Below are 139744 nucleotides of genomic sequence, written 5' to 3' on the forward strand. Positions count from 1 at the left end.
AGATTTGTCTGCAATCAGAATATTTATCAATAATAACATATGAGTAAAAAAAATTTTTTTGACCGAACCAGTACACTACAGAACTTAAGTAAAGATATTTTGCCCACAGTACTACTGTTTTCAGAAAATTTCAAGAATGAAGATCCACCTGATCAACAAATCTGTGGGTATGCTCCAAATGCCCCAAAATCCTTAATTTTTTACATACTTAGTATGTTTAAATAGCCAGTATTTTTAAATCCAGAGTTGTGTGTAGAACCTTTTTAGTAATGCTTACAAACGAACTCCTCTATCCAGCCACATTATGCTTCTTGGCTAATAGCTTGTTTGCTACAAAAGGTGTTCTTATGTAGTAATTATTGAATGTTGTTGGCTCTGTTACTTCTAAAACATGACTTACTTTTGTTTTGACAACATGTTCCATATTGGAAACGACATCATCCAGTTCTAGTCGGAGTTCACTCTTCTCCTTTTCCAGTTTCTGCTTGACTCTCTGCAGGTTGTCAATCTGCTCCCCCAGGTCAGCAACACTGTCGGCTTGTTTCTTTCTCAGTGTGGCCGCGGTGGCTTCATGCTGCAGGGTGGCCTCCTCCAGATCTCTTCGGAGTTTCTGGAACTCAGCCTCCCTCTTCTTGTTCATCTCAATCTGGACAGATGTGGCTCCACCTGCCTCCTCCAGCCTCTCACTGATCTCCTCCAGCTCTCTGGCCAAGTCTGCCCTCTGCTTCTCCACCTTGGCTCGGGCAGCTCGTTCTGCCTCAAGCTCTTCCTCTAGCTCCTCGATGCGGGCCTAATCAAACACTTTTAGTTAGTTGCTGTTTAATTATTTTCAAACCATTCCATCAAATCAGCGTTACCTGAAGCTCTTTCAATTTCTTTTGAAGCTGAATGGCAACTGCCTGCTCATCCTCTATTCTACTAGTAAGCTGGTTGACTTCAAAGTCCTTCCTGCAGTCAAAAAATAAGATAAAATGTTTATTTTAGCTATGTTTATCTTTGACTAGGTTATTTGCTAGTTAAATGTTAGTTATGTTGCTTACTTTTTTAAATGCTCTTCTAGTTGTTGCTTGTCATTCTCCAGATCCATTAGGCTTTCCTGGGTCAACTTTAAGTCTCCCTCCAGCTTCCTCTTTGCTCTCTCAAGATCCATTCGGATCTTCTTCTCTTGTTCGAGGGACCCTTCAAGCTAGAAAGAAAAGTATTTAAAAGTTTAAGTTCCAAGGTGCCAAGAGTTGTTGCACACTTTTAAATTTAAAAACACATACATCATCCACTTGCTGCTCTAGTTTTGACTTGGCCTTGGTCAGAGTGTTGACTTTGTCTTCTTCACTCTGAAGGTCATCCAGCGTTTGCTGATGAGCTTCTTGTAAGGCTTTCTTCTCCTTTGTCAATTTGGCGATGATTTCATCTAAAGCTGCCATTTCTTCCACCAAATTCTTCACCTGCATGTCATAATAATAAATATAATTTAAAAATGATGATAATAATTGGAGCGTCATTAAGATTCACAAAATTTTTGCAGACACCACAATCAACAGTACCTTGTTTTCAGTGGCATGCTTCTCTTTCTCCACTTTAGCCAGGGTTAACTCCAAGTCATCAATGTCCTTTTTCAGCTCAGAACACTCATCCTCTAACTTCCTCTTTTTCGCCGTTAACTCCGCATTCATCTCTTCCTCATCTTCAAGTCGTTCAGATAACTCTTTGGCTTTTGCTTCAGTCTGAATTTTGTGTTTGATCAACCCCTCACATCTTTCTTCAGCATCAGCAAGATTATCTTGCTCCTAATTGGCCAACACCGTCACAAGTTATACATGTTGTACATTGAATTTAAACCACAAAAAGGGAACGGTGATATCATTTAAACTTACAGCCTGAACTTGAAGCTGCAGGTCATTTTTTTCTTGGAGAAGAGACACCATTTTCTCTTCCAATTCCTTCCTGCGGGTTTCCGACTTTGCATAAGCTTCTTTCAACTTCAGGAATTCTTCCTTCATGTTGGCCATCTCCTTTTCTGCTTCGGCAGATCTCAAAAGAGGTTTGATCTTGAAGTATAGCTTCATCCAAGGCCAATTCTTGACCCCCATGAAGGCACGAATGTTCCACTGGATGACCAGTAACGCATCCCTGTCAATGATCATGATCTGTTTAGATTTTTATTCCCCCAAAATGTGCAGGAATAACACAATCACAGTAGATGTTTGTTCCATGGTGTATTTTGTTCATCCACTAACCTCCTTTCAACAATCTTCTGGAATTCCACTCTTGCCAAGAGACCTCTTGATCTAGACTGAATGCCGGTAATGATGAGAGACAAACGGTCATCCCTCATCTCCTCGAGTTGCCCGAGGAGACCAGCTTTGAAGAACACCTTTATAAAATAGAAAGCATATGTATTACCATCCTACAACTGTTTAGATTTTGACTTAAACAATTGGCGGCAATTTAGGAATGTTAATTTTCAGAAATTTGTGCTCGGTAAGCTGATACTGTAACAGAATGACTTATTTAAATAAGAATTATGTTTTTTTTTTTTATTAAACTAACCGGTGTTTGTTTGTTTTTCTTGCACTAACTCATTTATTGAAAAAAAATCCCATTAAAAGGACATAGTTAACCTTAAATGAGTCACATTATAACTTGCCTTTGTGTGTCCAAACTTGTATTGATTGTGATCAATATCCAAAGACCCAAGGAGTTTTTCTGCTCCCTTCTTACTATCAATAAACTGACCCTCAGGAATTGCAGCAGGATTTAGGATGCGATATCTAAAAATTGATAGATTGAACACATTTAAACAAAGGAATAAATCCTCATGAATGTACTTATTGAGTGATTAATCCGCAATTGAAATGTAATACCTCTGTTTGAAATCCCCATAGAGGATCCTGTTTGGGAAACCTTTCCTGCAGATTCTGATGCCTTCCAGGACACCATTGCAACGCAGCTGATGCATTACTAGAGGATTCTCCATGGCGCCAGGAGTTTTGGTCTCATTGGGGATGATGCAGCGTACAAAGTGGGGGTGAGTAGACCTCAAATTGGTCATCAGTTTGTTGAGATTCTCCTGTAAATATAGTGACATAATGTGTACAATAACTTACCTCAGTCAAAATTGTGGGAATTTTTTTGCGGGTTTTTTGTACTAACCCTATGCAAGGCTGACACAGTTTGGAAGGAGGAACCCTTCTTCTTGGTTCCTTTGGCCTTCACACCATCTGAGGATTAAGCAGTCAATAGTTGAAGTATACTAGTATTGTAACAAGCAAGAGGAAGAGAAATTATACTAATCAATACTCATTCTTACCTGTTGCTGAATCTGTTCCAGCATAGTTTGCAAAGAGTACGGACAATAATTTTACAGTTGACTTTTGGTAAAGTGAAACAACAGTCTCATTTAGAGGATCCTTGTTCTTCACCAGCCAGTTGTTGATATTATAATCAACAGTTCCGGCATAATGCATCAGGGCAAAATGGGCCTCTGGTTTGCCTTTGACGACTCTGGGCTTCTGGAAGTTGCTGGATTTTCCCAGGTGGTTGTCATAGAGCTTAGCTTTAAAAGTTGAATCACTTGCTTTGGGGAACATGCACTCCTCTTCAAGGATGGACATGATTCCCATGGGCTAAGGAGGACATTAGACAGGAGATCTTAATCATCTGTCACATCAATCATAGCGAACAAGGGTTTCTCACCTTTTCGATCAGGTCGATACAAGCTTGTAAATCCATACCAAAATCTATGAATGTCCATTCTATCCCTTCCTTCTTGTACTCTTCTTGTTCCAGCACAAACATGTGATGGTTGAAAAACTGTTGCAGTTTTTCATTGGTGAAGTTGATGCATAGCTGCTCAAATGTGTTGAACTGAAATGAAGAGTGGACACTTTTCTCATCTATATCTCAATCATGTCCATAAGACAAACTCTTACCAAATATAGTCTTTGTTTAAAGCAGTGAATTTAAAATATTTTCGGTTGCAAAAGAATCAAATGCCCCCCAAACGAAAAATTGTATATTTCAATAAAATTCCACGTACACTGCGTCGCTCCCCGAGCGAACTAAGAGTGAGCGCGACCATTGCTATCAGTGAATTTGCAATGACACTTTATTCTAGTCCAGCAAAAAATATTTTTTAAGTCACAAGCTCCCAGCTATCGTTTCACAGAAGGGCTAAAGCAAAAGTGATAAAAAATAAACTCACATCGAAGATCTCAAATCCAGCAATATCCAGAACACCAATGAAGTACTGGCGAGGCTGCTTTGTGTCCAGAGATTGGTTAATACGGATCACCATCCACAGAAACATCTTCTCATACACTGACTTTGACAGTGCACCAACTGCATAGTAGACCTATACAATGAATTAGATGATGTTAATGTAATTGTTGTGTTTGTTAGTGAATTGACTACATACACTACACCAATGGCGGAAATTTCAGAGAGTGCGGCTGCACATTTAAATTTTTGGCTGTAAAGTCTCTTTGCTATGTCATGCTTTGCAGGAAACTATGCTATGGAAAACTATTCAATGTTGTCTTAACTTTATCTTAGGGTGTATTCACACTAAGAAAGTCCAGAGTTCGCTTTGTATGACCAAATTTAGACCAAAATGAATTTGATCTGGTGCAGTTCGTTTGCACATTGCAAATTTTGCAAGTGACAAGGAGTTTACTTGTAAACATCATTCAATCATCAAACTAAACCGTCTGGGCGCTAGGACCGGTTGTTTGATTCACACCAGCCCAAAAATTTAGCACTACATACTTTTTAGGGTTTGTCAAGGCCAAACAATGCAACTGCCAATCACCTTTAACTGTATTTTCTTGGCCATAATGTAGGCATACCTTTGTATATTTTGTGTACATCAAAGGATAACTGTGTGTTTCAAAATCAATAGCATTCCTTCCACTTTTCTAAAATTTACCTGCTGGACATTTTGTCCCTTGGTGACCCACTCATTTCCCACTTTAACTCTTGGATGACAAAGACCTTTGATGAGGTCAGCTGAATTCATGCCCATCAGATACGCAACTTTGTCAGCATCTGAGAAATTTGGAGAAATGACATTTTTTTCACATTTTCGAATCTTTACGAATATGTTTTATGAATTCAAAGCGTTCATTTCACCTTCAGTCCCATCAGCTTCTGCTTGCTCTTCACGTTGCTTGTTCTTGAACTTCATGTTACCATAGTGCATAATGGCACCTGTCAGTTTGTAGATGCCGTTCTTTTCTTCTTGGGTGAAACCCAGCACATCAAAGGCATCCTGAGTTTAATTTAAGGGCGACAGTTAATGGTAATAACCTAAAATTTTATCAAAATTAAAATATTTCAAAATAAACATTTTACTTCCTCACATCAGTGGCCATAAGTTCCTCAGCATCGTTGATGGAGGCGACTGTTGTCTCTCCTTGGGAGATGAATGCATAATCGTAGGGGTTGTTGGTGATGAGCAGCATCTCTAAAAGAAGGAAAAGGTTACCTTTTGTGTTATAAACATACAAAAAAGCCACAGTTCTGAATGCAACTAGATTTTGTTTACCTAAAAGCTCTGGCTTTTTCTGAGAGAGGATCTGATAGAAAATGTGGTAGTCTCGTTCTGCTTTAAGCTGGAATGTTACACGGGACTTCTCCAAAAGATCTATATGAAGAATAAATAAAAAGATTAAATAAATGAAGAAAAATGCTAAGCCACTGTCAATAACATTCATTAAAGGTTACCAACATGTCTCAATATCAGCTGATGCAAGCTTTCCACTGGCAGCAAAGTGAATTCGAATAAATTTTCCCTGGTTGAAACATAAGTGTTAAAATACATTGCCATACAGCAAAATACCCAAAATACTCATATTCATATTAAACTAATATTCATTCTTTAGTGTAGACATCAAACTTACGAATCTGGAAGAGTTGTCGTTTCTGATGGTCTTGGCATTGCCAAATGCCTCTAAGGCTGGGTTAGCCTGGATGATTTGATCCTCCAAAGTACCCTGAAAGCACAGCAATTTGCTCAAATATAACAACAGGTAAAAATAAATTTGTTCATTAAAAGAATAGTGGAATTAGATTTCTAATTGTGCTAAGTTGGTAAAAATACCTTCTTCTCAGTGCCGGTGTCTTTCTTTCCACTACCAGCTGCAATGCTGGCAAAATACTGGATGACTCGCTTGGTGTTAACAGTTTTCCCAGCACCAGATTCTCCGCTGTTGAAACAAAATGATTTGCTCGGATAGGTATTCTGAGAACGAGATTTTGTTTATGAATGGAACACTTGCATCAGTGTGGTAAATGCAGTACAGTGTTTAGGTGTTTTGTATTGATGTTGACACTCAATTTACAATGCTGACTCAAATCAATTGTACTAAATGTGTAGATGTAACAACAGTATTGAAATGTATGAATATGAATGTACTTCAGTTTCAGTCATTTTGCAATCAAAACCTCACAAACAAGGAGTCAAATCCAACTCACGTGATGAGAATGGACTGATTTTCTCTATCTGGAAAGGAAAGGCAAAAAATTAAAACTCTTCATACAAACTCCATACCTGATATCTACCATTTTAAAGCTAAATTTACCAGTTAGCATGTACTGGTAGGCATTGTCAGAGATGGAGAAAATGTGAGGAGGAGCTTCACTCCTCTTCTTTCCCCTGTAGGCAACAACCACCTCTTGGTTGTAGACCGGCAGCCACTTGTAGGGGTTGACAGTGACACAGAAGAGCCCAGAATAGGTCTGGCAAAAAAAGAAAAAGAAAGGGGACCTTCGAGTAAAGAACTGGCATTTTTGTAAACTCTAATTTCTGGAGGCAGGTATGATTCCTTTGGTCTGAAAGGAGCTGAACTCACATAGATCATCCATGCAGCATAACGCTCTTTGAGGTTAAACAGCACAGCGGGCTCGTGGAGGAAAGTGAACATAGCCATGTCTTCAATTTTATCAAATTTTGGCGGGTTCTGAGGGTGCACGTCACATTCCTTCACTGTCACAGTCTGAAAACAAAGCACAGGAAACAGTTCTGGGTTTGTTCGATTTTGAGCAGTAGCAACATCATACTAAGGCTAAAGGATGGCTACATCCCAACAGCTTGGTGTTTTGCTCTTCTGGTTTTTCCACACATACTGTTTATACTATAGGTATAGTTTGGAAATGGAGAATGTTTTGGCTCCATGTCCTAGATGAATTCTCACTGATTTGACTGTTGTCTCCACTTTTAGTTAGGCTGCATTGCTGAATATGACTGACCTTCCCTTTCGCAGTTTGAGCGGTGGCTTTGTCACCCTCACGGCTGGTAATGGTTGCTTTCACGTACTCTTCCTCAGTGTCAGGGACAAAGCATTCTTTCTTCATGTCAAATTGACGAGTCTGAGCCTCCAGACGCTCTCTATCGGATTTTCTCAAGTACGGAGCAGCTGCCCCAAACTCTCTCATGGCGGCGTCACCCATTTTGAAACTATTTTGATAAATGAAAAAAGAAGAACTCAAGAATAACTGCAATTCGGAAGTTTTATATCTGTTTGCCAGATGTCTTACCTTCTGAATCCCTACAGAGAAGACTGAGGTGTTACGGCCCTGTGGGGAGAATAACATCAGAGAAAGTGACTTATAGCGAACATCATGGTAGCACATTAAAGAAGCCACACGTCTTACCTTGTGATTGAATGATGACCTATTGTGGGTTTCAAAATCAGTTCCCTTTATAAAGGAAGCCCCTCCGCCATATATGGAGGATGCTTGTTGGACCCAAGAATGCTATTGTGTCGGAATTGGTTGGGCTAAGTGAGGGAGGGGGCTTGCCAAATGGCAGAGAGCAATATAGAAATCAGCGGGTCAGAGTCTTATCAGTGACGGGGTCTTCTGACGAGGCCATATTAGGAGCTCGTTCCAGGGTGGTGATTAATCATAGGTATCCTTAAGCAGCCAGGGAAACACGACTCGATCCGTAAATAGACGCAGAGGAATTCTTTTGTCATCATCCCACCGTGGAACTGCTGCTGGGTAACAATGGATGTTACGGAGATTTTAAGCATCCTCCAGACTTTCTAGACACCAACTGCATGTTGTCGAACATTGGACTACACATTTTCTATGCTTTCAAATTAGCTACAAAATAAGTTACTTCATTAATTAATGTGTCAATTTTAAATAAATCAATTTTTATAAAGTTTTATACTTTGAATGGGGTCTCAGTTCTTCAGGAGGCTAAAGACATGTCGGTAAAATATTGTGTTATCATAGGAGGGCCAGTGCTGCAATATAAAGCGCATGAGATGGTAAGTGGGGAAGTCTAAATAAAGACCATTGGTTTGTGAGATTATCCAGGCGACAAGTGCGAGGCAACACAGACAAAGATCTTCAGCAGGAGACATGCCTGAGATTCATTGAAAGGCAGTAATGCTGACAAATAACAGTGGGCTGTGCCAATATGGCAGACTCCACTGTAATGCCAAGGTCACAATAGAGTAGCTGTCTAGCATTAAAAAGCTGCTCCCTAACAGCCCTGTTGATGTGGCATTGTGTCTTTGAGGACAAAGATAACTGTGTGAAATGCCTTCTTAAAACCTTGTACTGATAGAGGAGAGCAGACACAGGGGCTTTGCCCTCATCAAGGATCAACAACAGCACATGTTGGCCTTACACACTGCCTGTTTCGCATAAATACACATGCGCTGACAAGTAGACGTCAGTGCTTCTCACTTATTTATGCTGCAGTTCAAATGCTACTCTCTTTAGCAAGAAGCGACGCTGGAGTGCTTCAGCAAACTCTCCCAGATTAGTTTATTTTCTCAAATGTAGGCGTATTTTGGGGCAGGTTTTTACAGCTATGTAATTAAAATGGATTGGTCGCTCAATTACATGTAAAGATTTGAAAATTAGTCAATGCCAACAACTTTTCTTTTGCCCATTTTATGTTTAGAACTCTTGTAACTGCTAATAGATCAGAATATTTCTCTGAATGTATTTGGTTTTTGACTGACTGCCAACCACATAGGCTCCACTTCCTTTCTGACCAGGAATAGGTTGAGTGTTATCGTGTTAATAAGATACAAAGTTAAAGAATATGTTTGTGAAAACATGGGAGCAAGTTTTCTGTGAAACTACTGTGTATTTCACAACCAAAACAACTTTTCACCAAAATACAGTTGTAATATTGTTTTCCTAAGTTTTAAATTCTGCATCCCAGACATATCAGGTCAGAAAGGGGGTATTCTAAATCACGTTACCTTAAAAAAAACAACTATATAGTCGCAATATTTCTACACATAAGCTATTGTTTCCTTACAGACAGTCAGGCAGATTATATTGTTTTGCTTTGCTTCACAATTCACCTGATGAGAATGAAAAGAAACATTTTTAAAAGTTCCAAGGACCCACGTGAGGATAAGTGGTACAGAAGATGAATGAAAATAATTTTCAACTCGCTTGCATCCTGAATGGTTACCAGAAATTGGGCAAGCAGTCCTGAGCACCGCTGATCACAGTCCCATCAGAGGTTAAGAGATAAAAAGAAGGTCAACAACAGCTGACAAGTGCTAAGATTATTTCCAATTGTGTAAGTGTCTGGCTCTCTCACTGACAGCCGGCGTCAGCTTGCCAAATGGAAGCGAGAAATTCTTTGCCGCTGCTAAAGACAAACTGAAGATATATCTGATCACAGGTCAAACTTCTACTCATTAACGGAAACATGATAGTAATAACTTGTTTATGTCTTAGCAAATTTACATGGTCTCCTTGCAAACAAGGCAAAGCTCAATACTCACTGCAGCCTGCAAAAAACGCAATTAAGCCTCCTGAGATACATATTCAGTTGAGATCAACTGTGAAATGATAATCAAATTTGCAGCTTTTAAATGTTTTCTCGTACTTTTATTGTGTACTATCTTTGGGAAAGTCAACCTTATGTACTTTGTTTTTTACAGTGCAAAACATGCCATTTGTTGAGATGTGAGGATTTAAATATGAAATGTAACAAAGCAAAAAACAAAGGCATACCATTTTTTTAATTAACGTTATCATTTTATACAGGAATAAGCTGTGTTTGGCTGGCAACCAATTTGGATGAACCTGATCTACTGACTGGGATAGGCTCCAGCACCCCTAGCGAGCCTTGTGAGTATAAACAGGATAGAAAATGAATGAATACAAGAATACATGTTATAGTGAAACCATCAGAATTTATTAAGATGTGTGATGTTCTAACGAGGGCAGCCCGGCGGATGAGTGGTTAGCGCTTCGGCCTCCCAGTCCTGGGATCCTGGTTACAATCCCAAGTTGGTCATCCTGGGTGGAGTTTGCATGCTCGCTCTGGGCTTGCGTGAGTTTTCTTTGGGTACTACGCTTTCCTTCCACATTCCAAAAACATTCATGGTAGGCTGCTTGAACTGTCTAACTTGCCTCTAAGTGTGAGTGTAAACATGAATGGTTTTGTCTCCTCGTGCCCTGCAATTGGCTGGGATAGACTCCAGCACCCCCGTGAGTCTTTTGAGGATAAAATGAACCAATGATTGTATGTTCAAACGATGTTGTCAAGATTAACTTAACCATCATTTTAACATAGAATGAAATGTTTCAGCACTTCAACACAAACATTAAAATGAGGAGGTTCTGCAAAATAACTAATTGCCCTTGAGTCCTTGTTTTGAGGAGTTTGACATTTATGTATTCATTTTCTGAACCGCTTATTCTCACAAGGGTCGCGGAGGATGCTGGAGCCTATTCCAGCAAGCTACAGACATCAGGCGGAGCACACCCTGAATCATTAGGCACAGGGAGACGGACAATCATTCATGATCAGACTCATACCTAGGAGAAATTTAAAGTGTTCAACCAGCCATTACTGCATGTTTTGGGGATATGAGAGGAAACTGGAATGCCTGGAGAAAACCCACGCAAGCCTAGGAAGAACAGAATTTGACATCCCCCCCGCTAAAACCAGAATTTTCATGTTTCAATCTCATGTAGTAGTAGTGGATAGTCACAGTTGCTGAGACATACTTTGTTTTGTTAAAAAAAAACACTCAAAAACACTGAGCCATCGTGAAATAATTGTTTTTGGAGTGTCAAATGCATATAATATCATCTTTACTATGTCCTGGGATAAGAGCGCGACATTACAGAGGTATTAGTGTTAAGAATGTGTATTGCTTATTCTTAGTCAGTCTTCACTCGTTCTTCACTTAGGCCAAGTCTCAACGGTACAAGAAGTAAAATGTTTAATACTTGGCACAAACTGCCTTGCACATAGTTAACCAATTTACACTTGCGCGTGAATTCTCTTTGATTAGCTCGTAGATACTTGACGCCTTAAGGATGTGTTGAGTAATGAGAGAAGACATGCGGGCTCCCAGAATTTCACACCAAGAGTGTTGGGGCCCCTCTTGCAAAAATGTTAATAACTCCAATGTAAAAATTGATTTCATTTGAACATGGTTTTTAAATGTAGTAAGTTTAACTGTGACTGATGTTTAACGATACGTATTGTGAACACATTGATTCGCTGAAATTTGCCGTCGTAACCCATTTGGAGAAAGGAGCAGACTTTAGCAGGGATTCACTGAGCAGCTGCTCGGGATTATATGTGCTTTATTGTTGACCTTGAGGCTCTAGCTGATGGGATTTCATTAACTCTATTTTAAGATCAGGAGATTTGTGCTCCCCTTACTTAAACTCGGGCGTTCAGACAGACTAAGGTGTTGTTTTCCTTTTAGGCCTTATAAAACATAGTGAAAGTATATTAGAACAACAATTAGACTTTTCTAAACCAAAATCTAATGGCCTTATAAACCACACTTAATTTTTTTTTTGTGAGGTTTTATTTTGCATTACGGCTATGACATAGTCAAACCATATTAACAAAATTTTACTTTTATAACTACCATATTTTCTCACATGTATTTGTAACAAAAAAAAAATGATGACTGAATCAAGGGTACGGCATATATGCACACTAGAGTTGCTGTACTCTTTTTCACCAGTAGATGTCGGAACAGCATTATTTACTATTTGTTGGTTGTTTTCTGTTTTGCAGTAAGAAAACAACCATTACTGGAAGAATTAATTCTTTAAGATATTGACCCAATAATGTACTTTTGATTCATAAAGTATCTCAGAAATACCACTTGTGATGATTTTTCTTAAGATTTTCCCTTCAAAGTAAAACATTTGTACTCTATAGATGCCGCACCCTTAAAATTGTTGAAGTTTACAATCTATCTCATATAAGCCGCTTTTTAATAGCAAGAACCTGTATGGATAACTCACACAAGTGCCATCAGTGGACATGTAAGGAATAAATAGTACACTTAAAGAATATAGTGGTACCTCAACCTCCGAGCACCCCAACCTACGAGCATTTCGAGATACGAGTAAAATTTTGAGGTACGAGAAAGCCAGGTGGCCAGGACATGAGTTTTTTTTGCCGCATCCCTTTCGTGTACAACAGATATCTACGAGCACTGGGCGGAGCGTTGCATTTTTTTCGGTGTCTTTTTCCGTCACTCAATCGCTAGTACTATATTATAGTATATATTACTTCTCGTTGGCATGTGGTCGCGCGTTATCCTATTGTGATGAGATTTTTGAAATATTTTGAAGGGAATAGAAAAGCAAACAGCCCATCTATAGAAAAAGTCAAGGTGCAGTAGGTATATAAAATGTAAAACAAAATTAGAATTACGTTTAGTGTAAGGTTAGATTAAACTTATTTTTAGTGACTGCATTGTAATCCAAGTTCATTTAAATGTGTTTCTGTTATATTAAGATGCACCGGTGCAAATAGTGTGGGTCATTTGTGTGTCAAAATGGTTAAACAAACAAATGTTTCGTAGAGGTTTAAAGTCACGGAGACTGTGAAACCTGTCAAAATTGTCGAGAAGCTCAAAGAAGCCAAGGCAGAAGTTGTGGATTTGGTAGGACCCAAGTGTTTCAGGTTATTATTTGTTTTCATGTAATGTGTACTAAACCTACTCATTTGGATTCTTGCTTCTCGTCAGGGTCAACCCAAGTTTACTAAATCAGTGCTAAAGAAAGGTGACAAGACAGACTTCTCCAAAATGGGTGACATTGGAAGATGGCACAGTTTTTGACACCAACATCCCCTCAGGTACTTGCAATTTCGAGCCCCTCCAGGTGCTAAATGAGAGAGATGCGCAAGGGATGGAGTCTGAGCACAGGCCACTGTCAGCTGATCAGAAACTTGAAGTGAAAGGCCCTGCTTCTGGACCAGTACAAGCAGAAGATGACTATCAGCTGGAGGAACTAGTGGTATGCGCATTGAGGCATCAATAATCCAATATCGATATACACTTTAACATGTCACATGATCGCACTGCTCCATTTTAAATTGCTGGATGACCTACCCGATCTCGATACCCACTTATTATGTTATTAACAGGGTTTCTTGAGACTCCAAACTTCACTTCTCCTCAAAGATACAATAAAAATATCAGGTTTGCACAGTGGTGGACCGTCAGGGCCAGCAAGGCCTTCTCTGCTGGCCTAAAAAAAAAAAATCTGAATCGTACACTGAGGTTAATTATGTTTTGTCTATGAATACTTATTAAATAATTCAAAATGGTTTGTCAGCTTCCTTTCATTGCTTTTCACCTGGTTGTGCTGCTTCCAGATGTGTATTTTCATATTTAATCATCTAACCAATCACATCAGCCATAATTTGTTGCCAGGGTCAGAAATCTGCCTTCAGGCCTTCATGTTCTGTTCTGCAGGCTCTGCTGCATAAAACAAGTGTCGATAAAACTGTTGCTTTAACCAATCAGAGTTTGAGTTGGTGACACCAAGGCCTTCTCGCAGGCGTAGGGATACATCATCGCTTTCTAAAACTATGATTGGCTAGTGATAGAGTGGACAAGCCTGAGCTACCAAACTGTATCTGGGGCGAGCTGCACAAGCAAATATATTGATGTATTGATATAAGAGAGGGAACCATTTTTCAAAGCCATTTTCAAGAAAAGCTGGGCATCATTAAGAAAGGTCAGACAACTCCGAAGCAGACAAGCCTATCACAACCAGGAACGAACATTTTCTGCCCTAAAGATATAGAAAAGGAGGAAAGAAAGGAGGATGGATTTTGTGTACTGATAAAAAGGATTTTTGGGCAGTAAAATATGGCATTATTCCTAAATAATTTTTCAATTGTATGAGGTCATTATTGATGCTTTTCAAATGTGTCGCAGCTCTAGCTGCAGTAAAGATTTTATAGCCATAAAATAGTTTTTGGGGGTTGGCTTGATTCAGACATTAAATGCAGTCAGGAGAGCACAGCCCTACGCTCTGACCTTGCAGCCATCATCACGGCTTTTGGCACGCACCTTGTTGACCTGAGACTCTGAGCTATGTCAGCATGCTCTTCCGTCTAGTTCATGCTGTATCTTCCAGAACTTTCCCAGTGAATGTTAGCCTGTTCCTGTTTAACATTAGATTTTCCGGGGGGGATTTTTTCTTATATTCATATTCATTCATAATTCATACGTACAGCCTCCTCTGCGGATCTCTTGTAGGATTTAACTTTAAGGTTGCAGCTTGTTCACCAAATCTTGGTGACAGACAAGGTTTTTGTGGTCTTCCTCAGTCTGTCCAAATCAAAAGTTACATACTACCACCATATTTCAGTATAAAGTGTACTCGTGTATAGCATGCCCCCATAATTTGTGACTAAAAATTAGTATACATTTTTATTTTTAGTTTTTCTCAGCTCACACCCACGATTACACCAGAACTGGTAACTGGCAAATGATAAACACCTTGACAAAACATTTATTCACAACATATGGTACGGAAACCTTGTAATTTAAACTACATACTACCAATATGAACACAATTGTCAAATGGAATTTACAACTTTAAACCCTTAAAGTCTAATTCATCATCATCATCATCATCATCATCATCATCATCATCACAAGATTTAAACATTTTCAAAGTCTGATTCATCAACATCAGATTCAGCAAATAATTGATTCCATTCTTCTTGAGCGAGGATAGTACTCCCTGGACGGACTCGTTTCCCTGGAGCAGCTTTTTTAAAAAAAAAATGTACCCCTAGTTACCCTATAAACTTGCCGAAGACTATTTGGAGAGAGCTGGCTTTTGTAAAAAGAAGGTAGATTGTTGCCATCTGGTGGACAAAGAAGTTCTATGTATCACATTATACATAACGGCTGCAGAGGGGACTTTTTCACTGGCAGAAAGCAGTGTTTCACCAGGATTCATGTATAACGCTGCCTCAGTTTTTTTGGAATATAATTTTGCCTGTTATGCTCAAATAAATACGGTAATTTAAAAAAAGTTTGTTACCCATGAAGAAAAGATTTAGGATCAAACCTGATCGGTGAGTTCCTTGATACGACGTTCATATTTCCGGACACCCTTTACAGCAGGGGTAGGGAACCTATGGCTCGGGAGCCATATATGGCTCTTTTGATGGGTGTATATGGCTCTAGGCGAACCTGTGTGGTAAAATATGGGAACCTAAGAGAGACCTAAGTCCCGAACGCACCAATCGGAGCGTCACGCCGGCACTGTGGCGCCGAAACTATCTCTAGCGCCTTTTTTAAATCATAATTTTTCTTCATTAGACTCTTCTGCATGCATCTCTCATTGATACTCATTGATTAGCAATAGTGAAATAATATTTTCAAAAGAATTCAGACTTTTTTTTACTTTAAAAGTGGTGAAATGAATAATAAATGCTCACATTTTCATGTATTTTTACTTTTAAATACTGACTACAGCTCTCAAGGAATAATGTTTGAAAATATGAATTGTTTATGGCTCTCTTTGTCAAAAAGGTTCCCGACCCCTGCTTTACAGCTTCACTGCTTCTCTTCTGTTCGATCTCCAACTCACTCTCCAGCTCTTTGACCTATTAAAAAACATTTTTTTAATTCTTGAATATGAAAACATTTTTTAAAATTATTTTGGTACATAATAGTGAATCCCAGACAACTATTAACACAACTATTCTCCCCAGCTAGGTTATTTTAGCATTAGCAATCCAGGATGACATTTCGATACTACAGTTACAATAGAATTGCATGCTCAAAATTCACTAAACTTAACTGGGGTTTACCTTTGGCCAATGTTCAGCATACGGTCCTAGTTAAATTAAGAACCATTTTCCATCTATCCAATTTCAAAACTGCTTGTCCTTGTCAGAGTCGTGGGGTGCTGAAGTCAATACAGCTGACTTTGGGCTAAAGTCAGACTAAACCCTAAACTGATCTACAGTCAGAAATCAGACAACCATTGGCACTCACAATCACACCGCCACTAAATCGGAATCAATCGCATGCTGCCTTATTGAAAAAAAAGTCTCCATATACCGTACTTTCACAACTATAAGGCGCACCGCATTATAAGGTGCACCCTCAATGAATGACCTTTTTTCCATATATCAGGCGCGTATTATAAGGTCCACTGTATTAAAAGGTGCACTGTATTATAAGGCGCACTGTCTATTTTGGAGAATATTTAAGACTGTTAAGTGCGCCTTATAGTCGTGAAAATACGGTACGTAATTGCTATTGACTTCCAGGTATGAAGCACTCACTACACAGTCACCTCTAAAGCCAGCCATTGTTGATGTTTTGGATTTTTTTGTATAAAATCTTGCAGTGGGGGAGGAGCTATATGATGGAAGATTTTGTAAACTAAGATGGCATCTGCATATTTAACAGTATTGTTTCAGTTCAGGCGTTTGTGTTTTTTTTTAAATATCCGACTGTGGTGTTTTTTTGTTTTTGGTTTTCTGTTTTTTCCATATATAAGGCGCACTGGATTATAAGGCGCACTGTCTATTTTGGAGAAAATTTAAGACTTTTAAGTGCGCCTTACAGTCGTGAAAATACGGTACTGCTGTTTCAAAAAATAGATTTGAAATGAGAGATAGTGAGGCTTTGAAGGGGTTATCATATTATATGGCATTGTCTAAAATAAATAAAGCACAATAAAGTACACCTACATTACAATTTACCATTTAGAAAAAAAATTAACTAAGTATTTTTTAAATCTGTCACAATATCTTTAACTTGGTGTTATTAGTGGCAATGGCGACATTTCAAAGCAGATTTAAAAGTATATTTAGAATCCAGTTGCAGGTGTTTATTTTTATAATAGCAGTAAGACAAGTCACATTTATTTATATAGGATATAATTAGAACAAATGTATTGAATCGCTTTAACAAACCGTTGCGATATTCCCGCATCTGAAACTCCAAAATAAGAACGAAAAAGCGCTACAGTGAAAAATATATGAAATGCAGATGAATATCTATTTTAGGTGAGTAAAAAAAGAAATTGTTCTCTAAAGTAAGATAGTTATTGTCTATATTTTCAATTGGCTTTGTCGTCATCATCAACAACAAAAGCCTAATTGTCATCATACCCAGAACTGCGTATGACGAAATTCGTAGTGCTTCTCCATATGGTGCGTTTTCTCGGCAAAAGACCCAAAAAAGTGATAATTTCGGACTCATAATTTGGCATTCTGCCCTTATGGCAGTGGCGGGCCAAGAGGGCCTTCAAGGCCTAAGAAATATCTGAATCATATACAGTCGAACCTTCTGATACGACCGCCTCGCCGTACGACATTCTTGTCTTACGACGAAAATATCGATCGAATAATTCGCCCGAGATACGAACAAAATTTCATGATGCAACCAAGCCAGGTGGCCATGTCTTTTTTGCATCTCTTTCGTGCATAAAACATTTCTACGACCACTGGGCGGACTTTGCATTTCCCCACCCGCCAGCTTTTTCCCCCCATGTTGATCTACATTTACATTCCAGGTAAACAATATTACTATGGATCATCAGAGTTCTGCAAAGAAAAAGCGTTGACAATGGACACGAAATGCGAAATAATTGAAAAATGAGTGGGGCTCGCTAGGCAATATGTCAACCATTTCCACCATCATTAAGCAGAAGGACGCATCAAGACATTTGCCTTGATTATCGACGAGGAAAGTTAAATCCCCCAGCAAGTTTTCAACTGCGATGAAACTGGTCTTTTTTGGGAAAAAGATGCCCAGGCGGATATTCATCGTGGCAGAGAAGAAAGCATTTTGTCCATCAAAAAAAAGGTGAAAATAATGAACAATCAAAAGGACAAGACAGACATGGACAAAAACCAGGTAAGGTGTGGCAAAGTAAAGTGTGGCCACGAGAGGTTTGTTCCCCTGATTGCCGTGTGGGCAGGCAGGGTTCGAATCTCGTTGGACGATGAACCATTCTGCCATTAAAAAAGACTAAGTCATTCATTCTTCCTTAAATAAAAGCACCAAATGACCATGTATAGGCGGGCCGCCTCATGGTATAGTGGATCAGTCACCTGCCTGCCATGTGGGAGGCGAGGGTTCACGTCCCTTGTGCTGAAAAAAATGACCAAGTCTTTATTTTAATTAAAAAAGGATCATCCATTTAATTAACTACATAGTGTAGTGATCAGTCACATGACAGCGGGATTCGAACCCCAGCTGCCCACACAGCAGTCAGGTGAACGAACCTCTACGCCACAAATTGGCCACACTTTACTTTGTCATTATTGGAATGTCTTGACTACAAATATATAGAAACAACCAGAGGCGGGCTATCAGGGCCTTCAAGTCCTTCTCTGCTGGCCTAAGAAATATCTGAATCTTATATTATATTTTGTCCATCAGTACTTATTAAATAATTCCAAATTGTCTGTAAGCTTCCTTTTATTGCTTTTCCCCCTGGCTGCACTGCTTACAAATTGCATTTGGACTCCAAAGGAAGATGGAGTGGTACAACAGAAGTGGACACAGGGGGGCACTCTTGACCTTTTTCCATGTCTTACTCAGTTCAGTGTGGTGCGTTCAACTACTTTGTGTACTTTAAAATGCTCTCACGTTATTGATCTACTTCATATTGAAAGCATAGCCTAAAATCTATTGACAGTTTGGAGTATAAAATCAACCAAATATGCATGCTCGTAGAATCTCATTTTCTGAACTGCTTTATCCCCACTAGGGCTTGGGGTGCTCGAGCCTGTCCCAGCTGACTTTGGCCCAGGGGCGGTGGACATGGAAATCCAGATCATAATTATTGAATTATTGCTTTTATCATTATACAAGTATGATGAAATTTAAAGCTTTCACACGAAGTGCGCAAATAACAACAACAAACAGACAAATAAATATTCAATAAGCAATACATTAAAAAAGAAGTACTAGTTAGCATAATATGTAGTCACAACATAAATAAGAAGGGAAGTGCATAAATAACAACAAACAGATAAATAATCAATAAATAATAATAAACTGTAAATAAATACAGTCAACAAAATAAATAAGTGGTAGTCCCCAAAATAAATGTGATAATAACATAAATAAGGCACAAAGTTACAAAGAAAGAAAGTCAAAATGGTAACCATCAGCCAAACACTCTTTGAATTTATTTCCATGAGAGCAAAGTAATAATCAACATCATAAGTTACTATATAAAGTCAAAGTGGCGCCCCGGGAGCCAAATCTGGCCCGCCGCATCATGAGTGCCCGACTTTCTGTTTTAGGATCAAATTAAAATGAAGAGTATAGATGTATATTAAATTTCCTGATTTCCCCCTTTTATATCAATAATTGTAAATGTTTAATCCTTTTTTTCAGGTTTTAGTTCAAAAATCATTTATTAAAATCTAAAAATATATTTTAAAAAGTTAAAATAAACATTGTTTTAGATCAATAAAAAAACTGAACATTCAGCGCTTTTAATCCAGTTCTTTTAATCCATTTATTAAAAAAAACTTTAAATATTATATCTAAATCTAGTCTAGCCCACATAAAATCAAGTTGACGTTAAAGTAGCTTGCGAAGCAACCCGATTCTGACACCCTTGATATAAAGCATTTACTGTGTTGTACACAACCATATAGACTATGTATATATATATATACTGTATTTTCTCACATACAAGCCGAATTTGTAAGAAAAAAATGATTGAATCAAGAGTACAGCTTATATCTGCCCAAGACATGCTAGTCTATTTCACCAGTAGATATTGGCAAAGTAACATTTACTATTTGTTGGTTATATTCTGTTTTGCAGTAAGAAAACAACCATTACTGGATGACTTAATTTCTTTTGATAGAGGCTCAGTGGCGTGAGTGGTTAACGCGTCGGCCTCACATTTCTGGGGCCCTGCGTTCAAATCCACGTCAGTTCACCTGTGTGGAGTTTGCATGTTCTCTCCATACCTGCGTGGTTTTTCTCCGGGTACTCCAGTTTCCTCCCACATTCCAAAAACGCGACTCTAATGAGGATAAGGCGGTTCAGAAAATGAAATGCCGCGCCCACAAGGAGTTATAGATGGAGCATAACAGCTGTCAAGCTTTAGCCTGGAACTAGTGAAAAGGTTAGCACTATTAATATACACATGCATGCACATGTACACACAAGCACACACAAACACAGGGAATTTATCTTTTGAATCGCTTATAGTACTGCAATATAATTTATATATGCCATGTTTTAATTCACCACAATTTAGTGTGTTATTTTGATATGTCATTTACAAAACATTATCACGGCCAGGTCTGGAACAAGTCCTCTACTATTTATACATTAGTGTCTGTAGAGGGTAGGTGAAGGACTGTCAGGGGGAAGTTTGCTGCAGTCTCTGTCGGGAGTTTTGGGTCAGCCATCGGATAGCCGTTGATGTGTGAGGAAATTGCTGTACAAAGTCAAAAGTGTTCTGTAGCTCTTGTTTCTTCTCCCGGCTCTTCAAACCGCTCAAAGACGATATACTATCGTGACTCAGACCTTCTTAACACGACTGAAGAATTTCACGGCTGGATTTAAACAGCAGGCACATATTTGGAGACTGAAATGCCAGTTGGCAGAGCAGTTGGAGTTATTCTTAATGGAGGCAGAGGCTAACTGAATCTGGGGAGCGTTGAATCTTTGCAGAATTTGGATTTGGTCTGTATGAATGTAGCAAGGAATTATGGTCTTTGTTTAAATTGGATTGTATGTGTATATTTTTTGTCTACTGGAAATAATTAGTGTCTCTACATCAGGGGGATTCAATACTGGATTCCGATTGGATTTGAGAAGGAAACAAACAATATATCGAGACCAGATGATCCTGAACACATTGCTGGTGGTTCTGACGGACCTTGCCGCCCAACTGCTTGGGAGCATTTCATTCCGTCGGCACTTCCACCTCATGTTGTCTGGGACTCTCTTGTTCGGGCCAGTGCTCAGTCTCTGGGTGTCCCAGCACAGTGTCTTTGCCAAAAGAAGCCACTTCCTGTACAGGTGAGCCATTTTCCTGTTTACTTCAGTGTGCTGGACTGCGATATGAATGCCTTGGTTGATTTACTGCTTGGATTTATAACATGTGTTCATAGATTAGATTGGATTTGATCACATTAGATCAGACTAGATCACACTAGATCAGACTAGATCACATTAGATCAGACTAGATCACATTAGATCAGACTAGATCACATTAGATCAGACTAGATCACATTAGATCAGACTAGATCACATTAGATCAGACTAGATCACATTAGATCTGACTAGATCACATTCAATCAGACTAGATCAAAATAGATCAGGTGAGATCACACTAGATTGGACTAGATCACATTAGATCTGAGCAGATCAGACTAGATCACATTAGACTAGATCACATTAGATTAGACCAGATCACATTAGACTAATCACATTAGATCAGACTAGATCACATTAAAACAGACTAGATCACATTAGATCAGACTAGATCACATTAGATCAGACTAGATCACATTCAATCAGACTAGATCACAATAGATCAGACGAGATCACACTAGATCGGACTAGATCACATTAGATCTGAGCAGATCAGACTAGATCACATTAGACTAGATCACATTAGATTAGACCAGATCACATTAGATTAGACTAGATCACATTAGACTAGATCACATTAGATTAGACGAGATCGCATTAGATCAGACTAGATCACATGAGATCTGAGCAGATCAGATTAGATCAAATCATATTAGATGAGATTAGATCAGACTAGTTCACATTAGATCTGGGCAGATTAGATTAGACAGATATTTAGATTAGATTAGATGAAACTTTATTCCCATACTCAGGAAATTCACTTTGTTGCAGTAGCAGGAAGATGAAAACACAAACACGGGAAAATACATTGTTGACCTAAATGAAAATAAAGATAAATACAAGTAAATAAATAAATAAGAATTGAAGCTGTCCATGTATTACCCCGATTTTGTGGACTGGGATGGTTACAGAAATACTTGGTTATGTTGTTCCTTTGGTCAATTCTGGCATACATATCCTTTGACTAGTTGCACTCCAATCACAATTACTATAACCCCTGAAGACCAATTTGCAATCCCAATTTACCCCCAAATGTAGCGGATGTCATTTTAGCAGTTCAATAAACATCACCAATCATAGGGAACATGTTGAGGGGCAGAGGAAATATTTGAAGATTGAACCTTAGAGGGAGATGTACTTAGTGGTGGTCCAAGACCAAATGACAGAATGGGTGAGATTACCGGATTACTACTCTGTAATTTGATGCTTTCAAATAATGACAAATAACACTCCACTATCCAAGAATGAATGTAAGTTTTGTTGTTGATCTGGCTCAAAATCATTCCGGCCCTAATGTTAATGCCACCACGTTGAAGTGGATCCGATTCAATATGTAAATAAATTAAGCAGCACAATCAAATCCAAATCAAGGTATATGTAAAACATTGAATAAGTCATCATTTACATGGAGCGTGGTGTTAAAAAAACATGGTTTCAATCTAATGTATAAAATGTTTTAGCAACAAATTGATTTAAAAAAAAATACTAAGTCTGAGTGCACAATATCTTATTAAATGAGTCAAAAGGCCTTGAGTCAAATCGGGCAGTCCTAAATCGACAATTTTCACGTCATTGTCCAAAGAATTTGTCATGATTTACACCCATTGTTTCCAGTGATGGGGATTTGTATGGGCTTAACTAACTAGATATCTACCTTGCTGGACTGTAGAGACTAGTAGTTTATTAAAATGATTGTTAGCTAAGAATTGTGTCTTTGTTCCAGGATGTTTTTGAGATCTGGTTGGGGATGGACATGCATCTTTGTTGGCTCATTTGTCTTCCTACTGTCCTTCTGCACCCGTCGTTCTTTCTCACTGTCCTTCCGTCATTTGTCTCGGCTTGGAGTCGCCGGTGGACTTTGGTTTGCCTTCCGCAAACTTCTTGACATTCTCGAGAACGCTACTGGCAGCTGCTATGAGCCCTTACCGGGCAGCTCGGAGATCAACAACAGTCAGCCTCTGTTGGTGTTACGAGAAGGTGAGAGCAAGGCAGAATGCCTCAGAGCTGGGATGCTGTGGAGAGGATACGAGGTTTCAGAGGACGTCTTCCTCCTGTGTCTGTGCTGCCTGTTGCTTGCTGAGGAGACAGCTGTTTTTGGGCCATACCTGAGCCTCGGTGGATTTTCTGATGCCCCGCTGAGGATTATCTTCCTGTTCTGCGTTCTCCTGCTCAGCCTCTGGCTATTCCTGCTTCTCTGTCTCCTTGCCTACTTTCCTCAGTTCCCCACCCAGCTGCTAGGAGGCGCTCTAGGTTGTTTAAGTTGGAGGGGATTGTATCAAGGGTGGTACTGCCAAAGTCCCTGCTGGTATTGCCCTGGAAGACCTGGACTTGGAATCCTCAAAAACTAAGACTGATATGGCACACAGATGTTGGAGTAATAGCATACAGTATAACCAAGTTCCATTTGGTGATGCTTTATTAGCGTGTATATGGTTGCTATACATTAAAGGGTTTTGAAGTAGAATGGTCACAAAAAGGTAAGACAAAATGCTACAACAAGTACTCAAGATTGACAAGTAGGGTGGATTCTAAACAAAATTGCTATTCTATAGCATTATGGAATAATCCCTCGAATATCGTGGTTAATGGAGACTAGACATAGCCACGAAAAATCGTGAAGTAGGGTCAACCCTATTAAAAGAATTTTCTTCAGTGCTGAGTCCGAGTAGCAAGAGTGGCTTCCGCTTATGAGTTTCAACGTGTATTTTCACATTTTTTTGAACTTAAAAAATATATATAATTCATAGCAGAAAAATGGCAAAGTAGTTAATTCACATTACGTGAAGTCATGATAATCGAGAGATTACTGTATTCTGCACAAATTTACCTCAATAGAGCAATTTGTTTCATTATGAATTATTGTTGTGAAATGTACCAATGTTAGTATAAACATACATACCAACATCGTCAAAAAACTTCGAAGCATGTTTGAAAAAAAATGTATAGCCGTTAATTTTCAAAAAAAATACTGATTACCCCAGCACACCCCCTCATCGTAAATGATGCAGCAATAAGACACTTTAAGTGTTTTTATTGATCAAACATTTCAAAAAAGATATATTTATACACACTTTACAAAAAAGTATCCCCCATGAACAAAAAAAGCAGTGACATTGGAGCCTTAACTTAGCTGGGACTTTCTGAATCCATCATAGAAGCAGAGAATAATGGCTGCCCCTGATGATTTGCTGCAACTAAAGCTGTCGCCTCCACACGAGAAACATTTTTAGTTACTTTAATATTACAATAAGTAGGATAATGTCTCCCACAAATGGATTGGGTGTTCATTGCTGATAACATCAGGCAAATTTAGGTAATGATGTCACATAATGGGTTACCTCAGAATTATTTCAGGAAAAATGAAATTAAAAAAGAAAAGTAAAATAAAGCCCCATCCTGGAGTGAATATAATTTTGCATCGATCTGAGGGTGACCACTACAGCATGTATCAATACAACAGCAGATGTACAAATGTGTGTACAGCTACAACAAATTAGACAAGGTGACCTCAGCACTCAGTGCCCAACCTACCTACACACACACAACAGTATGAGAGGTAAAGTCACTCATTATGGGACTCTGAATTTTACCAACATGGTAAACAATAAAATCAATGTATACTTACACTATGTGATGAACCTTCATAGCTGTACATAGGGTTAGACCAATCAGAGACAAGTATGGAGATCATGAACAACTATGAGGAGATTTTGAGTCAAGTTTGGAGAGGGAATCATGGACTAATTGACTTTATCAAAAAGCAATGGTATTGTCGAGTCAAAGGAGTCTAATGGTTCCCAGTGACAGTCCATTAAGGCATCATAGAGTTCTTCGCTGCGCTGAACAATATCTGTGTTCCACTGTTCCACATCACATTCTTGGAATGGCACTATAAAACCAAGGAATATGAAACATAATGTGCTATGAGAATAAAAACACTTGACAGAGTATTAAACTTCATCCTAAAAACGAACGTAATGATCCTACCATCTTTTCATCACCAGCATTGAACCGCACTTTTCGAACTATACAGTGCACCTGACAATAATCCGAATTTTGTTGCCAATTATGAACTACAATGGTCTATAAACCATGAGTGTCCTGATTGCATGACAGAATAATCCCATTAAAAGACATTCAGCAAGATAGCCTGTAAAAATCCACAATTTTGCACCGACTACAGTAAACATCATAATTGAATTTACGCCCCAATTAAAATCATCAGAAAACCCTGGTTTTCCTTTAATAAAGCAAAGCACACTGCAAACCAAACCTGCAATTGTGGGCCACTGATTTAGAGGAAGATTATTGGTCAGGCCAATATTTTTGCAATCTGATGTATATCGGTATCGTCCATTTTTTAAAAAAATCCTTTAATATATATACAGGTAGAATAAATAATTTTGTCTTTGTCCTTTCTTTTGTGTGATTAAATTAAGTTCTATGAAGTTCAGGGCTTGAATAATTAAACTAATTTTTAGACTTTTAGTGAAAAAGAAAATAATCTGCAAAAATATTGGATATCGGCCTTCTTTAACCATTAATGATTGGTATCGCTCAATCACAAATTGGGAGGACTTTGTATAAATGGAATATGGATGAATGTATGAAAAACAATTGTATCCTAGGATTAATTTGACAAATGCACAAAACTGAAATATTGAGTCAATGTGTTTAAAATGTAAAAAAAAAGGTGCAATGTACTTGTAACTGTAAACAATAGATAAATGAATAAATGTTTCAAGGGTTCATGCACAGGAAAAGTGTGAGACGAGTTATTTTTACCTTCTGAATTATCCTCACCATCGCCATTGTCTTCTTGGCCCTGCACAAAACCAATGAAAATCCAGGTAAGGAAAAAGTACATTATAACCCATTTCATAATGTAATAATCAGTTGAACTTAGCCTATATTATATTTTGTAAACTCACATTAAGCGAATGCGATGAAGGCTGGTGATTTAAAATCTTACATACCTGCATTTCTCCTGTTACATCAAAAGATGGTGGAGGTACACCAATGGGAGGTGGTGGCACCATAGGGTTGGGTGGGGGGTATCCGTAGTGGCCATAGTTGTAGTTGTAGCTACTGTTATACCCGCTATTGTATCCGCTGTTGTACCCGCTATTGTATCCACTATTGTAGCCTCCGTATTGATCGTAGTTCCCCCACTGAGAGTAGTAACCTTGACCCTCTCCATTGGGATTCCCATAATAATTGGTTGACGTTTGATTGTAGCTGCTTTGGTAATTCTGACTCTGGTTCACCCAAGTGCTTGTCTTCTGGCTGCAGAGCAGATAAGAAAAATCATTAGAAGACAAGTGCTAGTTGTGTGGTAATAAATTCGATGAATACAAACAAGTGGGGAAAATATCTCACATCCAATAACAGTACAGAAAAAAAATCAAACAAAGGATGTAAGAAAAGGCGACTTTAAAACAATAACCTTTCTCAGCTTTGGGTTTTAAAGCTCGAAGACAGTTTCTTACCTTTTTGCCACAGCCAAACTGAGTCGCAATGATTTTCCCCCAAGCATTGTGCCCTGGCATTCCTCGATAGCCTTCTTCTGCTCACTTTCTTCGCCAAACTTGACAAAGCCGTATCCTCTGCAAGCAAACAAGTGTCAGAACTACTCGGGATGCCCCATCACCAATCCATACTTTTTATTTAAAAGCAAGTTGTATTGAGAATAGTATATGATGGGTATTATTATGGTAGAACTGAAACTTGTGGTTTTACTTTTAACATGAAGTAGCATCACTTGAATTGTGAGTTGCTCTTGCTTAGCCTATATGGGGAAAACAATAGTTTTAGCATAAGACGTCAAGAAAACATTTCTTCAGGCTTGTGGAAAAAAAGGATGTAACAAGGTATCGAGGATTCTTGCGTTGTTATCCAGAAGCTACAAGACACCAGAAGTAATTTTGTACATCATTGTGTAAAGATCCCCTTCCTGATTTTTTTTTTTAAATAAATTGTTCAGCTTTTCATAGGACCATGTGGGTTTGCATTTTGTTTTCCTTTAATGGGGGAAAATATATAAATTTGGATCAATATACAAATGTAATAAAATTCACTTATTCACTGCCCTGGATGAAGACACACGGTTGAGTCCAAAGCGGGGAAAAATAGGTCATCAGGTTGCAGAACATTCCCTATTTGGCCTTAAAAAAAAACAAAATGGCTTACCCCAGGAAATGAGAATGGCCACCGAAGTACAAACGTTTTAATTATGCCTTAAAAAGTACTTTTACATACTGGCATTTAACAGACTTTGCACTGACTATGAAGGCATTGGAACATGGAAAGGGCTGCCTTCCTCAATGTGTTTTCTTTAATGTCTTTTTTGTCGCATAAGTGTCTTCAAGCAGCACCTTGTCCTTTAGATTGGCCTATCACATTGGTATTACATGTTAATTGGTTGGTATCCATTACGACCTGGTCATCCCAGAAGTGGAACTGTATCTCTCCCCCTTATATTTTTATGTCTTACTTGTTATTGATTCTTGACAAAAATATTGAAATTTATATCTTTATGTTTGAAAGCTGAAATGTGGCGAAAGGTTGAAAAGTTCCAAGGGGCTGAATACCTGCAAGGCACTACTGTATGTAACAGCCAGGTGACATACATATTGAATGGAGTTGCACTACAGGTTGCACTGGTAAAGGCCTAAAGTGGGAGCGCCACAACCGGCTTCTTGGACCAATGACCTTAAAAAGGGCTTGGTGTCACCAGTACTCGGCCAACCAGCACTCGGCACACGAGTACCCGGCCAACCAGTACCCGGCCAACCAGTACCCGGCCAACCAGTACCCGGCCAACCAGTACCCGGCCAACCAGTACCCGGCCAACCAGTACCCGGCCAACCAGTACGCGGCCAACCAGTACGCGGCCAACCAGTACGCGGCCAACCAGTACGCGGCCAACCAGTACGCGGCCAACCAGTACGCGGCCAATCAGTACGCGGCCAACCAGTACGCGGCCAACCAGTACTCGGCCAACCAGTACTCGGCCAACCAGTACTCGGCCAACCAGTACTCGGCCAACCAGTACTCGGCCAACCAGTACTCGGCCAACCAGTACTCGGCCAACCAGTACTCGGCCAACCAGTACTCGGCCAACCGGTACTCGGCCAACCAGTACTCGGCCAACCAGTACGCGGCCAGTAAAGCCTTCAAAAAGACCAGTGGGGGTGACCGAGGCCTGGGAGATGACTATATGAGCTGAGAGAAAGGGGGCCAGCTAAATCTTAAGCAATAACCTGGCTTACTCAGTGCGCTGACAGCCATATTTATTGGATGAAAAGTGCAACAGTATATGCATGCGTAGTTGCCGCAGTGTTGATAGATTTAACAGTACCAGTTGATGTTTGTTTGATTTTCTGATAGCGATTTGACATCCCACGTAACATTGGCTGTCCCTTCTTAAAGAGGACTGAGTATAGCTAAGCAACACAGACTTTAATTCTGTCATTTCATTAAAATGAAATTACCAACATGGTACAAATTACTTTGCTCAATGTGAATCATTGGTAACATTAAATAAATCTATCTATTGCATGGTAAATTTAAAAGGGGAGGTAATTTTGACGGACAGAGTTTATCGCGGTCACATATTGTGGACCATTAGGAATGCTACATTAGGGCTAATGGTGAAAGACAATGTTGCTATGATCTGATGGATCTTCTCCGAGACGTAATCTCCGCGGTTCAAAGGTGCCGCTTATAATAATAAATATAAATATGAAGTCACAGGTTTAGAGAATTTATAAGCACTGCAAAATATTGGAACAAACAGTCCACTTCGTAAATTTTAAGTTAGTTATCCCCACGAAAATGTATTATCCCGATAGGCCTACTTTGTAATGGTAAATTCCTAGTATAACACCCTTCTCTAACATACACACTCGAAAAGAAGATAGCATAGCTATTAAAGGAATTGGTTGGTGAACAGTAAGTCGGCTATGATAAGTCGAGGCTTGGCATAGAGCGATGAAGAAACAGAATGTTTTTTTTAGATATTTCCACATAAAATCGGTGTTGCATGTTGCAAACGCTTGTCACTGGATCCATCATATCAAGATGACCATGGATGCTGCAAGCTGGAGCTATGTGATTGTTTCCGTTCTTATGTTAAGGTTCTTAATCTGTAGGTTCGTTGTCAAATCCTGAATCACTTGCAAAAATTGCAATCTGCACAAGAACCAGACCAAAAAAGTCTGTACAAAACCAAATGATGGACAGTTTTGCTGTGAATGCACCCAACCACATCTTGATGTGAATTTTATGAAATAACAGCTGGAATTCAGAACCCTAATTTCATACTGATAATTTGATTGGAAACCCAAAGCACAACAAGGTGGGTCTCAAAAAATCTGCCAAAATCCCCCAACAAAGAGTTAGTTAAGCAAAAAAACTACTGACAGTGAACAAGTGAGACTATCATTCGAAAAGAAATAAATCAGGAAGGGGGCAATAACAGTTTTTGTATATAAAAATACAATGCACAAAATATGAGGACAAATTTTGTTCAAATGGAGTCGCTCTTATGTCCGACTGAGCGCTGATGTACTATACCTGGAGCAGCCTTGTTGGTCTGTAACTACTTTGGCTCCCTTGCAGGAGGGAAAGCTCTTAAAGACTTCATGGAGTTGGCCGTCAGTCACCTCAGTGGGCAAGTCACCCACAAACACTGAGAACTCCGGCCTTAGAGAGGTAGGAGACAGAATCCAATATTCATATTTCATCTCTTGTTATCCAATACACTCACAGACTATAATGTCAAAGAGGTTCCATAAATTTGAGGACTATGATGCAAATCGTTTTTTTTTTATAGCTCAAAACGCCCGTGGAGATTAAAATCTAAACATCACTGCAACAAATCAATACTTGGTAAGTGACAATACTAATAAGATCATAGCGTACAGCTCTGGTGTATTATATATTATACAAATTGTATACTTTTACATCAATGTCTTATTATAGTTTTTCTCTAAGCATTATGAATTGCAGTATTTGTGTATATTTTTTGGTCTTTTTATTTAGTTAATGAATTAATGTCTGACGCTGCCTTTTGTTTATTCAGATTTTTTTAAGCCAAATGTATGCATTACTCCAATGAGAGATACATTATGAAATATACTGCTGATTTTGACAGTGTTTGTTAATACTGAGCAACTATTGGAATAGCAGATAAATTTGTAGAAATTTCATTTTGTTGATGCAATATAATCAAGTACAATGATCACTGGCATGGACGCATGCTTAATCATACATGTTTAGCAATAATCTATGTGTTTTTAAGGGTACAGTTTTGAAATCATGTATTTGGAAGGGTTCAAATGACAGCATATTTTGAGATTTTAGATTGGGGTATACTTAGTTTCAATTAATATTAATAAAAGGCAATTATTTCAAAAAACGACGGGGTATCAATATCAGTTTTTGCTGCCTTTTGAAATCAGGCCATGACTTTACATATACATATGTATTGGAATTCATCTACATTTTTTTCCTGTATAAATTCTTGCAGAAAGTGACAAATCATGAACCAACAAAAATGAACAAAGGTGCTTAGGATCTCTCAGACTTACCCTGGCTCAGGACGTTTTCCGTAGGTGGCAAAGTTTATCTTAAACTTCCGTGGCTGCAAATGGGAAGATAAAAAAAACACGTAAGTAAACCACACTCTCTGTAAAGTCTTGTAGTATAGGACTGATATGGCTGGGAATAAAAAGAAACGTTATTATGGTTATTTGAGTTTACATACCTCTTCCACACAGACCAGCCTTTAGCCCACTCCTCAGTTAGTTGCTACCAGAGAGTCTATTCACCAGCTTCACACAAAGTTCATTCATGTACAAGCAGCCTCTCAGCAGCAGGTACAGTCCAGAGGCAAGCAGAGCCCACTGGCTTGGCCCGCTCACAGGACCAACAGTTATTTTTTTAGCAATAGCTCCAAGCACCACTAAACACTACTATTTTCTGAATTACTACTTAACTTACAGTCAATGCACACACTAGGGTGAATGGTAAACAAGTGCCAAAATGTAAAAATTCACACGTACTTCAAAATATGTAATATTTGCCTACAGAAGAGGATATACAATGGAGCCCCATATAATTGCAGTTTGGAACCTGCAGATTCACTTATGAAAGGATGGTACTATTTTTTTTTTATTAAAAAAAAAGAAAAGTTTATTTTCTATTTGGGGCTGACCAAATCTTAGTTGCTGTTCATCAGCAATTTTCAATGGGCGTCAATTATTTGTTGAATTTGGCTATTCTGACATTATAAATGATCCACTGTATTACATAAACACTATAACACGGTCCTAAATAGATTAATCTCTTCTTACAAAAAGCATCAATCACTACATATGACTTTATCAAGCAGTACTTTGATTCTATCATAATGAAATGACTAATTATGCTCCATAATCCCCATTCAAGTATGACAATAATGTAAAACTTGATTACATACAGACTATAACTGCAGAAAAGAGGAAGGTCAGTAATATTCAAATACACAATGGTGAAAGTGCTACATTCTCCATATATGTGTATGAGTTAAAAAGTAAGCAAATTGGAATGAGGACGTACCGGGTTTGATCCAGGAACCAGTTTTCCATTGAGTCTTTGAACACACCGGTCAACACTTTCTTCATCAGCGAGCTCCACAAAGCAGTATCCCGCAGAACCGCTGCGTAACAAAACACATGTTAGGGATAAGTGGAAAAAATGTAATTTGAAATGATATTGGGTGCAAAACTAAATTTCAATACCATTTTTATGTGTCTATAATGCGCAAAATTTTGTACCAAAAAGTTGAAGCTAAATTTGGGTGCGCGTTATACACAAATCCTGGTGAAACACTGCCCCATACCGCTGAAAAAGTCCCCTATGCAGCCATTATGTCAAATGGGACACGTAGAACCTGTCTTTGTCTGCCGGTTGGCTAGAATCAACCCTTTTTTTTTTTTTTTTTTTTACAAAAGCCAACTCTTTCCAAATAGCCTAGGCAAGTTTATAGGACAGTATAGAATAGTATAGTATAGTATAGGGTTGTAAAAAGAAAAAAAGTTATTCCAGGGAAACAAGTTTGCCCAAGGAGCACTATCCTTCCTCAAGAAGAATGGAATACAGTGTTCCCTCGCTACTTCGCGGTTCAGCTACCGCGGACTCAGAGCTTCGCGGATTTTTTTTTGAATTAAAAAAAAAATACAAATATTACATTGAGACAACATATTTTACAGTGTTTTTGTTATAACATGAATTGCACTCTCTCTACCCGTATTCTATATGGTGTACTGTATACAAGGGGGTAAAAAAGAAATTCAAAAAAATTGGGAATTAAATTCAAATTAAGCATTTTAGAAGGGGAACCCCTACTTCGCGGAAATTCACATATCGCGGGTGGTCCCGCTCCCGATTAACCGCGATGACCACGGGAACACTGTACATTGTTTGGTGAATCTGATGATGATCAATCAGACTTTGAATTATTCAAAATGTTATGATGATTAATTACTTTAAGGATGTAAAATTGTAAATTCCATTTGAGAAGTGTTCATATTGGTAGTAGATTGTTTTACTAGGTTTCCATACCAAATGTCGTGAATAAATGTTTTGTCATGGCGACATGTTCAGCATTTACCAGGTCTGGTGCAAACCTTGGTGTGAGCTGAGAAAAACTAATCTAAAAAAATTATACCAATTTGTAGTCAAAAATTATGGGTGTGCGTTATACTCTCTATTATAATAAATAATAAATATGGTTACTGGAGCCAATCCCAGCTGTCTCCAGGCCATTCAGTGTCCAATCAGCCTACCATGTTTTGAGGAACGGAGTACCCGGAGGAAACCCACGCAGGAGATCATGAAAACTCCAGACAGATGGACATGACCTGGATTTGAACCCAGGACCCAAGAGCTGTGAGGCCGATACGCTAACCACTCAATCTTGTCATATTAAATTTAATAGAATCCTGCACCAATTGTAATATCGGCAATATCATATAATTTTCCATTGGATTTATCTGTTAATTGTCCATTAGTGATTTACACCACTGAAGGACGTACTCCTTTTATGTAACATACCCTGTTAACTTGTGAGTGATTATTTTGACTCCGCACGGCGACTCCCCCATCGCACCAAAGGCCTGTTTGACAAAGTTCTCGTCCATGTATGGGTCCAACTAAAACAGAGATAAAACAAAAACATTAATGTTAGAAAAAGAAATCCTAATATTATGCAAAAACATATTTTCATTACAAAGCACAGCAAAATTCGAATCGCCATGGTCAGTGTATTAATAACGATAGCGACACATTTAAAGTCGTATAGAGAAGATTAAAAACGTATTGTACATAATTCTACTTGAGGGATTAGGTGTATTTAAATAACTAGAAATAAAAATTATAAACGAAAGTGCATTTGGATGAATTCGCGTGTGCGTTTGTAACTAGCTCCACTTACTACTAAGCTAATGAAACAAAATGAAATAACTTCAAACATACATCACCCATCCATAGACTCGTCTGTCTGTTAAACATCTTAACACGGATGAGAAATATCTTGAGGGTCAAAAACAGCTTTTTACGCTTCGAGAACTTAATGTTCTCCTTACGATGCTAAGCTAGCACTTTCGGTTATTATTTACTTCTTTTTGGGAGTGTGAGAAATAATGTACAATAGATTTTAATACTGCCACCTAGAGTATTGGAGCAGAATGAACTATTCGCACTTCTCGAATGAGGCTTTCATTTCATTACTATGAATATAAATTCATTGTCGTCATTGTGTGTTCTGAACATAGTGGTAGTGCAATGTTAAATTTTAATATATCAAGTTTACTGTTGGCATATCTTAATTGCCTTAATTGCCACTTGGTATGTGTGTGCGTGAATTTTTGTCCATCTCCTTGTACCCTGCAATTGGCTGGCCACCAATTCAGGGTGTCCCCCGCCTCTGGCCCAAAATCAGCTGGGATAGGCTCAAGCACCCCCAACCTAGTGAGGATAAAGCGAACTACTAAAAGGTCTTATTTATCAAACATATGAGCAACCTCTAAAAAGAGAACCGGACACCCCTTTTAGTTCTGCATTAGCCACACTATTACAAAAATGTCCATAATGATGCTGCAATATTTTAATATCACATTAGTACTGGGAAAGTAAATGATGAGGGCTGACTTTCTGTTTTAGGATCAAAGTAAAATGAAGAGTACAGCTGTATATTAAATTTCCTGATTTTCCCCCTTTTAAATCAATAATTGTCATTTTTAATCCATTTTTTCTGTTTTTAGTTCAAAAATCATTGTGTGAAATCCAAAAATATAATTTAAAAAAAGCTAAAATAAACTTTGTTTTAGACCTATAAAAACTGCACATTCAAGGCTTTTAATGTAGTCCTTTTGATACATTTATTTAAAAAAATCTAAATATTATGTCTAAAATGGTCCAGCCCACGTGAAATCAAGTTGACGTTAAAACGGCCCACGAACCAACCCAAGTCTGATACCTTTGTCCTAAGACCTGGCATCTCCATTCATGAACATCTCATCTTTGGTCATGTGTACTTTGACGATATCAGATGTTAATAGTATTGCAACCTCAGACTACTAAACATAAAATGTGATTTCCACTTATGTGGATGCCAGATCTTAGCAGGTTAAAAGGGAGTGCATATATGCATCTAAGATGAAAATGTGTGTTTTAAGCACAGACGCAAAAGCACAACTTGACAGCAGTATAATAAAAGAAAAATCTAAACTCCAATGAAATTTGGACATATTCTCAGAATTCTTTATTTGTTTAAGCAGCTGTCATCGATATTCTTCAGATATATCAAACAATGCACTTTTATCTCACTAAACTATTTGAAGTGACTAACATTTGACAACATTTTTTTAACAAAAATCACACAAGACAAATTACACTAATATGGGGGAAAAATGACGAGAAAAATAACTTTGAAATAGACAACAGGTCGACCAGTTTTTGTAACTCTTGTTCAAAACGCAGATAAGAATTTTCATGCCAGGTCATACTGCAATGACTAGTGACCTGTATATATCTTTCAATTCTCAAATCAAATACTGTTTTAAAACAAAACTGGCACCAGAACAATCCAAAAGTGGCACGATGAATGCCAGTCATATCCAGTGTTCATTGGAGACCAAGTGTTTTAATTATGAAATGTTTCAAGTAAAAATGTCACCTCGTTGATGCAATGTTTGCAAACATTCACACCACAAAGTCTTATAGATAGATGAAGAAAAAAAAGTATAAACAAGCACTGCACAAAGTATAACACCTTATCTGTGTTTCTGGAAGGATAAATCATCTAAAGAATCATTTTCAGGGTTCTTTGTCAATGCAGGAGGAGACCGGGGGTGACATTGCAACATTCATGATCATGCAAATTCAATGAGGACAAACACCATCACAAAAGCATTGGAAATATAAGAGAATTCCAAAACTGACCTAATATAGCAGTGTACATTTTCTTAACAATTACATAAACTGTAACATCTGATGAATCCCAAACTATACACTATATTCATGTAAAAGTGTGGTTTCTCCATGGCAATGTTGGCTCTGCTGTTGTCTTGTTATTGAATGGTAGCTGACTGAGATTTATCTCCTCGTGAATTCTGTTAATGTTTGTTGTCAACTCCTCTTTAGAAAAGATGGCCAGTGAAATGATATACAAAAGCCTGACCAAATTACCAGTAACTTTCAGGCTCTCACTGCTTATCAGGATCCCAGTTTGGCAGCCTCTCCAATATGGCCTGATGGTCAATACCCACACTGGCGACTAGTCCTCCTTTGTTTAGAGGGGTCCCACTGTAGTCAATGTCTTCTCCTTTTAGGGTTGTCATTCGGCCCCCTACAAAGCATAATTAAAAGTCAGTGCTACGGTGCCTTCACGTGTCAAAGCAAATATACAATACAGTGGGAGTAAATTGTTTAATTTCACATGAAGATTTTTTTAAAATGTACTCATTCGAACTAGGCTGAGCGAAAGTGAATGCTGGGAGGGCGGTTTTTCTTTTCTTTTGACATTTTTTGATAGTTTTACCAAAAAATGGGCTCTCTTCAGAGATATCAGGTGAGATGACTGCATTTTAAATTGTCAGTTCATTGTTCTAAAGCAAGGGTGTCAGACTCGTGTTGGTTTGCGGGCCGCTTTAATGTCAACTTGATTTTACATGAGCCGGACCATTTTAGATATGATATTTAGATTTATTTTTTAATGAATGGATTAAGAGAACTGGATTAAAAGCCCTGAATGTTCAGTTTTTTTATAGATCTAAAACCATGTTGATTTTAGCATTTTTTAATATATTTTTAGATTTTTACAAAATGTTTTTTGAACTAAAAACACAGAAAAAAATTATTTCAAAATTACAATTATTGATTTAAAAGGGGGGATATCAGGAAATCTAATATACATATATACTCTTCATTGTAATTTGATCCTAAAACAGAAAGTCGGCACCAGGATTTACTTTCCCGGGCCACACAAAATGATGCGGCGGGCCAGATTTGTCCCCTGGGCCACCACTTTGACACATGTGGTATAAAGGTTTTACAGTGATGTAAAACTCCAAGAAATGTTCCTGTGTGGCGGCATTCAGCCAGTATCTCTAAATAATAAAGAATTTCTTTTCTCAGTCCCACTCTATTTACATTATATTGATATAACTTGTGACCAAAGCAAAAAAAAAAAGTTTACAAAAGTGTTGGGGAGAGAAAACCTGCATAAACACAATGCAGACTAACTTTAATGTATGGATCGATAAACACCAGTATTTGAACTAGTTTGCATGCATATAATCTAATAACAATAATTTGAAGATTGATTGTCAAGAAGTTACCATGTGCAGATAGTAATGCTGCACCAGCACAGATGTCCCATTTCTTGATGAAAGTTATGTGGATGTAAACATCTGCTTGGTCTATGGGCTCCTTTTCACTTAGAGGCATCTGCAAGAGTGACAGGACCTTATAGCCTGTGGGTAGAGAAGAACATAGTTGCAATAACAATACTGTATTGAAAAGAAAGGAACTAAAATGATAATTCAAATAATACACCTCAAAAATTCATTCATTTAATTCCAATTGTTGGTCTGTGAAGCCCATTGGAAACTTTTGGTGATTTAGCACGACATAGCCAAACTTGATTTGAATATTTACTGATGGAAGTACGCCTTAATGTGCTACATTATAGTTCTACCACCATCATAGGTGTTCCATTCCAAACGTCTATGTGATTACCGTAAATCCACAAAACATAAAATACACTGTGTAAATAAACCCTAAGCGGGTCTATATAACATTTGACATTTTTTTTATAGATTAATTAAAGATAGTCGTAAAAGTAAAAATACAAAAATTTTACATGCACATATTGATAGTGCAAAAGTAACAACTTTTGATTTCTATCTTTGGAGCAACATGAAGGCCATGATGTTATCAGATGAAGATATGGGAAAATCATCTCCAGGAATGTATATTCAAAACCATTACTATCTGTAACTCTAATATTACAAGTTAATGAACAGGGGGAGTTGTTAGTAGTTGCTGTTTCATAAAATATTTGAAATACAGTCATACCTCTACTTACGAAATTAATTGGTTCCAGAACTTTTTCATAGCTTTAAAATCCTGTGAGTAGAGCAGTACTTTATATGTAAATTCTATAATTCGTTCCAAGGTCCTCACACAACTACCAACTAAACCCTTTAAAATTAGTCAAAGTATCCCAATTTTTAATGAAAGATGTGAGGAAACACACAAAAATAAAAGAAAATGAATAACAAACATTTAAAAATAAAATAGTTCCCTCTGTGGCTGTTATAATGGGAGACGTAATACCCGTGTTTGACCGATGGCAGCAATAAACCGTTCTACCAGGGGCAAAAGTCGTTGATTTTGTATTACATTTTAGACTTTTACATGTGCCCCATGTGTGTGTGGAAAATATGTGCCGCATTGCATTTGTACAGTATCTCATTTCTTAATAAAGGGGCATGCAATCATTAATAAGGGGTACATTTAACCGAGGTGAACAGGTATGTAAGAGAGAATCTTGAAACATGGATTGTGGTTGTTATGAGACAGTCATAATATGAGATAGAATGAGAGCGCAGTACAGGCTAGCGAAGTTTCTAAAGCAAGAATCAATGCATCCGCGACAATACTTTCTAAATAAAATAACGGATAAGGAAATGCATTTTCTTTTTGGGGGATTTTGAAACTTTCTCAAAGTTTCTCAAGTCACTCATTTGCATATAAAAAATGTAACCTGAAAATGTTGTACCGTACAGGTATGACTGCCTTTTTCATGTTATGTGGAAATATGAGGCCGAAAAATAACTGTTATTTATAACTTATTAGGCCAAAAAAACCATACTGATCCAGCCCACTTGAAATCAAATTGCTGTGAATGTGCCATGGTTTGAAGTATTATTGTGGATGATACCAGGTATAACATTCAGTCAAACTAACCTGCTCCTCCTGCTTGTATGATTGTGGTGCTGTTGCCAAAAGCATCGTGAATAAAGCCTTTAACTTTCCCTGAATGGGAACGAGACACAATTACTTTAGGAGGACTAACACTGTAAGATGAGCGGGGAGTCATGTTGGATCCCTGATCCACAAGGGCCCAGGCTGTGGGTGTAAAGAGACAGAAAAAAACAATTAACTAAACATCTATTTGGCAACCAATTTAAATACACTAAATGCAGGGTTATATAAATTTTCCTTTAGCTGTTAAAGTTTGCATATTTGTTATATCTAACTTTTGGTTGAAATATAGAAGTTTTCAATTTATCACCTCATTTTCGAATATTGTACTTTTGTTTATATCTTTTACACCTTGGACATATTTGATTTAGAATTTGAACACAACAAAATAAAAGTCAATAATCACAATAATTTGTGGGCCATAGGTAACTTATCACAGAAAAAAATTGGTACTCACCAGTGAAGCCTGTGAATGGCTGGTGTATGACACCAATGACTGGTTTACCCCCAACAGCTACACATACCATTGTTGTCACATACTTGACCAATGTTTCTGGAAAGAAAAAAAGACAAAGCCCTTAACTATCATTCTGTTACAGTTACAGTTGTAACACTGAAGTAACACTGAAACTCATCTTATTGGATTAATAAAAATGTGCAAAATGCATTACAAAAATTACACTAGTGTACTTAGTCATTAAATAGGTAATCAAAAACAAAAATGTGGGCAAATGTGTTATTTGAAACGTGTAGAGCCTCAAACTCATACAAAAGAGTATGATATATAACAATTATATCAGTTTCTGAAAGGCCCAACAATGAGCTAGGTAGGTATTATACAATAGTGTACCTATATAAGCATTTTTTAAAAATGCTACAACAGAATATTTCCACCTAAAATATTTTTAGTTTGAGAAGTACACCTCTGAAACAAGAAGATTCTCAAGTATTTACCTGTATATTCCTGTGTGGCATCTAAAGGATCAATCCACACGGTGACGCTGTCAGCAGGAACTTCCTTGCGCCCTTCAATCTTCTTCAATATGTCTGCAGGAATATCCTTACTCCAAAGTATACTCTTATCAACCACATTGTCATGTTCCTCGCTATTCACCTGGGTACAAACGAGGGGGGTACTAGAATTAACCACACCTTGTGAAAAAGATTTGTTGACCACAATGTTTAGTGTAGTTCACTGTAGTTCCCTCTCATCAGTTTTGGGGTACTAGGAGTTTATTCAGGCCTCATTTAATAGAACTTTGGCAGTGATGTACAGTAATCCAGAGGTCCCAACCATTTCCTCACCACATACCGGTAAAGCTCTTTCTATTTTCTCGAGGACTGGCTGATGGGGAGGGCAACAACTTAAGACAAAATTGTGTGAATTCACGAACGACACCCACGACTGCAAAAAAAAAAAAAATCAAGTACAAAGCATAATAGCAATGACTTGTTATTATTAATATATTTATGTATTTAAAAAATATATTATTATTATTACTATTATTATTACTATAATTATTACTACTATTATTATTACTATAATTATTACTACTATTATTATTACTGTTATTATTACTATTATTATTACTATTATTATTATTACTATTATTATTATTACTATTATTATTACTATTATTATTATTATTACTATCATTATTATTATTACTATTATTATTATTACTATTATTAGTATTATCATTATTAGTATAACTATTATTGTTATTATTATCATTTTTTATTATTCCTATTCTTAGTATAAGTATCATTATCATTATTTTTATTATTTATAATTTATAATTACTCATTTGAAGTAGGAGGATAAGATTGAAAACGGTAATGTTTTTTACTCTGACAAACCGGCAGTAGGTAGTTCACGAACCGGTGGTTGGGGAACACTGCAGTAATCCTTCAAATATCACGGTAATGTAGACCAGACATGGCCGTGATAATCTAAAAATCGCGAAGAAGAGTCACCCCTGTTATAACTTTTTTTCCCCTTCAGTAATCCTAGTAGCAAAAGTGGCTTCCGCATATGAGTTTCAGCATGGATTTTGCAATATGAAGTTAAAAATTGTTGTATTTTTTTAAAATAATGAATAGCAGAAAAAAATCATGAAGTAGTGAATTTGCGGTAAGTGAAGACGCGATAATGAAGGGATTACTGTAATACACAAAATAAAATTGTTATGAATGCTCACCGTGATCTCTGGGAAGGTGTTCCTGATAAGGTTGTACATTTTTCGATGTGACATTAGGTCCCCCATTGTCAGAAGCTCGCTGGCCCCCTCCTTTGTCTTTCCCTTTGACTGCTCCTTCAGATCGTTTTCTTCACGTATTTTCACCACCTATAAATGTCAATAACACTCCCAGTCATGCTTATTTCGGTCATGACTGTTTTTATTAGTTTTTTTTACCTGTTTGCCTCCAAGTACCGCTGCCTCCACCGATACAGCCAAAAGTTCTCTCAGATTTATGTTCTTCCTCTGACTGCAAAGATGAACAACAAAAACAAACATAAAAAAAACAATTATTTCCAAACTACACTGGAAAAATAATTATCTTGAGACACAACAAAAGCTTTGAGCCATTTATGGACATACAGTCACACCGCTACAAAATTTAATGGTTGCAGAACTTTTTTAGTAACTTGAACATTTCATAAGTAGAGCAGTACTTTATATGTAAATTCTCTAATTTGTTCCACAGTCCTCACACAAGTACCAAGTAAACCCTTTAGAATTGGTCATTGTGTCCCAATTGTGTATGAAAGATGTGAGAAAATTATAAGGAAATCATTGATTCATGTCCTAAAATCAATAAAGCATATGAAAATGTGCCCTGCACCGCTGAAATAGTTCCCTCCACGGCCATTACACTGGGTGACGTAATATCCATGCTGGTCCACCAGATGGTAGAAAGAGCCCATTCTAGCCGAAAGCTGTCCACTTTGTGGTACATTTTATACTTTTAGGTTTGTCCTATGCGTGTGTGTGTGTGTCTGTGAAAATATGTGCCGCGTTGCGTTAGTAAGTTTTTTTTTTAATTGCTTAATAAAGGGAATTGCAATCATTAATAAAGGGAGCATTTAACCGAGGTGGGCCGGTATGTAAGAGACAATCTTGAAAGATGGGTAGTGGTTGTTGTGCCACAACTTTTATTGTCATTATGTGAACTAGAATGAGAACCCAGTAGAAGTAGATGGTAGCAATGTTCTCAATTAAGAATCAATGCATCCACGACAATATTTTAAAAAATAAAACAAATAGATAAGGAAATGTATTTATGCATTTACTTTTTGGGGGATTTCGTAGCTTGGATTTTTGTCGTATATCGAGTCATTCATTTGCATATGTAAAAAAAATTCTAACCTGGACTTTTCGTATCTAGAGGCAATCGTAAGTAGAGGTATGAGTGTACCATTATGATAAACGGTTACAGTAAATATTCTTAACGTGTAATTGTGCGGAACTTACATCCTTGAAGACACACCCACAAGGATGGAAATGTTTGCACACTACGTGTCAGGTCGACAGTTCCCGGGCATCACAGCTCGACAAAAAATGGTAATTTATTCATTGCAAAACTTGGTTGAGTACTGATTCTCGCCAGACTTTACATCAACATTATAATAATTCAAAATAATCCAGCTACATCGACTTCTATGACCTGTAAAGGTGAAAAAGCCACGTACCTGAAAGCAGCCAGTCTGCTGGAGATAACTCCGGCGTAAATGTGGTATAAGATGCCGATTGCTAAAAGGCAGAACACGGCCACACCGAAAGGTGACAGGCGGATACCCATCGGAGCCATATTTTTCAATATCCGTGATCTTGATGTTATTAGAATAGGGATCGATTCTGCCCAAACGTTGACGTTCACACGATGTGACGTGGCTTTTTCCGACGATGCAAAACCAGCAACTAATCAAAAAGCCTTTTTTAACAAAAGGTTAATAATTTAAAGGATACACATGTAAGTCGTCCCATAGTTAAACATATCGAAAACACTGTCAATGCAGGACTGTCAAAACATACAAGCGCTTATTCTGTTGAAAGGTTGGTTCGTTTAGCATTCAGCAAAATTCCATAGCTAATTTGTCGAAATGTCCATGCCCTTTTGTTAAAATGGACATTCTCTATTAATTGACTTTTTTTCTAATTCCAAAAAACGAAGACGCTAGACATGGTTTCTCTTGAGTCGAATGAAAAACTACACAATCCTGTCTCTGTTCACACATCTTCACTCGAAATAATCGCTGGGTCCGCTACGCACAAAACTTCCGGGTTGTCACTCATGTCGTCATCATTGTGGGACAACTATCACGTAATTAACAAAATGCTTTTACTAAAATATATAAATAACCGACTTACTTACTGAATAAAGTCATAAATATTCAAATTATATTACTGCTGAATTAAGAGTAAATATGTCCGGTTGAAATTAAAAACAAAAAAGTAAAAGTTTTACTTTCATGTGATAATGTGCTTGAATTCAGTTTTTACTTAGTAGTCTACGTATATGAAGCTAAATATAAAAATATAAAGCTTTCTACTTAAAAATATAATTTCATCTCATTTTCTGAACCGCTTTATCCTCATTAGGGTCACGTGGGGTGCTAGAGCAAATCCCAGCTGGCGGGGTCACCTTGAATCGGTGGCCAGCAAATCCCAGGGCACGAGGAGATGGACAACCATGCACACTCACACCCATACCTAGGGGCAATTTAGAGTGTCCCATCAGCCTACCATGCATGTTTGTGGAATGTGGGAGTAAAGCGGAGCACCCAGAGGAAACCCACGCAGGCCTGGGGAGAACATGCAAACTTCACACAGGTGGACCGAGTAGATCTTAGTCAAAACATTTCACCTTCAATTAACAGATCAGTTCAAACCCTTCTTTGGATTGCACATTTTTATTCAGGGTCATATTTAGTACATGATAATTTTAGGTAACTGTAAATGGTTAAGTAAAAATATAAATACGGGTTAAGTAAAATTAAATAGCATTATAGTTATTTGACTTGAAGGGTGATGGGCAATAGCGAGCAGTTCATCGGTATTGTTTTCATTGCATGATTTCTTTCAGTGATTCAACCTTATCAGTCTCAAAATGAGGCAGTTGTTTTTTCAGGTGTTTGTTCATCACTTCTGTTGTCTTTGTTATTAATAAGTTGAAAATTCAGTTCCTCAAATGTCCGTCCATCAATGTTTTCTGTTTGTTTGTTTTTTAAATAAAAATCCACATTTTCCATGACCTGTCTTCTGATATGAGACCATGATTTTGGCAAGCTGTTTGTTCATCACAATGATTATCTTTGTTTTTAAAAAGTGGAGAAATTAGGTTCCTCTTGTGTGTCTATCAATGTTCGTTGTAAATCTCCACATTTCCCAATTCTGTCACCTGCCCCTCTGCTGGCCACTTAACTGAAATATGGTACGATTTGAGTTCCTCCTCTGACACAAAGTCTGGGGCCCGACTCATGAGGTCGTGGCCGCGAAACGATTTGGGGAAGGCTATGACATCACGTATGCTTGAAGCACCGACCATAATGGAAACCAGTCTGTCCAAACCTGAAAGAAAAAAAGTTTTGAATATTCTTTCCATTTGAATATTGCTTGTAAAACTACATGTGTATTTCTTCTTTTCCACCTCCATTTTCTGTGGACATTTATTTGATATCAAGAAGGCACAAAATAATTGAGGCTGTCAAGTGTGTCAAAAAGGTATTTGCAGCACTTCAATTTTATCTGAATGTGGGCTAATAGAAGAAAATTTGCGCTTTTGGGAAATAATTAATATTACAAATCATTTTTTGTGATCATACAAAAAAAACATTATATGAGATTATGTGGAGATTTCTTGGGTTAAAAGCAGACATCATCAGTCTTGTTAACCTATAGGGCAGTAGTGAAAATTATATCGTGTGTGTTCTAATGCTATTGTTTGTAAAAGTCAAAGAGTAGGAGGGGGAAGGTTGGTTAATAGTCAGAAATAGAAGAGGAAAGTTTGACTGAAATTGGGGAGTTTGAAGGATCATTCATTGACAGGAAATATTAGGGACTTAAGCAATAGGTCATGAACTAGAAAAGATATTCTGGAAATAGCTTGATGACGTTGTTCAGCCTTTCTGGCTAAATATGCCTTGTGCTGCCTTTTTCTATCTGATCCGTCTTTTTGAATCTTTTGCTATTGCCAGACTTCACAACAACAACAAAATTGTGGGCCTAGATGACTCAAATTGATTGCCGTATTTTCTCGCATATTAGCCGCCTCTGCGTATAAACCATACCCTTAAAATTGCATTAAAATAATTGGATTTTCCAATTTCCCTCGTATAAGATGCCCGATTCCCAATTTTCCCATCAATATTGATGGATTCAATAAGGACTACACGTGTTACTTTGAGGGGAAAATCTTGAGAAAAATCATCGAATGTGGTATTTCCGAGCTTCTATATCAATCAAAAGGATCTTTTCTAGATTGCACATTCCGAAAAAGTTTTTCCTGCACGTAGGAAAATTCAAAAAGGAAGTCACGTCAGCAGTACAACCAGGAAATGTGTCCATAGCAGTCTAGTTTGTCATCTCTAGGTAAGATGCCGAGACCCTGAGCGAGTAATGGCAGGCACTATTAAGTGAGTTTTTTTCACGTTTTATGCAAGATAGTTTTTTAAATTATTTTACTGAATTTTATTCATAGACATCCAAATACATCTTTTTAAGCATTTTATTTGTTTATGTTTTCTGTATTTTGAAATAAATTACCATATTGACCACTTTGTCTTGGGTCACCTAATTAGTGCGCATATAAGCCATACCCTTGATTCAGTCATCAATTTTTTGAGAGGCTATTGCGGCATTTATGCGAGAAAATACAGTAATACAATGAAGACAAAATAACATTTTTAATTTTACTTATTAAACTCTGATGCTTACCAAGCGCAATACCACCATGTGGAGGTGCACCTGAGTCCAGAGCTTCCAATAGGTGAGTAAGAACAGAAGATTCCTCCTGAAAAGAAAAATTGCACATCGGTCAGCTTTTCATCTGAATAAGGAGATTTCCTAAATGTCGCACAAACAAGGACTTTACATCGACAAGGAAGGAACCAAATGATGTTTTAAAAACATGTTTTGAAACCGTTACTGTTCTATATGCAAGTACAGTAGGTTTCCATTAGAGCTGAATTAAAGTTTTTCACCTTGAGAATGTTCTTTAAAACATGAAGCTGCTCTGACGCTTTGTGAATACGGATTGAACCTCCACCAATTTCACAGCCGTTCAAGACAAGGTCATAATGCAAACCACGTACCTAAAATGAAATGATCTTTTTAAACGTCATCACATATCCCATACACAAATGATTTATCCTTCATAATGTAATTTGAACACATCAATAACACACTTTGTCTGGATCTGTGTATAATAAATGTGCATCTTCTGGCACTGGAGCAGTAAATGGATGATGGGCTGACTCAAGCTGCTCTGGCTCATTCTCTTTAGGCAAGAAGAGAGGGAAATCCACAACCCAGAGAAAATGAAAGGCTGAGGAGTCACGGACTGTCAAACCACGGGACTCCAGGAGGTCCGCACACTGCAAACGTAGATTACCTAACATTGGGTGCTGAGAGAAAAGCAGATACTGTTATGACAATATACTCTATGTCAGTGTTTCCCAACCACTGGTGTGCCGTGAGCAATGGTCAGGTGTGCCGTGGGAAATTGCAAGAAGTCATACAATGCAACATTCAGAGAGAAAAATTTGACGGACATGACGAGATTAAAATTGCACTATTACAAGGTTAAAATCAAAATACAGTAATACCTCGACATAAGTGGCCCGACACGAGCAATTTGAGATAAGAGTAAAATTTCGGGAACGTACTTATCTTGCGATACGAAACAAATTTTTATATACAGCGAACGCGAGAGGCTGCTCATAAGAACATCATTGGCACTGTCTTTCTGGTCGCAACTCCCTCATGTAATGTCTTTACGAGCACTGGGCGGAGCATTGCATTTTTTCAGTGTTTTTTTTTCCCGTGGCGGATCGATTGCTGATACGAGGAGTATATACTACTTCTTGTTGGCAAGTGGTCCCGCGTTACCCTATTGTGAAGACATTTGAGTGCATCATTTTGGGAATATTTTGAAGGGAAGACAAAAGCAAACAACCCTCGATAGGTTGCATCTGAAAGTCAGGGTGGAGGCGGGGCAAATAGGCCCAACCCGGAAAGGTATAAAAATTTAAAACAAAATTAGAATTAAGTTTAGGGTAAGGTTAGATTAAACTTGCATTTGAGTGTCTGCATCATAATCTATGTTCATTTAAATTTGTTTATGTTGCCGTGCTAAAACTCATTTTGTTGCTTATTTTTCTCTAACATGAATTGGAAGTTGTTTGGTTTCTAGACCATCAACTTTTGGCAACGTAAAGTGTGTGAGCACAACATTTTTTTTCTTAATATTAGGAAATTTAAGTAATATTTGGAGAAAAGTCATAAAATTACGCGTTTAGAAGCATTGCTTATTTTTGCATCACTCGAACCGGAAGTTGTTTAGGGTCCGCAAACATCAACTTTTGGTGACATTAGGTCCATGCGAAAATTCTGACTTTGAAATGCTTTTGGAGGTTTATGTGATTCTTGCTGATAAAACTTTGATGAGAATGACTATAGTTAATATGGGCCACATAGTTTTTTAAATGAAAAGATGGTGGTGTCCCTTGAGATTTTTACTATGCAAAAAGTGTGCCTCAGCTCCAATAAGGTTGGGAAACACTGCTCTATATTGTACTAATACTTTTTATAAAGTAACATATCATCCCAATGGGGAGCATTTCATACCAGTTGTTTCAAGGGACCAGCAGCTATGAGTAGGAAATCCCCCGGTTTAGCTCCAGTCTTCTTAAGTAGAGCATCAGTGACGGAGAGTGATAATAGCTTATTTAGAGGAGATTTCAGAGTTCCATCTGGTCTGACGAGCAACAAACTCAGTTCCTGGCGACAAAGGATTGCATCTTTCAATATCAACCTAACATTGCTGTTAATATAGAGTGATTAGTGTCATGGGTAGCACTGCATTTAATTGTGTTCAGCACTTGCATCACTGTTTCAGTCTTGGCTTTTCAGTGTATAGTTTTAATATTTTTGTTTATTCATCGTTTTGACCTTTTCTTTTCTTTTTAACAGTACTACATTGTGGAAATTAAATGGATTTAAAATACTTCTTCATTTGTAAACTATTATTTACTGTCCTTATGTTAAATACAAATAAACAGAGGTAAAGAATTTCAATCAACACTGAAAGCATTGATGAGGTTTTAAACAAAACTATCAACAACCCTAAATCTAATGCAGTTGAGAAATTGTCTTAAGAGAAAGAAGAAAATAATACAAATTTGCAAATCATGTCCAACCTAGCCCTGTGATTGTTTGGCCAAAATTTCAATGTACCTGTTGTTGGCTGGGATAAGCTCCAGCACCCTCTGACACCCTGGTGAGGACAGGTGGTATGGAAAACGAATGAATGATCAACCTATACTCTATTAAAAATAATTATACAAAGACATTTATTTAAGAGTAATAATTAAGATACCAGTTTCAGTGGTTAACTCACTGAATGTTCAGAATAAAATGTAATCAACCTCTTACCTGATTAAAATGAATCTTTGATGATTGTTTTAGTTTGTCCAAATCTTTCCCAGTAAAAAGTTCCTAAAAATAGTAAGAGCAAAAGGATTAAAATGAAATAGACTGCAACAACAGAAATATAATCACTTTGCACGAGAAAAACAAAACAATTTTGTTCTTACGGCTCCACTGGGGACACAAATGGACAAAACACTGCAATCTGGTTGGCTCAGAGCTGATTTGAAGAAACTAATATCGGTCGACAGGAAAATGCCTCTGAGGTCCATCAGCTGTATGTAAAGAAATAACAGGACTTCTGTGTTTTATGGAATGGCGGATGATCAAAGAGAATTTTCATGTCATGATCTAGTATCTCATATACATAGACAATGTTTAATAAGTGACAATGACTGGCTTGGAGGTTTTACAATGTGTAAAACCAAAATGGTTTATCTTAATAGATAAAGAGAACTACAACTGAACTATACCAATTTGAATTCATAATTTGTCTCATCGAGAAAAGCAAAACTCCCCACCTTCATCCCAAATCTGGTATCAGGTTTGTCCACCCCATAGTCCCTCATAGCATCTTCATACGTCATTGTTTGGAAAGGAACTTCAAGGGTGCCATTCTCTGTAGGCCAGGAGTACTGCAGCAAACCTTCCACGAGTGACATGATGCCCGCCTGGTCTACAAAAGACATTTCTATGTCGACCTGTAGAGACAATCATAAAAAGTCTAAGAAGAACCCCATGAGTATTGATTGTTTCCAGCCATGAAAAGGACCGAGGTGGAGATAGACTAAAAGGAGGAACCTAACCTGGGTAAACTCGGGCTGCCGATCTGGTTTGGAGCCTTCATCTCGATAGCATCGAGCCACCTGAAAGTATCTGCAACGGTCATGATAGCCATTTAAATGAAAAGTCATCATTGTGAAGTGAAGTGAAATATAGCACTTAAGATCTTCCGATCTCACTGCCAAGTCACAGGCAAAATAAATAATGTAAAAAAAAAACAAGCACAATCAACTACATATGCCCCCAAATTAGGATGACAAATCAATAAGATCGAAGGCTTACTCAACAAAGGTGGGTCAAACAACCCCCATCCAGGAAGAGATAATAAAAGAATCTCCAAGTGACATAGTGGAACGGCCCGAGTACTCCTGAATAGATCCTTACTAGGGAGGCTAAGGAGTGCGATTGCCCCTATAGATTGAAAAAAAAAACAAGAAGAGGGACCATAATGCTCACCACGCCATCTTGAGACACAATATTGCCCTAATATGTGAACCAAGAAAGTTCCAGAATCTGCAGCTTTAGGACTCGGGTGTCCAAACTGGTCTTAATGGATCATATTGGGTGCAGGTTTTCATTCCAACCAATGAAGAAGATACATTTTTAATAATCGGAAGACTTAAGAGTTATCAGTTCATTGCCATCAGGCGCTGCTGATTTCAGGAGAAACCACATTGCTAAAATCCTCTGGATGCTGGTAGATCCCAATGTGGATTTTTTTACTTCCGATCTGATCCGATTTTTTTCAAGACCGTTACTGATCCGATGTCAGAATTTGTCATCCAGTAAAAATGATGGAAAAGATAACCACCATTAAATGATGTGGTGGTAAAGATAACCACCATTAAATGATATGGTGGTAAAGATAACCACTATTAAATGATATGGTGGTAAAGTTAACCACAATTAAATCATATTTTTATAATTAATGTGAGCACTGGTGGTACCTCCTCAAGAAATGACCTGTTTACTCGATGCTCTGTTACTGTCATTTGTTTCTAAAGAGATGTAACCCCACTCAACAGACATGTTAGGCTTGTAGTTTGATTTTGCGCACTCGAAAACCTCAATGGTACTGAACACACAGGCTACATCTGGATCAGATCCGATCCTGTAACAAAATCTATTACCGTTCGATACTAAAATAAATAGCCATATTGGACTCTGATACAGAGAATTGGCTCGGGACATCACTAGATGGTGGTGACCAAAACATCTTTGAAATGGACAGAAGTTATTCTCCATGGGCTCATTGAACTCGTCCTTTACCTAGGTTTTTTGCCTCAGTGAGTACCAAAGCTGTTTCACTTGACCGGCCAGTGGCCTTCAGCCGCCTCAGCAATCCCACAGGAAACCTGGCTCTATAGTACTCTTTCTTCAGCTTGACGATATATTTTGCCTTGTGTGCACCAAAGAATACAGGGATTGCTACCACAACACAAACAACCACAGATCCAGTCAGCCGATTCAGCAACAGAGATATTCTTAATCACTTTCCAAGGAACCCCAAAAGAGTGACTACTACACTGAACTGCTGTTTAGTGCATGTAGGCACAACAAACATATAAGACTAATCCCCCTACACAAAGGCAGAGGCAAGTTATTTTTTCTACTCCAACAGAGAGGTCAGGGATCAATAAGTATTAATCCCAGGAAAGCGCATTGTAAAGACAATCTTCCACCGCCCAAAAAAGTGTAAGTGTTTGTATTGTCTTACCTGTCAATACCAGCAACCATTAGAAGCTGCTTGAACTGCTGAGGGCTCTGAGGGAGGGAATAGAAACGGCCCGGGTCCCTGGATGGAACCACAAACTCTTTTGCTCCCTGATTGCACAAAAATAGGCAGTGATTAAAGCAATGACTAAATCACATTTGTTGGGCATTTGTATGAATATGTAATGCAAAATCCTTTTACAGAGTGGCCCTTGTATATTTTTTCCCAAATGATTCCAAAATTGTAAAACTTGACAGAGGCGAACTCATCCTTTAAAAACTATCAAGCAGAATTATTAGGCTTGGAATAATAGACTGAAGGATACTGTATGTATGTATTGATAGCAAGCTCTATATGTCAAAATCTGAGTCTTCCTGAGATCAAAGATGTAATGCAATCACACTTTTTCTCTTTCCCAACCAAGTACTCGGCTGCAAATTTAGCCAAATGTATCCTAAAACAGAAAGTCGGCATTCATAATTTACTTTCACGGGCCGCACAAAATAATGCGACGGCCCAGATTTAGCCCCCGGGCCGCCACTTTGACACCTGTGGTGTAGAGTATGCATACAATATTTCCCCAAATATTACTTACCCCTGGTGTTCTCTTAAACAATGTTGGTGTTTCAACATCAACAAAACCTACAAAGTGGAAGACAGAATGCAAAATCAGACTTGGGAGATGATAACATTGTCACATTACAAATGGTGAAGAACTAAATTTCGAGACTTTTATAAGGGTGTGGTTACGGACAAAGAATGATGCAGAGGACCTCTTATGATGAACAACATTATTGAATGCCATTTTCTCCTTGGCCCTGACACATATCACCTGGGCCCAACTCTGGACCAAAGCCTGGAGGTGGGACACTATGGCGAGTCCCCGTTGGCTAGGCCCATCCTGAAGGAGGAGGGGCGATGAAAATGAAGTAGAGATAGTTGGTAAACATCCTCACCGTGCAAATAAGAGAGATATTCTCTCATCTTCATCACTAGTTGAGACCTCATTCTGAGGTTCTTCTGTAAGCGAGAAGATCTTAGGTCCAGGTAGCGAAACTGCATTCGTAACGACTCTGATTTCTAGAGACAAGAGCATTGTAATAATTTACATGAGCATTATTAATGTCATTGAGAGTATGTGTGACAGGCTAAAGTGTGTGAGTTATTAATAATAGAGGGTGACATGCTAAAGTGTTTAAGTTATAAATGATTGCACGAGTGATGTAAAACTATTTTTGGGATTGGATGTTTATCAGTCTTCGATTATTAATGCCTCCAGCCAAAAAGCAAGAGTAATATGTTAAAGTATGCATCGGTATTCGATTATTTATGTCTGGGTACATATAGTTTGAGGCGCGGGGGATCTTTAGTCATTACAGTAAAAGTTGGCTTGAAGATAACAACAACTGACCTGTATGATTATTTCTCCCTGTATTTATAGGTATGTTGTTTTCATCTTCAAGCCAACTTTTACTGTAATGACTGAAGATCCCCCGCGCCTCAAACTATATGTACCCAGACATAAATAATCGAATATCAATACATACTTTTGAATATTACTCTTGCTATTTGGCTGGAGGCATCAATAATCAAAGACTGATAAACATCCAATCCCAAAACTAGTTTTACATCACACATGCAATCATTTATAACTTAAACAATTTAGCATGTCATCCTCTATTATCAATAACTCAAACACATTAGCCTGTCACATAAAGAGATCAAAGTGTAAACTTGCCACTTACTTTGACAAAGTCTTTAATTTCAAATGGCAACTTCCGACATGTATTGAAAACTTCCACATTCTCGGCAAGAACTTCAATGTCTCCAGTTGGCATCCTCTGCCATAAACACAATGATTACAAGAGTGCATCTGTAGGATGGAAACTAAATATTCCACAGCAAAATATAACGTATGTGACATGCTGCTTATATATGAACAATTAAAATATTATTTTACGGGTTTGGGGTAGATAGAGTTGAAATAATCAGAATCCAAAGGCAACCAAATAAAATTGAAGCTGTTGGCTTCACAAAAACAATAACAATAACTAAAAATTTCATGTTTGCACACCTCATTGAAAAAAAATATGACAGATTAGTGAACATTTTTTACAAACCTTGTTTTCCTGTCCCACTGGCCGTTGCCTAACTGTCCCAGTAACTTTAATGACAGATTCAGCTGTGAGTTTGGACAAGACTTCTTTTAGATGGCGTGCAGACTTGCAAAAAAAAAGAAAGTAGACAAATCAGGGTCTTCAATTGTGTTTGCAAGAATTCTAAGCATGTCATCAGACAATGACTACAACCAAATTTGATTATGTAGAACGCTTACTTCCTGCTGAGGTATAAGTATTTGGGTCAGGCCGCTGAAGTCTCGTAGTATAACAAACAGGTCCTGTCTGGTAAAGGCACAAAAAGACACTGTGAGGAAAAAAAGAATCACTTCCATAGCCATGTAACTTTTTCTCATGTCATATTTTTATTTTCTTGAGCACCTTAGGTATTGCACCCAGCCACACAATGTGACCTTCTCTCCATCATGCTCAGATCTCAGTTCTCCACATGTATGACTCCTGAAAGACAAAGAGCTGCTCCCTAAGGAGAAATAAAACGGATGGTGATTTAGTAACCATAAACAATGTGGTACTAAGGCAAAACATCATGACCCTGGCGTATACAGTCCAAATATTAGAAAAGCACAAGAGGATTATAAAATATGCACTGCAGCTAAATCTGATGGTGTCTGTCAGATCCTAATTTAATTAGTTCAGGGTCCACACAAAGTATAAAGGTGAAAAAAAGTACCTGTGATAGAAGAATTGGAGAAATGTTCACTGTTGGGGCAGCTCACGTGTCTGACTGGGGATGTTCTAATAAGGCACCGTGGACTTGATGTTAAATGCCGATGAACAAGTCCATGAGCTCCAATTGCACAGAGTGTTCTCTGCACCAAGTATCTGCATGTACTTGCCATTATACATTTATTTAAATGGCAATTAACTATTTATTTAAATGGAAACATTTTACAAAAAAATCAATTCAATATCCAGGTGTACGTAAACATAACCCTGTCTTTTTGTCTTACTCTTATAAGCAAAGGTTAGCGGACTAAACTGGTACTAAGCAATATTTCCTGTTTCTGGTCACGTGCTCGTTGTTAGTGTTTCGCTTTTGCGTTACTACGTGTTCATTTTTAATCTATATATTTTTTAGAATTATATTATTATTATTTAAAATGTTGTACATGTCCATAGTATGCTAACCATCTTAATCTCTTTATCATTTCTAATTACATAAATATATATACGTATACAAGACTAGATGTCTAATACGTTCTGCGAGTCAACGGAGACAGGCATTTAATCAACTAAGCGTCCGATATATTGCTCTATTTTCAACCGATTTTTAAACGGCTTAGATCTCATGAATATAATATAGGCAGGAAATTTACTTCACATTTAAACATATTTTCATTCAATGTCTTGTCACTATCATAGTCACGTTGATACATTTTAAAATGAGAAATTCCATCACGAATTCGGGGGTTGATCGGGGTTAATTTATTGGAGAAAACCAGCCATTTTACGTCCGCTAATACTTTGCTAATGAAATGCCGCAAAAAATGTTTTAACAAATAAGGTCTCATCCATTGTCTTCTTTTTGCAACTATTTACATAGGCAAGCGAAAGCGCCATCAACAGGACGCCGATAGTATGATAGCATTTTTCCGTTAGATGGCACTGCTGTTTGAATTTTTCAAATGTTAAGAGAAGAAGAGATATGTAAACAAAGTACGAACGAAGCATTAGTTTTGGTAAAAGTAGTATTGATAGTGAGTAATACACCATGTCAGGATTAAAGCTGATGAGGGCGATTCGTGTAAGCGAGTTTGGTGCTCCCTCTGTCCTCAAACTGTGCACTGATGTGGAAGTTCCGCAACCTGCACGGGGACAGGCAAGTCTGATGACCCCACTGCACTCACTCCCGAAGTTAACACAATTTTAAAAATCCAATACGCAAATTAAAATATTTAAATTTGATCGCTACGCAAAAAAGTCTCAAATGTTTGGTTAAACAATGCAAACATTTACAGTATGCGATGCAAAAAAAAAAAAAAAAAAACGGGACATGACTTTTATCTAACTCCAGACTATTTTAACACACTGTGATCTATATAGTATGAACGTCAAAATCTTCCAAATATTAAATAATATGAGGTGAGATTTTTGTGGGTGAGTGGTTAGCACGTCGGCTTCACTGTGGGAGACCTGGGTTCAAATCCAGGTCGGTCCACCTGTGTGGAGTTTGCATGTTCTACCCTGCGTGGGTTTACTCTGGGTACTTTGGTTTCCTCCCACTTTCCAAAGACATGCATGGTAGGCTGATTGGACTCTCTAAAATGACCACAGGTGCATGAGCGTGAACGGTTGTTTGTCTTTGTGCCCTGCGATTGGCTGGTGGGCCTCGCCTCTTAACCAGGACAGACCCTCGTGGGGATACCCTGCTTGGATAATCAAAAATTTATGAATTCTAATTGAACAAGGTGAGGGGCTGCAATATGACCAAAAGAACCGCAGTGCGGAGAAAATAAAAATGTTTATATATCTTTTTAGTGTTGTAGTCTAATAATAATATACAGTGTTCCCTAGCTACTTCGCAGTTCAGCTACCGCCGACTCTGAGCTTCGCGGATTACTTTTGGAAAAAAATACAAATATTACATTGAAACAACATATTTTACAGTTTTTTGCTATAACATGAATTTCACTCTCTCTACCCGTATTCTATATGGTGTACTGTATACAGGGGGGTAAAAATAAATAAATAAATAAATAAATAAATAAATAAAAAATTGAAATAAATTCAAATTAATCATTTTTGAAGGGGAATCCCTACTTTGCGGAAATTCACTTATCGCAGGTGGTCCCGGTCCCCATTAACTGCGATAACCGAGGGAACACTGTATACAGAAGGTGTAAGAAAATCAGTTGGTCAATAAGTTATAAGTAATTGACTATTAATCTTTGAAAACAAATACTACATGGAAAGTGTTTACAAGGGGAAACTATGAAAAACATAATAAGGAAAACGCACAGGAATAGAAAGTATTGAATAGTAAAAACCAGTTCACAATGATTTCTACCTTTTTTAGAAACACCTTTGTATTTGTGTTAAATTTGTGTTGCTTTTGTCATTTATTCAATCGGAGGTCGTTCATAGGCAGGATTCTGTAAGTGTCTGCGCCCCGTCTGCGTCGTAAAATTGATGAATGTTTTTTTTTCAATTTGTTAATTTTTAGTGGTTTATGGTTCTTTTTTGGAATTTGGAATCCTTTTCAATCACAAAAATATATTTTTATTATTGCAGATTTACAAAAATTAGTTTCAAAAATATTTATCTACGTAATTCTACGCGATTTTCCCATAAAAAAAGCATACGATAAAAATAGTCACAAAAATAAAATAAAAAAACTGGATTGACCGCATCCGGTCGATTATGCTTACTATGTTACCTTTATGATGATTTTGAATCATTTAATTTACAACTTTGTGTGCTTACTATATCTGTCTTAACATGGTTAGTTGTGTGCTTTGGTGTAGGTGTTAATACGTGTCCATGCCTGCGGTGTAAACCCTGTTGAGACATACATCCGAGCTGGGACGTACAGTCGGAAGCCCGCGCTTCCATACACACCTGGCACCGATGTAGCTGGTGTGGTGGAAAGTGTCGGGGAGGGCATCACAGAAGTGAAGGTACTTGGAAGCTTCCCACATACCTCATTGATCACATGAACACTACATTGTAATCACTGAAATTAACATTATAAATATCGTGTGAGCTATATTGTTTGTTCATGATGCTCACGTGGAATTTCTGTGGTTTTCTGCTTCTTTATGACTACTTTTCTAGGCAGGGGATCGCGTCTTTACCACAGCTTCTCTGTCTGGAGGTTATGCAGAATTTGCTGTCGCCACACAAGACAGCATCCACAAGCTGCCTGACACTTTAGACTTCAACCAGGGAGCGGCAATAGGCATCCCATACTTCACTGCTTACAGAGCTTTGGTTCACAAGTAAGAAAATATCTATACAGTAATATCTTGAGATACGAGCTTAATGCGTTCCGAGACTGAGCTCGTATGTCGATTTGCTCGTATCTCGAATCAACATTTCCCATAGAAATGAACTAAATACAAATTAATTCCTTCCCACCCTCAACAAAACAATATTGGAATGAAAAAACATATTTTTATATGCTCTCATTCGCCATCTACTAACAGAAGAACTAATGACTATCTGGCGGTTATTATGTTGAATACTCAAAAAGAGACATTCAGTACAATGTGGAGTGTGGGTGGCGGGAGAAAGATAGAGAGACTTTTTGCCCCTTTTTTTGTCCTACAAGTGCAATCAGTAAATTGCAGTCTGGGGTTTCTTTTTTTCTGCAGAAATCTCATTGGTCAAAGTATCTGGGCTGTATCAGTTGAAACAAAAACCTGCACTCTTTGCCCAGCCCTGGTCCAAGGACTCAACAACAAACAAACAGATATATATATAGTAAGGATAAATATATAATGAATAAATAAGTAATAGTCCTCTACATCAAGAGTGTCAGACTCGGGGTGGTTCGCGGGCCGCTTTAATGCCAACTTGATTTCACGTGGGCCGGACCATTTTAGATATAATAATTTATATATTTTTTTTATAAATGGATTAAAAGAACTGGATTAAAAGCCCTGAATATTTATGTTTTTTTATAGATCTAAAACAATGTTAATTTGAGCTTTTTTATATAATTCTAGATTTTATATTTTTAAAATTATTTTTGAACTAAAAACAGAAAAAAATGATAAAAATGTATAATGATTGATTTAAAAGGGGGAAATCAGGGAATGTAATATACATCTATACTCTTCATTTTATTTTGATCTTAAAACAGAAAGTCGGCACTCATGATTTATTTTCCCAGGCCACACAAAATGATGCGGTGGGCCAGATTTGGCCCCCGGGCCGACACTTTGACACATATGCTCTACATCATTAAGTGGCCGAAGTTAATCAGCAACACCAAAACCAGAGGTTGACAACTTTAGGCTCTGGAGCCGCATGCAGCTCTTTAGCGCTTAGAGCTTTTTCAAAAATGAGGGAGCGAAATATATTTTGGGATTTTTTTCAAAGAGCAAGTACTATATCATTACTAGATGGATCATTTCGTTCAATGTCACTTGTCACATTTCTATCTATTTGTGTTGAAGGGCTCGTGTAAAGGCTGGAGAGACTGTCCTTATTCACGGAGCCAGTGGAGGGGTGAGAGGGATTTTTTTTCATTAATGATAATTAAAAAAAACTAAAATATCCAGTTGTACCTCTACTTACGAAATTAATTTGTTCCAAAGCTTTTTTCATAACTTGAAAATTTTGTATGTAGAAGTGTACTTGATATGTAAATTCTCAAATTCGTTCCATGGTGCTCACATCACAACTACCAACTAAAGGTCAAAGTGTCCCAATTTTGGATGAAAAATGTGAGGAAACACTCATAAATGATATAAAATTATAAGGAAATGATTGATTAATGTCTTAAAATTTAAAAAAGCAAATGAAAAAGTGTCCTGCGCCACTGAAATATTCCCCTCCGGGGCCGTTATAGATGTAAAAAAGTGTTTGTCCACCTAATGGTGGCAAGAGCCTGTTCTACCAGGGCCGAAAGCCGTCCACATTGTAGTACATTTAAGACTATTACGTGTGCCCTATGTTTGTGAAATAAAATATGTGCCATATATATTAATAAGGGACATTCAAAATAAAATAACGGATAAGGAAGTACATTTACTTTTTGGAAGATTTCGTAACTTGGATCTTTTTCGTAACTTGAGTCATCCATTTGCATATAAAAAAAAAATCCTAACCTGAGACTTTTTTACCTAGAAGCATTTGTAAGAAGAGGTATGACTATATTCTCATTTGTCAATAGGTTGGTCTGGCAGCATGTCAGCTCTCCCGTGCGCTGGGCCTTAAGGTTCTGGGGACTGCTGGGACCAAAGAGGGAATGGAGCTCGTGGTCAAAAATGGCGCTCACTTGACGTTTAATCATCGAGAGGAGGATTATACTGGCAAAATAATGGTACGGTCATGCACACATCCACTGTCTGTCATTCCATTACCTTAACAAATGAGGTAACTGTGAAGTATGAATGGGTCTTAAACCTGACAGTAACAAAAATAATGTACCGTATTTTCACGACCATAAGGCGCACCGCATTACAAGGCGCACCCTCAATGAATGACATTTTTCCCATATATAAGGTGCACTGTATTATAAGGCGCACAGTATTATAAGGCGCACTGTATTATAAGGCGCACTGTATTACAAGGCGCACTGTATTATAAAGTGCACTGTATTATAAAGCGCACTGTATTATATGGCGCACTGTATTATAAGGCGCACTGTCTATTTGAAGAAAATTTAAGACTTTTAAGTGTGCTTTATGGTCGTGAAAATACGATAATTGCTATTGACTTCCAGGTATGAAGCACTCACTACACAGTCACCTCTAGAGCCAGCCATTGTTGATGTTTTGGATTTTTTTGTATAAAATCTTGCAGTGGTGGAGGAGCCATATGATGGAAGATTTTGTAAACTAAGATGGCATCTGCATATTTAACAGTATTGTTTCAGTTCAGGCGTTTGTGTTTTTTTAATATCCGACAGTGGTGGTTTTTCGTTTTTGTTTTTCTGTTTTTTCCATATATAAGGCACACTGGATTATAAGGCGCACTGTCTATTTTGGAGAAAATTTAAGACTTTTAACTGCGCTTTATTGTCGTGAAAATACGATATGTATTCTTTTTGAATGTCATTCTTGTTTGTTGGGTGTTTTTGTTGCAGGGAGCCACAGAAGGCCAAGGAGTAGATGTGATTGTGGAGATGTTGTCTAACATCAACCTTAACAAAGACCTGCAAATGATGAAATTTGGAGGACGTGTAATGGTACGTATCTATTGTACAATCATTGCTTATTTTTTCTACACTGCTTATTCTCATAAGGGATGTGGGGGTGCTGGAGCCTATCCTAGCTGACTTTGAGCCTCAGTCAGGGAGCACCCTGAATTGGTGGCCAGCCAATCACAGGGCACAATAGGACAGACAACGATTCATGCTCACACTCACACCTATGGGCAATTTAAAGTATGCAGGCTTTTGTGGGTTTTCACCGGGTACTACTGGTTTCCTCCCCATCTTACAAATGGCTCATGGAAGTTGTTTTTAAATTATCTTTGAAGGATGTACTTATACTTGTCTATCAGGTACCAACATGTTTTCTTCTCCTCTTTAGGTTGTAGGCTCAAGAGGACCTATAGAAATGAACCCTAGAGACACAATGGCCAAAGAGAGCAGCATTATGGGAGTTTCCCTCTTCTCTGCCACACCGGTAAACTACTATCAGATCTATTCTCAACATATATCCACTAGTGATTGCTAGTGTATAGTGGGAATAATCATAATCGTAATTCATCTAAAGTATTTTTACAACACGCAATGCTTTGGCATAAGCAATAATGTTGACAGGCAGATTGAAAGAGTGATTCTGCATATTTAACCTCAGTCTCATTCTGCAGAAGGTCCCCACCTTGTAGACTTCCTGTATGTGGCTCCAGTATTTTACCTAGGTCTACAATGTCTTCTGTGTCTGTGCTTTCTACTGTCTTGCTACTCCAACCATGGGAATTTCCCGAATTCGGGATGACATAAAGTTCTAATCTATAATCTAATCTAATTCATGACATACTGTTTGAGCCCCAGATCAAGATCAAAAAATGTTAGGAGGTGGATTATGAATGAATCAGGTATACTTATGCAAATGTATGATTATACTCAAATGTGACCACAAAGATAGAAAACAAAAGTATTCTTACCATTTTTCCACATGGGTACAAGTTTAATAAGTCCTAATTATTGAAAAGTTTAGTGCAGAATCCAGAATTTGCTGTCGCCACACAGGACAGCATTCACAAGCTGCCTGAATCTTTAGACTTCAACCAGGGAGCTGCAATAGGCATCCCATACTTCTACTGCTTACAGAGCTCTGGTTCACAAATAAGAAAATATCTATACAGTAATATGTTGAGATACGAGCTTAATGCGTTCCGAGACTGAGCTTGTATGTCGATTTGCTCGTATCTCGAATCAACATTTCCCATAGAAATGAACTTAATACAAATTCATTCCTTCCCACCCTCTGAAAAAAACACCAAAAACAGGATATTGGAATGGAAAAACATATTTTTATATGCTCTCATTCGCCATCTACTAACAGAGTAACTTATGACTATGATGTTGAATACTTAAAAAGAGACATTATTCAGTACAATGTGGAGTGTGCGTGGCGGGAGAAAGACAGAGAGACTTTTTGCCACTTTTTTGTCCGACAAGGTCAATCAGTGGATTGCAGTCAGGTGCTTCATTTATGATTATACTCAAATGTGACCACAAAGATACAAAACAAAAGTATTCTTACCATTTTTCCACATGGGTACAAGTTTAATAAGTCCTAATTATTGAAAAGTTTAGTGAGTATAATTTTGTTCTCATTTAGATGGAGAGGAAGGAGTGTGCAGCCTTGCTCTTTGCTGGGATGGAAGCTGGTTGGCTGCGTCCAATTGTCGGGAAACAGTATCGATTGGACAAGGCTGTTCAAGCCCACCATGACATAATCGAATGCCAAGGGGCCACTGGAAAGACAGTCCTCATTATGTAATCACCTGACCAACCAATAGAATGGAATTTTCATGACAAAATACATCAAGAAGTATTGTCATATTTAAGCACAAATGAATTGTTTATCAGCGAATGTGATAAGGCTACCCTCTACTTTTGTACAGTAGAAATTAATCTACAGATATTACTGTTGATTATAATAGAAAGCTAGCACTAAATGGTACTCATTATCGTTCTGTAATGGAAATGTCTGTCCTTTATAGTTCAACATGTCATAATTAAATGAAATCATGTGTATTAAAGATACACACTAATAAAATTCTTTTGGAATTCATTCCTCATCCGTACCTTGCATCCTCACAACAGTTGCGATGGTTGCTGGAGCCTTTCCCAGCTGACTTCGGGCTAAAGGCAAACTACACCCCAGACTTGTCGCCAGTCAGCCATAGTGTAGACCAGACATGGGCAAACGACGGCCCGCGGGCCACATACGGCCGTTTAGGCTTTTCAATCCGACCCGCCGACGTTGTTCAAATAATGTTTTTTTTTCTTCCCAAGATGGGGCCGTCACGCGGAAGCCAGTGGGAGTAGCTCTGTCCACTCTTATTTGTTTTTCGTGTTTTACAGCCCCTCTATTTTTTTTTAAATTACATTTTAATATTTCTTAATACATTCCATTTTACTTTACTTTGTACTTTAGACATTTTACTTTACTTTGTACTTTAGACATTTTACTTTACTTTTTACTTTAGACATTTTACTTTACTTTCTACTTTAGACATTTTACTTTACTTTGTACTTTATACTTTTTACTTTACTTTGCACTTTATACTTTTAACTTTACTTTGTACTTTATACTTTTTTACTTTACTTTGTACTTTATACATTTTACTTTACTTTGTACTTTATACTTTTTTACTTTACTTTGCACTTTATAATTTTTACTTAACTTTGCACTTTATACATTTTACTTTACTTTATACTTTTTACTTTACTTTGTACTTTATACTTTTTACTTTACTTTGTACTTTATACTATTTACTTTACTTTGTACTTTATACTATTTACTTTACTTTGTGCTTTACTTTGTACTTTATACTTTTTACTTTAATGATGAGTGATGTGTATGTTAACACTTTAGTCCTTTTTTTCTGTTTATGTTTCATATGTACTGTTAACGGATGCAGTTTTTATATGTATCGTATCTTGTGCTGACCCGGCCTATCTGTCAAATTTTTAAAGTCAATGTGGCACCCGGGCCGAAAAGTTTTCCCACCCCTGGTCTAGACAGAGGTGTAAACAACCAATCACCAATCATACCGCCACCGAGCAGGAACGATCCCTCTTGAAATTCGCATCTTGTATTTTTATGTCAGACGCAACATCCTCTCCTCTCAGGTGACAGCTGGTTCTACTGAGTGTGCGCCACAGTCGCTTAGGTAACCTAAGAAACACATGCACAGTAGCACATTTTAGAGTAATTAGGGCAATCGCTTTGGAACATAGAACAAGATCAAAAGGGATCGTGCAATCCCATCTGATCACAAGGTGAGTTTCTTTACTTGCTCATCCAGCTATACTGTTTGATTTTTAAAAAGGCCTTTGTCATTGAAGTAAATAACAGCAGGTGAAATTTCCGCGTTCATTTTATTATTAGATTATTTTGCAAGATACTGTTAGCTGCTTCCCATGGGAATGGAATGTTCAGCTAAAATGAAATTTACAAGCTAAATTTATAATCATGGATTTTGATTCCTTTCTTCATCTGGCACAGAGGAATAAGTATTCAAGTTGTTATTAAATTGTGAATCAATTCAAAAAAAAATACTCATACAGGAATGGTAAAATCAAATGAGCCGAGAAAATTGGGTAGTTTTCATACTTCCGTGAAGAAAAGAACATCTAAGTTATAGTTAGTAATTGTAATGTACTAGTGTTTCTGTTTTATTAAATTCATGAGATTGTCTTCATTAGAAAGGCACAGTAATGCGTGCTCACTAAGTATATTTTCTACCATTCAGTCAAAACAACTACAAAATCTGAAACAGTTTATAACTCCAAAATATTATTTGATAAGGGTATATGTCAGTCAACATCTTGGACATTCCCTCAATTTCCTTCACATCAAAATGAATGACTGACGAGCTACCCTAGGTTGCATCAACTTTTTGCCCAAAGTCAGCTAGTCTTGGTTCCCGCACACCTGTGATCCTAATGAAGACAAGCTAAATGGTTTGCTGATGGAATTGTTTATGCAACAGTTGCAGAAATACCAGTTATCTTACTGAACAGTTTGTAATACACCAGTTTTTTAGCACAAATTATTTAGCTTTCTGCTGAAAGGCAAACAACAACAATAACAAAAACACACGGACAGAAACCCATGATTAAGTGCTACCAAACATTCATTCATTTCGTGAACCGCTATTCATCACATTGGATGCGAATGGTTCTGGAGCTTTTATTTATGTTAGGGTTGCTTAATTTTATGCTTTTTTTCCCCCCCCAATGTGTTCAGCTTTCGTTTCTCCACCCCTCGTCTATTCCCTGCTTGCTCTCTTGTGTGTTTCCCAGGTGTTCCTAATTGTCTCGTCAACCCATGTCAGTCTATTTAAACCTCACTGATTGTTATGTCATTCGTCAGATCGTCTGCTTTTGTCTGTCCAAGCCATGTTTCCCCGTTGCCATGCTCCATGTAACCTCGTTCCTCGCTTTCGCGGTTATCCGATTTGAGTCTTTGTAATTTTCTAAGATCCTGTCCAAGTTATTACAGTTTTCGTTTGAGCACCACGTCCCCCATCCTCGCCTGCATTCCTGCGATTGGGTTCTATTCCCTGTTTCCTTGCCTCGACGTCTTGTCAAAGACGTAACAATTTACTAGATATCCCCTCCCTAGGTCAACTCGGTTGGAATAGTCATAGAAACAGCAATGCTACTTGTATTAGGTAGCATACAGATTTAATAGTCATTTTTTGGTGTGTTTCACTATTCCCTTTCCTTCTGTCAGTTCTTCCTCTCTCTCTTTCCCCTAAATCCTTTTTTTGTCGAGCTACTTTCTCTGGTGGAAAAAAAGATAAGTTAAGTCAGAAGTGGTGACAAATAGAGGCAAGAGGTCACAAATTGATTTCTATGTAGCTGAGTGTTAATATTTTATACAGTAATACCACAGCAATCTCTTATATTCAGCTTCACCAGGAGATGTAGTGAACCATACAAGAGAACAAAAAGGTGATAATTATTTACAGGTCAGTTCAAAGAGTGCACACATTTAATGGTGTTGACAATAACAACGCTTTAACAGGCTGCAACGTGATTGGAGACATGTTACGTCATTACCTCTTTGCATCCATTGCAATACATCATGACAAGTAAGTGTGTAAATGTCATCATCAAAAACATTATTACAATATTTTGAAAACCACAGTGTTGCAGTCTATTGGTTTACTATTCCAATTCAGAAGGTAATCTTGCAAACAATTGTATTGAAATTGAATGTTCTCAGGCCTCATGCTGATGTTGATGGTATTACTCATCATTGTCCAGCGACAAAACCCAGTCTCATCATGTCCTGATTCGTGTATGGTTTGCACAGACAATACTGTCATCTGTCATAGACTGGCTCATATTATAGGTAAAATATATACTTGCATGTAAACCTATTCCCCAATAAATGTAAATACTGGAGTGAGAATGTTTAAATTCCCACTCGAGTTGGTGTTGCAGCAAGTTTTATTCATAATCAGCTCAAATTGCAACTAAAATGAAAAAAATATATATAAAAAAACAGCTTTTTATGATTTCCACACTGGAAAAATATTCACTCCCCTAAAGATGAACTAAATTCATTCATTTTCCGCACCGCCTATTTTCTGTTTATCCTCACAAGTGTAGCAGGGAAGTGCTGGAACCTATCCCTGCCAAGTCTGGGACACAGGTGGGAGACACCTTGAATTGATTGCCAGCCAATGGCGGGGCACAAGGAGATGGACAACCAATCACGCTCACATTCATACCTAGGGTTTTATAGAATTGAGATTAATCTTTGAATCATTGAAATATTTTTTAATATATTATGCCTAAAATAATTGGAAATTATTTAAAATTAAAATATTGTTCTTATTAGCACAGATCACTAGAAGTGTGTTCCATGGCATTTTCAGGTATTGTTCTCTAAGCCCCCTTTCAAAGTTTCAACAGAAACAATTGCCATTATCTGGTAAAGCAGAAATAGGACTTAGAACTGCAAGAGGACTTGTCAGAGGGAGGAATTCATGTTTCGGCCAAGTCTGCCAAACACCAAGTGAAAAGACTGTAATGTTTTTAGGATACTGATTTCTGGAGTGATGAAAAAAATGGACCTGCAGAAGAATGATGTCAAGAGAAGTCGTAAAAATACGTCTAAAGAATAGAACATTGTGCATCGTGTGAAATAAGGTTAAGGTGGTTGATTGATTGATTGATTAGCCTCTCTGGTACTAAATTCTGGGGGCCAAGCTTCTTTTTTTTCTGTATTGTATTGTATGTCGGAGTGATAAAAAAAACAGGTTAAAAATGTTCTCTTTTAGTCGTCTAGTTTTAAAAATTCTGCGACCAACTTTGGTCTTGTCCAGAGGTCTTGGATAGTTAGATTAGGTTAAGGTGGTCAATCATGCCCTCGCAATCTGCTTGTCCAGGTACAAGAAATCTTTAGTGTACAAACGCTCCCATGAATTCAATTAGCTACCAAAGAATAGTAGGTTGAAATGTCCAAAAATCATTGATAAAACTGAAGCTTGGGAAATGTTGGCGCTTCCAACGGGACAATAATCCCAAGCAATCCCAATTTTGGTGGAAGAGAATGCAGTGGAGGATTCTAGTGTAGTCTTCTCAATCACCCAACCTATATCCAATAAAAATGTAGTTGCAGCACACAGCAAACTTGTTTCAAATCTGAAAGATGTCATCGCAGCTAAGGAGTGCTGTATTAAGTATGAAACTTACATGACAAAGGGGCTGAATATTTTTCTCACTGAGAAAGTCACAAAAAGATCATTTTTGATATATTGGAAAAAAATGATTTCAGTTGCATTTGAGGATTTTAATAGTCTTGATTTGATCTGAGTATAAATATGATAATGAATGAATGTCAGACTTGCTACAACATCATGCTACAGTCTGGGTTGGAAAAGTTTGAACACAATATATGCATACATTGTATAAAATGACTATTGTACAGTATGTTTATGCATGTGATCAGATGCTCCAGACACAACTAAGGCTCTTCTTTTCACACGAGGCTCCATCACCACTGTCCAGTCAGCATCATTGTCTGTACTGAGCAACATCACTATCATAGGTAACATGCTATTGATTCACCATAAAGTACGATTTCTAAAATCAGAATAGAAAGGAAATTAATGCAAATAAACTCGACACGAGGCACCGATTTTCCGCATTCGACCTTGTCGGTCGCCCTGACATTGATCTTTCAATAGTCTAGCTCAGACATGGGCAAACTACGGCCCGCGGGCCACATAAGGCTTGTTGGGCTTTTTAATCCGGCCCGCCGACGTTGTCCAAATAATGATTTTTTCCCCCAAGATGGCGCCATCACGCATAAGCAATTGGCAGTAGCTCTGTCCACTCTGATTTGTTTTTCGTGTTTTACAGCCCCTCTATCTTTTTTTAAATTAAATTTTAATATTTCTTAATACATTCCTTTTTACTTTACTTTTTACTTTAATGATGAATGATGAGTATGTTAATACTTTAGTCCTTTTTTCTGTTTATGTTTCATATGTACTGTTAACGGATGCAGTTTTTTTTATGTATCGTATCTTGTCCTGACCTGGCCCATCTGTCAAATTTTTAAAGTCAATGTGGCCCACCCCTGGTCTAGCATCACTTCGTTGCTATCTTTGACGTCACTGATAGATCTTCGGCAAGCTCTTGCGCTATTAGCCTTCAAATGAGAAAGAATACCTTGGTAGTGATTAGGGAGAGAATGATTCCAAACGGGGCATGTTATGTTTTCTGTATAGGTGACTACAGTGTGTTGATTATCACAATTTCTTTAAACCACATTTTTATATGACATTACAAGTGATAGTTTTCCAAATCTGATCTGAAAAATTGTTAGACTTTTTAACATTAGTAGGAAAAAGAAGTTGGCTATGATTGGCTGTTATGGAGAAGGTTCAATCCAGAGGAGTTTGTATGGATCTTGCGTGGGTTTTCTTTGGGTACTCTGTTTTTTTACCTGCATCCTAAAAAATAAGAATGGCAGGCCAGTTGAACACTTTAAACTTGCCTTTAGGAATGACTGTGAGCCAATGGTGCTCATTGTGCTCTGTGATTGGCTAGCAAACATTTTCTTTGCTGCCACTTCTTAAGTCCATAGTTGACTGGAATAAACTCCAGGACCCCCTCAACCCTTGGTGTGAATGGAAAATTAATGAACACTTGTTTTTATTGTTCAGATGAACTTCCAAAGGGAAAAAAAATACAAATTTACTGAAAATTGTTTTCGCTTTGCAACTATCTTTCATAAAACAGCTCTAAGCCACAATCGTATATCAGCGATGGATGAACTATCCTTCAGAAATCTGCCCTTCCTACACACATTACTTCTGGACCATAACCTACTTACCAGTCGGGCCTTGGAGGATGAAGCTCTGTCCACTCTTATCCATCTTCAAGTGCTTGCACTGGGCCACAATCTTATAAGTATGGTGAGGCCATTACGTGAATCGTTGACAGTCTTGATAAGAAAATCAAAATACAAGCCGTTGTGTCTAGTTTGCAATCTTCTGAATTTGAATTGATCAAGCCAGTGAATTCATGTGCAGATCCAAGCTGACTGGTTGAAAGGTACCACGGAGCTTCGAACACTTAACCTGGAGGGAAATAGAATCATCCAGTTAGGTACTGGTTCTTTCAACAATCTCAGAAATCTGGAGAATCTGGATCTGTCTGATAACTTAATAAAGAATCTGGACCCAAACAGGTTAGTGCATTTTATTGAAACAAGTACCAATAACATTATTGTTGAATATGATGAGTTTGAGTTGTGCTTCTTCAGCTTCCATGGCTTAGTGCGACTTCGAAACTTGGATGTGTCCAGAAACCGACTGAGTTCAGTTTCTTCGGAGTCTTTTTCCTACCTCAGTTGGCTGACCAACCTCAACCTTGATCTCAACTCATGGAATTGCTCATGTCAACTTCTGGATTTAGCTACATTCCTTTCAGCTTTCTTACAACAACCTGACAAGGCATGAATCTGTAATCTGGTCCATGGAGAAATATTTTATGAGCTGGCTCGACATTTGGTGCAAACATCTCCTGCTGCCCACAGACCCTGTATAATGGAAAGAAGATGGTGTGTGTGAGTGCTGACAATCCTGCTGTCACTACAGTGCTGGAGTTGACTGAAGCAAACTGTGTCCTGTCCAATCAGAACATCACAGTGCAGATAGAGAAGAAAGGCAGTGTGACCCCTCAAATGTATGCCCGGGATTTGGCCATTACAGCTGTTCTCTGCTTCCTGGGTAAGCATGCAATATAAATGAAAATTTGGACATTGCATGTGACATAAATAAAATTGAATTCAATGCAACACAAAAAGAAGGACTATGGGCAATAAAAACTAGTAAATATGAGAAATGTTTTTGTTTAAAAAAAATGGTGTTTATACATCCCATTGATGAACAGGTCAATTTAAAATAATTGAGCCTCATCTAATTTTCTGAATCGTATTATCCTCACTAGGCTCGCGTAGGGTGCTGGTGCCTACCCCACCTGACTTCGGGCCAGAGGCGGGGGATTGGTGGCAGTCCAATCACAGGGCACAAGGAGACAAACAACCATTCACGCTCACACTCATACCTAGGGAAAATTTAGTGTCCAACCAGCCTACCATGCATATCTTTGGAAAGTGGGAGAAAACCAGAGTACCCAGAGAAAACCCACAACAACACTCAATCGACACAATCAACACTAACCACTCAATCGCCGGGGCGCCCACAATTGTGTCATGATTACATGTTGTAGTAGCAACCCTGAAAGGCTCAGTTTGTTTACAAGGGTCACTCACCACTTTATGCAAAAGTGTGTGAACAAATAAGTACAATCAATTAGGAAAATCAAGTCCACAAAAAAACTGCCAAGATTTAATGATTTCGTTGTCTAGCGACCATAATATAGGGTGACACAAAAATGGGAATTTTTGAACTAAGTACATATTGGCAGACATGAGCAAATGACAGCACAGCAAGGTAGCAAACTTACGAGCATGCATACACCATTTTAATAACTATGGTGGATTCAGGATGAAATTCACAGCAACCCAGCTGAGATTTTTCACCGGTCGATGAGGAATTTTAACAACAAATTTTACTGACACCATCTGACTGACGTAATTTTAAACAAATGAAAATTCCATCATTGTTCTAAAATAGCATGTTTTAAATGTATTTTTCAAAGTAAATTACTGTGCACTAAATGTTTCTTCCGTCACTATTGGTTTTATTGGATTGTAAAAAAAAATCAGTCATCCTGTATATTTAATTAATTAGGAGAATCTGGATCAATCAAACAATAAAGCAGAAACCCCAAATGACCTTTGTACCCTCTTTTCAGACAGAAATGTAATTTCATGACTTTTCGGTACCTCTTTAGCTAATATGTGATTTTCTATTTTTAGGTGGCATATTCTTGACACTGCTAATAGTCTTGATCTACTATCGCATTACTTACCGAAAAAAAGTGATACAAAGTCAAACCCAGAAGGAGATAGAAGAAGGCAATGGACCACAGGCGAACTATCTCCATAACCTATCTGATGTTGAGAGGAAACATTTTTGGAATACTCATCACCTACTGGACAGTAAAAGCATACCACCCGTCAGAAAAACTGAGCACTACGAACACCCATTTCATTTAAAAGATAATGAACATGACAGATATTTTATATGCCCGGATTGTAAAGTTGAAGAACCAAAGCTAAATCAATGGGATAATGGAAACAATGGCGTAATGCTGGATGGAGACAGAAGAAGACGGAGGATGCTGTTGACAGAGGAGGAAGAGGAGAAGAACCAACTTGAGGGCCACCACGATATTCTGGGAAGAGGCCTTCCTCACAACATTCTGTCTCGTGGTAGTTCCATGTCCTTGTCTCGTAAATGGAAAGACACCTTCACTCCCAAGCCGGATATCCCAGCTGCTGATCATGCAAACAAAGAGTTAGGCGTGAGGTTTGATACGCGGAGTAGACAATCTGGGAAGCTCCTTTGTAAGAGCTGCCACGGGGCATATGGGAAGTCATCCAACAGTATGAAAGAAAGTAGGATTCACTCTAACATGGGAGACTTGTCTGATGAAACCATCTGTAACATCGGCAATAGATGGAGGACTATCGAATCCAACCAGTTGAATGAAAGGAAAAACATGCAAGCCAGAAAAGAGATATTCAGTATGGAGAGAAATCTTCAAGAAACTAGAAGAAGGACTTATCTGTCCAGAAAAATCGGGGGAGAAACGCAAAGGCGTCACAAAGGAAAGTTACAGTCCAATGGTATGCTAAGATCGAAGCCTAACTTGAAAGCACATGGAAGGACAAAAATCCATCCTAAAATGAAAACTGAGCAAAAGAGAAATGACTCTAGGGGGAAAGACCGAAGACACGAAGAAAAACAGATGGAAACCAAAGCTGAAAATGTCAAAAGAAGCAGCAAGAAAGAAAGAACAATACCAGCAAATGAAGGAGTAATTAGAGATGAGGACAACAGAGATTTAAGAAAATATCAGAGAATTAACGCTGTATCTAAAAATGTGCAGATTTCCCAAGATTCAAATGGTTACCGAGAAGAGACTCATCAAAGAGACACGGTTACAGTTACTCCAGCTACTAGCATCACAGACACACCTTGCTCAACCACAGCAGAAGGAGCTTCTATCATTGGACAGGGTATGACTCTTCCATATCACAAAGCTGGAATTGTTCTTGGTAAGTCTCAAATTTCCTCCGAGCAACCATTTTCTTCCTCTGCTGCTGACAAGTTTCATTCAACAAGTCCGCCCATCCCAGGATCAGCAGGTTCACAGCTAATGGACAGTAATCACTCTCTCCAGGGAAGAAGTCTTTTACTCAACACATCAAACCCAGCAGGTGATTCGGTGCTCCCAACTGATCCCACCAGTAGTATGTTTCCTAACATTGTAGGTAATAGCTCTGAGAATGGAAATTCACTCACTCAACACTGCTCAGAAAGCCAGTACGAATTTAACATCGCTTCTCCTGAACAAGGGAACTCAGAACTGAGCCAAGGTCAAGAGTCTGAGCATAAACCAAGTCCTCTGGTCTGTGAATCTGAACCCCCAAGCTCTTTTCTACCAATTAACACATATCCTAGTATAGTTAGCTCATCAGAGGTGAACCCCCAGGATTCTAGAGCAATGAACACTGTTGAGAATTTGTCAAAATGTTACAGTCAAACTGAAAATCAGACTGTGCAAGGCGGTCCGGTAGACAGTGTATTTGACGATAGAAAGTCTTGTATTGAAGTGCAAGCCGTGTCTGAAGGAGATATGCTGGATGCAAACGTGTCACCACAAGGTGGCTCTACACGGAGCACATCCACTACAGGAAGCGCAAAGACCACATCTCCTCTACTGCACCAGGAGTACCTTTCTGAAGAAGATGGCTCCACTTCAAGAAGGAAGCTGAGGCTTGTCATCCCTGAGAAGACCTCCAACCGAGAACCCACACCACTGGAAAAGAAAATACGCTAGTTACTCAAAGTTCTAGAATCTAGACCATTAAGTGGTCTATGGGCTGCAAGCGATCTGCTAACTTCATATTTTAAAAGCCTGAATTATTGTGATCTATTTTTGACCAGGCCAGATAAGTTTAGCAGGATCTAATCCAGCCTATTCATTGTGCATGTGAAGTTGCAAAGGCATTGGGGCCACTGATTGCACATTAGGACTATCCTAATTTTAAAAAAATGATAAAAGGACATTTTTGTTCTTATTGAAAAACATATCCATGGCCCTTAAATTAATAGAAAACATCTTTGGGTGCTTAGTAAAATTGTTTAATCATTTGAAAAAAACCTTACATAGTATGTGTAATATTAGAGAAATTTTCCAAAATGGCAGTATTTAAAGAAAGTGGCAAACCTTGGTGCGAGCTGATACTTGATCAATTTAAACAAAGTACAAGTTTAGCCAATCACATGCGAGTATCCCAGATTGCCCACCCATCCTCATGATGTCAATAATACCCATTGTCCCATGCACCTGTACTTGGGGGCTTCAGTGTTTATTTACATGGGTATAAGTGACATCACGAAATGTTTGCCTTCTTAAGAGGTATCATCTTTTTGTATGTTTAAACATTATTTTCTCTATTGTGGTAATAGAGAAAACAGTTTAAATAACTATAATAGTATTATCAGAGGTCTAATTTTTATTTACCTCATTCACAGCAGGTGTTGTATTTCGCATTCTTACTGCAACAGTATAATTCTATTCTGAATGTCTTCAAGAATTTAGGTGTTGTCATCTGCGTACCCCTGTGAAACATTTTGACAGATTTTAGAGATCCTGACCATCAAAATAAATGCATTTGCACAACAGTCATGCTTCCAATATTTCATCCATAGTTTTAAATCCCAGAATTGCTACCTGACATAAAAATGACAAAACAGCACTACGAGAATATTCATATGTATACGACACAGCTCTATTTAGAGACGTATTCATTGGAGGCCTGTTTGCCTTTGTTCTAGCTAGAGAGCATTGGTAATTAGATGTTAAGTATTTCAATACTTCATTGGTGCTAGATTTAGATTAAAAGCATAGTTGAATTCGCCAGAGTCATTCCAGCATTCATGTTTTGCCATTACAACCTTTCAAACCTTACATTCACAAACCATACACAAAACAATCTGTTGAATTAAGCATTTGGTCTACACCCCCCTTCCACATTGACTAATAAAATCTAAATATTCTAAATATTTTGGCCTGTAAAAATACTGCCACACACATTTCTATTTTTACCTTTTACCATAGCAGAGTACAGTTACGTCTACAATGCCTTCATTTTACACCAGATGTCCCTACTGAGCTACAAAGATGTTATAATCTTTTGTTCTTCATTTTCTCAAATATTGGTATATCATCATTCATTCATCAAATTTGTGTATTTATTACATCACATTTATGTAGTTAAGTTTGACCAAAAAAGGCAACACATTTAAAAACTGGGTTCACCTCCCCTTTGTTAAGTGGTAATGAATGTTGTGTTGGGTCAATTTATCTTTTTTTTCTATCCATCTTGTGCCTGCCTTTTGCCTGAAACTCTCTAAGGCTAACAAGTAACCTTCAAGAATATAAGTACTATATTTGTGCATGGAAATGTTGTCTAGGCTAATCTTAAGCATTAACAGTTCAGATACAAACATATGCTAAAGTAAAAATAATGCCTAAACCAGAGAAACTTGATATTTTGACACCTTTACCATGTATATGAAATCAACAACACACACACACACAAAAAAATAAAACAGAAAATAATTGGAGTAATGACTGCACATCAATGCAGCACGGACTTTATTCTCAAACACACTTTTAGAATCTAAAAATAAGAAAATCTTCATGGTTGTTGCCCAGAGTCCTTTCATCTGCCAAAAAACACATAACATACAAAAAAGATACAGGGTGAGCAAGAGAGATAGTTTCTCTCTTCATTATTAACACTAAAACATAACTTGATTCAAAACATTTAAACACAGCCAACAAAGCAATAGTATAGGTTCATAAATAGCCTCTGTGCACAGAGTAGAGATGACAAATGAAACCATGCAAGCTTCCCCTCCCTCTACCTCGCTCTTTCTTTCTCTCTCTCTCTCTCTCTCTCTCTCTCTCTCTCTCTCTCTCTCTCTCTCTCTCTCTCTCTCTCTCTCTCTCTCTCTCTCTCTCTCTCTCTCTCTCTCTCTCTCTCTCTCTCTCTCTCTCTCTCTCTCTCTCTCTCTCTCTCTCTCTCTCTCTCTCTCTCTCTCTCTCTCTCTCTCTCTCTCTCTCTCTCTCCCTCCCTCTCTCTCTCTCTCTCTCTCTCTCTCTCCATCTCTCTCTCCCTCACTCTCCCTCTCTTATTCACTCACTCATTTTGGATGAAAGTCTATTTTAAAAACAGACAGACAAATATACAGAGGAGGAACTGTCATCATATAAACCTTAGAATTCAACAAATAATTATTTGACATTTCATCATATAAAGGACTAAATTACACTGGATTTGTGCCCACCAGATGTAAAGTAACATCAATGTGGGCTTGTGTGTGCTGTACTCTTTTCACTTTGGCTGCAGCAGTATACTATGGAGGTAAAGAAAACTAATTAACTGGATTCAAAAGGGACAGCTTGAACAATTACATTACAGTATTTTACACATGCTCTTCAGAGCTTTTTAGAACTGGAAGTCCAGCCCAACTATGCAAAAGACAAACAATAGCAGGTAGAAAGATTTTTTTTTCTCTCTCCCAAGGCCTGATGGGATTTGAGGAATATCACAAATGAGTTTTAGGGGCTGCACTGAAAAGAATATAACATTCAAATGCTAATATGAGAAATAAACCAGGAAAGAAAAGAAACAAACATCATGATAATTAAGTTGGAATATTACAGAAGCAATGGAAGAATGGACATAGTTGTTACATAATTGTCTTGGTTTGGGGGGTGGGGGGATTGGTGCTCTGAAGCAACAATCAGAAGCTTACACATATTTACAAACAAATATGGACTGAACTGTTTATTTATGTTTGGCAGATCTCATGAAAAAGATGGCTGCTCATTTAACAACATTAATATATGTTTGGAAATTCTGACATTCAATCTAATTACCAATCTAGTACGCTGTAATATACCATTTGAAGACGTTGTCAGAACTTAATTCATGATGTAATTTAGTTTTTTTTGCTTTTTCGAGGGTGCTGGGGAAGGGGGCGACATGTTAGACCCTAGTACTCCTTAATAGTGCTTGGGTCAAATAGTATGTTTGTCAGGCCTCCTATAACACATTAGACACTGTACATTAACCTTCACTTTTCCAAGCAAAGTATGTAAAAATATGTCCTTTATGGAACATATCTTTTCAGTTCAAATCAATATACACATGAGTTTGAGATATAATTCAATCAATGCTAACCTATTCATGTGCCGGAGCAGGAAATCTTCCTGGTCTTACCTGTCTTCTTGACCATCACAAGGACACAGTAAAGTGGCGTTATATGCATGCCCCTTTTAGTTGCTCATATTTGCTGCCAGGCATTTAACTTTCTGAAAAACAAATATTAGTCAGGTGGTTTGACTGTCTTTTGGGGATTCTGATGCAAGTCAACTTGAGGTTCCAGATGAGTTTCCACATTATGGCAGAAGCAGGTTGTGAACAATGTTTGGTATCATTCCACCCACATATTATTAACTCAGGTACAATGATTTATCTCGCTGAGGACCTCTGCAGGACAGAAGAAAAACAAACAGACAAAAAAAAAACAATTAGTGCCGCAAACATATGTGCAACTACAGCAAATTTTCAGGAAAGTAACACACAGAAAGCCCAACTAAAAGTTGTTTTTCTTGCTCGTAACTCTAAATTTTTACAATCAAAGTCATCATCGTGAATCTAAAAAATTCCCATATTTTCTCGGATATGAGCTGTATTTATAACAAAAAAAAAGATGTCTGAATCAAGTTACAGCTTATATGCACACAAGACTTACTCTTTTTTGCCAGTAGATTTCGGCAAATTAACTTTTACTATTTGTTGCTTATTTTCTGTTTTGCAGTAATAAAACAACCATTACTGGATGAATTACTAACTTCCATATGATATTTTTTTATTTTATATAAAGTACCTCAGAAATACCACGTGCGATGATTTTTCTTAAGATTTTCCCTTCAAAGTAACCATTTGTACTCCCTATTAAAACCATGAATATGGACATGAACATTGTTAACCAGGGGGTGGCTTATACGTGAGAAATTGTAAAATTTAACCATTTTACAGCAATTTTTTGAGTGCGGCTTATACGCGAGAAAATACAGTAAGTTAAAAGACCATGCCTACATGCCACACAGGAGGACCGACCTGGTTGGGATCGACTCCAGGGATGACTGTCATATTGGATGCATCACATATACATACATATCCGTTTTTCATAAACAAATGAAAGAGTCCCACGAAACACGAAGAAACAAAAAAAAAAAAACACTTTTGCTTAGTCTTGTGAGACTTGCTTGAACACTGACCCGTTGCCATGGTAATCACTGTTCCAGTCGAGAGACTGGTGATGGTTGGGCATGTGTCGACTCAGCTGGTGGTAGTCTACTGATGATGACATTACTGCTCCGCTATTCATCAGACCTCCTCCAATTGGCTGATACTCAGTTTGGAGGGAGTAGGCCTGAAATCAAATCAAATAAAGGAAGGCTGTGAAGAAACGTTCAGAGAAATGTCAGCGAGAGTAACGAGTTAAATGTTGGACGTCGAGACTCCTGTTCCAAAGGCTGTACTAGAGTTGACTGAGTACGTGCATAATGGAAGTTGGTAGATTTGTAGGCGGAGAATAGCAGCTATCAAGTTGATCAATTACATAGTTTTGAGTGTCTTGCTCACTGCAGGATGAGGAGATGAGAGGGAAAGGGAGGTGAACGGGAGCTCATGTCTCAAATGGGATGATACTTGAAGAGTAAAATCAGCCAATGCAGTGAAGTGTGTGTGTGTGTCTGCGTGTGCGCGTGGAGATAGAGAAAGGAAACTGAAAGGGAAGTTAATCGGAGTGTTGTGTGTGAAAGAGAAGGACAGCAGGTGGTTGGGCTCTCCCCCTCTTCTTCTCTACCTCACCTATTCATCCTTTGTTGAGCAAATTCTTCTCCTTCACTCCTTCACAAAGACCCCATCTGCCTCTTTTGTAACTGTCTCCCCCCCCCCCCCCCCCCCACACACACACACACACAATTCCCCTCACTCCCCACTCAGAGGAAAATAAAAAAGTTTAAAGTCCTGTAACATTGTTCTCTTCCTCTTTTTGGGAGGCAATTTATGTATACTTAAAAACAAATTCAGATAGGAAAGAGAAGGTAAAACAGGAACTACAAAAGGAGGATTATAATACATTAAATCATATATCGATAAAAATAAGGACAAAATCTATGTATTATCTTTTATTGCGCCAATAGACTTGGCTTAAAGCCCTCACTAAATTTATCTACTTTAAACACAGCTCATCCTTGTTAGAGTCTCCGGAGTGCTGGAGCCTATACCAGCTGACTTTGAGTGAATGGGGGAATACTACAGACTAAATTGAACTACCCTCTCAACAGTCGTAGGGCACACACAGAGGCAGACAACCATTCGCACTCTTAATGAACCACGACTGAGGGGGAACCGATCATTTAAAGGGCAACATATGCCTAGACTTGGCATTTCTCAATAAATGGACATAAAGTGTGTGTATATACTGTATATATTCATTCGTAGCGGTACTATGGGCAGTAGGAAGGGTACACCTTAAGTTGGACAAAAGGCTGCTATTAATAAATGTGATGTTATTATACTATATCAGGATGACAAATCTCTAGCAAACAAGATCTAGTTACAACATTAGAAGACAATGTTCATGAAAACATGGTCTGAATTAAGGAGAACTGAATTCAGTGGAATTCCATTCAGTGTTGAAGACCACATGTATATGTATGGAGGTACTGTTAAATTTTCCATTTTGGTGTGCCATCCAATTTCCACTGTGTGCTCACGTGTGTGTTTATGTGTTTAACATTCTCTCTCAATTCACCTTTAGAAGACTGTTTATAGAGACAGGCTGTCATAATCTATTTTTGTAAAGACTGTTTTGCTTTTGATTTTTGTTGTGTGTGTTTGTGGTTCATTCTTTGTCTCCTAATTAGGTTTACATGGACACCTGTTCCATTGTGTTAGCCAATCATCTTACTCCTATTTGCGTCTTGCCTATGTTTTTCTTATTTTTTAGCCAGTTTTATTATATTCTATTGTCTTGTTTCTTTCAGAGGCGGCCCGGTAGTTGAGTGGTTAGCACGTTGGAATGATAGTTCTGGGGACGTGGGTTCGAGCATTGTGGGTCACTCCACTGTGTGGAGTTTACATTATCTCACCGGGCTTGTATGACTTTTCTCCAGGTACTACGGTTTCCTCCCACATCCCCAAAACATGCATGGTAGGCTGGTTAAATACTCTAAAATGTATGAGTGTGAGCATGAATGGTTGTCCGTCTCCCTGTAACCGGCAATTGGCCGGCCACCAATTAAGGGTGTCCCCCACCTGGTGCCCGAAGAAAACTAGGATAGGCTCCAGACACATTCCGATTGTCATTGCATGAATTTTGCGGGTGTGAACAGGTACTACTGACCTGTGTGATGGCAGGGGAGTGTGTCATTCCCAGGGAGTGACTGCCGAGCTGCTGGTGTGGACTGTGCATTGCTCCCAGGTGAGCCTGGCTATGGAGCGGGGGGCTGACCTGATGAGGTGGCGTGGAGGCTTGCACCACACCCCCAATGGACAGCGCTCCTTGGTGAGGCAAACTGGACCGTGGCACGGTTCCTCTGGAGGACAGGGCGTGGAGTTGGGGATGGATCTGCGTGTGAGGCGGGGGCAAGTGAGGGTGACCGAGGCCGGGGCTCGAGGGATGGTGGGTGAGGTTCGACGGGTGAGGGTATGACATGTAAATGCCCGGATGCTGGTGGGGAGGGAGCGGGTGGGCAAGTGAGCTAGACGAAGGGTGCTGGCCCGCGTAGACAGGTGGCTTGGATGTGAACATTGAGGCGGGGGAGGACGAGGAAGACGATGAAGAAGACTGGGGCGGCTTCATCTCAGATGGATCGTTGTAACTCTGCGGAACGAAAGAGACAATCAGTACAGTGTCATGTCCTGCAGGCATGGCAATGTGTGTGTGTGTGTGTGTGTGTGTGTGTGTGTGTGTGTGTGTGTGTGTGTGTGTGTGTGTGTGTGTGTGTGTGTATGTGTGTGTGTGTGTGTGTGTGTGTGTGTGTGAGCTATACCTGAGAGACCAGACTGGCCCTGTAAGCAGCCAACTGTTTCAGATACTCCTTCTTTGCTGTCTCAGTCTTCTTCTTATACACCTTCAGGCAAAGAGAGAACATTTCATTTTGACACCACTTTACCACTGCACACACCCAAAAACATTTCATGCATACAACTGAACTAATAAGCATACCGTATAAGATAATTATCAGTAGGAGGATTAATACTACATGTGTATAAGTATAGACTTAGAAAGGATCCTGAAACTCAAAAAGAGTCTTTGTGCTTTTTAATACAAGGCCTAAGGTCGTCAGTTTTTTATTACAGGTGCAATGTCACAAACTAATCCATAAAGAAGCGGTTAAGATTGTTATGTCTCACACTAGACTCTGGAAAGATATTTAAGAACTGTGTGGTGGACGTGCAAACCACACAAGAGACAGAAAATTATAATGTAAATCAAGAACTACTGTACAGCGGTTATTTAATGGGAAAATACATCATACTGCTCATAAGGAGAGCTGAAATTGAAAGTGTTTAAATGAGTAAAATGTCAAAGAGTTGTTGCTTTTCTGATACTCTATCTTACCCCAAAATTTCGGGGGTTGCTGGAGCCTAACCCACCTGACTTCTGGCGAAAGGGAGACTACAGTAATCAATCGATTATCACGGTTAATGTAGAGTTGTAGACCATGGCCACGATAAACGAAAAATTGCAAAGTAGGGTCACCCCAATTTACTTCAGTGCTGAGTCCTAGCAGCAAGCGGAGGACAGGGGAGTGGCTTCCGCTTCCAAATTTCAGCGTGGATTTTCACATTTTTACAATTGTCTTACCGAACCATGAATCGATTTTAGGTCGGTCAGCTTTTTGTGAACGTATTGGCGTTAGATATTTGATAACAACAATGCAAAACAGAAAACCAGATTTTAATGGCATTCTTAATTAATATAAATCATAATACCTGCTTCTGTTCCTCTCCAAGGCCATCCCACATGGAGGCCACAATCTTTGAGACCTCCCCAAAGGTGGCGTTGGGGTTCTGGGCCTTTATATTTGCTTGTGTGTCTCTGAAGAATAGTGCGTAGGCAGAGACTGGCTTCACGGGCTCATTGGGGTCCTTTCGCTTCTTCTTCTTTGGTGTCTTAGGTTTCTTGGAGATGTCAAATGCAGCTGGTCGTTTCTCAGCTCCATTGCCCTGTTGATATGTGAGGATGATATCAACAAATTACGACATGATATATGTTATAAAGTAAAATGGTATGAATAGGTTCCAGCTAAATGTTTTTGTTTGACACATACTGTAAAATGTTTACTTTTGATTTGCTTTATATCATAATTTCATAGAACACCTGGAAAAACTGTAATGCTGTACCATCTATTCAATTGCAATATATGTATTTACAATTGCCTTATTAAATTGCCTTAATCATTCATATCACTATTCATCATTTAATGTGTCCTCTTCGTTGATATCTACTCACCATAGTACATTGTAAAAATATGTTCATAATATATATATATATATATATATATATATATATATATATATATATATATATATATATATATATATATATATATATATATATATATATATATATATATATATATATATATATATATATATATATATATATATATATATATATATATATATACACATACACACATACATATATATAGAGAGAGAGACAGACAGAGAGAGAGTTAGAGAGAGAGAAAGAGAGAGAGATATGTATATATATTATTTCACTCACAATACACATTACACAGAGGGAAACATTATTCCACAGAAATGTGATTGTTTCATTTCCGCAGAATATCAGCAATAACACATCATTTTCAGTATGAGTGTATGACTCATGCAATAAGCAGGAGGCTGTTGTACATTTCCTTCATGTGCAGACTAAATGAATGCATTATCTCATGCTTGCATGTGCAGGGGTGTCATACTCCCGGTTCGCGGGCCACATTCATTTCAACTAGATCTCATGTGGGCCGGAACAGTTTATTTTTGGCCATTAAAAGGTAACTTAATAACCACCATTGATGGTACTAGAAGTCCAATCCGTTTTGACTTAGAATACTCGTTCATTTGTCCTTGTCAGTCAAAATAGATAGGTATAGCACCGCCAATGGCACTGAAAGATGGAAATCTACAGCCAGTTGAAATGAATTAGACATCTAATGTTGTGAATGGCAGGCGGTGAGTTAATTTTGCGTCACTTCCTTATCATTTTAGTGCGCTTACAGGTGTTTTCCTGTAAAAATTTTGAAAAATTTTCTATTGATTTTAGGGAAATTTACATGCTGCTTCCTGTGTGTTGATTGCTTTTGGTCCATTTACAGGGTACTTCTTGGTTTTGGGGCATTTTATGGTTCCTTGTTAACTCATTGGCAGCCAATTATACGAGTGAAATTCCGATCAAATATTTACCTTGAGATACGAGACAAATTTTGAGGTACAAGCATTTGAGACAGCCAATTGGCCATGCCGATACTTATGATATGTCTCTCTCGTGCAAAGATGTCTACGAGCACTGGGCGGAGGGTTGCATTTTTTCCGTTTTTGTTTGTTTGTTGCATTAATCAGTGCAGAATTAAGGGAAACATAATGGATCCAAAGCAAGTCAGTGCATTGAAGGGTAGTACGAAGAAGAGGCATATGATTACAATCAATATTAAGCATGAAATAATCGAAAAACATGAGTAGTGTACAGGTTACTGAGTTGGCTCGGCAATGAGTATGGAGAAGCAGGAAGTTGGCCCTGAAAGCCGCGGTGGAATACATGAACCTCTTTGCCCTGGTTATTGCACAAGAAGTTTTAAATTTAGTGTAACGTAAGATTAAAACTTGTTTTAAAGTGTGAACACCCCACAACCGGTATGAACACCCTATGCCACCATTTCCGGCTCGCGGGTTGTATTGTTAAAATCACCGGTTTAGAGTATCTGACAATGTGTGTTCTTTTACCCTGAATCCATCATCATTGTCGTCCTCGTGTGCTGAGCTAGACGGAGATGGTGTTGCGGATTTACTTCCAGGAGGAGAAGGGGAATTGTGGGTAACAGAGTTCCCGCTGAGTCCCAACTGGGATTGGTTAATAGTAGACAACTGGCTGCCTTGGGTCATGCCCGATGGGTTTTTGGGTCCGAGTGCCGCTTCCATTGGTTGTTGGCTGCTGGTAAACCGAGAGTCAGAGTTCACCATCTGCTGCATCTGTGTGATAACAAGTAGCACGAGTTAAACCAGAAAACTTCAGTACTCTCCTCATACTGTCAAGAGTTTGCTTTTATTCCCAACTAATGACAGTAGTATTTTGTGATTCATTATCGTTAAAAAAGGTTGTAGATATAGAGAATTGTATTAATTTTATTATGTATTAATTAACTTTGTTATTACCTATCTATTTATGTCTAAAATCTCTTTCCCGTATCTGCATTCTCACTCTCTTGCTACTGTGACAATGCCATTTTCCAATTTAACGGGTTGAATAAAATTATCCAATTCAATCTAATACCTGGTCATGTTACTAGCAAGAAAGAATGAATTTAGTGCAATCATAATTATATGAGTTTTAATCACATACCCCAGCCCTACCTCCTTGACTGACTGTTTGAGTAATAGACTAATGTGCTGATGTCATAACAAAGAAACAGGAACTCAGACAAGACATAAATGACATGATTATATGAAAAATATGTGTAGTACTATGTTCCACTTTCATTGATGGTGTTGTTAGAAACCCTAGAACAGAGTCAAAGTGAATATTGAAATCTGTGAAAAAGATGAAGAACTCAATTGGAAGTTTCTTTAGTCCCAGATATGTAGTTTAGACAGCCCAATGGGAAATATACTGCTACACAGTTATAGTACATAAGTTTGGACACTTATTGATACAGAAAAAGTGTGTGATTGTAACTACACCAGCTGTTCCAAACCTTTCTTGTGCCAAGGGCAGATTTTGGTTGTTTCACTTAGACACACTTTGAAAGTTCAGCAAATGAACATATTCTGTCTCCTCCATTTAAGTAAATAATGTTTTTTAGAGGAGGTTATTATTTTAAAAATGTATCATCAGAATGTTTGCATGTCGAGTAATTGTGTTCAAATTGCAAATGCAATCTGATAAGTCATCTTCCCAGGTTGCTTGACTAAATCCTCGCAAGTAAATGTTGAAATTGACCAAGAATATGAAACAAAAAAGCCAAAACAATAACCTACAAATAATCACATATTGTATTTTAACAAACTGCTTATATGTGTATACGGTACAATTTGTTTCAAATGACTGAAAAGAAGGACTTTGAAATGCTATTGAAGCCACATCAAATGCAGCTCATCCTGACCCTTCATACAGAAACTAATGACAGCTGATGTAACCATGGCAACAGGCAAAGCAAGAGAGAAAATAAGCTGTATCTAAAGTCATTAATTTCATCAGTTAATGGTCATGCCAAGTACATCAATTTAGGTTTAATACCCTTCAGAGAAGTAGCTATAATTACTCCCCATGCAAGGTATCCAAATTCTTTATAATGCTATTTACATGGGTTAATACACTTTTACTGCCCTATGGACAGTAATGTTTTACTGTGTACAAGTGTGTAGTATTGTCTTTTAAAACAACTGACGCCCCAGAGATAATCAATCTAATAATAAATCTTGACAACAAAGGAATAAAATGTCAGCATGTCTGAACTCATTTATACGAAAAAGAACATTTTCAATGCCGTCATTTTGATTATATGTCAAAAGAAAGTGTTAACAAAAGGTAATAAAGAAATGAATCAGACCAAATTGAATAACTTAATAATGCTGAATCTGAGATTGTTATTTGCCACTCTACTTAAATTTTGTTTTTTGTTTTTTAGTTCTTCATAGAATTTCATTGTCTGACAATTTCAAGGGAAAACAAAAGTTCAGGCAAGATTGGCACAAATGAAGGACACATGTTTAAAATCGTGTCATTTTTTACTTCTAAATGACCAGTTGAGACAAAATAATTTTAGCTGTTGTGTTCTAGGCTTTATAGGGTTAACTTGTATATGTTGTCAGAGACGAGAGGCAAACGCTTCATTTTATGCCATTCTGGTGATTTCCAGTATAGCACATTATACCCAGATCATCTTAAAAACAAGAATAATAGCTAATTCAGCCAAAGTAGCCCCTAGATGGCAGCTATTACCCACCATTACGACTGATTTCACATATATTCAGTTGGTCCTTTGTCGGTATATATAGTACAGGGGTTCTCAATACGTCGATGGGGAACTATCCGTCGATCGCTAAGGTACTATTGGTAAATCGCATAACAGTAAGATTTGATCCAAGGATTGTATTTGTAGTAAAATGTTATATGGGTCTTGAGCTGGGAAACAGCACCATCAGGAGTCCAAGCATGATTATTACTGGCCGACACTATTTTGCGTCCTGATGCCATCAGGAATATCATCAGCATACATTACTGTTCAGCTTTGTAAGGGGCCGGAAAAAATTGTAGATCGCGCAAAAGTTGGAGATGTTTGAGCAAAAAAGTTAGAGCACCCCTGATATGGTATGTTGACACTTAAGTGTTCACTCCTAAGCATCAACTAAGCAGTACCCCGCTTGGAAGCACGTTATCAGAGCTTGATTACTGGCTACCACTTCTAAATATAGACGTGGAATTTTGATAGAACGACGATGGCGTTAGATTTCTGCCACAATTCCTTAAGCATAATGTTAAATACCACAAGCATGGTCCATAGACACAATGTGAAATACACTATTTCCTCAAATGTCGCGGTTAATGAGGACCAGACAAGGCCGCGATAATCGAAAAAAAAAATCTTCAGTGCTGCGTACTAGTAGCAAGAGTGCCTTCTGGAGTTTCAGCGTAAATTTTCCCATATTCATGAACATTAAAAATAAATAAATAAATGTCTTTAGTGCTGAGTCCTATTAGCAAGCGTATCTTTCCTTACAAATGTCTCTGCTTTACGAAATATTCAGGCTAGGAAAAAAGTCTCAATTAGAAAATGTTGTTCCAATATACGAAAGAAATTCAAGTTACAAAACAGAAAATCTCCCGAAAATTAAACATCCCCTGAAATCTGAATACACTTGCTGGATCTTGTGATTTATTTTGAAATTGGCATGAAAGAAATCACCTCCCATTAGTTATCTCCCAACACCGTGTTGGCCTACCATTGCCTGTCAACCAATAATCCGCTGACCTATTGCTTCGGAGTGAACTCCACGATGCTTTTTGTGCGCCTTTAACTTTTGTGAATTTTTCGTCAACCTTCTTCCGATTTTCCTTTCCTTTCACCTTGCACCAGAGCTCGGCTGACAGTTATTGTATGTGTGTGAATGTGTGGTAATTCAGCAAGTGCTTTGCTGTTCAACATAAAATTATCTCTGAATTAGTACAAATATGCCTTTAAATGCGCAACTGGAATCTCAATATGAACAGCCTTACCTTCATTCTCTTCAAAAAACGCAGTCAAACCAATGGACTCTCTATACTGTTCTATCCAACCTGATTAAGGTGAGCCAGGCATAGTTGCTAGGCAACCATAAATCATGGACAGGCAGTAAATGTATAGCAATATGGGAATATAAAAGTGAAGAATGAGGGAAATACAGAAAGGAGAAGAGAAACCAATAAGAACAATTTTCTCATTTAAAAGGTACCGCAGATTAACGGGACTGAAACCAAATAAAAAAAGAATGATGAGAAAATGTTGCGTTATAAAAGATAATTAAAGATTAGGGTGAGATTATTTCATTAAAAAAAGGTGTGAGATATCACTTTGGTAGATAGTGTTTTTAGAATTTTAGTAGACTTACACTATAGAAGTGTGAAATGAAACTAAACAACAAAATGATAAATAATTTTAGGGGACATACTACAATGAATATTTATATATATTTTGTGAAAGGGGGTTAAAAAACAGTGGGGACAATCCTATATTGATGACTGAATAGACAAAAGTATGTGGAAGTCGAGAAAGGATGCAGTAAAAATAAAGTTGTTTTTAATTAAGACTAATGCTGGATAGGATAATGAATGAACTCATTGTCCACTAGTCACATTAGTACTAAAATGAGTATGGAAGTTTTATTTTTTAGCTGTAAATGATCAATTCTAAAAATTATCCAGGAAATTCTATCCAGGCCGGCCCGACGGCTGATTGGTTAGTGCGTCAGCTTCATAGTGGTGGCCCTGGGTTGATCCACCTGTGTGGAGTTTGCACGTTCACAACGATCCTGTGTGGGTTTTCTCCGGGTACTCCAGTTTTCTCCCACATTCCAAAGACATGCAAGGTAGGGTGATTGGACACTCTAAATTGCCCCTAGGTATGAGTGTGAGCATGAATGGTTGTTTCTCTCCTTGTGCCCACTAATTCAGGGTGTTGTCCCCCGCCTCTAGTCCGAAGTGACCCCAGTGAGGATAAAGCAGTTCAGAAATGAGATGAAATACATGTGCCATTTAATGGGGCAATTTAAAGTGTCCAATAAGCCTACCACGCATGTCTTTGAAATGTGGGAGGAAACCGGAGTACCCGGAGAAAAAACACACAGGACCAGTGTTCCCCGTGAGATGACATGAGAATTCTATCTAGTGTAGAAATGTAGTGTATTACTCACATTCCATTTTATATGTGGATTTTAGCAGTCTTTATAGTTTAATAATATAATTTAAGGAGGTATAGTTATTCACAAACAAATGGGCATGGTGGAAAATTTAAAACATTCATTGTTCAAAGTTGTTTGATTTTACTTCAGTTGTGAATTACTGTGTCACTCACCACGGACAAAGTACTGGTCATTGCTGATCCGTCAGGGCTGAATGTACCCCCTTCTTGGTTCAGCATAGGTGCGCCATCTTGATTGGCAGGCATTCCGGCCATATTCATACCCTGCAGCTGGTAGGAGTGATGTGAAGTTGTGCTTGTGTTGCTATCCAAAGGGGGATAGGGTCCAGTGGTAGAATCATGGGGCAGATGAGGTGGCAGCATGTGGTCTGGCAGTGTGGGGGGAGTGATGGGAGGAATGTTGAAGTCTTCATCACCCAAATTGCCCATTTGGTAAGACTAAAGACAAGAAATTGCAGTGTAAAAAAAATTAACAAATTCCATATACAAAACATTTCTTACATACACAGCCTTCATAATATAATTAGCAGTATTACACAGCTGGACAGCATTTGGCAGAGATACTGTGACAAACACCTGAATTGTAATAGCAAGCACCAAATGATATTTTGAGTTCTAGAATTCAGGAAAAATACATTTTCATGGGTGTCTGTTCTGCTGAAATTTTACCAATACATTCAGTGTAATTGTTTTTTGCCTCAAAATAAAGCGCTGAGTGAAACTAATAAACTATATCATTTTTATAGTCATGAAATCTATTCGCTGAAACCTGAGGGAGAGGGGATGCAAAGGCTTGTTTATTAACCATTGTATAAACATTTATCAGCTGGGGAACAGATCAGGACCTTTCAGTCATAAAAATTCTTAACCAGGCCAGAACAATTTTTGTCAACAATCTGGCTTTAGCCGCCTGATGTTTAGGCCTCGATTCCCGCTGGTGGCGGTATGATTGTGAGTGTGGATGGTCGTTTGTCTTTCTGTGTGCCCTATGGTTGACTGGAGACCAGTCTAGGGTGTTTATCTGCCTTTCGCCCGGGGTCAGCTATGATAGATTCCGGCAAACCTTTGCAATTCTTACGAGGATGTGGGGTACGTAAGATGAATGAATGGATCTGACTTTAATCTTGTGCTTGATTCCAAACCCATCTGTATCTTGTTATTTACTGAATTCCATTGGCAACTTTCCACATAAAAGAAAATAACATACATAAATCTATTTCTTTTTCCTCTTAAAGGAACAATAATTATTCATTTACAACACATCTATATAGATAGAATTGTTCGTTGCAGTTTCACATTTTCAGCACAAGCAGACAGACAACCATTCGTACTCACACCCATACGTAGGGGCAATTTAGAGTACCATGCATGTCTATGGAATGTGGGAGGAAACCAGAGTACCCGTAGAAAACCCACACAGAGAGTAAATTATAAAAGTGAACACAAGAACCTCCATAACACTGCGAAAGAATCAGCCCCAAACAAAGATACATGGTTAATCATTAAAAAGCTTTTTGCTCTTTATAATAACTTTAATAACTTTTTCATCAAATAAATAAAAATATACTAAATTGTTGCATAGTAATATAGGCAATGGTCTACATTGTGATACGTTAAGGGCTTTTTACAAAAGGGCTAGCTAGCAATGGTCCAAAACCATTTGAAAATTGGTTGTCTCTAAAACGAAAATACTTTACTAAGTTTTGACGTGCTGAAAGAGAACTAACTATATACTGTGTTCAGTTATTTTGAGAGCTATGACATGGGTGAAATGGAGTTAGAGAATTGTGTAAGAGAAGACTGAGAGACATTGGGGTTAAAGGAAAGAGGCAGCATTCGAGCAACCGTCTCATACTAATCTGACAGAGGAGATCTTTTATAGAGACTGACAGCTTTTCTGCTTGGCTAGCCACACCAGTTTCTCCCTCACGTTCTACTTTGCTCTTCATCGCTCACCATCCTTCTCCTTCCACCCCTCGTTGGCTTTCTTGCTCTTCTAATCTCATCCATGATTTCTCTTTCATCATTCTCATGCTTATGCCAAACCAAATGCTATGTTGACTTCTGAGTTGCATGACTTGGAAATTGCCCATTGAATGATGGATATGTTTACTGTGTAGTAAATGGTCAAGGTGGTAAAATGAGAATCTCATTTTACATTAAAAGCGAAAACAAAACTGCCACCCACCCCAAATTATACAATGTATGAAGGCAAACCACGTATAGGTCCCTGCTAAACTTCATTGCAAGGGAATTGAACTGTATGATGTTTGTATGATTTTGAATTCTACCAAAATCACCATCATGAGTGCAGTAGGACGGTTAAATTATTGTGGAAAAAATAAAACAATGTTTTTATTCCGCAAAAACATATTTAATTCATTCATTCACTTTCCAAAGCGCTTAGCCTCAGAAAGGTTGCCGGGGGTGATATAGTCTATACCAGCCACCTATGGGCACAAGGCAGGGGAGACCCTAAATCGGTGGCCAGCTAATCGCATGGCACAAGGAGACAGACAACCAACCGTTCACACTCTCACTCATACCAGTGCTCAACCATCCTAACCATGCATGTTCTTGGAATGTGGAGGAAACCAGAGTACTCAGAGAAAACCCACACAAGCACGGGGAGAACTTGCAAACTCCTCAATGGGAGTTCAAAACCCACCGAGGATTGAATCCTCGATCCAAGAACTGTCAGGCCAACGTGCTAAAGACTTATGGGCCACCAGGCCGCCCAACGTATTTAATACACTATTTACATGTTACTGTAGGTCAGCCCGATGGGTTTGTGGTTAGCATGTTGGCCTCACAATGGGAGACCTGGGTTCAAATCCAGGTTGGTGCACCCGTGTGGAGTTTGAATGTTCTCGGCGGCGACAATGATTGTGAGTGCAAATGTTGTCTGTCTCTATGTGTGCTCTAGGGCTGACAGGCAACCATTCTAGGGTGTAGTCTGCCTTTCGCATGTAGTCAGCTGGGATAGGCTCCAGCAATCCCGACAAACCTTGGTTAAATGTTAACTAAAATGTTAAAGGAGACATATGTAAGATTTGCACTTCAATCATTCATTAATTGGTCCAAGTATTTTATTTAATTTCTTAACCGCTTTATCCACAGTAGGGTCGTGGGGGGTGCTGGAGCCAGAAGGGAGTGACTTTGGGCCAGAGGTGGGAGACACCCTGAATTGGTGGCTACCCAAAGCAGGACACAAGGACACAAACAACCATTCATGCTCATACCTAGGGGCGATTTAGAGTGTCCAATAAGCCTACCAAGCATGTCTTTGGATTGTGGAAGGAAACCGGAGTGCCCGGAGAAAACCCACACAGGCCCGGGGACAAACATGCAAACCCCAAATGGGTGAACTGATCTGGATTTGAATTTAGGTATCTCACTGTGAGGCCGACACGCTAACCACTCAGCCGCTGGGCTGCCCTTCAAGTATTTTAATAGATGACATTAGAACAATAGACATAAAAGAAATGTTTGTTTTGGAAATACTTATTTTGAAAAAACAAGCTCAATGATATAGCCTAGATTTTCTCAGTTTAAAAGTTGCTACTGTTTTGATCCATCTGCTTACAACAAATGTCCTGCCCACCACAAACCGCTAGGGTGGCAAAATTTCTCCTCAAGAAGGTATGTGGTTTTGAGTTTCCATATGAGTTTCATTCAGAACCATAAGATGGTTCAGCTTTGTTTTAGCCTAACCTTGGGATCAGTTCCCACTCGGTGGTGGACTGATTGTGATCGTGAATGGTTGTCTCTTTGCGTAACTGGTTTATACTAATGTTACTTTACTATTTTTGTTTCTGGTTTATGATAACATTTAAAAAATAACCCCCTTCCCCCCAAAAAATGCAACTTTTTCCATGTATTCTTTAGCTAGTGCAACTTATACTGTATGTAACCTATAGTCCGAAAAATACGGTAAATCAAAATATTAATGCACTTATACCAACCAAAACACAATAACATTGTTTTAGAAAAATGTTGTTTATTAGCTCAAACTACTTAATGCTTCACAAAATAAGCCGTTACAATCTATGTAGGTGGATGGTTCAATGACACCCTACCAACTGTAAACTCTTTTTTTTCATAAACAGAGTAATGTTTTTGAAACTTGTCAGTTCAGTCACTCATCAGTTCAACCAGCTTGACAAGTTTGCCCTTTTCTCTTCTCATTCTTCTTTCTCTTTTCCATGTCATTTCTGGGCTTGAAAGCCCTGTGATGTGGGTCGGGTCCTTACAAACCAACAAATCCAGCTGTGATGTACTTTTAAAAACTATTGGAGCTCAGAAAGCTGCATAAATTACCCACACGCTTTTTGTCTGTCTGTCCGTCCAGTTTGTTCGATCACTTCTTCATGTTCTGCATAAATTACTGCCCCTTGTCTCTCTCCTCTTCCATTCATGCTGACACAAAAGCCTGTTCTGGGAGCTCCTAGAAAGACTAATGTAGTCAGGATTAAGTCCTTTTGCTTATGTTGTGTCCCCATTATTTGCACATTTCCCACAGCTCCATGTTTTCAGTACCAGAATGCATTTACTAATGCTGCATTTCAACAGTTTTGACCATCTGCACATATCTGTCGAGGACTCACGGAGTTGTAGATCTGATCACGTAAAATGTTGATGTTTTAAAAGAATCTAATAAAATGTGTCCATCTGGTTTTGTGTGTCTCATGCTCGAGGGAATATACTTTATTTTAAACTGATGGTAAAGGCTGATTAGCCTCAGGGTGGATCTCAAAGTATTCTTTGAAGCTCAACAAAATTGTTTGTGCACCGAAATGCTGTGTGTTTGATGAAAGCCTGATTGACGTTTCTTTCATTTTACTGTCAACAGCATTCTCTGCCTTCAAATAATATGTTTGAGGGTAAACTACGGGCTACAAACAAGAAACTCAAGAGAGCTCACATGAGGAAATAAAAGAAAATAAGACAGGAGGTTTGATTTCTTGCAAGCAGCATGCAAGAGCTAACTAAGGATGGGCAAAATAACTATGCCATTAAATTGAGTTGAATTATTAAAATACTATTAGGAAAAATAGTATGCATTAATTGTGTTTGAAGTAACATGCAATATTGATTGCCCTTAAGGTTATAATACAAATACTGTATTTTATAATGTGTTTTATGCAACCCTAGTGTAGGAAGCAGGATTAAAAAATTTCAAAGAGAATGTTTTCCATTCCTTATTACTCTTCACTGTGATGAAAATAAAAGGAGTATTCATCCACCCCACTTAAGAAAATTAACATATAAGGCAGGTTTCTGCAGGATAGCAATATCATTGTGGCAATATTGAAAGACATAGACAAAAGAAAGACAACAGTTTAACAAAAAAAGCTATATAAAGTAAATGAAATGCTGTTGTCAAACTGCTAAGATGTTGCTTTCTAAAAAAGACATGGTTGGAAGGGTTTTTGTTCAGCGTTGTGTTGATGGTACGGACATTTAAATGCACATCTCTAATCTCTAAAATACAACATTGCCAAGAAGCAGCATGTGCGTTATCTTCCTGCACCTGCCGCATTCCCTAATTTTAAATCTTTTTTTGACAGTAGAATGCATGAAAAGGCACATAATTGCATCATTTTCAGAGGGTATAAGTAAAGATTAAACCCCAAACTATTTAACCAATCAAAAGTAGGCCTTTCAAAGAGTAAGAGCTATTTATTGATTGCACAAAATATATTTGGATTATTGTAAAAATGGAAGCAAAAAATGTAACATAACATAAGCAAATTTAAATGAACTTGGATTATGATGCAGACACACTCAAATATAAGTTAAATCTAACTTTGCACTAAACTTAATTCTAATTTTGTTAAAAATTTTGACACCTTTATTCTCTTGGGTTGGCTCTCTTTGCCCCGCCTCTGCCCTGACTTTCAGATGCAACCTATCCCGGGTTGTCTGCTTTTGTATTCCCTTCAAAATATTCCGAAAATGATACTCGCAAATGTCTTCTCAATAGGATAACGCACGACCACTTGCCAACAAGTAGGATATACGCCATTCGCACTGACTAATGGGAAAAAACACTGAAAAAATGCAGCGAGTTGGGGGAAAAGAGACAGTGCCCATGATGTTGTTATGAGCAGCCTCTTGCGTTCGCAGTCTGCTCATATATCAAAATTTGTCTCGTATCTCAAGATAAATATTTGCCCGAAATTTTACTCGTATCTCAAAATATCGAGGTACCACTGTATATACCAAGGGTGTCAGACTCAGGTTGATTCGCAGGCCGCTTTAACGTTAACTTGATTTCACGTGGGCCGGACCATTTTAGATATAAAATTTAAATTTATTTTTATTTTTATAAATGGATTAAAAGACCTGAATATTCAGTTTTTTATAGATCTAAAACAATGTTTATTTTAGCTTTTGTTATATATATATTTTTAGATTTTACAAAAGGATTTTTTAACTTAAAACAGAAAAAATTGATTAAAAAAATTCCAATCATTGATTTAAAAGGGGGAAATCAGGACATTTAATATACATCTATACTCTTCATTTGAATTTGATCCTAAAACAGAATGTCGGCACTCATGATTTACTTTCCCAGGCCACACAAAATGATGCGGCGGGCCAGATTTGGCCCCCGGGCCGCCACTTTGACACGTAGTATATACAATGTGTAATTTTTTTTGATATTGCACTTTGAAAACGTTTGCTTTTTGTGTTGTAAGCTAAGAGGAATCTACCTCCACAATAAAGTCTTGCCCTCTTGCTACTGCGACAGTGAATTTCCCGAGTACGGGATGAATAAAGTTATCTAATCTTATATGCACGTATGTGCGCGTGTGCTTAATTACCCAAGGCAGCCGATGTGTGTCTGCCATGTGTGTGTCCCTCCTCCAGTGATGTGAGGAAGGGTTGGAAGGTGTCACCTTGCTGAGGGGCTGAGGGGGCTGCGGCACACGAAACTGTGGGAGTCACAGAAACAAACAAAAGGTTCAGATGGGCCGAGCAGCCAGAAGAAGGTCACAGGTCAAATAAAAATGCCAAGAAGAATAGCAAGGAGAAAGTGAAGTGGTGAAAGAAAGTGGGATGCTCACCATGAACTCATTCCCACCAACACGCAGGCTCAGCCTTCTATTCTTAGTTTGTTTTGCAACATGGATTAATTCAGTCACAAGCCGAGTTTATATGAATGATGACTAAATCTCATGTAACTATACTTTGAGAACAAATACGAAGCCAGCATTTTACACATATGCACATTGCACAAAAATGTATACTGTGATTTGTTTATTCATGAGCCTATCAAATTCACATATTGAAAATCTATAAAACCAATTTAAATTAGTAGATTAGTTTTTGTAACATAACAATAATTAACAAAAAAGTATGGTTTTCTCCCCATGAAATGTATTCAATGGCCTGGTGACATATACAGTTTCAGTACATATTACAGCAGCTTTAGTCATCTTTGAGAGGTGAAGTGTAACTTGAGACAAGTTTCTTGCACTGAGCTAAAGGAATCTTTGCTCATTTATTATTGGCAAATGTCTCCAGTTTGTTGGCATTTGTGGGCTTGTGCTGCAACTGCCTTCTTCAAGTCGTACAAGAATTTTTTTATGGGATAGGGCAATTTAGGTGGCTCCTCTAGAATTTTCACCACTTTTTCATTAACCAAGCTTTGGTAGATATGTAAGCATGCTTGGATTAATTGTCCAGTCACAAGGTAAACATCACCTAAACTTCAGGTTCGTTAAGGATTGCTTGACATTTCAACCCAATATTTCTTGGTAGCTCATTGAATTTCTGCTGCATTTCAAATGCTATGAATTCCTTGTGCCTGGAAAAGCAAACTGTTCAATGATTGACACCCTACCATGCTTCACAGTAGGCACACTGTTCTTCTCTTTATAGGTCCAAAACTGCCCCCCTCTAATATCGTTAATTCGTAGGCCCAAATAGTTTCAATTTTGTTTCATCACTTCAGAAAACAGTATTCCCAAAACTTTGTAATTAGAACACATGTTTTTTTTGGCAAGTTGGAGTCAACTCTTCTTATTGTTTGGTGTCAACAATGTGGTGCATCTAGGAGCATTGCTGTAGAGACCTTAATTTCATACTGGGTGTCTTGTTGTCGAAACCTAAATACCTCTCTCTGAGAAATCCTTTAGCAGTCATTCAGGCATTTTTCTGTACTAGAGAGCCTTTGCTGACAAGTTCCTCTTTTTGCCACGCCGAGGTAATTTTTTCTACTGTCCCTTCAGTTGTGAGTTTGAGAATTAAATTTATATCTGGACAATTTGAGATTTTTGCTACATTTTTGAGTCCATATCCTTGCTCATGAAGATGAACTGCTTCCTCTTAACTTCTTTGCCCATTCCATGGACTTCACCGTGTCGCACCATTAACAAACTAACTAGAAAGAACTGACTTCCACAGATCTTTTAAATCTTGCTAAATCTTGCTCCTCACGGTTCTGCTAGAAATTATTCGTGATTTTTAACACCTGACTAATACCTCTGATCTAAAAACATGGCGCGAGTGGTTAGCGTGTCGGCCTCACACCTCTGGGGCTCTGGGTTCAAAACCAGGTTATGTCCACCTGTGTGGAGTTTGTGTTCTCCTGCATGCGTGGATTTCCTCCTGGTACTCCTGTTTTCTCTCACATTCCAAAAACATGCATGGTAGATTCATTGTCACCCGTACCAGGTAAGCATATAGGTTGTTAAGGAATGTGTGATGAAGCCACAATACCAACTACTTTATATTCTTGTGAGTATTTAGTGATTAAGTACTAAAAGAAAAAATATGTTTATTAAAAAAACTTGGTATTGGTACAATATTGGCATTGGCCGATACTGCGTAACTGAATTGCCATCGTCACCCAAAAATGTTATTGATACAACACAAATCCAAATATATGAACAAAATCACACACCTGGTTGTTTGAATCATAGTCAAGTCCTGTTTCTTGCATATTCAGAAACATGGCGTCTCCTTCCAACTGTTGAGACAAAAAAAAGGAAGCGAAATAATGTCAAATACGAAGAAAATCATCACAGACATTTACACAATAAATAACTAAACAAGTATCGAATCAGGTCCAAAATTGAAAGTGGGTAGGAACCAAAAGCCTAAGTGAAACTGTTCAGAGAAAAAGTAAAAATTCAGGATTATGATAAAAGGGCTAACATACAGTCAAAAGGCTTCTTCTCATTGGCTTGGCATCAAAATAAACAGCTGAGTAGTCTGGGTATAAAATAATGATAATAATAATAAGAAGTAGACGGTTTCCATTTTATTTATCTAGTCTTTGCTTTATTTTCTTAATCTAAATCTCTAATTTGTAGTATTTCCAGTTCACATGAGCAAAATGTGACAAATGGCTCCAAAAGGCACAAGCTCCACTGACCTACACACAACCAGCGTTGCAGCAGGCGGCAGAGGCCCATTGTTGTCTCTTGTCCCATACAGTAAAATTTAAGATAGCACCCAAGAAGTACTGAAGGAGCTTGCGAGGTGGCGGTGCTGAGCTATATCAGTTGAATGTGAGAAAGAAGTACCTTTCTTCTAAATCAGGGGTGCTCAAACCTTTTCAACTAGCTAATCTCCTGTGATGTACTCTTTTTTCCAGAGGGGCATAACAAAACTCAGAATCCATTAAGCAATATAGTGATTGTTCGCCACTTTGCTACTTAATATTAAGGTCCACTAGAGTATGTTTCAAACATGACGCATAGGCATAAACCACGTGGTTGGTTCCACTTTTTACCTCGACTGAATGATTAGATTAACTCTCAAAAAATTTGCCACGGGTGTCCAAAAAAGCCACTGCTGCCAACCCCAAGCCCTACGTTTCTATGTGACCCACAGCCATCAATGTGTGGCAGTCATGCCGAAAATGCTGCATGCAGTTCAATCACTCAGTAGGATGAGAAAGCATCTCAAAACTTTTTGTAAACACAGTCCCATCTCATTTTCTGAAACCCAGAGTACCCAGAGCAAACCCACAAAGGCCAAGGGAGAACAAGCTTACTCCACACAGATGGACATGACCTGGATTTGAACCTAGCACCCCAGAACTGTGAGGCCAACACACAGACCACTCGTCCACTGTGCCACCCTGTAAAGACAGTATTTATTTTTGTATAATTTTTTTACCCAAATTAAAAATATATCTTTGCCCAAAATAACACAAATCACATTATGAAGACTGAAGCTATTATTAAAATAGAAGCGTGGTATTTTGAAAACAATGATTTACTTCCCTACTTTTTTTCTTATCTTTATTTTTTGTGTTTCTATGGCAGTGTCTGTATCTGCACTGCAGTAAAAATTTATGTAACTATGTGTGACACGCTGTAGCAACCACTGAACAGCCTCAGAATATTCAGTACAGTCAGTATTACACCAACTTCAGGGGACTATTCAGAATTAAATGTATTGGAAAGTGTTTTACTTCACTTATTCACAGAGACAATTACTTCTCTTATCTTGTTTGTACAACAAATGAAGGATTTTGATGGTTACTATTTTGTAGTTGGGAAAAAAAACTGAATTTAACACACAAATCAGAAATTGCCAAAGACAAGTATTGTCCAGCACATTTTAATTTTGTGTTAGGAGTTAATTACAAGAGTTAGAACTTGAATTTGCTAAAAATGTTATTTTGAATGTTATTTTGACAATGTTATTTAGTGGCTAGATGACGGTAATAAAGCCCAAAATGTAAGCAGAGTGAGCTAAATGAAAATGTTTGAATGGTTCTATTTGTTCTTATTCCATGAAGATAATTTGAGCCCCTGGCCACCATTGCAAGAAGTATCCCACTTTCTGACCATGGTCAGATGGAATAGGCACCGTGCAACCCTTTTGAGGATAAACGTAATTGAAAATGAATGTTTCTGTGCCGCTTACCCTCACAAGGGTTGTGTAGGGTGCTGGAGCCTATCCCAGCCAACTATGGACACCAGGTAGCCAATCAATCGTAGAACACAAGGAGACAGACAACCATTCATACACACACTCCTACCTAGGGGGAATTTAGAGTGTTGAACAGGCCTACCATGGAAAATAGAGAGTAAAAAACGTTTTCAAAATCTTAGTTCTATTTGAGTAGTTATTATGTGACTATTATGGTTAACGCATGGGCCTCACAGTTGGGTCGAGGGCTCGATCCCAGGTTAGTCCTCACTGAGCTAGCATGTTGTCCCCGGGCTTGTGTGGGTTTTCCCCGTGTACCACAGTTTCGCAAATCCCAAAAACATAAAGCAGAGGCTGGTTGAACACTTTAAATTGTCCCTAGGTATGAGTTTGAGCATGAATGGTTATCCATCTCCTTGTGCCCCATGATTGGCTGGCCACCAATTCAGAGTGTCCTCCACTTGGTGGACAAAGTCAGCTGGGATAGGCTCCAGAACCCCCCACGACCCTTGTTAGAATAAGCAGTTCAGAAAATGACTGAAAAGAAACTATAAAATATAATATTCGCTGATTTTCTGAGTACACTATTACTGTTTTGTTGTCAAACAGATCCATGGATCATAGTTTGAACAGGTGGAGAGAAGTAAAACAAATTTGCACACATGTACACCACGCCCCTCCACCCCTCAAACACACACACACACACAATACAGCCTAGGCAGGTATAAAGGTGTAACAGCACCCATCCATTTGCCAGCTGCCTGCTATTATGCAAATGGGGTATAGGGTTACAGAGCCAACAGAAAGCCAAAACAGTATTGTTACAGAGTTTTTACATTTTCAAGTACTGTGTATTACATTAAAGAATTACTGTAACATGTGGCGTTTCTCAAATAAATATTCCTGAAAGTAAGAAAATGTATTTAGCCAACAGCCCAAACATGTTGTCATTCAGAGTACGGTGATAATATAAAACTAAGTTAGGATATCAGTACCACTGTACGACTACCGTTTAAGTGTGTTACAGGTGTAATAACTACTCTTTTGTCTTAGATTGCAATTTTCCCCTAGAATTTCAATTCAAGATTCTCTGTTTGATTGACTGTTTTTTTAAATAACTGAGGTAATGACCGATGTCTATATGGTTATATCTGATGTTAAAGTCCGAAATTGACGAGCAACTTCTGAAAAAAACGCACACAAAAAGTGTGGAAAAGTGTGGAGAGAGCTAGAAGCCGCAGCATGCTCACTCACTGCCATCTTGGAACAGAAAAAAACTCATTGAATATAATATACTATAAAGTCTTCATGATTTTTGCTATTGCCAAGGTCAATGACGGGTGCCTTGGAGAATATAGGAAAAATGGGAAAAGTCATCACAGGCAATCATCAATAAATAGATTTTTCACCAAACATAACATAATTTAAGTTGTTAAGTTGCATTTTTTACGTGCATGTGTATGAGTGTTTTCTCAGCTGTCAAACGTTTGCCTCCTCCTCAATCACCCATCACCAACTTCTCTTCACGGCACACTCGCACTTCCACCACAATAGTAAATATCTTGACATGACTTATTCATTATAATGGCTTCATAAATATTTAGCATATTTCATCCAAAATGTGTATACTTTTTTGTATTTTTAAAGGGCTTTGGGGTAGTTATTGGGAACCTTGAAACAAATTTGGGTATTTAGATGTAAAATATGTCTCTACTTACAAAACATTCAAGAAAACACTTCTGGAATTAATTAAATCTATAAGTAGAGGTAACGCTGTATTGTCAAACGGTATTTTGTTCCAAATTTAACTCCCGGGATATATATCATTTCTAAGATCTGAAAGAATACGATCATTTGCTTAAACAGCACCTGGTCTTTATTAGGTTATGGTGAATAAATTGAAAAGGAAGCACTTTGTGCTCTAGTGTGGAGGTGCTATCAATCAACTTTAAATGTATTTTTTACATTGTTTCAGCTGCTCTTTTTTTCTGAAACTTGACAGTGGAAAGGATGTCAGTTTGTGTGTATCTATCTCTCTGTCTGCCTTCTTGCCAGTCTCTCCTCATCTGTTTACATGCGTGTGTGCATGTACGCGTGTGTGCGTGTGCATGTGTGGGAAAGCAAAGGTTTGAATAACAAGCAGCCAGTTAAGTGGGTCAGGGTCGGAGTTAAGGGGGAGAAAGGGGGAGAAAGGTGGAGAGAGACTATTAGGATGACAGAGAAGGACAATGAAAAAGAGAAACGGGGGAAGGTTTGGACACATGAAACATATACTTGATAAAAGGTTGAAAGGGGGAGTACAGGCTTTAGTGTTTGACGGTAAGTGGCAAAATAAATATGAAAAGTGGGCAAACTGACTAAAGTGTAATTAAATCATTTTTGTTGCAAATGAAAAATCAAAGTCTGGACCTTTTCTTATAAAAGGAAATGGTGGACAATGGGAAATATAGAGTGAGAAATGTTCTGCCATCAACCATAATGTTGTTATTGTTTTAGTTGTAGTAGAGCTGATTTCTGAGATTAGTGTTTTACATGGACAGACATGAAAATAGCCTGAGACCATGTTTAACCCTCAAGGGTTTGTCTGAATTTATTTGGCTGGTCTGGACTGCATAGATTTCAGTTTACTCTAAAGTGCATTAGAGAACATAAATCAACTTAGCACAGGCAGAAAAATGGTTGTCTGTGTGTATGCATGTGTTTATGTGTGAGTTTGAGAGAGGCAGAGTGAGATAGAGATGGAGAAGAGAAGGGGGGGTTGTTTCACACAGCAGTGATAGGTCAGCGCAACATTTTATGTTTATCTGTCTTGTCACCATAGCAACAACATAAACACCTTTTTGTTTGCTAAACCCAATTCACTGGTATTTTGAGTGTAATGTATGATAGTATGTGTGCAATTTAGATGTTCTCTTTGGATATCACATCAATGTTTATCTTGTAATATCCGCAAATGAAAAAAGTGACAAATCCTGAAACAGCTGTTTATTCATTGCCTTTTGACAGTCATTGCTATCTATAAACTGATATATCTCATCTCTCATCTCATCTCATTTTCTGAACCGCTTTATCCTCATTAGGGTTGCGGGGGTGCTGTAGCCAATCCCAGTTGTCTGCAGGCCAGAGTTGGGGGACATCCTGAATTGATGGCCAGTAAATCACAGGGCACAAGGAGACAGACAACCATGCACACTCAAACCCAATTCAGAATGTCCAATTAGCCTACAATGCACGCTTTTTTTTGAATATATGAGGAAATCAGAGTACCCAGAGGAAACTCACACAGGCCCAGGGAAAACATGCAAACTCTACACAGATGGACATGATCTGGATTTGAACCCAGGACCCCAGAGTTTTGAGGCTGAAGCACTAACCACTCGTACCACCGGGCCGACCTAAACTGATATATTTAACTGAGATATTCAGAAAAAGATAAAAGTGGGAATTTTGTGATTAGGCATGAAAAAATACTGTCCGTGAGGCTCATACATACAATTAGATCGTGAGCATAGAAGAACACATTAAGATATGTTTCCTGTCATAGTCTCTTTCAGTGGTCCTCAAATTTCCTTACGAATTTGAATTTGCAAGAAACACATGTTTTGTCCCCACAGTAAATTTTGCACATACCCAACAGTTTTACAGCATACAGTCAAGGAAGGGGCAGAATACAATTGCGTCCATATAAAGATGATAAGAGAAATGCTGCATACCCATGAGCCAAACCTCATCACATCTACTATGAACTCTATTGGATTATGACCTGGTGAAATTGAGGTGGAAGCACAGTAGGTGATTGGTTAGCAGGTCTTCTTCACAGTTCTGAGACCAAATCCAGGCTACTGGCTCCCTGTGAAGAATGTGCACATTCTCTCTGTGCCTGTGTGAGTTTTCTGCACATGCATACGAGGTCAATTGAAACATAAATTCTCTGTAGATATGACTGCAAATAGGATTGCCAACTCAAAAAAAAGTATTGATAAGGGACACTATATCAGTTAACCGTCAAACTTTAAAACATTTTGTGCCCCAAAATGATATTTAAACATTATTTCTACAATATTCTCAGCAATGTAATTTTAAAACAAAATGTTTGGAATTAAATAAATATATATCCTGTTTAATATTTAACTGTAAGATATAACCCTTGATGTGTTGAGCTTTATTTAGTGCTTTGAATAAATATCAGCAATGTAATTTTGATACAACATGTCTGGAAGGAAAGAAATATTTGTCCTGTTTAATTTTAAACTATAAAATATAACCCTAAATGTGGTGATTGAGGATTTTTTTATCAAAAATATTATTTTTATCTTTCATACCTTGTACAAATGTTTAAGATATTCTGGCCATCTTGCTTGGTATATTTTTTCCCAGCAAAAAATTGATTTATTATTATAACATGACCTATTACAATATAAAATTAGGCCAAATACACTAAACTCATTACAACTCCAAATATAAAAACAAGCAGAAGTGAAGTGTCGTTCATAGGGGACAATGTGCCTATCTCAAACGCTAAGTACAGGACGATTCTGTTTCCGAAAGACGGTTGACAAAATTGTGTGAATTTTTGGTAGCCCATATGTGGGCCCTGTGATTGGCTGTCAACAAGTTCTAGGTATACCATGCTCATGCCCACAGTCAATTTAGGATAGGCCCAAGCAACCCACTGAACATTGTAAGGAGGATTGGTAAAGGTAATGGATCTCATCTCATCTCATTTTCTGAACTGCTTTATCCTCATTAGGACCATGGGGGGTGCTGGAGCCTATCCCAGCTGACACCGAGCCAGAGGCTGGGGACACCCTGAATTGCCAGCAGGACACAAGGAGACAGACAACCAATGACACTCACACCCAATACCAAGGGGCAATTTAGTGTTTCCAATCAGCCTAACATGCATGTTTTTGGAATGTGGGAGGAAACCGGAGTACTCAGAAGAAACCCAGGCAGGCCGGGAGAACATGCAAACTCCACACAGGTGGACGCGACCTGGATTTGATCCCAGGACCCCAGAGCTACGAGGCCAACGCCCCCAACCACTCGCCCCACCGGGCTGCCCGAGGAAATGGATGAATAGACAAAATTTAAAGGCACACTGTGAATACGCCAGGTGAAGCAAAACATTATAGTATGTACTGCAGTATTGGTTAAATAAGTCGCAACAATAGAGATTAATCCCTGTCACAAGGCAGTTAACTTCTCAGATCTGATCTGTTCCCAATCTCCAATATTTTGCTTTTTTCTCTTGCAATTACTCAACAGGCACTCGCTTGTTATTAAATAGAGCCTTGAATGTGCTTGCCTGCTGGTGGTTGCCTCAAATTGAGAAGGGTGCCCTATTAAATGTAAAGCATACATAATTGCTAACGATCAGTTTATTTAAATCATGGCTGGCAAAATCCTAATTAAAATAAAATTGGATTAATTGTGATTAAAGTTTATTTCATGATGGCAAATGTGTTTTTTTTTTGTCTTTTAGTTATTGTTGCTGAATTTACTATACTGTATTGTTTTAGCAAGCCAGCTGTTGGTGTACTGGTTCACTCAACTGACTTCGGTACGCCCAACCGTGAGATCAATTCCGTGCGAATGGTGGTCTTTCTCTCTATATAACCTACGGCTGACTGACGACTAGTCTCGGGTATCGTCTGACTTTCACCCGAAGTCAGCTGGCATAGATACAGTATGTTCATCTGCAAAAGTATAGAAGAAAGTATGGCTTGTATAGTTCCTTAGAAAATGATCAGAGTTCTCCAATCTCAATTTAACTGATGTTACAAATACCACACACATATGGCATACACACTCACACAACAATGTACTGATGATTGCATTACATGATTTGATTGCAATATGTTTGTTTTGGAAATTAAATTCTGATAATTAGTCTCTTCTGGCAGCGCTTTGCCTCTATCCATCTGTTTCCTTTGGCATACCTCCCCCAACTATAAGACCCTCATCGCTGCATCTTTGTGCAACAACTATATTAAACATTTGCAATCACACTCGTGAACATGCAATAGGGCTCAGAGTCACCCCATCATCAAGTATCTAATATTAAAAATGTATATATATATAAATAAATAAATCTGCTAATGCGGACAGACGGGGTGTAATTTAGCTCTAGGAAAGTGCTAGCAAAACTAAAAAATATGATGTGGGATTGACATTTAGAGTAAGGTCAATGTATCAAAACCTGTGACTCAATTGCAGTATATCTTCATAAATTGGTCCCTATTCCAATAAATGCCATGCCCAATATTGTCATGCTATGACAAGTACACCTAACGGACAGTAAAGGGCCATTTTTCTCCGTTTTCTTTGTTTGGCAGAGGTGCACCACTGTACACTTTGGAAAGAAGTCAACAGTCTCGAAATATTAGCAACCTGACGAGAAAATTTGATTATTCTTAGGTCAATTAACCGTCCCCCTACAAAGTATGTTAATAGCGTTGCGAACAGAACTATATGTTTAACTGAATTGATAGGTAATCATAAATATTGAAAATGATTCTTTCTAAAGTATATTTAAGAACTACTGCCCAATGCTGCTAGTGCAGTTACACTACCATGTCTAGCTAAAGAGAGGTACTGACTTAAGGAGAATGCTTTGAATTGTAGCGGAAACTAGTGTTGCACGAGGAACCGGACTCAGACTCATAAGTATTCTTTTATATTATATAAAATGTGTCTTGCTGATTTTAATGTGATGTAAGGAAATTTGAATAATCTGGTATTGTATAATTTTGTTTCGACATAAAAAGTAGTTGAATCTTTTTCTGCCCATCTGTACGAAATTAACAAACTGGCAGACAACAGATTAGTGCCAAATCAAACCATATTACTGCAACGGATGAGTAAAGTGTTGAAAATCAATGTATTGTGCTATTCAATGTACTTGTTGTTCATCAATCCATTATCCGCTGGCCACAGCTTTTTCATCTAAGGTCCGCCCGGGGGCATAGCTTTTCATTAGGGTCTCATAATATGGGCCCCTATGCATTCACAAAGGAAAATAGTGTTAAATTTTTTTCATTGTGAAGTTTGATTATTGAGTAAACATTCTCATTCTAAATTTTAATTCAATTAATTAAATCTAATTAATTGTAATATGGCCTGGTTCATCTTCCAAATAGAAAATTGGGCCATCCATCAGCCAGCTCTATTTAAAACCACAAAAATAGTTCTTTTGGGAAAGCATTTCTAGTTTGGCATTCCATTACTATATTAACAAACGAGAATAAAGGCAATATATGAAAGGAGATAGGACTATCCTATTAAAATTGTGTCAACTTGCAGTATACAGGATAGGTTCAGAGGAACAAGCCCTACAGAGCATTATCTACGTTTACAAGGGGAGAGATCTTACCACAATAGAATGAAAGTCTACAACTCGATAATGGAGTAAAGTAGATCCAGGGCTCTGAGTTTGTTGTTAAACTACATACTAGAATACTCACAAAGGAGCAGCAGAACAAAGGATTTGCAAAACATGGATTGTTTTTTAACAGTTGGAACTAGGTCAAATTTTTACAAGCATTCAATCAAGGCAGAGTTATTTTTATTTCTGAGTAGATAAACAAAATGTAATATTTAAGCTATATATTAACTTAATCATTATGAGTATACCTTGTCAGGTTATTTGTCTAGTAATACAACATGTATTTTAAAACAAATAAACAAATGAGCAAGACAAGCACAGCACACACATTTCCAATATGTATGACCCTGGAAATATAGAGACATTACAGTAATCCCTCGAATATCGCGGTTAATGTAGACCAAACATGGCTGTGATAACTGAAAAAAAACGTAAAACTGGATAACTCCTATTACAACTACCTTTTTTTTCTTCAGTACCGAGTCCTAGTAGCAAGAGTGGCCTCCGCTTACGAATTTCAGCGTGGATTTTCACATTTTTACGTACTTTAAAAAATACGTAATTTATTTCTTCTTCAGTGCTGAGTCCTAGTAGCAAACCTAACACAGGTGAGTGTCTTCCGCTTGCAAGTTTCAGCATGGATTTTCACATTTTTAGAAACTTTAAAAAATAAAATGATTAATAAAGAATAGCACAGAAAAATGCAAAAAAAGTGAATTTGCGATAAGTGGAGTCGTGATAATCGAGGGAAGACTGTAATAATATTTGCAGCTATTCTACCACTCCCAAGCTAAAGGCAACAAGAGAAGCCAGAGCAAATTATGTTGTCACAAAGTGCATTTCAGCTTCATGTTAGTTTTGGAATGTGGAATGGGAAAATTGGTACCACACCTGATCATAATTGAGTCAATCACAAAAATATGCAAAAATCTGTCGTCACTCTGAAACTTAAAGAGATTCTCCTGTGGTAACAACTATACCATACTGGACACACCTACTCTATTACGTGATCAACAGTGAAAAACATAGCTATAAAGCAACACGCTTATTTATTTATTCATGAACTTATTTAATACCGATTTATTTATGTCTAAAATGTCTTTTCCTGTGTCTGTATTCTGACCCTCTTGCTAATGTCACAGTGAAATTTCCCGATTACGGGATGAACTTAATTATCTAATCTAATCAAAAGAAAAAATGGACATTGTGATAACGATATCAGTCATAGTGTTCACAAGCTTCTAATTGAAGCTCGCTTTGTAGTGGTCAGGGCATTATCACAACAGCCGCCAGGATTTTCTCTTTTTGTTATTGAAGCCCATATTTGAAGGTATGCATTCTCTATTCTCAGTCTATGGGACAGGAACTCCAATGTGCTGACTGTGTAAAGATTCTGAGATTACGATACAAAAATATTCCCCGACCCCCATAGAGTCGTCGTACCACTTAGAGTCAAAATTTAAAGTTTCAATCAGATCTAAACATATTTATTTTGATGGTGAAATTAAGCTGTTTAGACTGGCGTCAATGTAAACTGCTTATTTCTGAAACCAGGACAGCGAGAGCCATTAATGGATCTGCCGAATTTTTCAATCACTTCTGGAACTTCATTTTGAAACACGGTACATTAAGTCTTGGTGAAATTTAGTAAGTAAAGATGTAGTTTGTGGTAATATAATCTGAATTTGAAAAAATAATAGCCACATCAAAACACACTAAACAATACTTTGATGGCAAACATTAACAGAATGATTTAATTACAGGAGTCATTCATTCTGGGAAACAATTTATTAACATGTCAAATTAAATGCTGGGCACCTCTCCCTCCTGAAAGTCTGATGGGACAATCCTTAATCTTAGATTTTCAAATTCAATATAAATCTGGCTCTGACACTTATTTTGCAGGTTATCATTTGTGTTTTCCTGATTTTATTAAAGGTTTATAAGTGATTCATTAAGGTCTATAATGATAACATTGCTTTCCAACCCGGTCCTTAAGGGCCGCTGTGGGTTCTATGTTTTGTTCCAACCAATGCAGCACAGACAGTTTAACCAATCAGGTTTTTGCTAAAACAAGCAGCACCTGACTGCAATCAACTGATTGCACTCCTAGAACATCAGATTGGTGAAAAGGTGTCATTTTTGTTTGGATGGAATGAAATCCTACATCCACCGCTGCCCCTTGTGGAATAGTTTGAGGACACCTGGTCTACATTATAATTCTCATAAATATGTAGTATTTTTCATAGACTGTATAGCATTGGAAACATTCATTGGTGTTTAACACTGGCATTGGGAAACAATAATATGCACTAATGTGATTTAAAGACAGACATCACCATTTTTTATTGCTAAAGTTAATGACTGAAACGGTATGTCTACCCTCCTCTACTTTTGCTTGTTTCTTCTGAGTCAGTGACTTACAAAATTCTTTATTTTAAACTATTTCTTCTCTTTTACCAGGCCCAAATTTTCTCTACCTTGTCCCTATTTATATTATGCATTGGCTATTCCTTCTAGACCCTGTCTCACTCAATTTACATTTCAGAAAGATTTTATTCATAAAGCAGTTGTGTGTTAACATTGAGCTACCACATCACAGATGACTTCAAAAATCGTTTTAAAGTATCAAGCTAAATTATTCTTTTTTGCTCTTTTGACCAATCACAACTCAACGTAGTTGAGCCGCTTCTGTTCATGTAGCTGGTCCTCTCAATGATGAAAATGTGCACAAGCACACTGAGTTGGCTGCTAGCCATATCGACAACTGCTCCCATCCCTTTTTTATCTCAATTTCTTGTGTTTACAACCATAGTAACAGATGCGCACAAAAGAAGAAGACGATATGTTATGCCGGACACTATTGCTACACACATCAACAAAAAAAGGCAGTAGTACTATCAGTCATATTTACGTGTTTTATTATCTGGTCTGTACCCGTTAAGAATTCAAGGAACAGTAGTGTATGCATATCAAACACATTTCCTCCTAGAACAGTAAAGTTCATTCTTATATGTTTCCTAAAGGCTAAAATCATTTAGATTTCACATGATAAAATATATATCAAACGAGCGATCAGATTTTCAAATTTTAATTCTTGATTTCCTAATGTATAGAGTGCATTTCTTTTCTTTTACACAGAAAATAATGAAAGAAAACACTGCATTTTTAGGTAATCTAAACTATTGGGACAGTTAAATATAGGGATTAAGTCTAAAGCTGTATTAAGCCAGTCAAGAGTTATTTGTTTTCGCAGGGTGTCATTATAATGCTACATGAGGAAAAATCTCCCAAATAGTTTTTTTGCATTTGTCTTGAAACAGACAGACAAAATGTTTCTATAGATTTCGTCGATCATTTTGCATCTTTCCTTCTTGAGTTACATCAATGAAGATTAATGAGCCAATCCCAGAAGAAGCAGTGCAAATCCAAACCATGCCATTACGTCGACTGTGGCTTTAGCCTTTCCATCTTTTATTAAGAGTTAATGTTTAGAGTACTTTTTTGTCCCAAATTGTTTAGGGCACATCTCTTTACTTTAGGGCAAATTTTAGCCAGGTTTTCTTATTCATTTGATGTAACATCGGTAGTTTTATTCAGTATCGTAAGATTGAAAATGAAAGCTGGTCACGCATCACGTGTCAAAACCAAATGTTTTCAGCTCGCAACAAAAAATTTAACTGGTCCTACTGTTGAAATGTTCTGAAGGATAAGATAAATATTGAACAACATGAGATCCTCTGAATTGTGTTCATTAAAGTTTCACTGTGCAGTCCTATAGCCATCCTTTTCTAGATGTAAGAAAGCAGTAGAATCCCAGTACCTCCTCTTAAAAAGCCAAAAATTCCTATTATGCCCATGCCTCCTATCATGTTTCATAGTGTGAATGAATAGGAAGTACTGCAGACTGACAGACATTAACGGAATAAACTCTTGGCAGAGATAGACAGTTATTTGGGCTCTATTCAAATGAGAACATAAATTTCGAGGTTGTCACATAGAAACATCTCAGACAAAAGTAGATTGCAATTAAAACATTCCCCATGCACACAATTGAACATAAACGGTAATTAAAATGGATCAAGTTCTAGTATGAACATGCTACAACACTCAACACATTGTTTTCCTGCGCTCAAAGAAATATTGCCTTCGTAAAAGTATATATTAAGGAAACCAAAAAAAGATTCTGCAGTTGAACCAAGATAACACAGAAGGTTTTGAGTAGACGCTTATCTCTGGTTCACAACCCTGTAATAATCTAATGTGTAACCTTCGAAGAATGCTATTAATGCAAAGCCATCTCAGGAAGTTCAAACAATGTCCGGAGAAACAGAACCAGAGTTGCCCTTTCACATATGTAGCACACAGGAAATTGCCTCGATCAGACATGTTCTCATGTATTGGAACATACTCTTTTTAGTTCACGGGGAAGGACAAAGAGGAGAGTTAATCAAAATAAGGAATTACAATCACAAAAGTCCATATAAATAAAATACTCTATAGCTAGAAATCACAATAAATGACTCTCAAAGCAAAGCTTTTCATCTAGTGCAAGGGTGGTGAACATGTGGCTCTTGAGCCACATATGGCTCCCAGCCAAAATGAATATGGCTCTTTGTTTCTTATCTTATTTTGTATTTTATACTCTGGCTCTTTGCTTTGTTTTATGTTTCTCTTAGGTTTTTTCTCTCTTAAAACACTTAAATTCATAAGAGCCAATTAAAAACAGATAATAAATTATATTTTTTTAAAATTATTTGGCAGGTTGGCTTTTTTTTATCCTGCTTTTGCCATAAAGCGTGGCTCTTTGACTCTCACAGTTTAAAATTCTGGCTCTTTATGTCTAATTTGTTCGCCACTCGTGATCTATGGGATTACGTTTTGCATTTACAGTACATTTAAATGCCAAATTAGACCCAATCGAGAAGCTAACATATAATTGCTCAGTAGAAACAACTTTGAGGGTGCCACCTAACGTTACACTTCTACAATGGAAACTTATGCAAGTAAGGCATCGTGTATAGTAGCAGTCGTACTGAACAAACTTCAATAAAACCAAATACACAAAACTCCTAGATTTTATTTAACTATTTCACAAAAGTGTGCGTTGAATACCAATTTGAGGGTCAACCAGTTGGGAGATAAACACTGCACCAGCTGAGTCGAGCTCAATATTAGACAGACAGTTGCTTATTTCTGATACAGTCGAGCCTGGATTTCAGAAAAAGGGTGGAAAGTCTGCTCTGTCCACACATTACTTTGACATTACACAGACTGCGCATGGCACCTGGCAGAGTAAAATCTGTTTAATGTCCAGCTAGTTTCTATATGTGTGTTGACATATTCAGCTTGTCATATAAATGATGAATTTAGGGTTGCAGTGCATGTGCAGCCTCAATTTGAGATTGGTTGTCATGGTTAATAATCACATGCATACTACTTAGAGTGGAATCTTGTAATTGTGCTGAGGATTGTATCCACTCAAATGAAATGGAAAATCTGGCTCTGCGGCTTTACATTAACACATCTGGAGGGCACGCCTCTCTGTTCTTTTTTTTCTTTTGACACAACCTTCTTTTTGGGTTGTTCTGTTCTCATTTGGTTCCTTATTCTTCCAATTGTTCCTGTCTCACAGCCTCAATGTTTCTCTGTGCTTTTCCTGTCTTTCTCCCTCCTCTATATTCAGTTGCTCTCTGTTCCCCTACACAGTAATATGATCTTGTCTATCAGACCGACAGAGCCATGAATCAAAAGACACAGAGAAAAATATAGTACAAACCTTAGTGGCCCCACCCCCACTACAACCACACTCATCTGCAACATCCCTACCCCCAACAACCCTCTCTCTCTCTCTCTCTCTCTCTCTCTCTCTCTCTCTCTCTATTTCTCTCTCTCTCTCTTTCTCTCTGTTCCCTACCCCCAACCACACAGCCTGCTCTCTATCCGCAGCCTCTATCTTTCATCTCTATCTTTTCTCAAACAAACACAGACTGACAACAACACTGGGCACACTGGCATAGTACCTTTGTGCATGCAATCATCAACTTCTTAGAATTAAAGCAGCAGGTTGCCAGACTTAGACATGTCAAATGAAGATGTTGCGCACATATGAAATTACAACAATAAAATTGTGGTACTCTATTAATATGCCCGATCTCGAGGTCAAAGGTCAAGGCCGGATAACCTACAGTTGCCGCTTCCCAATGAAGAACGGCAGCATAGTCGTCATTCCACTTTGCCTCTTTCGAGGTCCATTCATATTAGTTCCACATGCAAGGGTGCAATAATACAATGTGAACAGATGCTCCAATCTGCCCATACATCAGAAACCTTAGAGGAGCCACTTTAGAGGATGTTTGCCTGCCATTTCTGAGCAAAACAACTTACTATATATTATTCCTCTTTGAGAGCATGGTAAGACACTTTTCGTAACTAGGACTTATTTGTAAAGCCAGAAATGAAACATTGCATCTTACTTTAGCTTCCTTAATTCCCAAGTGACACATTATAAGAGATTACAATGAATTATATTCTGATGAATGCTTTACACCAGCATTTTTTTGTTTTCCTGCTGAGTTACTGTTTTTTGTTCAAAGCAAACCCTTCAGTAAAATAAGCACTGCATAAATCAAAGGGAACATTACTTACTATGTTGTCAATTAAACATGAAGAATATTTTTATAGTAAAAGCATTCTCTCTGGTTTGGTAGATCATTATAAGAATCTTTTACTCAATTACAGAATTCATTTGTCTCAGTTCTTTGCATAAGGATTGAAGGTTAACACTCTGTTAGCTTTACTTCTCCTATCCACTTCATTATAAAATAATGGTTAATCCCAGTCAAATGAGAGGAAATCACACTGGCCAAAAACAGAAGAAAGATGGAAATCAGAGCTCAATCAGCCACAGGTTTCTGACCCTGACCTTTCCTCTTGCCAGGAGGGAGAGAGAACTTCTTGGACAACAGATTAACGATCAGGAAATGCCCGTTGCCGTTTTGCCGTTTTTATCTTTTTTTAAAAATCCCAAACCGCATTATTCTAAACATATCGTGATGCTGTTCAAATCATAATTAGTTAGAATTACATTGAAGGGAGTCTAACATAATCCTAGTATATCGTCAATAGGCAGTGGTAGCTGACACTGCTTTAATTAACTTCAGGTTAATAAAGCAATTAATTACCATTTAATTGGCAGGGCAAGACAGATGAATACCCCCACAGTTAATTATAGCAGGGGTAACACAAAGGTGACTTTCATCTGGCAAACAATGAGCAACACGAGAAGGTTCCTGCTCTTGTGTCCCCTACCTTGTTGGTCCCAAAGGCCGGGTCAGGGTAGGAAAGTTGCCCCAGTCTCGAGTGCTCAGACGCGGCCAGAGGCTGTGGAGGTGCCGGGTAAACTGTCACATCCATGGCTGAATAAACATCCACTTCTCGCGCTCCTAGTATTCTGCTTGTTTTCTTCCTTCTACAAGAAAGTATAATTTGCTTTTGTTTGGGTTTTTTTCCCCCGTTCGTTTCGTTTTTTTTCTTTTTTCACAAAGTTAGAAGTCCCCGAGCACACATAGGGCGAAGCATCCACGAGCCACTTCGGGCACCAAACGCCACGCTGACTCGAATTTTAGGAGGGAGAAAAGGAAGGCGAAAGCAGGTTTTATTTACAAGGTCCCGTAAGTTTTGGAACAAGAGCTTCTCTCCATGCCGGTGTTCATGCTTCAATGATTCCCAGAACTTCCAAGTCTACACAATACTTCCTTGACAATGAATGAATACACCATGAAAAACTGTTAGACTGAAGAACTCACTGTAAGATGGGTCTCCACCTGTTTCCTTGATGGTATTGATGTTTTGCGCAGCAAGGCTGAGATGCGACTGGAAAGTGTTTCAATGATGTGTCCCGTTGACTGCTGTGCTGACAACTGCTGCTGTTGTGCTGTTGTGCTGCTGCTGCTGCTGCCGCGCGTTGCTCGGAGCTGCAGCGAACACTTTGCCGAGCACCCATACAAAGACAGCTCGGCCATCAAGCTGGCTTTCGCGAACATCAACAAGAGCGGAAACCACCTTGATTTTACCAAAATAAGAGTCACTTGCCAATCTTTTTGACATGGTACAGCGGAATGTGTGGAGAGCGTTACTGTACGCCACAGCCATATCTATACACATACGTATGTATTAATGTATAGGGTTGGGTTTAGGGGTAAGTCTAGGGTTGTGTTATGTTATGTTATATAATATTATACATATATAACATGTTATATATATATATATATATATATATATATATATATATATATATATATATATATATATATATATATATATATATATATATATATATATATATATATATATATATATATATATATATATATATATATATATATATATATATATATATATATATATATATATATATATATATATATATATATATATATATATATATATATATATATATATATATATAATAGGTTATATAGGTATAATATATAACATAACATAACACAACCCTAGACTTACCCCTAAACCCAACCCTATACATTAATACATACGTATGTGTATATTATACCTATATAACCTATTATATATATATATATATATATATATATATATATATATATATATATATATATATATATATATATATATATATATATATATATATATATATATATATATATATATATATATATATATATATATATAACATGTTATATATGTATAATATTATATAACATAACATAACACAACCCTAAACCTAACCCAAACCCAGCTAATTAAAGACACCCTAGGTTCAGGGTTAGGGTTAGGGTTAGAGTTAGGCGCAGGGTTGCCAAGTCCAGTCTTCGAGATCCCCTATGCAGTTTATTTTCCATGTCTTTCTCCACCAACACACCCGAGTCAAATAATCGGGATCAGTATGAAGCTTCTGGACAGCTTGCTGGTGAGTTGATCATTTGATTCAGGTGTGGTAGAGGAAAAAGATAGGGTTAGGTTTCGGAGTTATGTATAGGGTTATGTTTAGGGTTATGCTTAAGGTTATATTAGGGTTATGTTTAGGGTTATGTTGAGGGTTATGTTTAAGGTTAGGTTTAGGATTAGGTTTTGGGTTATGGTTAGAGTTAGGGTTAGGCGCAGGGGTTACCAATTGCGGTCCTGGAGAGCCCCTATCCAGTCTGTTTTCGATATCTCCCTCCACTACCACACCTGAATCAAATGATCAACTCATCAGCAAGCTGTCCAGAAGCTTCATACCGATCGCAATTATTTGATTCAGGTGTGATGGTGGAGGGAATCATGGAAAAGATAATTATCCCTTGTGCATCTATTTATACATTGCGTTCTGGTATGCCTGTTGCTGGAGTATTTCTTACGTTTGATCATGTCGTCTCCCTGACAGTGTGCGTATGTTCTATCCTCGTTAGGTTTGTTTCTTTATTAGATTTTTACTCCGTCCCAAATTTTTATGGCTTTTTTTCTATTTATTCATATGAAAGCCAGCACTCCTGTCTCGTTTAACTTCCAACATCTTTGGGTCTGACCGCCCCGCACACCTGAGGCGATTCTTGACTGAGTACTACAACAGGCATACCAGAACTAAACGTATAAATAGACGCACAAGGGATAATTATCAATCAAATACACCTGGTCACATAAGGAAGTGGGGCAAAAAGGAACACACATCACCAAGACAACACACACAAGGGAGACACGCAAACACCCCCACCAAACTCCCAAACAAAACAATTATAGCTCTTTCCAAAGTAAAAATGTATGGTACATAGTCAAATTCATGATCTTTTTCTGGAATTCACAATGATCAATTTGTTCAGTTTGACAAATTGTGAACCTGATTTTTAAAACGTCTCTTTGTGTATGTTTTGCATGGGTTTAAAATGCAGTTTCCCACTAAGTGAGGACACCATTTTTTGCAACCTGAACGATGTTTATTGGACAGCAAATTTAATTTACATTTATTTACGTGTTCAGTAAATAGAATACATACAAGCACGTCCTCTCAGGCATACGCAGGCCCATACTCACAGTGTAATTTAACAATTTGTTGTCTTTAATTTTGAGTGTTGCTGTAATTTATTAGTAGAGCAGTAAGGGGCACCCCTAAGGCCCCCCAAAAGGTTCATTCAGACAGAGTTAATTATGCACTGTGCTGCTTGTGTGTGATATCTCATCATCTTCAATATGCATTTTTTCAATTGGCCCAGTTGTTTCTTTTCTGCTCACCTGTCTCATTGCCAGATGAACTGGGCTGTACCACCATCTTTTAATTAATTAAGACATTTAAAAAATCTGAATTAGATTTTGTGCAATTTACTAACTCATTTTTAAGAAAAAATTCACGTGTAAATCATGCTATGTTTGTATGGTTCAGACTGGGGCTCATATTAAGAAAAAGAAGACAATCACACATCAATGAAGCTTTATTACCTTTACATGAAGTATAATTAGTAATATTTCATACATACAGAAGAAGTGTAAACGCTGATCGGGTTTTAAAAAGAAATAAAGGTTCAAAAAGAGCATTGAACTTCATTCTTTTAGCCTTAAATACCTAAAATGGCAATATGTGTATGAATGTGTATATATATATGTTTATGTATGTGTATTTATTTATATGTGTATGTATATGTGTATATATACATATATGTATATGTATATATATAAATATATATATATATATATATATATATATATATATATATATATATATATATATATATATATATATATATATATATATATATATATATATATATATATATATATATATATATATATATATATATATATATATATATATATATATATATATATATAAACCTTTTTTATGTCTAAAATGTCTTTTGCTGTTTCTGTACTCTCACCCTCTCACTTGCTACTGTGACAATGAAATTTCCCAAATACGGGATGAATAAAGTTATCTAATCTAATCTAACATTCCATGGAATAGAGTGTAAAAAATCTTCTAATATTCCAAGAGTCACTCATTTGAGTTTGTCCTGAAATTGGCATTAAATTCAGTCCTACACTATCACCTATTGCAGCCCTAATCATTCTGTCAAACAAGTGCAAAAATGTTTGTAGTTCTTAAATACTGAAAAACAACAAAATAAAACACATCCATATTCAAAAGCATATGCCTGGGTGACAAACAATGATCTGTTATACAGTTACTAAAAGACTAAACACTCTGAATTGAATAACAAAAATGTGTTTTCATCCTTAACTCTAATGACGAGTGATTAAAATTGAGTGTAGGTGGAAGTAAACAGAGTTTATTGCTTGGAAGGCAAGTCAGCTCCTTTTTTTTTACACACTTTACTCTGATTATTGTTATTGGCTCACACCGACAAGCCACAACATTATGTAAATGCTCAGTTTAATCAACATTACTAGGGCATTTTAAATTTAACAACGTGAATAAGTTTGGATGAGTATTAAATGTGTCAATCAAAACCAAACATAGTTTTCTGTGTAAAGGCAAAATATTTGACTCATCTACTGTGCTCATTAGAAATGTTTTTTTTGTCTACTGTATGCAGCCTCTACAATGTAGACTTATACGATCAAGGTACATCATCGGGATAGTGTACCCATCAAAATAAACTACTTTCAGCTTTCTTAAAAAAGCTTTTCGTGTGCAATACGTATACAGTTTATAGATCAGATCTCATCTCATTGACGCAAGAGGCGATGGCAAGACAGTCAGAAAATGAATTAACACAAACAAATATAATGCGTCTTGTCTTTCTTCATTCAATAATTTACATTTTGTGCTTTGGTAGCTGAGCGGGGTCCTGGGTTCAAATCCTGGTCTGTTCACTTGTGTGGAGTTTGCATGTTGCCCTCAAGCCTGCATGGATTTTCTCTGGGTACTCTGGTTTCCTCCCACATTCCAAAAACATGCAAGGTATGCTGGTTGGGCAATCTAAATTACCCCTAGGTATGAGTGTGAGCGTGAATGCAGTATTCCCTCGAATATCGCGGTTAATGTAGACCAAACATGGCCGTGATAATCGAAAAACCGCGAAGTAGGGTCACTTCTATTATACCTTTTTTTTCTTCAGTGCTGAGTCCTAGTAGCAAAAGTGGCTTCTACTTACGAGTTTCAACATGGATTTTCAAATTATTATGAAATTTAACAAACATTCATTATTAATATTGGAAAAATATCACAGAGTAGTGAATTCGCGATAAATGAAGACACTATAATCGAGGGATTACTGTAACATTACAATAACAATCTGTGATATCTTAGATTGTGCAATATTTTGCATGACCTTTTATATTACTTATTTATGTTTTTACTGGGAAACACGCATTTTATGGAGTAGCACCACTAATTTCGTTATACGCAGCCATTGTATAATGACAATAAAGGCTTTGATATGATTTGATTACTGTAGTTGTCTCCTCGTGCCTTGAGATTGGATGGCCACCAATTCAGGGTGCCCCAAATCAGCTGGGATAGGCTCTGGCACCCCCACAACCCTAGTGAAGATGAAACGGTTCAGAAAATGAATGAATGAATGCTTTGGTAGTGATGACCATGAAATTCTTTTTCCTTTTCGTTTTGTTTGCATTCACACTGTTATGTTTGACCACTCTACCGATCACTGTGATGAGACTGTACTGCCCGGGTTGCTTTCTCCTGACCCTCTGTGTGATGAAACTGTACTGCTCAAGCGACTCTCTCCCGACCCTCTGTTACATCTGCTAATCAATGGAAAGCTTGTACACTGTGTTCTCAACATTTTGTTGTCAATGTGTGCGTGTTCAACTATTAGTGGAGGGTGAAAGGATTACAGACTACAACAGTGTATCTGGAGGCATGCAATGGACTGCCTTGACCACACGTTTTCACTCCATACATGCTGGTTTCAATGTCCAAAATATTGTATAGGACAACGTCATGATGTCGGCTTAAATTTAAAACTAGCAACGTTATTGTATCAATTTCTGAGAGTTTCAATTTTAATGTTTTTTTGGGGTGGAAAATGCTGCATCCAATTTTATGTTTTGGAGTAAACCTTGTTTTGATTTTCAGTATTTAAAGCACAGGTGTCAAAGTGGCGGCCCGGGGGCCAAATCTGGTCTGCCGCATCATTTTGTGTGGCCCGGGAGAGTAAATCATGAGTGCCGACTTTCTGTTTTAGGATCCAATTAAAATAAAGAGCATAGATGTACATTAAATTTCCTGATATTGCCCCTTTTAAATCAATAATTGTAATTTTGGAATAACTTTTTTCTGTGTTTTTAGTTCAAAAAACATTTTGTAAAAATCTAAAAATATATTAAAAAATGCTAAAATCAACATGGTTTTAGATCTATAAAAAAACTGAACATTCAGGGCTTTTAATCCAGTTCTCTTAATCCATTTATAAAAACAAAATCTAAATTTTATATCTAAAATGGTCCGGCCCATGTGAAATCAAGTTGACGTTAAAGCGGCCCGCGAACAACCCTGAGTCTGACACCCTTGATTTAAAGGTTTAAAATGACTGCTCTAGCAAGAATATTGGCATACATTCCTCCCATGTTGCATAAATTTAAAAGCATTGCCAAATGGCTAGTTTGAAAGATGCATTCTTGGGTTCCTCCGCTTGATAATTAAGAAATATTTTAGGAAAGCAAGTGTAAATGTCTATGTTTCACCTTTAACAGCAATTAAAATATTTTACGCTTGCATGACTGTTGAGAATGTTAAATTGTTATTCAAAATGTTGCCTGAACGGCTAATAAAGATTTTATGATGGCTGCAATTTAACGCTGGAACTCATAATTTCATAATTTCTTCTGGGACAAATGTTTTCTCATATTGGAAACAAAATGAATTTGGCTAAAGAAGAATGTTTATATTGTGCAAGATCTAATAGTATCATCTTATATGGATGCTATGAAATCCTGTATATTAGTGAGAGAACACTTAAATGAATGACCTTCGGTTTTTCCCCTCAGGGGTTGCCACAGCGAAAAAGTTGATCCACATGATAGATTTGGCAGTCTTACGGCAGATACGGTATATATATATATATATATATATATATATATATATATATATATATATATATATATATATATATATATATATATATATATATATATATATATATATATATATATATATATATATATATATATATATATATATATATATATATATATATATATATATATATATATATATATATATATATATATATATATAGTCAGAGACAACGACTACAATATGAAACAAAGAGAAAGACCTCATTCACTTCAAGTTAAAATAGAATGTTAAATCCTGACACAGATGTGAACATCACACTGACTCATACACACTCATTGCACAGTTAAACAGATGGTCAGACCCGCACACGAAACACACAACTACTTCTCTCACATAGAGAATGATACTATATTGAAGCCTATTTAGGTGCCTTATGTGCACTCCATATGCATATGCACACAAATGTTGGGAAAAAAAGCATCTCATGCATATTAGTGTTTATTGCCTACTTTCATTTAGGTATCATTAAAATGCATGCTCTTAGATTTTCGATCACTCTCTCCCTCACACACACACACACACATGCACACTTAGTGAACATACATACAGTGTGCTTGCCCATCCCCCACATAGTATACCCATACATATATTCACCCCTCCTTTCTGAAAAAAAAGGCATAATTCACTTCCACATTCTCCACCCCCACACACACTTCCTCTATATAAAATGCCACACACACTAAAGCACATGCACGCAAAGCCAATCAAATCCACTCGTATATTGCATGCACACACTCACATTTGTGTACACACCATAAACTCAATACACTATGCTTGTGCTGCACCTTTGCTAATGCATGGCAATGCACAAAAACACATTCACAAGCAAAGTATAGTGCATGAGCTTATGCACTCAGACTAACGTGCGCCACACACACACACACACACACACACACACACACACACACACACACACACACACACACACAAACTAGAAGAACACTCATACTCTCTCTCCACCTCATATCATTCTCAGATTTCAATGTATGAGCTTTCCAACGTATCTGATGGGTTGAAAATGTAATGCACTGTAACATTTGAATGATGGGTGTCTTCCATGTTGGGGGATTACATTATAGATTCATAGCAGAGCAATCCACTCCAGGGTAAAAACACTCTGTCCTCAAGGAATAAAACAGCCCTATTGATATCCAGAGTGTGACAGAAGATTAAAGAAATGGTAGGAAAAAATGGCTGGGTCGAAAAATAAGTCATAGTCGTTAATTCTAAAATACTCTTCGTTTTTCCTAAAAGAAACAAATATTCTGCAAGACTTGAGATGTTCTATCATTAGCAACATACATACAGAAAATGGCAAGCGTTTTCAAACAACAAAGAGAATAATAGATTTGAGGGCTTTTATTGCGCAAAGGTAACTTTGTTAACTAAGTTGAGACAATTTCTTATTTGTTTTTGTTTATTACCAAATGCATAGGGCAGTGCTTCACATTTATTTTCTGTTGCCAAGGAACAAATAAACGTTTTACCCTCCCACTCACGACCACTGTCAATAGTATATCTTTTTGTTTAAAATTCCGAGTACACATCTGCAAACGATTGCATCCTTGTTAAAATTAAAGAAAAGAAAAAAGTATTGAACAAAGATTAACCAAAAAATTACACATTTTTAACATTTTACATTTTCGTCTTTAACAAAAAAGAGACTTTATGTGCATTACTCTTTTTTTGTTGTTTATGTTGGTTAGGTTTATACCTATCCATGTTACTGATACTTTTGCATCGTGTTTTGCTGTGATGACCCCTGAAGGGAGAACCCTTGAAACTGAGTCAATGGGTATTGCTGACTCACTGGATAATTCTGATCTGAACTGTATGTTATTTTTTTATGTTGTACTTCCTGTATGAACTCTCACAGTGAGCACGCCACTGCCATCCATTGAGTTAATGTGCAATTACATTTCATTCTAGTAAAAACGTTGGTAGCCTATCCCATCTGACTTTGGGCACGAGGTGTAATTAGTGGCCAGCCAATGGCAGGGAACAAAAAGAAAGGCAACCATTCACGCTCATATTCATAGCTAGGGGCAATTTAAAGTGTCCAACCAGCTTAACATACATTTGAGAAAGTGGAAGGAAACCAGAGTACCCAGAGGAAACCCACGCAGAACATGAAAACTCCACACTGGTGCACCGATCTGGATTTGAACCCAGGTCCCCCACTGTGAGGCCGACGCGCTAACCACTGTGCCCACTTTACTTAAAACTATTTGTCAAGTACCGTATTTTCACGACTAAAAGGCGCATCGCATTATAAGGCGCACCCTCAATGAAGGACATTTTTTCCATATATAAGGCGCACTGTATTATAAGGCGCACTATATTATAAGGCGCACTGTCTATTTTAGAGAAAATGTAACACTTTTAAGTGCGCCTTATGGCTATTGACTTCCAGGTATGAAGCACTCACTACATAGTCACCTCTAGAGCCAGCCTTTGTTGATGTTTTGGATTTTTTTTGTATATAATCTTGCAGTGGGGGAGGAGGTATATGATGGAAGATTTTGTAAACTAAGATGGCATCTGCATATTTAACGGTATTGTTTCAGTTCAGGCGTTTGTGTTTTTTTAATATCCGACAGTGGTGGTTTTTGGTTTTCTGTTTTTTCCATATATAAGGCGCACTGGATTATAAGGCGCACTGTCTATTTTGGAGAAAATTTAAGACTTTCAAGTGCGCCTTATAGTCGTGTAGATACGGTAAAGCTGAAATGTATCTGTTGAAAAGAATACTTGAGCAATGTGTAACTGCTTTTAGCATGTAGAAAATAACAGTAAATAAATCTTTTCAGCACAGTATCATCTATGTCAGGGGTGGGCAAACTATTCCACAAAAGGACGGAGTGGGTGCGGGTTTTCATTCCAATCCATAAAGAGGACTCCTTTTCACCAATCTTGCAAGTGCAGTCAATGGATTGCAGTCTGGTGCTTCTAGTTTTCTGCAGAAATCTCATTGGTCAAAGTGTCTGTGATGGAACCGTTGGACCAAAAACCCGCAAAACTGGTTTGTCCACCCCTGCTCTCTTATTTTTGTGATCTATTACATGACCATATTAGGAGAAATACTGAAAAATCATTGAATTCTGACTAGAAAAAAAACAAAAGAGTGTTTCCTACCATGAATTTAAAATAATCATATCTCGTGCTTTCCATGGTTTATTGGTGCCAAATAAAAACTGAGATAGAGGAATAAATCGGCGCTTTTGAATAATCTTGAGCGCTCCATGCGAGATAGTTTATTTTTTCCAACGATTTGAATGGATCACAATTTTAAAAAAGCCAGCGTGATCATCAAAACTGCAAGCGTGCGTGGTCATGTGACCACATTTCTCTGTAGAAGAAGAATGATATAAAAAGGTCGACATCTTTCCTTCCCCTATTTTGTTATGAGTGGACTTACTATATATCTAATTATATCCAGGTGTTTATGTGCAGGCTTCAGCTTTCACTTTATTTAGACTCAGTAAACATTACATACATTGTATTTGTTACACGTGTAAACAACAAGGAAACTAAAAGGTGTCTGTATTGAACAGTAAGTGAACCTGAGTAAGGATGGAAAATCTATTAGAGCCTTTGCTAAAACAATACTACAAAACAGAAGTTGAGTGTACAGAACAATGGAAACAAGAGAAAAAGATGTCTAGAGGGATATTTTCACGAGTATAAGGCGCACTTAAAAGTCTTAAATTTTCTCCAAAATAGACAGTGCGCCTCATAATCCAGTGCGCCTTATATATGGAAAAAACAGAAAACCAAACACCACTGTCAGATATTAAAAAAACACAAACGCCTGAACTGAAACGATACTGTTAAATATGCAGATGCCATCTTAGTTTAAAAAATCTTCCATCATATAGCTCCTCCCCCACTGCAAGATTTTATACAAAAAAAAATCCAAAACATCAACAATGGCTGGCTCTAGAGGTGACTGTGTAGTGAGTGCTTCATACCTGGAAGTCAAAAGCAAATACCGTATTTTCACGACTATAAGGCGCACTTAAAAGTCTTACATTTTCTCCAAAGTAGTCACTGCGCCTTATAATACAGTGTGCCTTATATATGGAAAAAAATATAATGCGGTGCACCTTATAATGCAGTGCGCCTTATAGTCGTGAAAATACGGTAATCGCTTTGAATTTTGATACCAAATTTTGGGTCTTTTAATTCGAATTGGTGTTATCCTGACATAATTTTAAATAATTAACGCTGGAATCTGTAAATGCCAATTTTGATCTTTCGATATGAAGCCCATATTTGTTCATTCTGCTGCAAGATATAGAATTTGTCTTCATTGTTCGAATACTTTTGGGGGGAGTGTGAATAATTTTGTTAATTTGCTTAAGGACAGTTTTTCCCACATCCATCAGGACTCTAAACTTGCGGTAACACAACCCAATCCCTTCTGTGTAATAACTTTGGGGTGAGGTAATATGAAAAGACGTTGGGCGGTGATCTGCCTCCAACTGGCTGACTGAAGGTAAGTGAAAGACGGTGAGAAGTAAGTGATCAACTCGGGGGGGCGTGATGCGATGTATCCACAAGGGCAGAATGCCAAATTACGAGTCCGAAATTATCACTTATTTGGGTCTTTTGCCGAGAAAACGCACCTTATGGAGAAGCACTACCAATGTCGGCATATGCAGTTTCTGGGTATGATGACAATTAGGCTTTTGTTGCTGATGATGACGACAAAGCCTATGTCCGATTATTATTATTATAATTGAGTTGCTTTATCTAGCTTCATTCAGTAATTCCACAAATTCATTATGAATGTTACCACTGAACAAGACTTTCAACCAATCCAATAAAAAAACAAGAAAAAAAACAACCATTATTAACCTAAAATCAAGCACAGCTGAAATTTTCACATCATTCGTACTTTTTAAAAAAAATTGGGCAAACGCTAATGTAATCACTGGGGAGAAATTAGTACATATTTCCACCTGTTTTTGTCAACCCTGTCTGTCCCAAGTGGTGGCCAATCAATTTCCCCCTGCCATACAAGTATTGTCTAAGAGTTTTTGGTTGATTTTTCCATTTGCTTATATTTAAGTCCTGTTTTTCTTTCAGTCTTTGTTGTTGTTGTTTTTTTTTTTTGTTGGGACTGAATTGTTGACATATTCCCCCGACACTGTTGTGTTTTCCCATCCGGTAAGTTTAGCCAGAGTATTGTTTTTTACTTTAGTCTTCTTATTCTCATGGGACTGTTTTTTTTTAGTAAATAAATGAATTACACTGCCTCTGTGCTTCCTGTAATCTTACTTCACAATCCCGATGCCCTGCCAATTCATACACGTGTACATATGTCTCTGTTTATATGTTTTGTTGCTCTTTCCTACGGTCCTCTACTCAAAAGCAGTAGCACACAACGTTCTATTCAGCACAGACTGTTTTCAGTCACTGCATTCAAAACATGAAACATGCCTTTGGAGCATCATCGATGTACCGTGTAGTGCTAATGCACCTTGGCCTCTTCCACATTGTAACTGCCGTAGCAGTCCACCCCCACACAATTCAATAATTGATGTGTTTCTTTAAAATAAAACCTTTCAGTCCTTCACGTCTATTATACATATTTTAAGATTTAAGCTTTTGTTTCTACTTCTGCCTTGTACTTAACACTGCTTAAGAAGTTCTTAAGTGAAGTGTCCACTTTGGAGATTTCAAATATGATATATATCCAAGGTCCATTGGGTTTTTATAAGTCAGTTGAGAATGTTTCTTCCCATTGTTAACAAATTAATCAAATCGTCGAAAGCCTATTTTCAGAGGTTTCACCAAGATCTGATGTCTAGTATGCGGGTCGGCAACCTTGGGTTCTGCAATATATACCCTAATTCACTGGTGTCAAAGTGGCGGTCTGGGGGCCAAATCTTGCCCGCCGCATCATTTTGTGTGGCCCGGAAAAGTCAATAATGAGTGCCGACATTCTGTTTTAGGATCAAATTCAAATTAGGAGTAAAGATGTATTTAAAATGTCCTGATATTCCCCCTTTTAAATCAATAATTGTAATTTTGTAATCATTTTTTTCCTGTGTTTTTAGTTGAAAAAACATTTTGCCCTTTTTAAATTAATAATTGTCATTTTTAATCATTTTTTCTGTTTTTAGTAAAAGAATAAAATCATCAGCTAAAATCTGAAAATATATTAAAAAAAGCTCAAATAACATTGTTTTAGATCTATAAAAAAACGGAATATTCAGGGCTTTTAATCAAGTTATTTTAATACATATATTTAAAAAAAAAAATCTAAAAATTATATCTAAAATGATCCGGCCCACATGAAATCAAGTTGACGTTAAAGAGGCCCGAGAACCAAGTCTGACACCCTTGCCCTAATTGATAATTGTACTTGTATTTCTGTATAGGCGCAAATGCATGTATTGTGGTAGTAATAACTAGGGTGATCCTATGTCACGTTTTTTCGTTTACCATGTCTGGTCTACATCATTCGAGGGATTACTGTTGACTGCTGCACCCTCAATGCAAGAACGAGCGCTTCCGCAGATCCTTCCTCCCATCAGCTGTCAGGCTCCTCAACAAAAAAATGTCTGAATGTTAACACCACCTGTGTCCATTTTCACCCCTGGCATTAGGCGCTGCAATGTTCACTGTATATGTGTATACTATATATACATATATATGGGTTGGCCAGTGGAGGTAGGGGTAAGCGCATACGCCTCGCAGCTCTGTGGTCTCGGGTTCAAATCCAGGTCATGTCCATCTGTGTGGTGTTTGCATGTTTCCCCGGGGCCTGTGTGGGTTTCCTCCGGGTACTCCCACATTCCTCCCACATTCTAAAAACATGCATGCTAGGCTGATTGGACACTCTAAAGCCCCTAAGTATGTGTGTGAGTGTGCATGATTGTCCGTCTCCTCTTGCCCTGTGATTGGCTGGCCACCGATTCATTGTTTCCCCCGCCTCTGGCGGGGATAGGCTCCAGCACCCCGTGACCCAAATGAAGATAAAGCGGTTCAGAAAATGAGATGGGATGAGACCTTTGTAGATAATTGTACTTGTATACTTGTATTTCTGTATAGGCGTGAAAACATTGATACATACAGCATGTGTTGCCTTCATTATTATGCTAAATTAAGCTTTTAATTTTCATCCAGATTAATTACGCAATTTATAGTGTATATTTGATGCATATTATTTTCTTGGCAGACCAATGTGTTATTGCATAATTTCCTGCTGCACCTAAGATGAGGTCTCCTTGCTCAGTAGTATGGCAAAGCATCCTGGTTAGGAATAAATGCCCTGAATATTACACAATAGACATGATCATAATCGAAACATGTGTGCGATGGAGTGAATCTTTTCCTCTGGATTTTACATACATCCTCTGATGAAGACATCAGCAGCAAGAAAATATAATTAGGTTTGCATTTGACAGCGAAATACAATTTTAATCAATAATTAGTTGGTCTATTGAGTGATTCATCTACAAGCTGCAGCAATATCTAGTCGGGAAATCATCTGTACTTGGAAAATATGAGATTTTAGTACTTCTTCCCATTTTCTATTCACAACAGTAGACCATCTACATCTAGCATTTCTGTATATATTTTTTAATTTATATCTGCAAAGACACAAATGCATGTTTCCCCTGACTTTTTGAACAAAATGTTAAAAATAGGTTATATATGCCCATTGTATTATAACATCAAGTAAATTAAATATTCTTTATTTTTGCCTAGTCGAACAGTACAAGAATTCATTTGAATACAAGTTTATTTCAGAAAATTAAAGGACAAATGCACGCACACACAACACACACACACACACACACACACACACACACACACACACACACACACACACACACACACACACACACACACGCACACACACACAAACACACACACAGACAGTTCTCTGATCTGACTGTCTCATTTTCAATGAATGGCAACACCATTGAATTAATTTGCACATTTTTAGCTGAGGGTTGATGCATCATTCAGGGCTATTTTTCCCTGCTGTCACAGTTTTACACTCGGTCTCATCATTATTTCATATGGGGCTATTTATTATGCTACAGTGAAGCATACACACGAGCACAAGCATGCACACATAAAAATGCTAAGTCTTTTCTTTGGGGGGGAGGGGCTCGGGGTCAATGCACACCATTTCAAACAAGTATTTATAAACAACCATGCTCTAGATCTTGTATAACTGTGGGTCAGTGTGCAGAAGTATTTTATAAAATGAAACATTTACAAAACAATCTCACTCTAAAAAAAAAAAATCCTACATGATGGAAAATATTCCACACAACAGAATTAAGTGAATCAGTGAAAAACATGTTTTTCTTTTATTGTGTGTCTTTGTTTTGTCACTTGCACATATACAGAAGATGGCAAATGTTGTGGTGTTTTTTCATGTATAACCTGACAACAGTGGCAATCCCCCTTTCCTACCCACCTCCAATATTTATCAAGTATGCAATATTTTTTGCCAGCATTGTGGGGACCCGGATTCATTCTTGTGTATTATATCAATAGGGGCATTCTGTGTAAAAAGTTGGGTGCAAAATCTATCATGTGATTCATCTGGTTCGCTTTTGGTCACCCTTGAGAGTGAAAGAAAGCTAAATTGGATGGATGGACAGACGGATGTGTATCTCAACTCATCTTCTGAACTGCTAGGATCGCGGGGGGTGCTCTAGCCTATCCGAGGTGTCTCCGGGCCAAAGGCGGGGGACACCCGATGGCCAGTCAATCGCAGGGATCAAGGAGACAAACAACTATTCACGCTCACACTCATACCTAGGGGCAATTTAGAGTGTCCAATCAGCCTAATATGCATGTCTTTGGAATGTGGGAGGAAACCGGAGTACCCCAAAAAAACCCACTGGGAAAACATGTAAACTCCACACAGGTATACGTGACCTTGATTTGAACCCAAGTACCCCACTGTGAGGCCGATGCGCTAGCCACTCATCCGCCGCGCCACATATATATATATATATATATATATATATATATATATATATATATATATATATATATATATATATATATATATATATATATATATATATATATATATATATATATATATATATATATATATATATATATATATATATATATATATATATATATATATATATATATATATATATATATATATATATATATATATATATATATATATATATATATGTATATGTATATATGTATATGTATATATATATATATATATATATATATATATATATATATATATATATATATATATATATATATATATATATATATATATATATATATATATATATATATATATATATATATATATATATATATATATATATATATATATATATATATATATATATATATATATATATATATATATATATATATATATATATATATATATATATATATATATATATATATATATATATATATATATATATATATATATATATATATATATATATGCTGACCATATATGCTGATATATATGCTATAGATGTTGATTGGAAGATATTCGTGAAAGTGTGAACATTGTTTCAATCAACACTATTCTCCACAACTTCCTCAGATATTCATAGAAGGAAAACTGGCAATAAAACGGTGTGCGGGGGTGGCGAAACTTGCCAGAACTGAAATAAATGACAGAGGATAGAGAGCAATAGATGATGTCAGACTGCCAGAAGGACCTGTAAGAAAAAGTACTAAATACAATGAGGATGGATGAAGAAACTAAACTCTTCATTTTCCTCTTTTTTCTGCTACATGGACTGTGCTGTATGTACAGCACTGGGGTCAGTATCACAATCAGATATTGTAAAAACTCAGTCCAGACAGGAAAACCTCTTCTAGTATAAAATATATGACGATTTAAGTGCTGCAAATTTAATTCTTAGCTCCAAATTTTTTTTCAATTGACTCTCGTATTTAAGTCATTGGAATTGGCGGTTTGCGAAATTGTGATCTCATGTGCGTGTGGATGAGTGTGTGCGAGACAGAGAGCGATGGAGCGAAAGAAGAGAAAGCATTGCTGACAGCCTGTCAGTTTAAATTGACTCCAGTGTGACAATAAACTGTACACTGTTTTGACAAGTTTCTCCACACACACGCATGCGCATTCACTTACACTATTTAAACGGATTTAGTTCTCCTTAAGACTCGAACCACTGACCCCAATATCAGGGCAATGCCAAGTTAAACGTTTCTTTGGTCCGTAATTCCCACTGTAGGTAAACAACGGAGAGCAATTCCTTGTTGTCAAGGTGACAGACAGCAGAAGCAATGACCTCTCATGGTGACAGAAATGGATTGAAATGAAGAGGACACACTGTATAAAACCATCAAAACCAGACAGGGTGTAATTGTTCATTCTTTCTGTTTTTCCTCCATTAATTCTGGCCTCTAATTCCAAATTCTATTCTGCTAATAAGAGAAAATCTTAATTTAAAAGGATGGGTCGAACATTTCGACCACATTTGCAGTCTAAGGTTGTTCAACACAAGAGTTAGACTTCAAATGAGATAATGATCACTGCTCAAGTTTGATTGACATAACATTTAACATTATTATCTTTAGATAAAGATATAAAAATACATGTAGGACTTAGCTTTCTATGTATGATTTCATTAGATTCTTTTGGCTGCAAGTTTTGGCAATGTAGGTGTAAACCCTGGGAAGAATAGGCAAACTCCACACCACAGGTGTCAAAGTAGCGGCCCGGGGGCCATATGTGGCCCGCCGCATCATTTTGTGCGGTTCGAGAAAGTAAATCATAAGTGCCGACATTCTGTTTTAGGATCAAATTAAAATGAAGATTATATATGTATATTAAATTTCCTGATTTCCCCCCTTTTAAATCAATCATTGTCATTTTTTAATCCATCAATTTTTAGTTAAAAAATCATATTGTAAAATCTAAAATTATATATAAAAAAGTTAAAATAAACATTGTTTTAGATCTACATAAAACTGAATATTCAGGGCTTTTAATCCAGTTCTTTTAATCCATTTATTAAAAAAATATATCTAAATATTATATTAAAATGGTCCAACCCACATGCAAACGAGTTGACGTTAATGCGGCCCATGAACCAACCCAAGTCTGACACCCTTGCTCCACACAGTGAGAACTGACCTGGGAATCGAACCCTTCACCTGGGAAATGTGAGGCTAATGTGCAAACCAACAAACTGTATAAGTGAATACTTTGTCCAGAATAGAAAATTATCCTAAGGTTCAACTCTTTATTAGGCAAGGAGTATTTTTAGTACATAATTAAAAACCTTAACTTAATCCTATAGGAGAAAACCCACACAGGCCCGGGGAGAACATGTAAACTCCACTTGGGTTTCAATCCAGGACCTCAGATCTATAATATGTTAACCACTCATCCACCTAGGTGTTATTTTGTGAATAAATAAAATGTTAATTAAAACGAAGGGGCGGTGCAGTGGTGAGTGGTTAGCACATCATCCTACAGTTCTGAGATCGACGGTTCAATCCCAGGTTCTGACCTTCCTGTTTGGAGTGCAGTTCTCCAGATACTCAAATGTCCTCCCACATGACAAAAACATGGTAGCCTGGTTGAATGAATGAATAAAAACAAAATTAAAAACAACAAAAAGGGAAATACTACTGTCTGGTTATGGGCCCCAATAACAGTAAAAATATGTTTTATTATTATGCCTTGGACAATAAAAGCCATCAAATTCATTGAAAATTTGGAGAAAATATCTTTTAATGCAGTGCTAGACAGTCGACGCCCAATACATTTAGACTTGGGTGAGCTGTCAGTGATCATTTTTTAATGAGTTAAATGGGTGCTCTTTAAATGGTTAAGGGGATCTATTCATATTGTTCTAAAAAGTGCCATTCATCTTTAAAGTTGGTATCTATCAAATGATTAATGTCATCATATGGAATGCTTGAGATGACATTTCATCCAATTGGAGTGGTGAAGTCAAATTGTTAAAAAAAAGAATATTTCGTCATTTTTACATGGAAAGAATGGAGCAGAAGGTGAACACTAAAGCATTTGTATTATTTAGTAGTGTCTGCTAAAAAACTAGAGTACACACAAATCCCATGTATATGATAGCACAATGCAAATTACAGAATAAATTATAAGATCCACAAACAAATCTTAAGCGGTCACTGTATCCATTTTATTGCGGGAATATTATTTATCTAGGCACAAAAGTAAGTCCCTTTTTCTAATTCTATGAAATTATCTTCAAGAGGTATCATTGTTTTTGTGACTTTTTGAAAAGCATGTGTTTTTTTAACCATTTTGATGCACGGAAATTCCCAAATGTCTGATTTTCAGTACATTTTCACATTACCGTATTTTTACGACTATAAGGCGCACATAAAATTCTTATTTTTTCTCAAAAATAGACAGTGAGCCTTATAATCCAGTGCGCTTTATATAAGGACCAATACTAAAGTTATTATCACAATAAAATAAAATAAATCAGTCAATAAGGTACACCGACTCTACTTTTTTCCTGTAAAAAAAGTACTGCGTGGTGTCTACTGGGATATGTAGTTCTTTCGTCAATACACCCAAAGGTCTGTGTACATCGACATCAACACAGCTTGACGAAGCATGGGAAGCAGTGTTGGAAAAGTTACGCTAGCTACCGGCTAGCTACTATTTGCGGAATGGATTGTGGCCATCTGGACGAACGTATTAAACTCAGAGTTTTCAATGGACAATTGTTCAATTCGGACACAGAAAATGAAAACTTTGATGGATTTGTGGGTGATGATGACGTGAGTTCCACGTAAAATGGCTAAATAGAGTACAACCGAACTCTGTTTTGCTTTTTAAAAACGTGTTTTTAATGTGGGGGTGTAGCGTGTATGTTTTGAATTGCCATGCCAGGCTGCGTCTAAAAAACTGTGCGTCCTTTGTGTGTGTAAAATACAGAAATAGCACTCGTTATTGACACTGCGGCTAAAAATGTGATGCGCCCTATTGTCGTGAAAATATGGTATTTTTTATTTTCTTCCTGTGAATGTTGAGTGCTATTCATCATTAACCAAGAGAAGTATTCATAGTTATAAGCATGTGTTTAATAGATATGGGTGTTTTTTTGTGTTTGAGTTTGATTTATTTATTTAGGGACAGCACATATTAATGAACATATTTATATTCAGGTTAATGAACAGTGGGATTGAAGATCTTTGAGGTAAATTCATCCTTTTGCAGAAATGTATACCTGCTTATGAAGAAGCATATTTTCTATTGGAAATTAGGGCACTTTATGGTGCGAAAATATAACAACGACACCCCATACTGTTAACAAATGAAGGCCCCTAAATGCATATTGATTGATATTCAAGGTGGCGTAACAAGGTGGTACAAAAACAACTAAAAATTTGTTGCAGTCACCAAAGTCAAAATGTCTGCACATAAAAAAAAACACTAACGCTCACAGATTTCAGCTAGATCTCGAGTTATTATTATGCCATTGTTTCATAATATTTTACTAGTTGGCTCTTTATAGAATACTATTTAGACTTTTAAAACTGTCAATTTGTCTTCCAACCAGGTTTTTTATTCACATCTGTGTTTATGCATTTTTGTTTGTGTGCTGCAGTATTGACTGAAAAAAATAGAGCATGATGACTTAAAATGGACAGACAGAGAGAGAAAGCAAGAGCCAGAAAGAAAGACAGACAGACAGAGAGCCCAAACGAGAAGAAATGGAGCGCAGAACATCAATCATTAGGATGATTATTATGGCAGTTGGCATGGCAACAATGTCCCATCCCCCGTTCCTCTCCTTTCTCTTTCTATCGTTCTCTGCTTTTCTTTCTCAAATCAATTCAAATGCAATTAAATGTTGTGGTAGGCACGTATAAAAGAAACATCTGAGAGTGTAGATTAATACAAGCAACAAAGGAACCAGGACAACATTAAAACAGATAGCAGTGAAATATTAAAACCAAAGCATAAGCATTAGTCATTTCATTATGTTAATTTCCAGATGCCAGATGTTAGAGATTCTCTAAATCCTTACTGGATTGTGAACAGGATGTTTTAGAATTTCTCAAGAGTGCTTGGCTTTAACAAGGTTGTTTTTCTATATTAAGGCTATTGTGGTCCTTGTTTTCATTGTTTTTTTCTGGTGGTAAAGGCTTGTAAAAGGAGTTGTACTGGTATAGATAAAATATGAGAACTTGGAGAAGAAATGAAATTCATTCATTCATTTTCTGAACCGCTTTATCCTCACTAGGGTCGCTGGGGTTGCTGGAGCATATCCCAGCTGACCTCGGGCAAGAGAAAGGGCACACCCTGAATCGGTGGCCAGTCAATCGCAGAGCATGAAGAAATGGAAAACCATTCACCCTCTACGAATTTAGAGTGTCCAATCAGCCTACCATAGAAAACCCACACAGGCCCAGGGAGAACATGCAAACTCCACACAGGGGGACCGACCTGCATTTCAACCCAGGACCCCATGCGAGCCCAATGTGCTAAAAACTTAATCCCCTGGGCTGCAGAAATAAAATTCTAATATTTTAATCATCAGCTCTTTTCAGTTTTCATTAGTATTCAACTTGACATCTGTAACTGGCTTAGCATTTAGCAATGGGGCCACAAAATCATTAGTGAACTCTAAAACTTAAAAAATCCAAATAATAAAATTCACTCATTGCAATGTCTTTGGCAATCATACAATTGCCGTAGAATCAATAAAGCAGGGGTCTCCAAACCGGTCTTCAAGGGCCACGTTGCGTCCTAGTTTTTGTTCTGACCGAGATAGCACCGATAGTTTAACCAGACTAGGGTTGGTTTGCAGGCCGCTTTAACGTCAACTTGATTTCACGTGGGCCAGACCATTTTAGATATAACATTTAGATTTTTTAAAAATAAATGGATAAAAAGAAATTGATTAAAAGCCCTGGATATCCAGTTTTTATAGATCTAATACAATGTTTATTTTAGCTTTTTTTAATATATATGTTTAGATTTCACAAAATCATTTTTGAACTAAAAACCCAGAAAAAATTGATGAAAAATGTCAATGATTGATTTAAAAGGGGGAAAATCAAGAAATTGATTATACATCTATACTCTACATTTTAATTACACTTGTACGACACAAAATTGGTAAAAAGGTGTCTTATTTTGTTGAAAGGAAATCCTGCACCCGCTCCGGCCCATTGTGGAATAGTTTGGAGACCCTCGCTCTAAAGCAGGGGTGGTCAAACAATTCCACAAAGGGCCGTAGTGGGTGCAGGTTTTCTTTCCAACCCATAAAGGGGACACCTTTTCACCAATCTGGTGTCCTACAAGTGCAATCAGTGGATTGCAGTCAGGTGCTTTTTGTTTTCTGCAGAAATCTCATGGGTTAAAGTGTCTGTGCCTCGAGGACCGGTTTGCCCACCATAGCTCTAAAGGATTGATTACAATCAGAAATTGTACTCAGTTTTTTCAATTGGAATTATTTTTCTTACAAGAAATCTTAGCAAGGATTGTTTTTCAAAGATGCAGCAGTAGAAATATTTGCGTATCTTGAAATTTGGGCTGATGCATGCAAATTTGTCAGACTGCTTGCCATGCTGGCCATCGTGTGTTCAAATTAGTCTTAAATTGAGTAGTCTAATGTGATTTTGATCAAGGAACAAAGGGACAGAAAATAAACACCACGATGTCAGGTGTATTTCTTAATAAAAAAATATGTCAAAAACAAATCAGACATAGAGAATCTGGAGAACAAAGAAACAACCAAAGAAATGTTGAAGTGAGTAATTGGATGTAGAAGGGAAATTCTACAAAGACTAATTTGTTCGCATGAACAGAGGGGCTAAAGTTACCCTTTTGTGAAAAAAATGCTTGAACCAAAAAGTCCAATTCTTTGAAAACATTATTTCTAAGTGCATAATTGCAGGGAATCGGAGGTTTCGTCATCAATATTAGCATCAAGGTATTCTAAAAACTCAGCACCAAAACGGTAAGGCTGAAAACCAACAAGCCCTGCTTTAACAAAAAAAAGAGCATAATTTTGTAGAGGATATTGCCACACAGGCTAAAGAAAGCCTTCAAAAATCGTTGCCAGTTAACAGTTTATTGGTACATCTAGAAATTTAAATGTATTGGATTTAGAGGAGAAACCATTTACGTATGAATAGTAGCCAATGAGGTTGCCAGCTTCGATTGGCATGAGCTTGTCTGAGCTAGACTAACGGAAAGCGATAAAGTGTAATGTGGTCTGATGAGTTTGGCTTCCAAATTGTTTTTGGAAAACATGGAAATTGTGGCCTTCAGGCTAAAGACAAAAAAAGGACCATCCAGATTGTTCACACCACCAAGTTCAAGGGCACTATTGTATGCTTTCTTAATATCGAAGAGAGTATGCGCCAAGTGAAGAGTGTTATACACTAGGTTTTGGTATTTTTTTTGCTGAATACTTTGCACACAACAAGGCTTAATCATTTCTTTTGAACTTATGTTACTCGGATTCAAGTTTGTTTATGCCACTTGTCCTCTGCTGGACAAAAAAAGAAACTAATTACCTCTGTGCAAGTTTGACATCTAGTATGAGTACAGTAATCCCTCGAATATCACGGCTTCAACTATCGCTGCTTCACTGCATATATATATATATATATATATATATATATATATATATATATATATATATATATATATATATATATATATATATATATAAATATATATATATATATATATATATATTTTTTTTTTTTAACCTACTTTGCGGTTTTTCGTTTATTACGGCAATGTCTGGTCTACATTAACCGCAATAATCGAGGAATTACTGTAAAGTGTTATTCCACTGGAAAAATTAAATGAATTTGGTTACTACTTAACTTAAGTGGGGATTTGTACATACATACACATCAATATACATATACATATATACATAGTACATACATACATATACATATATACATAGTACATGCATATGTATGCATATATACATAGTACATACATACATAAACATATATACATAGTACATACATACACATACATATATATACATAGTACATACATAGATATACATATATACATAGTACAAACATACATATACATATTTACATTCATACTCTTGGAATAGTACTTCACCAGGTAGAGTAGTAGACTTTGATAGTCCGTACAGCCGTGGGTTAGATCGGGAATTTTTCTTTGGTCTGAAATTTGAATTTTAAACATAATTAAAAATGATAACTTTTGTCATTTGTTGTCATTTTTCAAAGTTTTGCAATGATCCCATAATTCTCTCTCATGCAAACGATAAACTTTGCTTAGGCCATTAGAAGTCAGGTTTTAACTGGATGACACATTCACAAATTGTGTTATTAAATTGATTACCTAACCAAATAAGGACTTTGGGTTTATCCTATCTAGTAACCATATGTGATTCCTTCAATACATATGCATACATACATACACATTTATTGATTATTTATCTGTTTGTTTGTTTGTTGTTGTTATTTGTGCAATCCCTACTTATTTATGTTGTGACTACTTATTATGTTGATTACTTATTTATGAATTATTTATTGATTATTTATTTGTCTCTATGTTTGTTGTCGTCATTTGTGCACTTAGTAGTGAAGCTTTGAATCTCATTATACTTGTATCATGAAAATAAAAAGCATTCAATTCAATTTAATCCTACTGTACAATACATGCAGTAACACAATACAACAAATGCCAAAATGATAACAGTGATTTACATTAATCAGATAAATGCTACATTTGTATGTTGGAGAAAATGGGTTATGTTTTTAGTCACAAGCAGCTGCAGTCTTGATGATGAACCATGTGAAGCAGGTGGGAGGCTCGGCTGGTGAGTAAAAAAGAAATGCTCTATGTGCACCAGACTGAAGCACCAAATAATGAAATATCTTTATGGATGACATTTAGCTAAGTTCAGGGTGATGTGTGGAACTCTGCCCCTCTTTCTCTTCCTGTCTCTATCTATCTCTCTGTCTCTCTGTATTTTCTGGGTCTTTGCTCTGACACAATTACACTTCAGCTCCTATCAGCTCGCTGGATGCTCCACTGCACCCCAGGAATGGATGGATGCACATATATACACACACACATACACACACTCTTTTAGTTGCAAACACAATTTGCGTTTAGCCATGATTGCCTTTGTGGATGAGCACTGTGTTTGCTCTCGGTTAAGGTAAATCAGAAAGAGAAGCAATGGAAATCTTTATCACTAGAAATGGAATACAAGGAATTTTGCTTTTTTAAATTCCAGGTATTTGCATTAGTCAGACAAATCAAATGTTTTCCAAGTAGTATAAACAAGGTCGAGAATACATAGCTGAATTTGATGGCATCACATTATTAGATATTGAATATAGGTTGAGCCATAAAACTAATCAACTCCATCACAGTTTGAATACATTACTGTTGTTTATAGAGGAGTCATCAATCATGATCAGGTCAAATATTAACTTTTATTTCTGTTTTTTTAATGTGGCCCTTAAGTCAATAGCAATGTGAAACTCACTACTGTGTTGGGGAAAACTTTACTAGATCTGTTGAAGAAGCAATGTTGAGTCATCGTCTTGGAAGTAGATGTTTCTAGGCTAAAAAGGCTGAGAATGTGACCATACATAAGACCGACAATATCACACATCAACCACATTGTGGGGGTTTGAAAACACAGTTATTTTTTGTTATTATCCAAAAGATCAGCATCAAGTGCATGCACATAAAGTGACTTTAGCTTATTCAGCTGATGTTAGATAAATAATATTTGATTTCTCGCACAAGATTTGAATGGCAATACGCCATATGGCATATTATAGTTTGCTGCCATAGGTTTCAAGTTGTTCCTTTTTCCCATTAAAAGCTTTAAGAGCATTATCTTAATTGGGGTATTTTTCATTTTAAGGATCTGTCTAGCATTGGAATACATTGTTAAGTTGAAAATAAGTAATAAAATAATATTTCAAAAGAAAACTGAATCTGAGACCTTGATGAAGTTACATTATGATGGGTTGAATGAGAGAGTTACATAGTGTTTGGTTGTGAAGATCTTCAAATTTTTAGTATGATGTCAAAGTTCTGCCACTCGTATTCGGGGCCTGCATAATCACACCCTTGTGTTTAATGACAGGCTGTATATAATTACTTCCCTACATCTTCTCTTCCTCTTTTTTTTAACTATATCAAGGTCACCCGACTGCTCATCTCATTGATGTAAAAGTGAGTTCATGTCAAAAAAGAAGCCAAAACTATAGAGAGATGACAAGTAACATAAACTATGACATGGTAGTGCCTTGAAAAAAACTATCAATAAACACAGCTTTACCACTTGCCTTTGTAAGTAAATAGTAGTTCTTTTTTTACATTCTCTGTTTGTTTGTTTGTTTGCAAAAGATGTCCACATTATCGGCATTCTAAAATCATTGGAATCCAATTCATTGGCAAAGTAATACATGTTGTGTTAATCTTCAAAAGAAAACCCTACTTATTCCTCCAAAAGTATGATAACGGTCAATGAATGATGCATTTTAATATTTTAAATACACAGTATACATAATATTTCTGTTCTAGCTTTTCATTATAATACAATATGGCTCAATTAACATTGTTAACAAGAGAAGAGCAGAATACAGAATGCAAATGTCAGCTCTTTATTCTGTAAATTTAAAGAGATTTTCACCATTGTTTAAGTAATGTCGCCCGATGGTGCAGTGGTACGTTTGTCTGACTTTGATGCGATTTATGAGTTTGATTCCCATTCTGTGGTGGTGCGGTTGAGAGTGCAAATGGTTGTCTGTCTCTCCGCATTCTCTACGATTAACTAGCGACCAGTATACAGGGCAGTTTGCCATTAGACCAAAGTCAGCTAGTGTAGGATCCAGCACCCCGCCAACCTGACAAGGATAAACAATGTTGAA

At 37.5% G+C, this 139744-nt stretch overlaps 9 protein-coding genes and 1 long non-coding RNA gene across 11 annotated transcripts in view; 5 read left to right on the forward strand and 5 right to left on the reverse strand.

Moving 5' to 3' along the window:
- LOC144201958 (myosin-7-like) overlaps positions 1-7574 on the reverse strand; it is an 11839-nt gene extending 4265 nt beyond the window's left edge. Inside the window, exons 1-26 of the mRNA XM_077724830.1 lie at positions 7534-7574; positions 7246-7453; positions 6849-6992; positions 6579-6735; positions 6472-6499; positions 6098-6203; positions 5898-5990; positions 5726-5789; positions 5543-5641; positions 5358-5461; positions 5128-5266; positions 4925-5043; positions 4202-4351; positions 3694-3864; positions 3308-3623; positions 3151-3218; positions 2862-3067; positions 2645-2768; positions 2235-2371; positions 1872-2127; positions 1542-1784; positions 1266-1442; positions 1041-1186; positions 858-948; positions 401-790; positions 1-8 (exon numbers count right to left, since the gene is read on the reverse strand). The exon at positions 1-8 is cut by the window's left edge and continues 119 nt beyond it. Coding sequence (XP_077580956.1) covers positions 1-8; positions 401-790; positions 858-948; positions 1041-1186; positions 1266-1442; positions 1542-1784; positions 1872-2127; positions 2235-2371; positions 2645-2768; positions 2862-3067; positions 3151-3218; positions 3308-3623; positions 3694-3864; positions 4202-4351; positions 4925-5043; positions 5128-5266; positions 5358-5461; positions 5543-5641; positions 5726-5789; positions 5898-5990; positions 6098-6203; positions 6472-6499; positions 6579-6735; positions 6849-6992; positions 7246-7446 — 3737 coding nt within the window. The 5' untranslated portion in view covers positions 7447-7453; positions 7534-7574. The remainder of the gene's footprint in view (positions 9-400; positions 791-857; positions 949-1040; positions 1187-1265; positions 1443-1541; positions 1785-1871; positions 2128-2234; positions 2372-2644; positions 2769-2861; positions 3068-3150; positions 3219-3307; positions 3624-3693; positions 3865-4201; positions 4352-4924; positions 5044-5127; positions 5267-5357; positions 5462-5542; positions 5642-5725; positions 5790-5897; positions 5991-6097; positions 6204-6471; positions 6500-6578; positions 6736-6848; positions 6993-7245; positions 7454-7533) is intronic.
- Positions 1-10316, forward strand: part of LOC144201959 (uncharacterized) — an 18309-nt gene extending 7993 nt beyond the window's left edge. Inside the window, exons 4-5 of the long non-coding RNA XR_013327431.1 lie at positions 2883-3025; positions 10027-10316. This is a non-coding gene — a long non-coding RNA (uncharacterized LOC144201959). The remainder of the gene's footprint in view (positions 1-2882; positions 3026-10026) is intronic.
- A 10795-nt stretch (positions 10317-21111) lies between these two features.
- Positions 21112-25347, forward strand: fitm1l (fat storage inducing transmembrane protein 1, like). The gene is made up of 2 exons (XM_077724640.1): positions 21112-21293; positions 23092-25347. The coding sequence occupies exons 1-2, from the start codon at positions 21115-21117 to the stop codon at positions 23714-23716; spliced, it is 804 nt and encodes a 267-aa protein (XP_077580766.1). The 5' UTR covers positions 21112-21114; the 3' UTR covers positions 23717-25347.
- Positions 24384-34045, reverse strand: trnau1apb (tRNA selenocysteine 1 associated protein 1b). Its single transcript, XM_077724639.1, has 9 exons — positions 33888-34045; positions 33468-33565; positions 31971-32070; positions 30962-31014; positions 29946-30074; positions 26858-26974; positions 26345-26654; positions 26154-26193; positions 24384-25257 (listed from the first exon to the last, which is right to left on the reverse strand). The coding sequence occupies exons 1-9, from the start codon at positions 33921-33923 to the stop codon at positions 25109-25111; spliced, it is 1032 nt and encodes a 343-aa protein (XP_077580765.1). The 5' UTR covers positions 33924-34045; the 3' UTR covers positions 24384-25108.
- A 1102-nt stretch (positions 34046-35147) lies between these two features.
- bpnt2 (3'(2'), 5'-bisphosphate nucleotidase 2) lies at positions 35148-43193 on the reverse strand. The gene is made up of 8 exons (XM_077724509.1): positions 42598-43193; positions 41321-41393; positions 41105-41251; positions 39858-40017; positions 39361-39456; positions 38886-39047; positions 37253-37387; positions 35148-36261 (listed from the first exon to the last, which is right to left on the reverse strand). Exons 1-8 carry the CDS (start codon positions 42714-42716, stop codon positions 36119-36121), a joined length of 1035 nt encoding a protein of 344 aa, XP_077580635.1. The 5' UTR covers positions 42717-43193; the 3' UTR covers positions 35148-36118.
- Positions 43194-43796: 603 nt separating this feature from the next.
- On the reverse strand, positions 43797-54280 carry dars2 (aspartyl-tRNA synthetase 2, mitochondrial). The gene is made up of 17 exons (XM_077724508.1): positions 53859-54280; positions 53549-53648; positions 53386-53452; positions 53171-53272; positions 52796-52891; positions 52007-52130; positions 51646-51692; positions 51054-51160; positions 49360-49429; positions 49075-49254; positions 48721-48828; positions 48560-48622; positions 47753-47905; positions 46312-46530; positions 46108-46218; positions 45842-45917; positions 43797-44476 (listed from the first exon to the last, which is right to left on the reverse strand). The coding sequence occupies exons 1-17, from the start codon at positions 54025-54027 to the stop codon at positions 44265-44267; spliced, it is 2004 nt and encodes a 667-aa protein (XP_077580634.1). The 5' UTR covers positions 54028-54280; the 3' UTR covers positions 43797-44264.
- A 524-nt stretch (positions 54281-54804) lies between these two features.
- cryz (crystallin, zeta (quinone reductase)) lies at positions 54805-62062 on the forward strand. Its single transcript, XM_077724433.1, has 8 exons — positions 54805-55007; positions 56653-56805; positions 56963-57126; positions 58309-58360; positions 59028-59177; positions 59943-60044; positions 60391-60486; positions 61651-62062. The coding sequence occupies exons 1-8, from the start codon at positions 54900-54902 to the stop codon at positions 61810-61812; spliced, it is 987 nt and encodes a 328-aa protein (XP_077580559.1). The 5' UTR covers positions 54805-54899; the 3' UTR covers positions 61813-62062.
- Positions 62063-63287: 1225 nt separating this feature from the next.
- On the forward strand, positions 63288-68610 carry lrrc53 (leucine rich repeat containing 53). Its single transcript, XM_077724419.1, has 6 exons — positions 63288-63320; positions 65074-65140; positions 65275-65403; positions 67009-67107; positions 68307-68477; positions 68600-68610. Exons 2-6 carry the CDS (start codon positions 65134-65136, stop codon positions 68608-68610), a joined length of 417 nt encoding a protein of 138 aa, XP_077580545.1. The 5' UTR covers positions 63288-63320; positions 65074-65133.
- A 509-nt stretch (positions 68611-69119) lies between these two features.
- On the forward strand, positions 69120-73140 carry LOC144201869 (uncharacterized). The gene is made up of 2 exons (XM_077724679.1): positions 69120-69298; positions 70453-73140. Exons 1-2 carry the CDS (start codon positions 69127-69129, stop codon positions 72540-72542), a joined length of 2262 nt encoding a protein of 753 aa, XP_077580805.1. The 5' UTR covers positions 69120-69126; the 3' UTR covers positions 72543-73140.
- A 1190-nt stretch (positions 73141-74330) lies between these two features.
- On the reverse strand, positions 74331-113782 carry tox (thymocyte selection-associated high mobility group box). Of its 2 annotated transcripts, none has more exons than XM_077725096.1 (11): positions 113589-113782; positions 113074-113233; positions 96391-96456; positions 94307-94417; positions 87630-87914; positions 82807-83052; positions 80794-81027; positions 79848-79928; positions 79199-79678; positions 77064-77218; positions 74331-76269 (listed from the first exon to the last, which is right to left on the reverse strand). In XM_077725096.1, exons 1-11 carry the CDS (start codon positions 113765-113767, stop codon positions 76233-76235), a joined length of 2034 nt encoding a protein of 677 aa, XP_077581222.1. In that variant the 5' UTR covers positions 113768-113782; the 3' UTR covers positions 74331-76232. The 2 variants fall into 2 exon arrangements, with proteins under 2 accessions (XP_077581222.1, XP_077581221.1); XM_077725095.1 differs by having other exon boundaries at positions 113571-113782.
- Positions 113783-139744: the final 25962 nt, after the last annotated feature.

Source organism: Stigmatopora nigra, chromosome 9, assembly GCF_051989575.1.
Source record: "Stigmatopora nigra isolate UIUO_SnigA chromosome 9, RoL_Snig_1.1, whole genome shotgun sequence".
Classification (NCBI taxonomy): Eukaryota; Metazoa; Chordata; class Actinopteri; order Syngnathiformes; family Syngnathidae; genus Stigmatopora; species Stigmatopora nigra.

What these genes read in the sequence shown, in the direction of transcription:
- fitm1l (XM_077724640.1), top strand. Translation starts at nt 21,115, where the DNA reads ATGATCCTGAACACATTGCTGGTGGTTCTGACGGACCTTGCCGCCCAA. An exon ending in AGAAGCCACTTCCTGTACAG is followed by an intron (nt 21,294 to 23,091) that starts GTGAGCCATTTT and finishes TCTTTGTTCCAG; the next exon opens with GATGTTTTTGAGATCTGGTT.
- trnau1apb (XM_077724639.1), bottom strand. Translation starts at nt 33,923, where the DNA reads ATGTTTAACAGACAGACGAGTCTATGGATGGGTGAT. An exon ending in ATGTAACAGGAGAAATGCAG is followed by an intron (nt 26,194 to 26,344) that starts GTATGTAAGATT and finishes GGTTTTGTGCAG; the next exon opens with GGCCAAGAAGACAATGGCGA. An exon ending in TGGTGAGGATAATTCAGAAG is followed by an intron (nt 25,258 to 26,153) that starts GTAAAAATAACT and finishes TTGGTTTTATAG; the next exon opens with TGCCATTCCAAGAATGTGAT.
- bpnt2 (XM_077724509.1), bottom strand. Translation starts at nt 42,716, where the DNA reads ATGGCTCCGATGGGTATCCGCCTGTCACCTTTCGGTGTGGCCGTGTTC. An exon ending in TGCCACACAGGAATATACAG is followed by an intron (nt 39,457 to 39,857) that starts GTAAATACTTGA and finishes TTTTCTTTCCAG; the next exon opens with AAACATTGGTCAAGTATGTG. An exon ending in GCCATTCACAGGCTTCACTG is followed by an intron (nt 39,048 to 39,360) that starts GTGAGTACCAAT and finishes TTACACCCACAG; the next exon opens with CCTGGGCCCTTGTGGATCAG.
- dars2 (XM_077724508.1), bottom strand. Translation starts at nt 54,027, where the DNA reads ATGGCAAGTACATGCAGATACTTGGTGCAGAGAACACTCTGTGCAATT. An exon ending in ATATCTCTCTTATTTGCACG is followed by an intron (nt 51,693 to 52,006) that starts GTGAGGATGTTT and finishes TCCACTTTGTAG; the next exon opens with GTTTTGTTGATGTTGAAACA. An exon ending in TTTTAAAGAACATTCTCAAG is followed by an intron (nt 45,918 to 46,107) that starts GTGAAAAACTTT and finishes TTTTCTTTTCAG; the next exon opens with GAGGAATCTTCTGTTCTTAC.
- cryz (XM_077724433.1), top strand. Translation starts at nt 54,900, where the DNA reads ATGTCAGGATTAAAGCTGATGAGGGCGATTCGTGTAAGCGAGTTTGGT. An exon ending in AGGGCATCACAGAAGTGAAG is followed by an intron (nt 56,806 to 56,962) that starts GTACTTGGAAGC and finishes CTACTTTTCTAG; the next exon opens with GCAGGGGATCGCGTCTTTAC. An exon ending in ATTATACTGGCAAAATAATG is followed by an intron (nt 59,178 to 59,942) that starts GTACGGTCATGC and finishes TTTTTGTTGCAG; the next exon opens with GGAGCCACAGAAGGCCAAGG.
- lrrc53 (XM_077724419.1), top strand. An exon ending in TAGACTGGCTCATATTATAG is followed by an intron (nt 65,404 to 67,008) that starts GTAAAATATATA and finishes GCATGTGATCAG; the next exon opens with ATGCTCCAGACACAACTAAG. An exon ending in GAGCAACATCACTATCATAG is followed by an intron (nt 67,108 to 68,306) that starts GTAACATGCTAT and finishes TTCATAAAACAG; the next exon opens with CTCTAAGCCACAATCGTATA.
- LOC144201869 (XM_077724679.1), top strand. Translation starts at nt 69,127, where the DNA reads ATGGTGTGTGTGAGTGCTGACAATCCTGCTGTCACTACAGTGCTGGAG. An exon ending in AGCTGTTCTCTGCTTCCTGG is followed by an intron (nt 69,299 to 70,452) that starts GTAAGCATGCAA and finishes TTCTATTTTTAG; the next exon opens with GTGGCATATTCTTGACACTG.
- tox (XM_077725095.1), bottom strand. Translation starts at nt 113,767, where the DNA reads ATGGGTGCTCGGCAAAGTGTTCGCTGCAGCTCCGAGCAACGCGCGGCA. An exon ending in ACACACATCGGCTGCCTTGG is followed by an intron (nt 87,915 to 94,306) that starts GTAATTAAGCAC and finishes TCTTGTCTTTAG; the next exon opens with TCTTACCAAATGGGCAATTT. An exon ending in ACTCCCCTGCCATCACACAG is followed by an intron (nt 77,219 to 79,198) that starts GTCAGTAGTACC and finishes ATTTGATTTCAG; the next exon opens with GCCTACTCCCTCCAAACTGA.